This window comes from Mixophyes fleayi, chromosome 4 (genome assembly GCF_038048845.1).
Source record: "Mixophyes fleayi isolate aMixFle1 chromosome 4, aMixFle1.hap1, whole genome shotgun sequence".
In the NCBI taxonomy this organism is placed as follows: Eukaryota; Metazoa; Chordata; class Amphibia; order Anura; family Limnodynastidae; genus Mixophyes; species Mixophyes fleayi.
The window spans coordinates 35,684,491-35,812,082 of record NC_134405.1 but is presented as its reverse complement, the minus strand read 5'-3'; the positions used below and the strand labels follow the sequence as shown (position 1 = coordinate 35,812,082).

Here is a 127,592-nt window from a genome sequence, read left to right as displayed (position 1 = left end):
GAGAGAGGAGGGCGGGGGAAAGATCGGGAGAGGAGATGTAAAGTTGAATATCATCGGCGTATAGGTGATACTGAAGACCGAATGAAGTGATGAGAGCACCGAGGGAGGTAGTGTAGAGTGAGAAGAGTAGAGGGCCAAGAACAGAGCCCTGAGGGACTCCTACAGGGAGGGCGGAGGGGGGGAGGAAGATCCGGAGATGGAAACAGAGAAGGAGCGGTTGGCGATGTAAGAGGTGAACCAAGTGAGGAAAGAGCCAGAAAGAGTGAAGGGTCTGCAAGAGGAGGGGGTGGTCAACGGTGTCAAAGGCTGCGGATAGGTCAAGGAGGATGAGGAAGGAGAACTGACCCCTGGATTTAGCAGAGAGGAGATCATTAGTTACGTTGGTGAGTGCGGTTTCGGTGGAGTGGAGGGGGCGGAAACCAGATTGTAGAGGGTCAAGGAGGGAATTGTCTGAGAGGTGACAGGTGAGGCGTTTGCAGACAATTCGCTCGAGAAGTTTAGAGGCATAGGGGAGAAGTAAAATGGGGCGGTAGTTGGCGAGTGAGGTTGGATCACTCCCACCTCCTCCTGTATGATATAGCCTGACATACAGTCTCACAGCACATCACATCAGTAAAAAAAAAATCCTGTTCCTGGAGCAGTAAGGGGAATATACTCTGTGCTGCTGTTGTTGATGCCTGGAGGCCCTTTTCTCCCTGTCATCTCTTTGGCTGCATTAATTGGCTCTTCACTGGTCAAATTCTGGTTCTAATACCAATTGCTGCTGGACGCTCTGCTGTGGCCCCCTTTTTAAGCTACATATACAACATCTAGGGGTGCATCTGTTAGCTCCTGTGAATAGAAGGGGCCAGTATGGGCAAGCATTCTGCGAACACCACTGCCGCGGGCAGATTGGAGAAATATGCCCGTTCTAATCCTGCCGCGGCCTCGGGAGGAGCTCCTGCGTCTGAACTGCAGGTACCTCAGGCTTCCAAAGATACGGATTCACCTATTGATTCTACTCTTCCGGAGGTCCTGAAAGCTATCGCTGCTTCTGAAAAGAAGGTAATGGATAAAATTGGAGATGTGCAGGTTGACCTATCGTTGATGCGGCAGGATTTTCAGAAGATTTGTGAGCGTGTGTCAGAGACAGAGGCCCGCATCTCCATACTAGAGGATACTACAGTTCCTTTGCCACAGAAAGTTGCTGGTTTGGAAGCTCAGATGGTGTCGGTTAAACAAAAAATGTCAGACATGGAGGGCCGCCTCAGACGCAGCAATGTTCGGCTGGTGGGTCTCCCTGAAAAGGCAGAGGGTGATGCTCCGGAGACATTCTTGGAGAATTGGATGATCCAGACATTCGGCAGAGGGGTGTTCACGGCCCAGTTTGCGGTGGAGAGGGCGCATCGGATTCCGACTCAGAGGCCGCCTCCTGGTGCACAGCCGCGCACATTCATTGCTAAAGTGCTACACTATAAAGATCGGGATGCTATTCTGCGCCTGGCTCGGACCAAGGGCCTCTTAATGTATCAAAACCAAAGAGTGGCTGTATTTTCTCGGTGGATGTACAAAAGAGCAGAGCTCAGTTTATACAGGTGAAGCGTCGTCTTCGTGAGATGCAATTGCCGTATGCTATGCTTTTCCGGGCCAGATTGCGTGTGGTTGCAGATGGAACTACCCTGTTCTTTGAATCGCCGTCTGAGGCGACTCACTGGTTGGATAGGAGAGCTCCTAGAGGTCCTCGTCCGGATTGAAGATGCTTCTGGTGACGTATTGATTTCCTGCACTGAAATGATGCTATTAAAAATTGTATGCCTCTGACAGTTATAATGTTTGAGAGATAAGCTCCGTGGATGTATATCACTTTGATTTATGTTTATACATACTGAAATTTTTTGATTAATATAGAAGTTACTGAATGTTTACAAAGGTGTCGATTATAAGGTGATATTTCTGGAAAAAATTTTGGATCGATCTTATATTTGGTGCTAGTGGATCGGGTGGATGTGGGGTACTGGAGGAGTAGTAGGGTAAAGTTATGGGCTGGGGGGCTTTCCTTGCTTAAAGGGTCGCAATCTCCCTCTCCTTTTTTCAGTGTATACTGGTGTTTCCATAAATACGTGGAGATAGCTTTGTGCGTTGTTTGAGGAGATACGGGATAGGGGTAATGGGATCCAGGTATGTCTAAGTTGGGGGTGGATATACAGGGAGGGGGTTGTTTGGATAGGGTAGGGAGGGGTAGGTTTGTTAGAGTTCAATGCAGTGTCAAGTGTGATATTTTTTCTCTATGCAAATACTTTCAGATGATGAGGTTAGCTGTTTTGGTATATGTTAATGCTGCTGATTGGTGGCTGGGTGTCTGCTTGAGGTGGAGGGGTTTGATCTCTATGTGGAAATGTCTCATGTGTATTCCCTGGTGTTATGGCAAATGGGAAGATGAACAGGGGATTTATAAGGCTCCTGACCTGGAATGTTCATGGCCTAAATGATAAAATTAAACGGTCCTTGGTCATATCTCAATTAAAAAAGTATGAGGCGGATGTTATATGCCTCACTGAGACTCATCTAGTGGGAGGTAAATTGTTGGCCCTTAAGAAACCGTGGGTTGGATGGGCCTATCATGCTACTCATACGGGTCATTCTAGAGGTGTATCTCTTCTTATACGTAAAAAAGTAAATTTTGTTTTGGAAGAGGTGGAATCCGATCCATTAGGTAGATACGTTTTTGTAAGGGGTATCTTTGATTCTAAACGTATAAACTTACTATCAGTTTATGTCCCGTACCCTTATAGTGGAGAAGTTTTAAAGAAATGCAGTGACTTTATCTCTCTATCTCCTGACACTCCTGTGATCTGTTGTGGGGATTTCAATAATGTGTTGGACCCTAACATTGATAGGTGGAGGGAGGTGGGGGATACTACACATGCTAGAAAATCAAAATTTGCTGATCTGGTGGAAGAGATGGGCTTGGTGGACGTGTGGCGTCTGAGACATCCGGCAGAGGTTTGTTTTTCATGCTATTCTACTTCGTATAATGCCTTTTCCCGAATTAATTTAGGACTTATATCAAAGGGGTTGCTGCCGGCTGTCTCGGATGTTGCATATCTACCAAGGGGGATTTCAGATCACTCTCCAAAGTATTTTGGAGACTTAACCCCTTTTGGTTGACATTATTGAAGGATGGGAATACATCAGAAACTCAATGGGAAGGGTACTTTGCTACTAATGTGGATACGGCGGCTCCACCTCTTGTCTGGGAATCATTTAAGGCTTTTTTAAGAGGCTCCCTAATTAGAAGTATTAACTGTTTCAAAAAAGAGTCTAGGCTGAGAGCTGATAGATTAGAAAAGGAGGTTTTGCGGATGGAGGAGGTGTATCTCTCTTCTCATATGGCTTCTGACAGGCTGGCTTGGTTGGCGGTACAGCGAGAATGGTCGGACTACTTGTTAGACAAATCAAGACGTAAGTTGTTATTTGCTAAACATACTCAGTACTTTGAAGCAGATAAGTGTGGCAGGTTTCTGGCATATTTGGCTAGATCGGAGAGGTAGGCGACTGTTGCGGCGGGAAATATGGATACCCTGGCTGTTGTGCATATTGTGACTGAAGAGATTAGTGATGTTTTTTATGTGTATTTTAAAGATGCATATGCGTCTAGGGCTGAATACTCTGATTCTGATTTAGACATGTATTTGGCAGCTGTTTCCTTACCCGAACTAAGTGCAGATAGCAGGGAAAGTCTGGATTTGTCAATCACTGATGAGGAGATTGTAGCTGCGATATCCTCGTTCCCTAATGGTAGGGCCCCGGGCATAGACGGGATTCCTACAGAGCTGTATAAGAAGCATGTGTTTTTTTTGTGCCTCATTTGCAAGAAATGTTTAAAAGCTTTAAAGATCTGGGGTCGGTGTCTCTGTCTATGTCTGAAGCTCTTATAGTTCCTATTCCCAAAGCGGAAAAGGATCCCTTGTTCCCGAAATCATACAGACCTATATCGCTATTGACAATGGATATCAAAATATTGGCAAAAATGTTAGCGTCGCGTTTGAGTCGAGTGATTGGTGAGATTGTGCACTCTGACCAAACTGGTTTTATGCCGGGAAAATCTACGGCTATAAATTTGCGTAGGCTTTTTTGTCATCTGCAGTGGTGGTGTCGTTAGATGCTGCTAGGGCCTTTGACTCTGTGGAGTGGAGGTACCTGTGGACGGTGCTATTGAAATTTGGGTTTGGGCAGGTTTTTGTTCAATGGGTACGATTGCTGTATTCTAGTCCTACAGCTAGAGTCTGTGTAAATGGCTTTGTGTCCCGTCAGTTTGGTATGGCTAGAGGTACAAGACAGGGTTGCCCTCTGTCTCCCACCCTATTTGCCTTGGCCATAGAGCCACTGGCATGTGTTGTTAGGATGCAGTCAGACATTACTGGGTTGAAGATGGGCTGCAGGACAGACAAGATTGCCCTTTACGCAGATGATATGCTGCTTTTTCTGTCATATCCTAATAAACCATTACCAATGTTACTCCGCGTGGTCTCGGTGTTCGGTAGGTACTCAGGGCTTTTGATCAACTGGGACAAATCTAGTGTGACTCCGATTAAGGGTACTTGTCCTATAGGTCAGGTCCTGCAGACTCTTCTCAAATGGACTCCGGTATTTAAATATCTTGGTATTTGGATCTCTGGCATTATGGGTCAGTATATCCAATGAAATGTCCAGCCTCAGACTGATTATCTTAAGAGCCGGATTGGGGTGTGGAAACAGCTGCCATTAACGGTCACAGGTAGAGTCAATCTGGTTAAAATGATAATTCAGCCAAAATGTTTGTATGTCTTGCAGCAGTCGCCGGTTTATATCCCTCATAGTATATTCCATTGTATTGAGCGTCTCATGGGCTCTTTTGGTGTGGGCGAGCAAGAGAGCAAGGGTTAAGCTTACTCCTTTGTATCGTTCCCAAGGGTCGGGGGGTCTGGCTCTGCCGAATCTGCGGCTCTATTATTTTGCTTCTCAGCTGGCACACATTGCGGTATGGTTCCGGTCGCGTGTGGGCGTGGATCTGCATGATTTTCTGGTCTCTTGGACAAGCTCTAACATACATGGGCGCAGTTTCTCTTAGCTGGTAGGAAGTCGGGGGCTGATCCTCCTTTATTGATACAAGCCATGAAGATGTGGCAATTCTCATCTCGGATTGGGGGTGAATTGGACCGGGATCCATGTACTCCACTTTGGGGTAATCTGGATTTTGGTGAGCTGGTCAGGATGGAGGGAGCTGGAGCTTGGCGTATTTACAACATAGTACATATTGCACAATTGTATGGTAATGGGATACTGCACTCGTTTGAGCAATTACGGGTATTATATGAGTTACCTAGGGGTTACTTTTATAGGTATCTACAGTTGAGACATGCTTTGGCCTCGCAGTTCAGGGGATCTGCCCCAAGTTTTAATGTAGATCCATTAAGGGTGCAGCCGTCAAGGTTGGACTCAAGGCGACAAATTTCGTCTCTGTATTCACTGCTGTTGGAAGGATCTGTTGGCATTACCTCATTGTATCCTATACTCTAGACAACGTATATAATCTGTTTATAAAATCTGAGTTATAATGCATTTTGACTGTGCTATTCATGAATATTTGACACTGCTTGTGCCCCTGTGCGGGTTTTAGTGTGTTCTACTAGCCTAATGTTTTAGGCTTTTTTTTTTGTTGTTGTTAAAAGAAAAAAAGTAAAAAAATGCAATAAAATTTTACTTGATTTTAAAAAAATGCTCTTTAATTTTTATTTTAACATTTGAATTAAAGCCAATATCCCCAGTCCTTAAACTTGAGTCCTTGTTGATGCTGGTCACCAGTGAAAGAAGACAGACTTTTACAGAGATTCTGATAGAAAAGTCCTCCAAGACAGGAAGTGATGAAACGAACTGTCAGATGAGCTGTGAGTTAACCCTTCATGGTTTTAGCAGCAGAGTTCTCACACAGTAGTACAGTACAACACTGGAAAGGAGCAGTGTGTGTGAAAATAGTACATTCTGCTGACGAACCAATGAGTAAAACATAGCCCACAGCAGACAATGAGAAGAGAGTGTGTATAGATCATCTGCAGTTTCTCTCCAGTACATGTCACTTGTAAAGAGCGACATGTCAGATGCTAATCTCCAGATACCTCTACATTCTCCTTCCCTGACATGGCAGTACCTCATCTTCACCAAACCTTAGCAACAGCCATTGATCAAGTGGCTCCAGCGACACTACATACTACACGTCGACTTCAATGTCAGCCGTGGCACACTACAGCAACGCGAAACCTTCAAAAACTTTCCCGTAAAGCAGAACGTCACTGGCGTAAATCTCGCACCTTTAATGACTTCTTCACATATACTTCTATCTACCACTCCTATAGAAATGCTCTGGACACTGCAAAACAAATATACTTCTAATCTCTTATCTATGCTCAAGCTTCTAACCCCAAACGCCTTTTTAATACATTTAAATCTCTTCTCAAGCCTCCCACCCGAAATCCTCCGTCTACTATCAGTGCCCAGGATCTTGCTTCCTATTTTAAGGACAAAATTGATAAGATCAGACTAGAATTGGTATCCTCTCCCTCGACAAGTTCAATTCCTTCCCACCAACCTCTGACACCCTCTCTTAATTTGACCCCACTCTACCTCTTGTCCTATTCCCTCACAAATTGGTAGATCCCTGTCTCCTGTGCTCATTTCACCTCTAACTAAAATTTGTAATCTCTCGCTCTCTACTGGCATCTTTCCATCACTTTACAGGCACGCAGTGATTACTCCTATTCTAAAAAAACAAGATTCCGACCCAAACTCTCTCTTAAATTACCGTCCCATCTCTCAGCTGCTGTGCCCCTCCAAGCTTCTAGAGAGACTTGCCTACACTCGCCTCACACGCTTCCTTTCCACAAACAACCTGTTGGATCCTCTTCGGTCTGTCTTTCGTTCTCAACATTCCACAGAGACTGCGTTGACCAAGATTGTCAACGATCTCATCACTGCTAAAACTAAACGCCATTACTCTCTCCTAAATCTCCTGGATCTCTCATTTGACACCGTTGACCACTCTCTTCTCTTACAAACGCTGCAATCCCTAGGACTTTGACTATTGTAATTCCCTCCTTACTGGTCTTCCCCAAAACAGACTCAAACCCCTACAATCTATTTTGCACGCTGCGGCAACATTGATTTTCCTTGCAAATCGTTATTCCTCTGTTGAATCACTCTGTATGTCTCTACAGTGGTTGCCTGTTTTCTACTGAATCCAATATAAAATACTTTTACTAACCTACAAGGCCATCAACAAAGCTGCACCAACATACATCTCCTCTCTTGTCTCAAAATATCTCCTAACTGGGCAACTCCGTTCCGCACAAGATCTGCGTCTCTCATCCACCCTTATTACATCCTCCCATTCCCGGTTGCAGGACTTTTTTCGGGCTGCACCCACTCTATGGAATTCTCTCCCTCGCACATTAAGACTCTCCTCTGGTCTACAAGCTTTCAAGCGTTCTCTGAAAACCCAACTCTTCAGACAAGCTTATAATATTCCTCAACCACCCTCTTAACCTCACTACATTACCCTATTACCACCCGTTATACAACTACCCCTTGACCAACATTGTTGTGTGACAGGATCGTTTAGCTTATGAGTCACTTTTACCTTTGCAGTCTGGCTGGGCCGACTGCAAATGTAGACTTAACCTCATGTGTCAAACTCCCATTGTCCAATAGATTGTAAGCTTGCGAGCATGGCCTTCTCACCTCTTTGTCTGTTTTTACCCAGTTTGTTTATTAGTTTACTATGTTTGTCCCCAAGCGCTGTAAAGCGCTACGGAATATGTTGGCGCTGTATAAATAAATGATGATGATACCTCACATCTACTCCCCACTGTGATCACCACTGAGTGTGATCAGTACAAGTACCAAAAAGCACTCTTCAATTTCTCGCCTTCAGCTCAGTGCAGTGAATAAATGAACTGATGTCATTGAGGGGCGGGAGGTTTACAATGGATTCACTAACAGCTGTCTCTGGCACCACAGGGAGAGATTAAACTTAATTGAGAGCAGTTCCTGGGCTAAAAGTACTACAGGGTGCCCGTCCCATATCCCCAAAACACTAACCAGCCCCCCTGTGGCTAGAAAATATGGGTAATTTCTTCAGCTCAGAGATGAAAATCCCTTAGCCAGAGACTCAGCAATCTTTGTGCTCTCAAGTGAAGCCAGTCTAAGTACACCCAGCACAAACCTCTAACTGACATGTGCAACGTTATGAAATCCCCTATCTTTAAAATGGGGCATATTTTACCAAATTGTAAAAAAACTATAACTTTCTCAAAATTTTAAACCCTCAAAGGCACTCCTCAGTCAAAATAGCTTTTTTATAAAACAAACCCCAGGGGGTAAATGTATGATAATCCGATTTTTTCAACTCGCCGGAAATCGGCGACTTTGCAGGTCAAATTTAAAGTGGCGATGGCTTGTAAAGGCAAATTTATCATTAAATTACCGTATTTGCCGGCGTATAAGACGACTGGGCGTATAAGACGACCCCCATCATTTCCACTCAAAATATAGAGTTTGTTATATACTCGCCGTATAAGACTACCCCCTCTTCCGCATACCTTCCACACACCAAATAAAACGTAAAAGAACATCAGATTTGATTTCAACATGTTAATTTATATTTGAATGCCTATGACATGCAGGAAAACTGTCACAAGGCTGTATGTTATCAAACATGTACAGTAAACATAAAACAGGCAAAGTTTACAACTTTAAGTTTAAAACTTGCATCATATTTCTTTCTTTTTGCTGGTGCCATGATAGGGTTGATAGGGGTTTGACTGCTGGACATTTTATATGCTGTATTGTACTGTACAATGGTGCAGTACTGTGGTTGGCTGTTGGCTGTATACAAAGCCTGATTGGATTGGTCCCTGCTCCCTGTCTGCCCTCCCTGTCAGCAGAACGGGCCGGTCACGCCAAAAAGGCTGGCACCCCTGTATCGCTGCTGATGCTCGCCGCAGCCGCGCTGAAGACCCGCCGCCCGGATACCGCGCGATACTGGACCCGGTGTATAAGACGACCCCCCACTTGGAGGCATGTTTTTCAGGGCAAAAAAGTAGTCTTATATGCCAGCAAATAGGGTAAGTGAAATACCAACACCTTACCACACACACACCGCTTGTGTTTGTTCGTACCAAATATGAGATAAAAATTGCTTATCTGTATCTCTAAATGTTGTTTGGTCATCTTGATGTTCTTAGCAAATGTAACATATACAATCAGCTCATCTGGAACAAAGTTGCAGACCAGAACTACACCTCCCAGCCAGCATTTCCACAGTTCCTGGAGGAAAGTGTTCCAGGTTTTCCACAGCCCGTCCACCAACAATCAATATGCGGATTTATGAAATAGTCCACAGTTAATTTTCAACACGTTTCGTCTATAGTAACAGACTTCATCAGAAGATAAACTTATGTTTCACCCAGAGCTGTTTTTATAGTGTATAGTGCCTGTGAAGATACCGGGTGTATCTTGCCCAATGCTACCCACTTCTCGCTGGCTGGCCACCCACGGGTGCCTTCCTATGCCAGGGAAGTCTACCCAGCACCTTCTAGGATTTGTATGGTTACTCAGGCAAAATGCAGTTATAAAAATACAACAGTATATTTATTGTCAGACAAACAACACTAGAATATTATGTACACACAGTAAATAAATGCCAGGCAGGTTTACCACATTATCTGTCCCTTACCCCAATAGCTTCAGGAATTATAGTCACCTGCTGTCCAGACTCCACGACCCATGGATTTCTCTCAGCTGCATATATAGACTCTACTTAGAGAACGACAACTCAAAAGCTAGATCTTGCACCTTCATGAATGAAATCCCAGAATGACCCCCCTTCCCCCCTGGAGTCGTTCCTTATATCCCAGGTCTAATTTCCACAGTCTTGCCCCTCCCTGGGCAAACCCCTGGGTCTATTCTTAACCATTGGTCAGTGCAGGACTAGGGGGTTTGGACAGGGCAGTGAAGATGAGATGTCCTTTCACAAAAGCCCCCTGCTGGGATGCAGACAGAACGTCTGGACTAGTCCTAAGGAGAACAATTGATGCTAATTGGCTTCCCCTACTTCCAAGGATAAGGTAGAAGTGAGCCCCTCCTAAAATTAACCCCTTACACTACTTTGTGATGTCACAGGGTCCCCAGCTGTTCCATGCTTCCTGTAGAGGAAGGAGGGGGGAGAATGAATGCAGCTCCAGCCCTCTCACCTGTATCCTGGACACCACCTGATCTTTACCCATAACCCTCCTGGCTTTTTTGTCACATTCCTCCCCTACTTTTTTAGCCCTTGTTCCCTAGTGGCTACCTAGCTCCAAGTAATCCTTTCTTCCAAGTCCAAAGTCTCTGGCCTGCTGTGGTTTCTCCTGGGTCTGATGGCAAGGTAGACTGCAGTACACAGTTCCTCAATCTCCCACTAGGGTCCCATGGCTGCAGGCATATCTTCCCACCCAGCTGGAGTAGGGGGTTATGCTGCCCTGTGTCATAAGATGAGTCAACAATAAAACTGGGCCACTCCGGTGCACACATCCATGGTAGGAGAGTTGTAGTCCAACATCCCTTGGGTGTCTTGTCCACCCTTAATTGCTCAACTGCAAGTAGTCCCTTGGCCTGTCCTCTGTTTCTGGAGACCATGCTCGTCTCCCCCACATATTCGAGTGAAAACTGCCAAGTGGCAGGAAAACTTTCTGGCTCCTTGTACGTTTGTTTCTGGCAAAGATCCAATCCCTCCTCCCCCAAACACTCAAGGGACAACTGCCCAGTGGCAGTCAAGCGTGGGGGCTCCATTAATTCTTTGCTTATGGGGAATCCTCTGTCCCCCTCCCAAACCACTTGTGGGTGCCCTTGTAAGTATGATGGTGTGCATCTCCCCTCCCCTGCTACCACATCCAACTGTTACACTACTTCCCTCGCCTCTGGTGCATCGGGTAGTGTGAATCCTGCTGTACTGGTGCCCTCTCAGACACCCACTCAGTCAACATCTCCTCATCTGCCAATTCTGCATAGGGGAAGGCATAAGTGTAATTTTCCCAGCGCCCCATGGTAGTGGCCTCTGGCATGACAATTCCTTTATCCTCTCCCATTAATTCTGTCCTACAGTCTGTAATAATGATTTCTGCTGAGATCATATGTTGAGCAAGTTTATGATTCTCTTCTGCCACAATTGGGTACAGCTGTACATCACTTGCCCTGGAGAGCACACATACGGTATCCTGCGTTACTTCATTAACCAATACATTTTCAGGCACAACAGGGGTGGATAACTGTTCTTTTCTGTAATTCTGTTCTAACTCAGACACAGTCTCAGGTTCCAATAACACTGGCAAATTATCAGAAGATGCTACTACATGGTACTTACTTGGTAGCTCTTTTCCATCCAAGTCCCCAAATGGGAGGATTTCTCCTAATCCTTTCTGAGTAGTCAGAGGTACAACGTCCTCACCCAGCAGTTCTTCTCCAGTCTCCCCCAAGATGGTAGCTTGGGTAACTGTGTATAATCCACTGGGATGGACCTCCCCCTGATTAACAGAATGAGCAGCCATTTTTTTAGAGTGTGACAAAAGATATTGCAATTGGCATTTTTCAGTATTCACTCAATAACACTGATCTGCCACATTTCAGTGTCCGTAAGTCCTTGTCGCCATACCTCATCCTCTGCTTCTTCAAAACTCTGTTGCAGACATTGCATTTGTTCCCAGAGAGGTATGTGGGGACCCAAAGTGAGCATCCATTTCCTATAGACACTAAAGGCATTGATGGGATTCTCCTGATCTTTTAAAAGACGTTTGAGGATATCCCTGTGCGTGCAGTACAGGTAAGGTACACCCCGGATCTGGCATTCCACTATCAACTCCTCCATACGCATTGTCTCTAGTGGATCTGTAGGATCTGCTAATGGGACAGATTCTATGAGTACATTTGCAGGGGATTCATCAGGCATGTCCCTGTGCTGTAATAGTCCATTTATGTCTTGTTTGTACTGCTGATTATTGTTGTATCTGGATTCTCCCTTGGCCAGATTCTGCATAGTACAAATAACTTCATGTGTAAAATCATCCCATTCTGGTTCATCCTGAAAATTACAGGCACTTGCTTCCTCTTTCAACATTAGGAACACATCCAACAGGTTCTCCAATTTCTCCTGTAGACTGGCTCCTTCCCACATAATAATCTTTGGGCACTCCTCATCCCAATAATCCAAAATGTGCTGCATTGTGGTGGGGTGGTGCAACACATCCATATCCCCATCCTGCAAACACTCCCACAGTCCTTCATCCCAGTACACATTTCTCCTGGGTGTACTGGACTGCTTAATCCCTTCCTTTGGGAACTTTTTCAGCACTGGGCTGTGATCTGCTCTCTTGATCCTAGAGCTCAGAACCATTTTACTTCCAGGGATCACCTCACTGTGATTTCCCCTCTTTGAGACACGGTTCCATCTTCCGCTCTCCTCTGGCGGGGTGCGCTTCCCCTTATCAAATCGGCACTTAGGCGGCATCTCCCCTCGCCTAAAGCCCACAACGCTTTTCGTGACACTTTCTGCCTTAAAGCCTTTAGGAGTAAGTTCAGGATAATGTGGTAACTGGTTTCTAGTGCTAACTGCTTTGCAGAGCCCTGGAATGTATCACAATACAGTTCCTCTGCAGCTCTACCCAGAGAGGATCTGGGACTGAGTGACCCACTGCTTGCCACCAAAAATGTGAAGATACCGGGTGTATCTTGCCCAATGCTACCCACTTTTCGCTGGCTGGCCACCCACGGGTGCCTTCCTATGCCAGGGAAGTCTACCCAGCACCTTCTAGGATTCGTATGGTCACTCAGGCAAAATGCAGTTATAAAAATACAACAGTATATTTATTGTCAGACAAACAACACTAGAATATTATGTACACACAGTAAAAAAAATGCCAGGCAAGTTTACCACATTATCTGTCCCTTACCCCAGTAGCTTCAGGAATTATAGTCACCTGCTGTCCAAACTTCACGACCCATGGATTTCTCTCAGCTGCATATATAGACTCTACTTAGAGAACGACAACTCAAAAGCTAGATCTTGCACCTTCATGAATGAAATCCCAGAATGACCCCCCTTCCCCCCTGGAGTCGTTCCTTATATCCCAGGTCTAATTTCCACAGTCTTTCCCCTCCCTGGGCAAACCCCTGGGTCTATTATTCTTAACCATTGGTCAGTGCAGGACTAGGGGGTTTGGACAGGGCAGTGAAGATGAGATGTCCTTTCACAAAAGCCCCCTGCTGGGATGCAGACAGCACGTCTGGACTAGTCCTAAGGAAAACAATTGATGCTAATTAGCTTCCCCTACTTCCAAGGATAAGGTAGAAGTGAGCCCCTCCTAAAATTAACCCCTTACACAATTTTTTGATGTCACAGGGTCCCCAGCTGTTCCATGCTTCCTGTAGAGGAAGGAGGGGGGAGAATGAATGCAGCTCCAGCCCTCTCACCTGTATCCTGGACACCACCTGATCTTTACCCATAACCCTCCTGGCTTCCGTTTAAGGACAATGAATAACCTTACTGCAAGTCATCAATATATAATACACAATATACATATGTACACTGAACTACAATGTCCCCTTAGCCACATGTTATTGGACAATGCAGTTGTAGTCTGGTGAGCTAGGGAACAAAAGCATGGGCTATAAAAAGTATTTGCTTTAATCCACATATCACACTCGTTTTATCACAGTGCCATATTGCGCATGCGCTCTTGAACACAGCCTCTAATACGCATGCGCGATCTCGTGATCAACACGGGATTACTCTTGGTCATATGACTTCATAACAACTTATCAGATACAGGTGTCTGAATAAGAATGGGTTCTTCCAGCGCTATTTTGGGCAAAAGATCTTACACAGCATCTAGTAACAGTCAATGAATAAACAACCACATATAATAATACAATATATGTATTCTTAAGACACAGTTTAAACCCCATTTGTAAATACCGTCTAAAAATGATACAACAAAAACATATGTATGATAAAAACATATCTATGATGATACATATCTATAAAATACCATCTAAGATATTTTTCATTAATGTTATCTAGAAGTATTACAAAGAGAGTTTTTTGGGAAACTTACTGACATTATAAAAACATATATAATTTAAAGGAACGGAGCAATTTCATATCCCATATTCAATCCCCTAGGAGATAAGGTGCCAAGCTCAATAATCTATATATAGGTGTTATATATACACATACACACACACACACACACACACCTTTAACTATCATCATCAACATTTATTTATATAGCGCCAGCAAATTCCGTAGCGCTTTACAATTGGTAACAAACATTGATAAGACAATACTGGGTAATACATACAGACAGAGAGGTAAGAGAACCCTGCTCGAAAGCTTACAATCTATGGGACAATGGGAGTTAGAAACACAAGGGCATGTGCTACATCATATTGCACAATGGACCAGCTAGACTGCAAAGGTAAAAGTATTGAGTGTGCTGTGTGTGTGGCAATGTTGGTCAGAGGGTTGTTGTCTTGCGTTAGCTGTGTAGAGGATGGTAATAGGGTAATCTAGAGAAATTAAGATGATGGTTGAGGAATATCATAACCTTGTCTGAAGAGGTGGGTTTTCAGTGAACGCTTGAAGGTTTGAAGACTAGAGGAAAGTCTTACTGTGCGTGGGAGGGAATTCCACAAAGTGGGTGCAGCCCGGAAAAAATCCTGTAACCAAGAATGGGAGGATGTGATGAGAGTAGAGGAGAGACGTAGATCTTGTGCAGAACGGAGGTGTCGAGTAGGGAGATACTTCGAGACAAGTGAGGAAATGTATGTCGGTGCAATTTTGTTGATGGCCTTGATGGTTAGTAGAAGAATTTTATATTGGATTCGTTGAAATACAGGCAGCTAATGTAGAGACTGACAGAGTGGCTCAGCAGAGGAATAACGGTTTGTAAGGAAAATCAATCTAGCCACTGCATGCAAAATAGATTGTAGTGGTTCAAGTCTGACCTTGGGAAGACCAGTAAGGAGGGAATTGCAATAGTCAATGCGGGAGATGATGAGTGCATGAATTAATGTTTTTGCGGTGTCTTGTGTCAGATATGTGCGTATTCTGGAAATGTTCTTTAGGTGTATGTAACATGATTTAGATATAGAGTTGATGTGGGGAATAAACGACAGTTGTGAATCAAGGATTACACCTAGGCAACAAGCTTGCGGGGTGGGATTTATGGTCATGTTATCAACAAAAATAGAAGTGTCAGGCAGGAAGCTTCTGTTTTTGGGTGGGAATATTATTAATTCAGTTTTTGAGAGATTGAGTTTGAGTTGGCGAGAAGACATCCAAGATGAAATGGCAGAAAGACAGTCAGTAACGCGAGACAACACAGATGGTGAAAGATCAGGAGAGGATAGATAAATTTGTGTATCATCTGCATAGAGATGATACTGAAATCCAAAAGGAACTTATTAGTTTTCCAAGAGAAGTGGTGTAGATAGAGAATAGCAGATGACCTAGGACTGAGCCTTGTGGTACTCCAACTGATAAAGGAAGCGGAGCAGAGGTGGATCCAGAGAAATTAACACTGAAAGAGCGATTAGATAGGTAGTATGAGAACCAGGATAGTACAGTGCCTTCAAGACCTAGGGATTGTAGCGTTTGTATGAGGAGAGAGTGGTCAACAGTGTCAAATGCAGCAGAGAGATCCAGGAGAATAATGGTTATTATTTTTTTGCTGTGATCAAATCATTGACAACTTTGACCAGCGCAGTCTCTGTGGAGTGTTGAGAGCGAAAGCCTGACTGAAGAGGATCCAATAGGTTGTTTGCTGTAAGAAAGTGTGTGAGGCGAGTGTAGGCAATTCTCTCGAGAAGCTTGGAGGGGCACGGGAGCTGGGAGATGGGGCGGTAATTTACGAGAGAGTTATGGTCAGAATTCTGTTTTTTTAAAATGGGAGTAATCACTGCATGCTTGAATAGTGATGAAAAAATACCAGTAGAAAGAGATAGATTACAGATTTTAGTTAGAGGGGGAATGAGAACAGGAGACAGGGACATACCAATTTGTGAGGGAATGGGATCAAGAGGACAGGAGGTAGAGTAGGAAGATGAGAAGAGAGTAGAAACTTCCTCTTCATTTGTGGGATCAAATGAAGAGAGAGTGTCAGAGGGTGCTACAAAGGAATTGAGCGGATTGCTTGTCAAGGGAGATGATACCATTTCAAGCCTGATCTTATCAATTTTGTCCTTGAAATAGGAAGCAAGATCCTGTGCACTGATGTTAATTGGAGGATTTGGAGCAGGAGGATTCAGAAGAGAGTTAAATGTGTTAAAGAGGCGTTTGGGATTAGAAGCCTGAGCATAGATGAGAGATAGGAAATAGGTTTGTTTAGCAGTGTCCAGAGCATTTCTATAGGAGTGGTAGATATCAGTATATGTGATGAAATCATTAGAGGCACAAGATTTATGCCAGTGACATTCTGCTTTACGAGACAGTTTTTGTAGAGTTCGTGTTACTGTAGTGTGCCACGGTTGGCAACGAATTCTACGCGAAGTATGTAGTGTCGCTGGAGCCACTTGATCCAGGGCAGTTGCTAGGGTTTGATGAAAATGGGGTACTGCACGATCAGGGGAGGAGAATGTAGAAATTGGGGAAAGAAGGTGTTGGAGAGAGGTGGAAAACTGTTGAAATTCCTGCGGTTGTGAGGAGGTTTGGAAGAGTTTGACACTGGGGAGAGTAAAGAACTGGGGGTGAGCGAGTAGCTAATAAGGTGATGATCCGAGAGGGGGAAGAGAGTGTTAAGGAAACCAGAAACTGAGCATAGTCTAGAGAAAACAAGATCAAGACAGTGGCCATCCTGATGAGTAGCGGATTCAATCTACTGGGAGAGGTCAAGTGAGGAGGTTAGAGAGAGTAGTTTGGAAGCAGCATTGGAACGTGGATTAGAAATAGGGATGTTGAAATCACCCATGATGATGGTGGAGATATCAGTAGATAAGAAGTGAGGGAGCCATGCAGAGAAGTGTTCAAGAAAGTGTTGGTGTGGACCAGGGGGGCGATAGATGACAGCAACACGCATAGAGAATGGGTTCAAAATCCTAACAGCATGTATTTCAAAAGTTGTGAACGTGAGTGATGGGACACTTGGTAGAACTGTGAATGTGCACTGTGGGGAGAGAAATAGTCCCACCCCCCTCCTTGTCTGCCTCCTGGTCTGGGGGTGTGGCTGAAATGGAGACCACCATGTGAAAGGGCTGCAGGTGAGGCAGTGTCTGAATGCGTGAGCCATGTTTCTGTTATTGCTAGAAGGTTGAGATTGTTTGAGATGAAGAGATTGTGTGCGGAGGTAAGTTTGTTACAAACAGAGCGTGCATTCCAAAGGGCACATTTAAAGGACTTTGGAAGAGAGGGGAGACAGGTTATGTGTTTGAGGTTTGCCGGATTTCTGTAGTGTTCAGATATATGCGTGTGGGAGAATTGAGGGGGACCTGGATTAGGTGATATATCACCAGCTAATACTATACCATAGTTATTTAGCTATACATTACACACCACCTAAAAGGTGTAACCCTGCCTCCTCTGCCACGATGACTGTGAGCTCTGTCCAGGCTCACTCACCAGGGACAGTGGGACCCTCCATAAGTATGGCTCAGTGTTATCAGCTTGACTGAGATGAAAGGATCAAACAGCTGTCAGAAGCAGCAGAACCAAAAAACTCTGGCTGCCTGAAGTCGCCATTACCAAAACCAGTCACAGAGCTCAGGGTCACAACTGCCGCTGATCCCTCAGTAGCCAGTTACTTTGCTGCCTGTTGGGCATTTACAACAGGAACCATTTAAAGCACTGGATAGTCCGCCCTATTATATCTGAGCAATTATTTGCAAATAGGTTGAGTGACAGGTTACTCCAATCGCTGCTCAGAATCCATGCTGCTGGATGCCCAATGTGGAAAGCTGCAACACTGATGAAGGTGGAGCGGGCTCTGGCTTGCTGGGTGGGTTTTTGCACCTAGGCTTGTGCTGGAGCCTCAGGAGAGGAGGGAGCCAGTGGTGGCCCCAATCCCAATCATAGGTGCTGGTGGGGGAGCCGGGACATGGGGGATACAGGGAAAGTACAGGGCACAGGTAGAAGGGCAGATCACGTCAAGAAGTATGTGGGGAAGGCAGAGTGTTGACCCGAGCACTGATCGTGCTGCTTGCTCTAACTGTCCTCCTTCTTCAGCAGGATGGCAGCCTGTGTCTCTACAGCACTTAATGCTCTCCACTTGCTGTGTGCTGTCACAACAGTGTCCGGCGTTAGTGTACAACTCCTTTAAAAATGAAAAGCAGGTGAATAATTAGGAAAATAAAACAATCTATGTTTCAGTGAGTATTATATTTCATTCTAAAGACTGCTGATGTGCATGAACCAGGACGTGAGAATCCTGCTGACAGATTTCACTGTAATCATTACTGCCCAATCTCTGACCGTACTGCCGACCTCTCTCACATGTACTGACAGACTGCCAAGCACTTTTACTGTAGCTTCTCTGTAGTCTAAAAAATGCCCCGCTACCACCCTCATCAGTCCATCACAGAAAATGCACATCTCCCCACTCCCCTATCATAATAGTTGCCCCAACATTCATAATAAATGCCCCCCCCCCCCATTCATGATAAATGCCCAATTAACTTACCTTGTTCTTGAAGCGAGGCTGCAGCTCCCGGTCTCTGATAGAATGGGAGTGCGGGGCACGCTCCCAGCCTATCGGTGCCTTGGAGCTGCAGCATTGCGAGGGATAGGTTGGTCAGACTAAGGGGTCCAGAGAGTCTAAGGGGCCCGGAAAGAGGGGTGTGTCTGTCTGAGCCCATTACAGCTGTACTGTCCATACCCCCCCTGATGGTGGCCTTGGAAGTGGGTGAAAGAGCAGAGAAGTGGGTGAGGAGTGTAGTATGAGGAGAGCAGAGAAGTGGGTGAGGAGTGTAGTATGAGGAGAGCAGAGAAGTGGGTGAGGAGTGTAGTATAAGGAGAGCAGAGAAATAGGTGAGGAGTGTAGTATGAGGAGAGCAGAGAAATAGGTGAGGAGTGTAGTATGAGGAGAGCAGAGAAATAGGTGAGGAGTGTAGTATGAGGAGAGCAGAGAAATAGGTGAGGAGTGTAGTATGAGGAGAGCAGAGAAATAGGTGAGTGTAGTATGAGGAGAGCAGAGAAATAGGTGAGGAGTGTAGTATGAGGAGAGCAGAGAAATAGGTGAGTGTAGTATGAGGAGAGCAGAGAAGTGGGTGAGGAGTGTAATATGAGGAGAGAAAAGAAGTGGGTGAGGAGTGCAGGGAAGTTTGTAAAGGAGTGTAGTGTGATGGGTGCAGAGGTGGAGCAGTGTATGAGAGTGCAGTGTATGAGAGGTGCAGTGTATGAGAGGTGCAGTGTATGAGAGGTGCAGTGTATGAGAGGTGCAGTGTATGAGAGGTGCAGTGTATGAGAGGTGCAGTGTATGAGAGGTGCAGTGTATGAGAGGTGCATGTGATGCAGTGTGGGAGGGATACAGAGAAATAAGATATGCAATGTAGGAGGGGTGCTTGAGATGCAGTTCAGAGAATTAAATGAGCCGTGAATACTTAGGAGTACAGTTCTCATGTGTGAGGAAAGGGATACTAGTTGCAGTTCTTGTCTCTTATGTGGGTTTAAGGATCAAAGTTATAAGATGATAATTTGGTATTATTAACGAGCAATAGACTGTTAGAATTGTGAGAGGAAGGGGCGGGCTGGCCCGGGGGGCAGGGGTGCAGCGCCCCCCGGGCCGCTCAGTCAGACCACTATTAGGGCCGGGGGGTATGCCGGCCGGCCGCCCCCCGGATACAATATAGGCTATTTTCAACGCGGCCGCATCTGATGACATCAGATGCGGCCGTGTCAGCGCACAGGCGGCCGCATCACATGACAGGGGATGCGGCCGCGTCATCAATGACGCGCCGCATCCCGTTTTTTGTGATGCGGTCGCCTGTGTGCCCCCGAGGCTTCCCTCTCCCAGCCCGCGCCTGGTGAGAGGTGTAGTGAAGTGCTCTAGAGGTGCAGTGTGAGGGGTGCAGTACAGTGATGTAGAGGGAGGGGGTATGTACAGTGCTATAGAGGTGCAGTATGAGAGGGTAGGTACAGTCCTGTAGTGTGAGGGGTAGGTGTAGTGCTGTAGAGGTGTAATGCAGTGCTGTAGCGGTATAGTGTAGAGGTGCGTTGTTAAGGGGTAGGTAAAGTGTTGTACAGGGATAGGTGCAGTGCTGTAGAGGTGTAGGGAAAGGGTAGGTGTAGTAGTGTGAGGGGGGGTAGTGTAAGGGATATAATGCACTGCTGAAGGAGTGTAGTTGTGAGGAATGTAAGGCAGTGCTGTAGGAGGGTACTGTGAGCAAGTAGGTGCTGTGTTGTAGAAGTTTAATGTGAGAGGATAGGTGCAGTGCTGTAGAGATGTAGTGCAGTGCTGTAGCGGTATAGTGTGAGGGGGTAGGTGCAGTGATGAAAAGTGTAGTGTGAATGGGAAGATGTGGTGTGAGGGGTGCAGTGGAGTGCTGTAGGGGGTAGGTACAGTGCTTTAGAGGTGTAGAGTAAGGGGGAAGGTGTAGTAGTGTGAGGGGGGTGTAGTGGAGCACTATAGGGGTGTAGTTGCAGTGTAGTGTGAGGTGGCTAGGTGCAGTGCTGTAGAGGTGTAGTGTGAGGGAGGAAGGTGCAGTGCTGTAGAGGTGTAGTGTGAGGGGTGTAGGTGCAGTGCCGTAGAGGAGTAGTGTGAGCTGGTAGGTGTAGTTCTGTGGAGGTGTAATGCAGTGCTGTGTGTGTATAGTGTGAGAGTGTAGATCCAGTGCTGTAGTGGTGTAGTGTAGTGCTGTAGAGGTGTACTGTTAGGGGGCAGGTGCAGTGCTGTAGATGGGTAGGTGCAGTCCTGTAGAGGTGTATTGCAGTGCTGTAGAGGTGTAGTGTGAGGGGTGTACAACAGTGATGAAAGGTGTAGTGTGAGGGGGAAGATGTGGTATGAGGGGTGTCGTGGCGTTCTGTAAGCGGTGGATGCAGTGCTGTAGAAGTGTAGTGACAGTGGGTAAGTGCAGTGCTGTAGAGGTGTAGTGTGATGAGTGTAAAGTGCTGTAAAGGGTTAGGTACTGTGCTTTAGAGGTGTAGAGTAGAGGTGTAGTAGTGTGAGGGGGTATAGTGGAGCATTGTAGGGCTGTAGTTGGAGTGCTGTAGAGGTGTAGTGTGAGGTGGCTAGGTGCAGTGCTGTAGAAGTGAAGTGTGAGGGGTGTAGTGCAGTGGGGTAGAGGTGTATTGTTATGGGGTAGGTGCAGTGCTGTAGAGGTGTAGGTTGAAGGATGAGGGTGCAGTGCTGTATAGGTATAGTGTGAGGGGTGTAGGTGCAGTGCTGCAGAGGTGTAGTGTGAGTGGGTAGGTGCAGTAGTATCAGGAGGTGTAGTTGAGCACTGTAGGGGTGTAGGTGCTGTGCAGTAGAGGTGTATTGTGAGGGATGTAGTGCAGTGCTGTAGGGGTGTAGTGTGAGGGTGTAGGGTTTAGTGTGACTGGGTAGGTGCAGTGCTGTAGAGGTGTAGTGTGAGGGGTTCACTGCCATGGTGTAGTGTGACGGGGTAAATGCAGTGCTGTAGAGGTTTAATGAGGGGGTAGGTGCAGTGCTGTAGGGGTGAGTGTGAGGCAGGGACAGGCTGGGCAGGGGGGCATATGCTCCCCGGGCTGGTCCTATAGTGGCCTACCTTGGGTTGAGTCACTGGGCCACTTGCATTTTTTCCCCTTTAAAACAGGCTGCTGAGTCGAATCTTGCCCCCTGGGCTAAAATTTGCCAGCCCTCCCCTTGTGTGAGGGGGTGGATGCAGTGATGTAGGGGTGTAGTGTGAGGGGTTAGATGCAGTGCTGTAGAGATATAGGGCCTGAATCATTAAGGCACACATACTGAGCGCATCGTGCAGTTGTTCGCAACGGCTCGTAAATCGGCTCTGCATACTCCTGGAGTCAGCAAGGAACAGATCTCAAGATACGTGTGGTGTTGACTATAGCTGTAGGTTCACTCTGCTGTACTAGACCAGACACTGCAGGATGCGAATAATACGTATGTGGAATATGAAAGATCCAAAGAATGCACAGAAAAAAAATATTAATCAATTATTGTTACCTGTCAATAATATATATAGTGTACTGCTGTAGAGGTGTAGTGTGAGGGGGTAGGTGCAGCTGTAGAGGTATAGTGTGAGGGGGTAGGTGCAGTGCTGTAAAGGTGTAGGGAAAGAGGGTAGGTGTAGTAGTGTGAGGGGGGTAGTGTAAGGGATGTAATGCAGTGCTGAAGGAGTGTAGTGTGTGGGAGTAGGTGCTGCGTTGTAGAGGTGTAGTGTGAGGGATGTAGTGCAGTGCTGTAGAGGTTTAGTGTGATGGGGTAGGTGCAGTGCTGCAGCAGCGTAGTGCGAGTGGATAGGTGCAGTGCTGTAGGGGTATAGTGTGAGGGGTAGGTGCAGTGATGAAAGGTGTACTGTGAGAGGGAAGATGTGGTGTGAGGGGTGTAGTGGAGTGCTGTAGAAGTGTAGTGAGAGTGGGCAGGTACAGTGCTGTAAAGGTGTAGTGTGAGGGAGGAAGGTGCAGTGCTGTAGAGGTAAAGTGTGAGGGGTGTAGGTGCAGTGCTGCAGAGGTGTAGTGTGAGTGGGTAGGTGCAGTAGTATGAGGGGGTGTAGTGGAGCACTGTAGGGGTGTAGGTGAAGTGCTGTAGAGGTGTATTGCGAGCGCTGTAGTGCAGTGCTGTAGTGGTGTAGTGTTAGAAGGTAGGTGCAGTGCTGTAGGGGTATAGTGTGAGGTTCTAGGTGCAGTGCTGTAGAGGTGTAGTGTAGTACTATAGTGGTGTAGTGCAAGGGTGGAGATGCAATGCTGTAGAGGTGTAGTGTGAGAGGTTCTAGTACAGTGCTGTAGGGGTGTAGGGTGAGAGGGTAGGTGCAGTGATGAAAGGTGTAGTGTGAAGGGGAAGGTGGGCGTGAGGGGTGTACTGGAGTGTTGTAGCGGGGTCGGTTCCATGCTGTAGAGGTGTAGTGTGATGGGTGAGTGGGTAAGTGCAGTGCTGTATAGGTGTAGCATGAGAGGGTAGGTGTAGTGCTGTAGAGGTGTAGTGTGAGGGTGCTAGGTGCAGTGCTGTAGAGGTGTAGTGTGAGGGTGGTAGTTGCAGTGCTGTGGAGGTGTAGTGTGAGGGTATGTGCACTGCTGTAGGAGTGTAGTGTGAGAGGTATTGTGCAATGCTGTAGAAGTGTTGTGTGAGGGGGTAGGTGCAGTTCTGTAGAGGTGTAGTGTTAGGGTGTAGGTGAAGTGATGTAGTGCTGAAGAGGTGTCGTGTTAGGGGTTAGCTACAGTGCTGTAGGGGTGTGGTGTGAGGGTGTCGGTGTAGTGCTGTAGCGGTGTAGTGTGAGGGATTTTGTGCAGTGCTGTAGAGCTGTAGTGTGAGGGGGTAGGTGCAGTGCTGTAGCGGTGTAGTTTGAGGGATGTAGAGGTGTAGTGTGAGGGGGTAGGTGCAGTGCTGTAGAGGTGTAGTGTGAGGGGAAGAGGTGCAGTGCTGTAGGGGTGTAGTGTGAGGGTGTAGGTGTAGTGATGTAGGGTGTAGTGTGAGGGGTTTTGTGCAGTGCCGTAGAGTTGTAGTGAGAGGGGTTTTGTGCAGTGCTGTAGAGGTGTAGTGTGAGGGGGTAGGTGCAGTGCTGTAGCAGTGTAGTTTAAGGGATTTAGAGGTGTAGTGTGAGGGTGTAGGTGCAGTGCTGTAGTGGTGTAGTGTAGTACTATAGAGGTGTAGTGCAAGGGTGGAGATGCAATGCTGTAGAGGTGTAGTGTGAGAGGTTGTAGTACAGTGCTGTAGGGGTGTAGGGTGAGAGGGTAGGTGCAGTGATGAAAGGTGTAGTGTGAAGGGGAAGGTGGGCGTAATGGGTGTACTGGAGTGTTGTAGCGGGGTCGGTTCCATGCTGTAGAGGTGTAGGGGGATTGTGCACTGCTGTAGGAGTGTAGTGTGAGAGGTATTGTGCAATGCTGTAGAAGTGTTGTGTGAGGGGGTAGGTGCAGTTCTGTAGAGGTGTAGTGTTAGGGTGTAGGTGAAGTGATGTAGTGCTGAAGAGGTGTTGTGTTAGGGGGTAGCTACAGTGCTGTAGGGGTGTGGTGTGAGGGTGTCGGTGTAGTGCTGTAGCGGTGTAGTGTGAGGGATTTTGTGCAGTGCTGTAGAGCTGTAGTGTGAGGGGGTAGGTGCAGTGCTGTAGCGGTTTAGTTTGAGGGATGTAGAGGTGTAGTGTGAGGGGGATAGGTGCAGTGCTGTAGGGGTGTAGTGTGAGGGTGTAGGTGTAGTGCTGTAGGGTGTAGTGTGAGGGGTTTTGTGCAGTGCTGTAGAGGTGTAGTGTGAGGGGGTAGGTGCAGTGCTGTAGCAGTGTAGTTTGAGGGATGTAGAGGTGTAGTGTGAGGGGGTAGGTGCAGTGCTGTAGTGGTGTAGTGTAGTGCTACAGAGGTGTAATTGCAGTGCTGTAGAAGTTTAGGGTGAGGTGGGTAGGTGCAGATCTGTAGAAGTGTAGTGTGAGGGCTGTAGTGCAGTGGGGTAGAGGTGTAGTGTTACGGGGTAGATGCGCTGATGTAGAGGTGCTATGCGAGGGCGGAGGTGCAGTGATGAAAGGTGTAGTGTGAGTGGTGTTGTGCAGTGCTGTAGGGTGAGAGGGTTGGTGCTGTGATGAAAGGTGTAGTGCGAACTGGAAGGTGTGGTGTGAGGGGTATATTGGAGAGATGTAGCGGCGTAGGTGCAGTGCTGTAGAGGTGTAGTGTGAGTGGGTAGGTGTAGTAGTATGAGGGGATGTAGTGGAGCACTGTAGGGTTGTAGGTGCAGTGCTGTAGAGGTGTAGTGTGAGGGGGTAGGTGAGTTCTGTAGAGGTGTAATGCAGTGATGTGTGGGTACAGTGCTGTAGAGGTGCAGTGTTAGGGGGTAAGTGCAGTGCTGTAGAGGGTTAGGTGCAGTGCTGTAGAGGTGTAGTGTTAGAAGGTAGGTGCAGTGCTGTAGGGGTATAGTGTGAGGTTCTAGGTGCAGTGCTGTAGAGGTGTAGTGTAGTACTATAGAGGTGTAGTGCAAGGGTGGAGATGCAATGCTGTAGAGGTGTAGTGTGAGAGGTTCTAGTACAGTGCTGTAGGGGTGTAGGGTGAGAGGGTAGGTGCAGTGATGAAAGGTGTAGTGTGAAAGGGAAGGTGTGGCGTGAGGGGTGTACTGGTGTGTTGTAGCGGGGTCGGTTCCATGCTATAGAGGTGTAGTGTGATGGGTGAGTGAGTAAGTGCATTGCTGTATAAGTGTAGCATGAGAGGGTAGGTGTAGTGCTGTAGAGGTGTAGTGTGAGGGTGCTAGGTGCAGTGCTGTAGAGGTGTAGTGTGAGGGTGGTAGGTGCAGTGCTGAGGAGGTGTAGTGTGAGAGGGTATGTGCACTGCTGTAGTAGTGTAGTGTGAGAGGTATTGTGCAGTGCTGTAGAAGTGTTGTGTGAGGGGGTATGTGCAGTTCTGTAGAGGTGTAGTGTTAGGGTGTAGGTGAAGTGATGTAGTGCTGAAGAGGTGTCATGTTAGGGGGTAGCTACAGTGCTGTAGGGGTGTGGTGTAAGGGTGTAGGTGTAGTGCTGTAGCTGTGTAGTGTGAGGGGTTTTGTCCAGTGCTGTAGAGGTGTAGGTGCAGTGCTGTAGCGGTGTAGTTTGAGGGTTGTAGAGTGTAGTAGTGTGAGAGTGGTGTAGTGGAGCACTGTAGAGGTGTAATTGCAGTGCTGTAGAAGTTTAGGGTGAGGTGGGTTGGTGCAGATCTGTAGAAGTGTAGTGTGAGGGCTGTAGTGCAGTGGGGTAGAGGTGTAGTGTTAGGGGGTAGGTGCAGTGCTGTAGAGGTGCTGTGCGAGGGCGGAGGTGCAGTGATGAAAGGTGTAGTGTGAGGGGTGTTGTGCAGTGTTTTAGGGTGAGAGGGTTGGTGCTGTGATGAAAGGTGTAGTGCGAACTGGAATGTGTGGTGTGAGGGGTATATTGGAGTTATGTAGCGGCGTAGGTGCAGTGCTGTAGAGGTGTAGTGTGGGGGGTAGGTGCAGTGCTGTAGAGGTGTAGTGTGGGGGGTAGGTGCAGTGCTGTAGAGGTGTAGTGTGGGGGGTAGGTGCAGTGATGAAAGGTGTAGTGTGAGGATGAAGTAGTATTCAATCCCCCTCATTTCAAAAATCAAATCAGTGGTGTTGTCCAGCACATTGCCCTCATTCCATAAAGATTTCAAATCAAGTAAGCTTTCTTGGTCATCACTATCTGATATAATCGAAGATGCACAATCAGCAAAGCCTCTAAGTTCGTTTTGGGCAAAATATCTCTTTCTGAAAAAATTTTGAATATATTTATTGACCTCCAATAATAAATCAAATAAATTGGGTTTCTGACTAGAAGCAAAATTCAAACCTTTAGATAAATTCAATTATCTGTGCATGAAATATTAAAAATACCTCTAGGTTCTATCATAACTTCATTCTCCTTAGATTGCTTTCCTCATCCCCTCTTTCCTCTGAGTCTTGGGGGTTTGGGGATACAGACTTTCAAATGGGTGCTTGTGCCTTACAGGCCTCCAGATGGTGCTCCTCTCTAAAAAAAATAATTTGATCTAAGATTATTATATTATTTATTATTATATTTATTATTATTTAGAAAACTAATAATTAGGCCTTCCCCCTAACCAACTCAACATTAATTTAATAGTGTTTAAGACTCCTACCTCCCAATTATCCCCAACAATAAATAGCATTCCCATTTATTATGTAGATCTATTTCTCCCTCAAAAGACCTAACATTAAATTAATAGCATTCCCCTTTACTAAACCAACATATTCCCCAATCAGCAGCAAATAAACATTCCCATTTAATAAACAGAAATACCCTCCACCCGCTATTTTCCCACGAGCCCCAAAATCAAATTAATAGCTTACAAATTTCCCCCACACTTAATACAGACCATTATGCTAATAAAGACATCACTTCCTGTTTGAATATGTTTATTGATTTATTTTATATATTTAAATTACTTACTATGTTTTATAGTATTTAAGTAGCATATATTTATGTACCACAAAAAAAATCCTCCCTTTTCTCCAATCCCCAGCCCCTTTCCCCCCCTCATGCACTCTCCAGTACCCTATCCCCTCATTTACTCACCCTGATTTCTACAGCCCCCTCTCCCCCAATTTCTTCAGCCCCTCTTTCCCTCCTTGTTCTCTTCAGCAACCTTTCTCATCCCCATTTTATACAGCCCCCTCTCCCCTGCTCTCCAGCTATGTCTCCCCCTACTCTCTCCAGCCCCTTCTCTCCCCATTCTTTCCCACACAGTGAGTACTGCCCCATCCTAGTTATAGCGCTAATGCCAGGCCCTGCACACCATCAACAATACAGTGCTACTAATGGCGGTAAGAGGAGACTGCCAGCGATACTTGAGGGAAAAGCGGAGCACTTGAGGAGACATGCTGCCAAGTGAGAGAAGCCCCTATGGGTTGTCTGGTGATTGCCACCAGACAACCAGCAGAGAGGCTACACGTTTGACAGGTGGTGGGCTGCAGACAAAACGCTTCCAACATTCAGAGCAAAGATGTAGTAAGCAGGTGGATTGATGATTGTATCAGTGTGCAGTGCAGGAAGAATAACCGAAGTACTCCCCGTGGAGAAGCTGTTGGTGGGATCTCTCATGCTCTGTGCAGTCCCTCTCAGTGATTTCTGCTCCCCACACTCAACAGCTGGCAGGTGGACACAAACCCTCAGTCAGGTTGCTCTTATCTCTCACTGATGCCCAGGTACATCACTGGAAATCCACTTATACTGCAGATATAGATATATATATATATATATATATATATATATATATATATATATATATATATATACACACAACACACACACACACACACACACACACACACACACACACATACATATTAGCTGGAGTACCCGGCATCACCCGAGTTTAAATCTTCAAATTATAAAGTTGTCAATGAGTTGGATGTAACTGTTGACATTTTAAAAATAATTGGCAGCTTAGCAGCTCAGTGTTATTTTTGTTTTTATATTAATTGTCGTCGTAATCTATCCAGTGGAAGGCCCAGAACAGGCTCCCTGGCCAATGTACAACAATGGGAGGTCCGACCAGGACCTCACCACCTTAGTATGTCTTCTGGGATCCAGTGTTACCAGTCTGTAAAGTTCTCCTCCAAATCCATCCAGTGGAAGGCTCAGAACAGACTCCCTGGGTCAATGTTCTGCCCAGCGTACACCAACGAGAGGTGCAACTGGGACTCTAACCCCCCTAAAACCTAGCCAGGATCCAACTGGAGATTATATAGAAATACAAAAAGAAAGATACACCACGGGGCTTTACGTCCACGTCTGTATCCCTCATATGAACTGGCTAAGAAAGAACTGAGAGTTGAATGGGAAGATAATCATTTGAAATGCTCAAAAGAACCATCATGATATACATCAGCATATCATGATGGCTCAATAGAAATTATCATGATATGCTGATGTATGACACATATACCAGAGAAAAAGAATAACGAAGTGTAAAACGTAAGGACTTCGAGACGAGATCAATGAGTCCTTTTTGAGGACATATAAGACATTCAAAAAGGATTTAGAGGAATTTGAGAAAACAATCATGGAGAAGAAAAGGTCCAAATTTATAAGAGATAAGAAGGATTACTCTGAAGGGAATATCTTCAGATGGAGGAATATTAAAACCATGCAGGGAAGAGACAAGGAGGACATGTCTACTAGTTTCAATTCCTCTGAGATGGAATCCTCTGATAATGAGATAATAGAGGACACAGTGTGGCAAAGAGGCAAATATTACAACAAAACCAATAGTGGGGTTTTTCTGGGGAAACATATGGGTCCGTAAGGACTAGAAGGAGTATTTTACACAAACCAATCAGGAAGGGGGGACAAGAAACCTGTGAGACAGGGATCAATGGGGGTAGAAATCCAGCCGCAATTTCAACAAATGGCATGGTAGGAGAAAATAAGGACAAATAGATGATTACAAATCAGCTAGAATACTAACTGACCAACATGTGAATCTCCTAACATGAGGTCTATCCTTCTCTTCTAATAAGAACTTTAACATATTCAATTGGGAGAAGGATCTGCACCTCTTTACTTAACTTAGATTGGTAAAATATTTTTACAGGGACAAACTTTAAAACACATCTAGCCCCATGCACAGCTTGAAGGACATGAAAGCATTAGACACTTTACAAGAACTGTTATCCGAACAAGAAGCTGTAGGAGAGGAACAGACCTCTAACCATAGAATCATATGTAAACGTAAGTCTAAATTTTTCCCCAATTACAACACATGTCCACAGATCCAGGTGTTTGAGACTGTGGTTTCCAAGAATCTAGACAAACTGAGAAGGAGGAACAGACACAAAATGAGGGGAGAAAATTTAACATTTAAAGAGAGGATGACTCTTAAGGAGATTGATCAATAGCATGATGTTGTTGTAAAGCCCTCCGATATGGGGGAGCAATGTAGTAACATGGCCCATTGATATGTACAAATGGGAGATGTTCAAACAATTGAATGATAAAACATATTACAAATCTCTCTTTGCCAACCTGATGAAAGAGTTTAAAAGACAATATAGTGGTATTATTAAAAGGGTTTTTGACCTTGGAACTATTAACAAAACAGAATTGGACTTTTTAAAAGTAGAGAACTCCAAAGTTCCGACCACTACCAAAAGTCCATGAGAACAGCAATACACCTCCAGGATGACCAATTCTGTCAGGTATGGGGAGCCTGACACAGCAGGCCAATATCTTTATAGTCACCCATTTGAAGAAGCAAGTAACTGCCCTACCCTCCTATACTAGGGACACGACCAACGTTCTGAAAATATTGGATGGTTTAGTCCTTGAGGAAGACATGTGGATGGTAACATGTGACGTGGAATCCCTCTATATGAGTATTGGACATAAGATAGGGATTGAGTCAGTGCAATTGTTTTTGCAGACAGAGGGATATAGGGCATTCAAAACTTTTTTAGTAGAATTGTTGGAAATTGTTCTTAAAAAGAACTTCTTTGTATTTACAGACAAGTTTTATCTGCAAATTCCGGGCACAACTATGGGGGCAGCTTGTGACCCGACTTTCGCTAATCTGTACCTTGGCAGGTGGGAACGAGAGGTAGTTTTCAATAACCAACTTCATGAGTACACTGACCAAATTCTCACCTGGGCAAGGTACATTGACGATATATTTATCCTCTGGAAAGGGGATGAGAGTGACTTTAAAACAGTTTATTGGCATCCAAAATGATGATAGCAATCTCAAATTGACCTACGTGATGAGTTAACAACAGATAGACTTAGACACCACAATTAAAAAAGGGTCAATCTGGAAACAGATCTATTAAGGAAAGCAACCACTACTAAAAGTATCCTCCACAAAGACAGCTTCCATTTTCCTCCTCTGATTAAAAATATTTCCAAGGGAAATTTTTGAGCCCAAAATATAACTGTTCAAATCCTGAGGACTTTGAGATAAGAGTACGAGAACTAAGCCAAAGACTATATCAGAGGGGATATAGCTAAAGTGAAATCAAGAAAGCCCTCATAGATGTAGAACAAAAATATCGGAATGAACTTATATATGCCCAAGCTAGAAAAACTGACACCAACAAGATAAGATTTATAGGGGACTTTTGCAATGAGTGGAGAGAAGTGCAAACAATCCTACAGAAAAACTGGTATATCTTATTATCGGATGAAATGCTCAAGAAAAACTTGGGTGAACGTGTGAACCTGAGTTGGAGATCAGCGGGTACCCTGAGGGAAAGACTGGTGAGAAGTCTCTATGTACAAAGGAAGACCTAGGACAGGATCAAAGGCTCCTATAAACATGGAAACTATAGAGCCTGCTACTATGTGCAGAAGATTTTTAAATTCTCCGATAAATATGGCACTACACATCACATTGCAGATTTCATTACTTGTGAGACAAAAGGAGTCATTTATGCCCTGAAGTGTCCTTGCAAGAAGATCTATATGGGCAAAACAGGTAGAGTCTTCAAGCAACGCATTCTTGAACATGTTGGATACATTAGGAATTCACAGGCAGACAAAGAATGCTTTAGACAATTTCACCTGTTGCGACATCCTACAGATGTATAAAGGAGACCCCCCGCTCCTTAGAAGCATTTGGCTTAGAAAGAGTAAGACAAGGTATTAGGGGGGGAGATATGGAAAGGATGCTCCTCCAAAAAGTAAGCAAGTGGATTTTTCTACTAGATTCTCTCTTTCCATCTGATCTGAATGAAGGCAATAGTTACGCAAGTTATTTGTAACAAAGAAAAAAAATGATTATTATTATTAAAGTAATTCTATCGTTTTCAAATAAGCATTGCATAGGCGATTGTATTGTGTTTCTAACGCACAGTGATTTATTTTAGCAGATGTAAACAGTCAACAATTCAATACATTATTATATTATGATACAGTACAGTACAGCCAATACCAAAAGATACATACATACCGCTGCTATCGCATGCGCTCGCTGCGCTAACCACGGGCACCCCTGGACAGTGATTCACCTTTGAATACTGTGATCAGTTAAGTCTGAGGACTGGGTGCGCAGCTATGATCATATACAGGGCTGCCAAGAGGAATTCAGGGCCCGGGTACAACAAATTCATGGGGCCCTCCCTCATAGTCGAGTAAGCCCCCTAACGGCGGTGCAAAAATTTTTTAGTGTGTGGTCATACATTCAGGGGCGTGGCAATGCGCTGTTGGGGCGGGGCTAGCCTAATGGCGGCGCAAAATTTTTCGGAGGTGTGGTCATGCATTTGGGGCATGGCAAATGCGCCATTGGGTCGTGCTTAGCATCAAAAGCACTAGACTCAATTCGCCGGAGCGTCACATATGTTCAAGCACTCCTGACTTTCAGGACATCTACCACCACAGTGTAGTATACAAAGAATGCAGTGTGTACACAAACAGTTCAGTCTTGGCCTACACCTTACATTGGGCACAACATTCACCAAAAATTGCCATTGTCCCTACTAGAATCACAACATTTCACACACTGTGCTGCTCTCTCCTACCTGTTCTTCTCACTTTCTCCACCTGTGGCTGCTGGTTTCTTTAGTTGTGGCTTGTCCGGATCCAGGAATGTTGAAGGACCTATTTTGAAAAAAAATGGCTACATTTAGAAAATTACAGCCAGCCCCGGCGTTAAATCAATAGCACTCACGATTAATAATTAGGCCTTCCTCCAGCCCCAACATTAAAATCATAGTATTCACATTTAATAAATAAACCTATTTCCCTTCCTGCAAACAGCCCCAGCAGTACCTATTTCTTGCAACCATCACTGCCATTAAATAATTCATAGTCACATTTAATAAATAGACCTCATTCTCCCTAAACTCACCCCAACATTCAATAGCCCCCAAACCACCCCATCTTAAATTAATAGTCCCTACCATCACCCTACAAACAAAATAGCACCCATTATTTAGCCACCACCTACCTCACATTTACTACATTGCAACAAGCCCCCTGTGCCATCACACACACAATACTGTGCCCCTTCTTCACAACTACACTGTGCCCCTTATGCTCACACTGCGCCCTCCATGCTGCCTTCCCTCCTTTTTCCCTTTGTGCCTCTCTCCCACTTTTTTTTATTCCTCTGTGCCTCTCTCCTTTTTTTCCTCCTCTGTGCCTCTCCTTTTTTTCCTCCTCTGTTCCTCTCTCACACTTTTTTTTCCTCCTCTGTTCCTCTTTCCCACTTTTTTCTTCTTCTCTGTTCCTCTTTCCCACTTTTTTTTCCTCCTCTGTTCCACTTTCCCACTTTTTTTTCCTCCACTGTTCCTTTTTTCCACCTTTTTTTCTCCTCTGTTCCTCTTTCCCACTTTTTTTTCTCCTCTGTTCCTCTCTCTTACTTTTTTTTCCTCCTCTGTTCCTCTCTCCCACTTTTTTTCCTACTGTTCCTCTTTCCCACTTTTTTTTCCTCCTCTGTTCCTCTCTCCTTTTTTTTCTCCTCTGTTCCTTTCCCACTTTTTTTTCTCCTCTGTTCCCCTCTCCCACTTTTTTTTCCTCCTCTGTTCCTCTTTCCCACTTTTTTTTCTCCACTGTTCCTCTTTCCCACTTTTTTTTCCTCCACTGTTCCTCTTTCCCACCTTTTTTTCTCCTCCGTTCCTCTCTCCTTTTTTTCCTCCACTGTTCCTCTTTCCCACCTTTTTTTCTCCTCTGTTCCTCTCTCCTTTTTTTTCTCCTCTGTTCCTCTTTCCCACTTTTTTTTTTATTCCTCTGTGGCTCTCTGCTTTTTTTCCTCCTCTGTTTCTCTCTCCCCTTTCTTTATAGTACTGTCCCTCTCTGTTTTCCTTCCCTTGCCTCTCCGTTTCTTTACTTACCTTTTGTCAACTTCTTTCCTTTCTTTTCTTCTCTTCTGTCTCCTCTTCTGTCTTCTTTCTTCATGCTGGCTGCGGTGCTCCTCACTGACTGACGGGCGTGACTTGATGATGTCACGCCCGGCAGTCAGTGTGAATGGAGAAGAGGAGGGACACGGCGCCGCGCGATCACGTGAGTATCATTTTTGGTTTTTTTCTTCCAGCTCCCCCCACCAACGAATTAAATTAAAAAATTTAATTAGCGGAGAGGGCCCGGGTAAAATGTACTCTCTCCCCCCCTCTCGGCGGCCCTGATCATATATACACATTCAGTGTTACAGAGAACAATGCAAATGACGTGGCTTGCTTCTATAGGTCCAGACATCAGATGGGTCCAGGCTAAACAGGTCATAGGCTGATTCAATCTAAGGAATCCGAAGGTGGGCGTCGTCTCTCCAGGGGATGAGCTCCTTTCTTCCCGCCAATGCTCCAGTTACATCTTAGTAAATTAGCATTTCATAGCCAACATCATACAAAGGTTTATTCCCTAATATCACAATTATGTCTATCATAACAGAAATTATTTGGATTGGGGATCTAAACTACAAGAAGCCCCCTGTGCCGTGTATCGAGTGATTCCCCTTGAGAAAGCTTTGGTGAAACGTACGTCGTGCATGACGTCACTACTGACTTCTGACTTACAGCACTGGGGTCATGAGTTCAATTCCCGACCATGGCCTTATCTGTGAGGAGTTTGTATGTTTTCCCCGTGTTTGCGTGGGTTTCCTCCAGGTGCTCCGGTTTCCTCCCACACTCCAAAAACATACTGGTAGATTAATTGGCTGCTAACAAATTGACCCTAGTCTGTGTGTCTGTCTGTCTGTGTTAGGGAATTTAGACTGTGAGCCCCAATGGGGCAGGGACCGATGTGAGTGAGTTTTCTGTACAGCGCTGCGGAATTAGTGGCGCTGTATAAATAGATGATTATGATGACATACTCTTGACCACTGCAGTGAGCAAGCAGCGATCAGAGACGGCACTATCGCGGCACTCTCTGGCTGGGGGAATGAATGAAAGACTCAGCTAGGCAGGTTTTCAGCAATTGCATATTTTTATCATGCTGGTATTGATTTGTGCATTAAACTGCACTTTAACTCTGCAGATGGAAACATAATAATTGAGTTCAATAAATTCTGCAGATGGTAATATAATTACAACAAACTCTGCAGATGTTCACATTATAATCAATTACAATAAATGGTTATGAGAGACTCACATTGACGAACTACTGATAGGGAACCTGTGTGATTACATTGGATTTAACCATGATGAGCGGACTCGGATTCCTGGAATCCGAGCCCCCCCGAACAGTGCGGATCCGAGTCAGATCCGAGCACTGTCCGGGTATTCGCGCCGATTCCGAAACTTAAAACGAGGCTCTGAGTCATAATCCCGCTGTCGGATCTTGCGATACTCGGAACCTTTAAATTCCCCGCTTGCTGCTGCCATCTTCACTCGGGCATTGATCAGGGAAGAGGGAGGGTGTGTTAGGTGGTCCTCTGTCCTGCTATTTCTCGTGCTGTGCTGTGCTCTGTCCTGCTGAGTCCAGTGCTGCTTTTGCCAGTGCTCTGTCCTGCTGAGTCCAGTGGTGCTTTTGTCCTGTGCTCTGTCCTGCTGAGTCCAGTGGTGCTTTTGCCAGTGCTCTGTCCTGCTGAGTCAAGTGGTGCATCACAGTCCAGTGCTCTGTCCTTGCTGAGTCCAGTGGTGCATAAGTCCAGTGCTCTGTCCTTGCTGAGTCCAGTGGTGCATCAGTCCAGTGCTCTGTCCTTGCTGAGTCCAGTGGTGCATCAGTCCAGTGCTCTGTCCTTGCTGAGTCCAGTGGTGCATCAGTCCAGTGCTCTGTCCTTGCTGAGTCCAGTGGTGCATCAGTCCAATGCTCTGTCCTTGCTGAGTCCAGTGGTGCATCAGTTCAGTGCTCTGTCCTGCTGAGTCCAGTGGTGCTTTTGCCAGTGCTCTGTCCTTGCTCAGTCCAGCGGTGCTTTTGTCCTGTGCTTTGTTCTGCTAAGTGCATATTTATTTTAAAAGTATTAAAAATTCTTCCATAAAAAGAAAAAAAAAAAGAAAAATTCTACAAAAATCCTTTTAAAAAAATATATATAAAAAAAAAAAAAAAAAAAAAAAGTCATTGCTGAGTCCAGTGATGCATCAGTCCAGTGCTCTGTCCTTGCTGAGTCCAGTGGTGCATCAGTCCAGAAACTGAGGGAAATAATCTCTCAGTGGCTTAACCCACTTAGACTCTCCTGGGGATTTGTGGTGTCAGACAACGCCACTAACATTGTGCGGGCATTACATATGTGCAATTTCCTTTGTGGCTCCATTATCCCAATTAAAAGGATTTTTACCTGTTGGTGTAATGATGTTATAAACACTACACTTGAAAGCTTGAGCCTTTAAATGAAAAAGTCACTCTTCATTGCACGAAGATTTGCAACAGGGACAGTTTTTTTGTTCACAAAGTCAACAAATAACACTTCGATGCTGTCTGTCTTTGACATACTTGATGGGATCTCAATGATGAATGCTCTGTACCATGGTCGTCAAAAACAAGAGGTAGTGACGCGCTCGAACTACACCCTCTATATGCTGCAGAGGATGTAGGAGCAGCCATATGTGCAGTGGAATTCAGACCAGTTGAGGGTGATATATTGTGGCCCCGGTACCAAATTGGGTACCGGGGCCACTCCACTACGCAGTCCACATAGATGCGTATCAGATATTAAACTACATTCACTGTTGCTGCTGTACCCAAAAAATAGGTACTGCAATTCCAAACTACGTTCACTGTTGCTGCTGTACCCAAAAAATAGGTACTGCTATTTCAAAATACGTTCGCTGTTGCTGCTGTACCAAAAAATCAAATATTGTACCTAAAATCAATATTGTGAGGTGTTCCAAATAGACTGGAAATTAGTGGAAATGATTGTTATTGAATGTTATTGAGGTTAATAATAGCGTAGGAGTGAAAAATAAACAAAAAACTTGATTTTAACCCTTTTTATGCTTTTTTAAAAATAAATCAGAACCCAAAACCCTAAATCAGAACCAAAACCTTTCGTCAGGTGTTTTGGCAAAACAAATCAGAACCCAAAACCTCAAGCTAATCAGAACCCAAAACCCAAAACACTAAAAGTGCCCGGTGCACACCCCTAGATTTAACAGGGATTTCCCTCAACTATATAGATCAATGTGTATGTAACCCCATATACTACCAGTAGATGGCATGTGTGACTAATGCAGGGGACTAAATAAGGGTATCATACAGGACAATGAAGTAAATAAACCTATAAGAGACAGAAGGATTTGGGCAAGCCTACATCCACAGATCTGTGGTTAGTTCTCCAAGATGTTTGCAACAACCTCCCTGCTGAGTTCCTTCAAATACTGTGTGCAAGTGTACCTAGAAGAATTGATGCAGTTTTGAAGGCAAAGGGCGAACACACCAAATATTGCTTTAATTTAGATTTCTCTTCTGTTTATTCACTTTGCATTTTGTTAATTGATAAAAATAAACTATTAACACTTCTATTTCTGAACGCATTCTTTTTTGAATAAAGTGTTTTTATTATTTAGATTTTTAAGGAACAGTACAACAAAACAAATTAGAAAGCTGTGCAGGGCTGTTACTAATATCATAACTGGTGGTTGGCCATACACATCAAACCATATCATCTTGGAAGGGGAGGACAACAAATTGAGACCAGTGGTGCCAGATTTTATGATACTTGTGTAATTCTGAAAGCATTCTTACTTTGCAGCATTTTTTCCACATCTGCCTAAAACTTTTGCACTATACTGTGTATATAACTTTATGGATTGTGCATTTAGCATAATCACAGATCCAGCTTGATGCAATAGGTCAAAGGCAGGAAAAGAAAGGAAAGCGGAAGAGAGGGAAGGGAAGGGAAGACAGTATGAAGTGGCAAGATTGGATGAGAGAAGTTTAAAGAGAGAGTTGTGGGAGGTGAAGGAGATAAATTTGTACCCCCAATGTAATCTCTATTCCCCTCACACACATGAGTTGTTGTACAATAAAGAGTGTATTAACTTTTGATAGCAAAATAGGAAGCAGGACAACACTTGTCCCTGCAATCATAAAAGCAGCACGGTGGCTCAATGGTTAGTACTTCAGCCTCACAGCACTGGGGTCATGAGTTCGATTCCTGACCATGGCCTTATCTGTGTGGAGTTTGTATGTTATCCCCGTGTTTGCGTGGGTTTCCTCCAGGTGCTCCGGTTTCCTCCCACACTCCAAAAACATACTGGTAGGTTAATTGACTGCTATTAAATTGACCTTAGTTTTTATCAGTGTGTGTATGTTAGGGGATGTAGATTGTAAGCTCCAATGGGGCAGGGACTGGTGTGAATGAGTTCTCTGTACAGCGCTGTGGAATTACTGGCGCTATAGAAATAAATAGATGATGATGATAAAATGCTCTTGGACTTGTGCATTTCATAGAGAGAAAATCAATGCTCAATAAGAAAATGAATGACAAATCTGCTGGTTAATGATTCACTTAAAGAATAGACACAAACAAAGCTATTCATTTCAATATGGATCTCCTGAACACAGATTCATCTACTGCTCCAAACAGATTACAAAAGAAGAAGCTGCCCAGAATGGAACACAATTAAATACTGTCATAGGGAACTGACTAAAATAACTCTGCAAGAAATATGTCCTAAACATTTATAAACCATCATAAATAAACTTTTCAACACTTTGCCCCTTTAATTGTCACATTGAAAAAAGTACACCAGATTATCCATAGCTGCAACGTTTCAATGCAGTAAGGTTGCATAATTTTAAAAGAAAATGTTAGAATTTTCAGTAAAAAAAAATTCTAAACATTCAAAAACTATTTTCCACAGAATGAAGAATACAGAACTTTGTATGCATACAAGTCAAGTTCTTACAACATACTGCTGTATCATAGCTACTCTTTACAGTGTAGAGTTGCCAAATTTTCTTTCAGAAAAAAGGAGGTACTGTGGGCCTCCTAAAAAAGTAGAAGGACCTCGCCCATCCCCTGGAGCCATAAGGCCCCAAAGAGTGATAAGGGTCTGCAGGCAGGACCCTTTGATGTCTCTGAACCCCGGAGCCATAGGACCCTTAGGGGGCAAAGCTCGGATGGCCCCTTGCCCCACATCTGAAGCCTTCCCCTGGGACTGAAGTCTTCAGCCCCCATATAAGAAGGGGCCTCTAATGGCATGGGGTGACTGATAGCCCATAAGGGTATGACCTTCCACTTCTCAAAAATGTGGAAAATACACAAACAAGTAGAAAATTTGTTGTTGCCCCAGCCAAAGCAACAAATCGGGTGAAAGAGAACTTAGATAAAGTCAGCAATGCTCTGGAAAGTGAGTGTCATGAGTTAGCCAATGAAGTGAAGGGTCTTCTAGAGAACAAGATGGACGCTCCAGGGTAACAGACTAGGTATTGTGGCCCGAATAAACTGTCTCAGAAAAATGTTTGACAAAAGATTCAGCATTGGCAGATGATTTTGAAAATGTTAGAGAGAGCCTCCAAATAAAGCCAAAAAACATATAATAAAAAAGGCCAAGCTGGATGATACCTCTAGGTACAACAGTGTGTGTGAGGCCATGCTAAAGATGATAGAGTGTAAGAAGACCGACCATGATTGCTGTTTGATGACAAAAAAGGTACCTAATTTGTTGAGGAAAGACATCGATGAACTGTTTATCTCTGGTCATGAATGTGGTATTCAAGTTGTAATTACCATAAAAAAAGAAGCTGCTAAGAAAAAAATCAGAATAGAAGCAGGTCACACAGGAGAGAAGGTCTGCACAACAAACCAAAGCAAAGCAAAGGGTCATAGAAATGTAGATATTGAGCAAATGTTAGAGGCATAACGCAGGCTTAAACAAAAGAGAAAGTAATCTGAAAGATAACACCACCGTATGCGAGAAAGACCAGGATGATCTTGAAGGTATTGGAAAGTAATGTCATTGAAGAGGGGATACGGTCTTGACCTTTGGCCTTGTCCCCAAGTAGCTATCCCCCCAGTTTGTGAGCTGGGGAGGGGGAGATGTGGTGGATACAGGCTAGGTGGCATTAGTTAGCCACCTGTTCAAACTTTGGAAAATAAGAACCTCCCACACAAGATTAAAAGTGTGTGTGGTCAAAACTATGGGCAGCCCAGGATAGAGTCTAGGGAGGTAGTTGAGTCAGACAGGAGGCCTGAGAAGAGACTTAGCCAGGCTGAGTGTAGGGGGCTGTTTAAGCAATCTGAAAGACAGAGAGACTGAGAAGACTGTTAAGTAGACCAGCTGCAGGGTCGGACCGGTCCGCCGGGGGACCAGCCTATCCACCGGTAGGCCCCGACCCTGAATCGCTTCCCTCTTCGTTGGTGGGGGGAGCGAGAAACTTTATTTTAAAAAAAAAAAACTTACGTGACCGCGGCGCCAGCTCCGTTCGCACTGAATGTTGGGCATCACGCCCGACATTCAGTGAGGAGTGCCGGCAAGACAGAAGAGAAGAAAAGGAAGCAGATAGAAAAGGTAAGTGGCAGAGTGAAGGGAGGAGCATGGCACAGAGGAGGAGCATGGCACAGAGAAGGGGGAGCATGGCACAAAGAAGGGGGAGCATGGCACACAGAAGGGGGAGCATGGCACAGAGGGAGGAGCATGGCACAGAGGGAGGAGCATGGCACAGAGAAGAGGGAGCATGCCAGAGAGAAGAGGGAGCATGCCAGAGAGAAGAGGGAGCATGGCAGAGAGAAGAGGGAGCATGGCAGAGTGAAGAGGGAGCATGGCAGAGTGAAGGGGGAGCATGGCAGAGTGAAGGGGGAGCATGGCAGAGAGAAGAGGGAGCATGCCAGAGAGAAGAGGGAGCATGGCACAGAGAAGGGGGCACATGGCAGAGAGAAGAGGGAGCATGGCAGAGAGAAGAGGGAGCATGGCACACAGAAGGGGGAGCATGGCACACAGAAGGGGGAGCATGGCACAGAGGGAGGAGCATGGCACAGAGAAGGGGGCGCATGGCACAGAGAAGGGGGCGCATGGCAGAGAGAAGGGGGAGCATGGCAGAGAGACGAGGGAGCATGGCACAGAGAAGGGGGTGCATGGCAGAGAGAAGAGGGAGTATGGCAGAGAGAAGAGGGAGCATGGCAGAGTGAAGAGGGAGCATGGCAGAGTGAAGGGGGAGCATGGCAGAGAGAAGAGGGAGCATGCCAGAGAGAAGAGGGAGCATGGCACAGAGAAGGGGGCGCATGGCAGAGAGAAGAGGGAGCATGGCAGAGAGAAGAGGGAGCATGGCAGAGAGAAGAGGGAGCATGGCAGAGTGAAGGGGGCGCATGGCAGAGTGAAGGGGGAGCACAGACAGCATGGCAGAGTGTGAAGGGTGGCTAGGAGAAGGGGGGAGGAAAAGCAGCATGGAGGGCGCAGTGTGATCATAAGGAGGCACAGCATGGTGATGAAGGGGCGCAGTAAAGTGTGTGTGATGGCACAGCGGGCTTGTGGCAATGTAATGTGTGTGTGGTAGGTGGTGGCTAAATAATGGGGCTATTTTCTTTGTAGGGTAAAGATGGGGCAATTTAATTTTATAGTGGGGACTATTAATTTAAGATGGGGTGGTTTGGATGCTATTAATTGAATGCGGGGCTGAGTTTGAGGAGCATGAGGTCTATTTATTAAATGTGAATATGAATTATTTAATGGCAGTGACGGTTGCAGGAAATAGGTATATTTATTATACGTAAATGTGATTAATTTATTGCAGGGGCTGTCTAGAGGGAGGGAAATAGGTTTATTAAATGGGAATACTATTACTTTTATGTTGGGGCTGGAGGAAGGCCTAAGTATTAATTGTGGATCCTATTGATTTAACGCTGGGGCTGGTTGAAATTTTCTAAATGTATCCATTATTTTTTCTCAACATTCCAGGATCCAGACAAGCCGCAACTAAAGAAATCAGCAGCCACAGGTGGTAAAAGTGACAAGAACAGGTAGGGCAGTCTGTCAAATGTTCTGAGTCTAGTGCAGGCTTGGCTAACCTGTGGCACTCCAGGTTTTGTTAAACTTAAAGTCCCAGCATACCCTTCCAGCAATAGGCTGCTATATATTGGCAAAGCATGCTGGGGCTTGTAGTTTCATAACACCTGGAGTGCCACAGGTTAGCCAAGCTTGGTCTAGTGGGATAATCCCAATTTTTGGTGACTGTTCTGCCCAATCTAAGGTGCAGGTCAAGACTGTGTACTCTTTATACACACACTGCATTCTTTATATACTACACTATGGTGCTAGCTGTCCTTTGTGGCCTGACCACTCCCCCTCTAGTGTCTGGTCTCGCCTCTGTGATAGTTGGTCACACCCCCTCTGGTGGTCCCCTAGCGTTGCAGTCCCCCGGTGGGCACTTCATGCCCCAGTCCGACACTGACCAGCTGCACCCACAATAGTAAGGGATCAAAGTGTGAGTTAGCGCCCTGTGTGATGGTGAGACAAACATGATTCATTAAAGCAAGCAAAGCAAAAAGGAGTACATTTTCTCCTGGATAAACCGTGTTACAAGGCAAGGGGTGCAAATTAGTTTATTATTTTGCACATAAGGCAAATACTGGCTGCTGTTTCATGTAGCACACAAATACTTGATAGCTTTATTTTTACACCGAAATTTAAAGTTAATGTAGGACATGCCATACCCCAACTATAAATATGTCCTCCCTGTCACGAACAGCACTCACCTGAGCCTATGTGACATGTGTGTTACAAAGGGTTAATCAAAAACAACCACATGGGGTAAATTTATCAAGCTGCGGGTTTGAAAAAGTGGAGATGTTACCTATAGCAACCAATCAGATTCTAGCTGTCATTTTGTAGAATGTACTAATAAAATAATAACTAGAATCTGACTGGTTGCTATAAGCAACATCTCCACCTTTCAAACCCGCAGATTGATACATTTACCCCCTGGTCGGTCTAAAATGATTAAATCCTTCACTATCTATGCCACACACAAGCTTTGCCTTACCAACTATGCCACCACCAATGAAAGAGCAGACACTCTTATTTAGGGCTAGATTTACTAAGCTGCGGGTTTGAAAAAGTGGGGATGTTGCCTATAGCAACCAATCAGATTCTAGCTGTCATTTTGTAGAATGTACTAAATAAATGAAAGCTGGAATCTGATTGGTTGCTATAGGCAACACCCCCACTTTTTCAAACCCGCAGCTTAGTAAATCTAGCCCTTAGGTTCTTTCCTTCTAACTAATTTAGCACAATTTACTTTAATCAGAGTTAAAATAGACCATAATGTGCTCCCCAGTTTCAACCATGGACCCTTTTTAACCAAACTGTTGTGTGTAATTTGGTAATATGGAAAATACATCCACAATGCTTAAGATTAAACAATTAATCAAATGACATACAAATATAATGCAATGGTTTCTTATAAATTAAAAAGGATAAAACTCAGAATTGATAACTCATGTATAATCAAGTTTCTGGTGCTGGAAGAAGCAGAAAAATGTAACACTCTTCAATATCAGATTGACTCCCATAAGTGAACAAATCCTTACAGTCACAGTGCAATTTGTAAAACCAAGCTGCAGGGCCCACAGCCCCCCTTCCTGTGTGTAAATGCAAATTAGGGTTTTATGACCCCTGTGGACAAAGCTTCAAGTCAGGCTTTAAGGACCCTGCCCAACTTTTCACCAGTATGGCTTACAAACATGATTTTACCTCCACACAACAGGTCATAAGTTCCCCTTCATCTGCATATCACACATGCCTCTGGTAAGTATGACATTGGAGAAAATATGATATGATATTTTCCTGTGACCCTATTCAGCTTGAATTTGTCATTAACATATAACCCTGTCTCAGAGTCGGCATGTCTGGGTTTGAGGCATATCACTGTCCTAAAAGAGACATTTCAAAGGCTTCCCTTGTGCGACCTGCCATAAATGGACCATCTGAGGAAAACAGAGGAGTTTAACATAATCAAACACACTGATTTAAATAGCTCCTCTAAGCCAAGTCACGCTATTACTAGGAATTAATTCACAAACACATATTTGCAGATTTATAAGCCCAGTTAGCTTGCACATAACACCCACATTTTACATGTACCTCCTCCTCCAAAACAACATGGTTTTGCCATGGTGCAAATTTACTCCTTTTTTTGCTTTGCTTGCCTTAATGAATCAGGGGGGAAAAAGTACACAAAAACTCCAACTAATAGTTGTGCCCAAAAGATGTGTAACCACGTTAAGCAAAACATATTGTGTCTGTATAATTCATTAGCAGATGACAACACTGGAAGCATCCAAAAGCTTAAAAGCTAAAAAAAAAAAGTCCTCTAATTGGAGAAAAAGGAGCACAATGGGGGAAACAAGGGAAAGGAAAACATTGAGGTAATAAAAACTCATCTCATCACCAAACTACACAAAAGTAGTAGAACAAAAAAACAAATGACAAAAACTCTGTGATACTGCACTCATCAGACAACGGATATAAAACCATATCATTAGAGGTCCACTCTTAATAGTGTCTGTATATTACAAAAAGCAGAGCAAAAAACTCACGAGCGTCACTATGGCAACGCATAATGGGAGAACTAGTAGACATACATACACCATATTTTCAGTGATGGATAAAGGGGGGGGGGCAACGGGCACATGCCCCGGGTGCCTCTCTGTCAGGCCCCCCCCCCCCCCCCCCCCCCGGACCAGCCAACCACAGCCATAACTAGGGTGGTGCGATAGGTGCCGTTGACCAGGGCTGCCCCCATGTGCCGGTATACAGGGAGCAGCACAGGGCCCCGCATTTAAGTGCCTCGTCGGCACCATCTGCCTAAGGTCCAGTCACATCGGTATTATAGCGATAGCATGTGTGGATGCAAATGGCACAACGCTGTCAGTTTATAGAGGAACTGTGCTGTCTCCCGGACTTACGGTAAGTGGAGAGGATGAAGGTAGATCTGCAGGTGAGGGGATATGTGTGAATTGTATCTCTGTACAGCTCTGCGGAATTAGTGGCACTATATAAATAAATTGATGATGTATGTTTCTACAGATCTAGATTACACATAGACTTATTTCTTTGGCATAAGTGAACAATAGGGAGCCCTCAGACTAACATGAATACATCACCTACAGTGTAATAGAGAACATAATACAGTATATGTTATATATTATTAATATCATACATACCCAGACTAAGAAGACTTGGTGGAGGTAGTAAGTGATACACACATGACAATTTTACATGTACACCACTTAGTACCTTCATGCTAACTGTCGGCGCAGACATCAGTGTCTGCTGCCTTTCTACAAATCCAGGTCTGCTTGTGCTTAGCTGGACTAGGCCGGGTGGGATGACCAATATATACATACATATACTAAGGTAATTTGACAATTATATAGATCACTTAACATGGAGGACAAGCTGCAGGCTGCAAGAGAGGCAGACAGAAGAGTCTGCCTCACCAACACAGCGTGGATGGAAGAAGGTAAGTGTGATGATCTTAATGTAATGTGGGTGGGAGGAGGGCTATTAATTTAATGGTGGAGTAAGGGTGGGAACTAATTATATAATGGTGCATACTATTCATTTAAAAGTGGGTGATGATGGGGTATTTAATTTAATAAATAGAAAAAAAGCGCTGTATGCAGATATAAATTTCTATTTATCAAAAAGGTGTATTAATTAAAACCAATATAGATGCTAAACTTGTTTTCTAAATTAGCCAGGGTCATAAAACTTGTGGCTCGGCCAATAAATAGTGCCCAAAGTTACACACAATTTGTTTACCTCTGATGAAACCGCCAGCTATCCAATACTGAGCGGAGAAATGCGTCAGGAAAAACGCTCACATTCTGGTATCTGAGCATTTGTCCGTTTAACCCCGGGGTTAGTTATCTCTTGATGAGACTCCAAAAAGGAAAATTTACAGATGATTAACTTTTGGATTACTGCAAAATCTACTGCTTTCTACTGCTCTCCGGACTGCAGAGCTAATCTCCAGGAGGCCAAGTACTTTGTTAACTATACTTATGCAGCATTGTTTATGTTCGAGCTGTGGTCTGTTCCCTTATGAAGGAGGGTTCCTTTACAGCCTATATACCTTCTGCCATTGACATTATTTGACTGGAGAACTCAATAGTCATACTTGTTAAATTTATGTAGCTATATTATAGCTGTTGTATTATCATCATTGTGTTGTAGGAATTGTTGGGCAGCACAGCAGCACGGTGGCTAAGTGGTTAGCACTTCTGCCTCACAGCACTGGGGTCATGAGTTCAATTCCCAACCATGGCCTTATCTGTGAGGAGTTTGTATTTTCTCCCTGTGTTCGCGTGGGTTTGCTCCAGTTTTCTCCCACACTCCAAAACATACTAGTAGGTTAATTGGCTGCTATCAAAATTGACCCTAGTCTGTGTGTATGTTAGGGAATTTAGACTGTAAGCCCCAATGGGGCAGGGACTGATCTGAGTTCTCTGTACAGCGCTGCAGAATCAGTGGCGCTATATAAATAAATGATGATGAATTGTGGTTTATCAATTAATAGGGCATTTGACTTTAGAACAGATATATTTAGCATCTATATTGGTTTTAACTAATACAAATTTAGAATAAATATAAATTTATATCTGTATATAACTCTTTTTTTCTGTTTATTTTTAGTGGTCGATACAGGTCTCAGACCCCTGATATTAAGAGCTTCAGAAAACAGGAGAGAAAAAGTGTTGGTACTACAAGAAGGCACTCCAGTCCTTTATCAATTTTTGATTATTTAAAAGCTTTATATTTTTTAGTTCTAAATTAAAATACAAATGGATAGAGAACTATCCTAAATAATTTTACATTTCCTTAATATCATATTGTAAAATATTGTTAAAACATATAGTGAATGTAATAGGGAGAAATAAGTGAATTAAAATATCTTTTGTCAACCACTAGGTGGAGCCAACATAGCAGGGTTTAAATGTAAATATATGTTGTTTGCTACAGTAATATTGTATTACTAAAGTATCCAATTTATACCATGTTCATGTGTCATTCTTTTATTCCCCTTATATCTAGTATATTAACTTATGAATCTTAAATATCGTTATATATACTATTATAGGACCGACAGAATCATGCATATGTGATATGAAATCATTCCTATATTGGTGTGAATGCTTTTGACACATGCACTTCAAAAGGTTTCAATGGGGTATGCACTTGCCCCCCCTAATATTAATTACTGTTTGTTATTACATATCTCTCATAAAAAAAATGGTATATTGAAATAAATGCTGATTTACTCTCCATAACAAATTGTAGGACTAATTTTTAAGGTCAATTTCAATATTAGGAGAGGACAGGCTTTATTTGAGAAATCTATAATCAAATGTAATCAACAGTATTCACAATCTGCTATCACAAGTGAATCATATCCATTTTGACGATATGGTATAAAAACTAACTAAGAGAGCTCTCTTCAGTAGTACTATTGGGGATATCTCAGTCTAATAACTGTATAGACAGATGTATATGTGGGATGCTTATATTTTATGGTGGGTTTTATGTGAGATATGGCAAGGTGCAAAATCTCACGCCAAAGTTCGATTTCCCGGTGGTAGCTTTGGAGTCCACGAACACATTCCCGTCAAGACAAATGCTGAGGGTTCCACTTTGCTCACTAAAGGCACCAGGTCCAAAAAGCACAAGCGCTTTGTATGTCAGAAGATGAGGCACAAGGCCTTAGAATGCAGGCTGAAGGATTCAGGTGGTGCACAGAAGAGGCGTGACAAACCACACAAGTCAGCATTGAATGCTGCAGACAGCCACAAGAAGGACTGCTGGTACATGGACTCAGGGGCCAGTAGGCACTTCAGCTGCAACCATGAGTGGTTCACTTCACTAAAACCATATGAACTCATTAGTCAAAGGGATTGGAGACAAGGTGCTTGATTCATTAAAGAAAGAGAAGCAAAAAAATGAGTAACTTTGCACCTTGGCAAAATCATGTTGCAATGCGAGGGGTGCAAATTAGTTTATTATTTTGCACATAAGGAAAATACTGGCTGTTTTTTTTCATTTAGGACACAAATACTTGAATACAAAGACTTGCTTTATTTTTACACTGACATTTAAAGTTGATCTAGGACATGCCCTACCCCAATTATAAATCTGTCCCCACTTTTTAAATTTACATCTCCCCTCCAATGCAACATGGTTTTGCAAAGGTGAAAAGTTACTCATTTATTTATTTTGCTTTACTTTCCTTAATGAATTAGGCCCAAGGGGGTAAATGTATTAAAGTCCGTTTTTTTCAACTCGCCAGGAATCGGCGAGTTGACAGATAAAATGTAATGCTGTGCTGCCTTGTAAAGGGAAACTTGCCTTTACAAGGCAGCGCCGCTTTAAATTTTATCTGTCAACTCGCCGATTCCTGGCGAGTTGAAAAAAACGGACTTTAATACATTTTCCCCAAGGTCTTTACTGCCACAAAAGTCGGGACAATCACAGTGGTAAAGGTAAAATTGTTACCACAGACATCCTGTTTGTGCCAAATTTGGGAACCAACCTTATCGCCATAAGTGTCCTGGGGAAAAAAAGTTACAAAGGTCAATTTGCAGAGGGCAAAAAAGGGAGTAATTGAGACAGCGACCCGATGCAAACAACTATATGTCCTAGGCACAGAGGAGTGTTGTGCGATGACGGCTTCTGATACAAATCAGTCCATGGAGCTGTGGCCCAATTGGCTGTGTCATCTGGGACCCAACAACGTCCAGAAACTACTTAATAGGATGGTGACAGAACTCGCTCTGAGAAGTCCTGAGAGACCAGCATGTGACAACTACATAAAGGATAAACAAACTCTTTTCCCCTTTCCAAAGTCAGCAACTAGAGATGAAATACTGCTAACTCTACTGCATATAGACATGTGTGGTATAATGGAGGAGGAATCGATTAGTGGCTACAAATATTTCTCACTCACTGATGATGCCATAAAGATGTCGCAAGTATACTTCTTCAAAGCCGAAAAGTTGTCAAAAAAATTGCAGAATACAAGAGCCTGGTGGAGACTCAAACGGGTCTGAAATTGAAAGTCTTGAGAGGCGCATGACAATAAAACTTTAGATGCATTCCTAAATAAATATGGCATACAACATCAACTGACAATTGCCTACACACCAGAACAAAGTGGTGTGAGTGAGCGAGCAAATCATACAATTGTGGAAAGAGCACAGTCTATGATAAGTGACGTAGGCCTGGAAAAAACGTGCACCTACAGTAGCTGTGAAAGGAAAAACGCTCTCCGTGTCTTCGGCTGTAAGGCGAAGACACAGAGAGAAAGGAGATAGAATCTGTATCCCAAGTCAGTGGAATATATCATGCCTAGATATTGCCAGGAAAGTAAAGGATAAAGGCTCTGGGAAATTACAAATAAACGTCTCATAAAATTCAGAGATGTGGTGTTTCAGGAAACAGCGCTGTGACAAAACGAGTGTGATATGTGAATTATAGCAAATACTTTTTATAGCCTTCTTTTGTTTCCCCAGCTCACCAGACTATAACTGCATTGTCCAATAACATGTGGCTAAGGGGACATTGTAGTTCAGTGTACATATGTATATTGTTTATTGTATATTGATAACTTGAAGTAAGGTTGCTATTCATTGTATTTAAAGTAAAGCCAGGGGGATTATGGGTAGGGATCAGGTTGCCATGTGCCTGAGTAGGAAAACTAATTAGTGTCCATTGTTCTCACCAGGCTAGTCAAGACAGGCCATCTAACAGGGGAGGTTCTCTGAAAGGACAGCTCATCTTCACTCCCCTGTCCAACCCCCCCCCTTTAGTCCAGCACTGACCAATGGTTAAGTAGAATAGACGCAGGGGTTTGCCCAGGGAGGGGAAAGACTGTGGAAATTAGACCTGTGATATATAAGGAACAACTCCAGGGGGGAGGGGTGCTCATGCTTGGATTTCATTCAGGAAGGTGCAAGATGGAGTTTTGAATTGTCGTTTTCTAACGCAAGTCTATATATGCAGCTGAGAGGGATCCATGGGTCATGAAGTCTGGACAGCAGGTGACTATATCTCCTTAAGTTATTGGGGTAAGGGACAGATGATGTGGTAAATCTGACTGGCATTTATTTACTGTGTGTATATAATATTCTAGTGTTGTTTGTATAACAATAAATATACTGTTGTATTTTTATAACTGCATTTTGCCTGAGTGACCATACGAATCCTAGAAGGTACTGGGTAGCACTGGGCCAGATAAACCCGGTATCTTCACATTTTTGGTGGCAAGCAGTGGGGTCACTCAGTCCCAGGTCCTATCTGGGTAGAGCTGCAGGGGAACTGTATCGTGATACATTCCAGGGCTCTGCAAAGCAGTTAGCACTAGAAACCAGTTACCACATTATCCTGAACTTACTCCTAAAGGCTTTAAGGTAGAAAGTGTCACGAAAAGCGTTGTGGGCTTTAGGCAAGGGAAGATGCCGTCTAAGTGCCGATTTGATAAGGGGAAGCGCACCCCGCCAGAGGAGAGCGGAAGATGGAACCGTGTCTCAAAGAGAGGAAATCACAGTGAGGTGATCCCTGGAAGTAAAATGGGTGTGAGCTCTAGGAACAAGAGAGCAGGTCACAGCCCAGTGTTGCAAAAGTTCCCAAAGGAAGGGATGAAGCAGTCCAGTACACCCAGGAGAAAGGCGTACTGGGATGAAGGACTGTGGCAGTGTCTGCAGGATGGGGATATGGATGTGTTGCACCACCTCACCACAATGCAGCACATTTTGGATTATTGGGATGAGGAGTGCCCAAAGATTATTATGTGGGAAGGAGCCAGTCTACAGGAGAAATTGGAGAACCTGTTGGATGTGTTCCTAATGTTGAAAGAGGAGGCAAGTGCCTGTAATTTTCGGGATGAACCAGCATGGGATGATTTTACACATGAAGTTATTTGTATTATGCAGAATCTGGCCAAGGGAGAATCCAGATACAACAATAATCAGCAATACAAACAAGACGTAAATGGACTATTACAGCACAGGGACATGCCTGATGAATCCCCTGCAAATGTATTAATAGAATCTGTCCCATTAGCAGATTCTACAGATCCACTAGAGACAATGAGTATGGAGGAGCTGATAGTGGAATGCCAGATCCGGGGTGTACCTTACCTGTACTGCACGCACATGGATATCCTGAAACGTTTGTTAAAAGATCAGGAGAATCCCATCAATGCCTTTAGTGTTTATAGAAAATGGATGCTCACTTTAGGTCCCCACATACCTCTCTGGGAACAAATGCAATGTCTGCAACAGAGTTTTGAAGAAGCAGAGGATGAGGTATGGCGGCAAGGATTTACAGACACTGAAATGTGGCAGGATCAGTGTTATCGAGTGAATACTGAAAAATGCCAATTGGAATATCTTTTGTCACACTCTAAAAAGATGGCTGCTCAGTCTGTTAATCAGGGGGAGGTCCATCCCAGTGGATTAAATACAGTTGCCCAAGCTACTATCTTGGGGGAGACTGGAGAAGAACTGCTTGGTGAGGATGTTGTACCTCCGACTACTCAGAAAGGATTAGGAGAAATTCTCCCATTTGGTGACTTGGATCGAAAAGAGCTACCAAGTAAGTACCATGTAGTAGCATCTTCTGATAATTTGCCAGTGTTATTGGAACCTGAGACTGTGTCTGAGTTAGAACAGAATTACAGAAAAGACCAGTTATCCATCCCTGTTGTGCCTGAAAAGAATTTGTTTAATGAAGTAACGCAGGATACCGCATGTGTGCTCTCCGGGGCAAGTGATGTACAGCTTTACCCAATTGTGACAGAAGAGAATCATAAACTTGCGCAACATATGATCTCAGCAGAAATCATGTTTACAGACTGTAGGACAGAATTAATGGGAGAGGATAAAGGAATTGTCATGTCAGAGGCCACTACCATGGGGCCCTGGGAAAATTACACTTATGCCTTCCCCTATGCAGAATTGGCAGATGAGGAGATGTTGACTGAGTGGGTGTCTGAGAGGGCACCAGTACAGCAAGATTCACCAGCCCCACCAGCTTTGATGCATCGCACTCCAGCTCCAAATCTGGGAATCCAGGACCCAATACCAGAGGCCTGCACTGGACCATCCACTTTGTTTTGCTGCCAGGAGGACAAGTCTGTGTCCAATGAGGATTCACACTACCCCGATGCGCCAGAGGCGAGGGAAGTAGTGCAACAGTTGGATGTGGTAGCAGGGGAGGGGAGATGCACACCAACATACTTACAGGGGCACCCACATGTGGTTTGGGAGGGGGACAGAGGATTCCCCATAAGCAAAGAATTAATGGAGCCCCCACGCTTGCCTGCCACTGGGCAGTTGTCTCTTGAGTGTTTGGGGGAGGGGGGATTGGATCTTTGCCAGAAACAAACGGACAAGGTGCCAGAAAGTTTTCCTGCCACTTGGCAGTTTTCCCTCGGATATGTGGGGGAGGGGAGCATGGCCTCCAGAAACAAAGGACAGGCCAAGGGACTATTTTCAGTTGGGCAATTAAGGGTGGACAAGGCACCCAAGGGATGGTGGACTACAACTCTCCTACCATGGATGTGTGCACCGGAGTGGCCCAGTTTTATTGTTGACTCATCTTATGACACAGGACAGCATAAACCCCCACTCCAGCTGGGTGGGAAGATATGCCTGCAGCCATGGGACCCTGGTGGGAGAAAGAGGAACTGTGTACTGCTATCTACCTTACCATCAGACCCAGGAGAAACCACAGCAGGCCAGAAACTTTGGACTTGTAAGAAATGATTACTTGGGGCTAGGGAGCCACTGGGAAACAAGGGCTAAAAAAAGTAGGGGAGGAATGTGACAAAACGAGTGTGATATGTGAATTATAGCAAATACTTTTTATAGCCTTCTTTTGCTTCCCCAGCTCACCAGACTATAACTGCATTGTCCAATAACATGTGGCTAAGGGGACATTGTAGTTCAGTGTACATATGTATATTGTTTATTGTATATTGATAACTTGAAGTAAGGTTGCTATTCATTGTATTTAAAGTAAAGCCAGGGGGATTATGGGTAGGGATCAGGTTGCCATGTGCCTGAGTAGGAAAACTAATTAGTGTCCATTGTTCTCACCAGGCTAGTCAAGACAGGCCATCTAACAGGGGAGGTTCTCTGAAAGGACAGCTCATCTTCACTCCCCTGTCCAACCCCCCCCCCCCTTTAGTCCAGCACTGACCAATGGTTAAGTAGAATAGACGCAGGGGTTTGCCCAGGGAGGGGAAAGACTGTGGAAATTAGACCTGTGATATATAAGGAACAACTCCAGGGGGGAGGGGTGCTCATGCTTGGATTTCATTCAGGAAGGTGCAAGATGGAGTTTTGAATTGTCGTTTTCTAACGCAAGTCTATATATGCAGCTGAGAGGGATCCATGGGTCATGAAGTCTGGACAGCAGGTGACTATATCTCCTTAAGTTATTGGGGTAAGGGACAGATGATGTGGTAAATCTGACTGGCATTTATTTACTGTGTGTATATAATATTCTAGTGTTGTTTGTATAACAATAAATATACTGTTGTATTTTTATAACTGCATTTTGCCTGAGTGACCATACGAATCCTAGAAGGTACTGGGTAGCACTGGGCCAGATAAACCCGGTATCTTCACAAGCGCCACCTAGCAGGATGGTGGAACAAGAACCATGGCAAAATTTTGTACCGCTGGATATACAGGCAGCAGGAAGCGTGTCTGAAGCTGAGGCTGTAAATGCAGAGATCCAATTGGAGAGCACAAGTTCCGTGAGGAGCAACAAAGGAGTTCCCCCCAGTAGATATTGCGAGGAATTCCCTAAAATAGCCTTCTGTGAACTGCAAAACATCCAAGGACTGAAAATCAAGCAGCGACTGGGAAGAGTGGAAATCAGCAAAAGACACAGATCTGACAGCTCTGAATGACAACAATTCATGGACGTAATTGACAGGCCGAGCCACCGCAAGATGATCAAGAACAAGTGGGCCTTTTGTAAAAAGCCGAATGTGGATGGAACCATTGTCCGCTACAAAGCCCGCCTTGTTGCCAAGGCATACACCCAAAAATCCAGGATTGACTACAGGGAGATTTTCTCGCCTGTTGCAAGATACAGCAGCTTCAGATTAGTCACTGCCATTTCTACAATTCATGATTTATTGCTGTACCAACTTGATTTTGATTTGGCATTCCTAAATGGGGAGTGAGTGGAGAATTACATGGAGACAGCTGAACACTATGATGATGTGTTCCAAGAGGTAAAAGTCTGCTTCCTAAAGAAACCCCTATATGACCTATAGCGAAGTGGATGTTGCTGGTATGTCAGACTGGATGCTGTACTGCTAGAGATGAACTTTATTAGGTCAGAGACTGATCACTGTTTATATCGCAACGCAATAGAAGAAAAGTTGCTCATCATAGTAGTATACGTAGATGATCGGTTGCTAACAGGCCAAGAGAAGCGCATCACCAGTGTAAAGCATCTATTGAAACAGAAACTCAGATTAAAAGACCTAGGTCCTGCAAATCATTTGTTAGGCATGAGGATTGTGCATAATCTGAAAGCTGGGACTGTTACAATTGATCAACAGGAATACATTGATGTAATACTTAAGTATGGAATGTCTGATGCAAAGCCAGCGAGCAATCCCAATAATAAAAGCATAAAAAATTATAAAAGCCATGTCACCAACAAGGAGATAGAGGAATTGAAGAAAGTTCCTTATCAAAGTCCTGTTGGGAACTTAATGTATGCAAGTATTGGGACTTACCCCAACATCACACATGCCGTGAGCCAGTTTGCAATCAAACCTGGAAAGCAACACTGGATAGCAGTAAAAGGAATCTTAAGATATCTGAAAGGTACAAGATCCTTAAAGTTGGGATTTACAAAGTCTAATAATTCAACTTTAAATAGTTTCTGTAATGCCAATTGGGGATTAGATGAGGATGATAGTCGTTCCTACACGGGATTACCTGTGTTGTGGCAGGCACAACCGTCAGCTGGGCAAGTAGAAAGCAACCCACTATTGCCCTATCCACCACTGAGGTGGAGTGCATGATACTCACAGAACCCTCAAAAGAAGCTTTATGGATAAAGCAGAGTGTGTGTGTGTGTGTGTGTGTGTGTGTGTGTGTGTGTGTGTGTGTGTGTGTGTGTGTGTGTGTGTGTGTGTGTGTGTGTGTGTGTTAGGGCCCACGACCACCAGGATGAGCTTTTAGAACAGTAGTGTAGAGATCTTGACCTTTAGCAGCCGCCTTTCCCGTAGAGCTTTATGTGCTCACAGGTACTCAGATGCCCCCAAGTCTTAGGCTCAGAATAGTAAAAGCTCATCCAAGATGGCCACAGCGCAGATGGAACCGGGGGTGCTAGCCCAGACTGAAGCAGGTGGTCAGAGGTCCATAGCAAAACAGCGAAGTCCAGAATACAAGCCAAAAGGTCAGGGGCACAGGCAAACAGGCAAGGTCCAAGGTACAGGCAAGGGTCATAACAGCAGATCAGGCAAATAGAAATCCAACAGCAGGTCAGCACGGCACAGGACTGGAACGCTATAACCAGCAGGGAGGCTAAGTCCTCCCTGCCTTACATACAGAAGGTAGCCAATCAGGGCCTTGCCCTGAAACCATCCCCAGGCACTGCCTAATAATTAAATTACACAATCAATTAACCCACAGGCTGTATTGACTTTGTCGCACGTCCCTGGCTGCCCTGTATTGCCGGGAAGCGGTGCTCAGAGTCACGGCGTCTGGCCGTTGCCCTAGCAACAGTCGGCCCGAGAACCGAAAGTGACGTCCCGGGCGTCAAGGAGACGGCCGGGACGCCAGACAGTGAGGAGAGAGAGTCGCGGCGGCTATGTACACCACCGCGGCTCGTAACAGTGTGTGAACTTACTCTTCTTTGTCAGAGTGAGACCATCAACAATGAGTGAGACAGCAAAGGTGCAATTGATTTGTCTTCTAGTACAAAGTACTACGGACAGTCCAAACACATTGCCATTAGACATCACTTTATACGTAGATTAGTGTAGAAAAAGTTATGTAGCAAATAAGGATAATGCTGCCGATATATTAACAGAGGGACTAACATCACACTTGCTGTATATGTTCCTGTTAAAATGTAGATTGGAACATTCTTTATTCATTATTGTTAAAGTTTCACAATTTGTCGGTTTCGTTTATTAACCCTGTGTTTTCTGGTTACAGAAAAAACTTTAAGAAATGTGTTTGATAAAGTGTTATTTTTTTATACATGTAACCGGAGACAGAACTGAGCGAAGAGGGGTCGCTGATGAGAAGTACACTCCGTATGCTGTCTCCTCTCACACCCTCTCTGTTGGTCCTAGTGGCAACTGGTACAGGGGGTGGTGATTATTGACATCAGCATCCTGCTGCTGTATGACCCTATCTGCATTATATAACTGTTACAACTGCTGCAGCCATTAACCCTGTGTGTACCTGCATCACTGCGGTTTGTTCTCAAATAAACCAAAAACTTGGTTAAGTATAACTCTGTGTGAACTAACATCCCTATCCAACACCTTACAGACTGAAAAAGGTTCTTGCAATAAAGATAAGGGAGGACATTAGCAAATCAAATGAGTGGCTTTTCTGGAGCCCACCTGTTGAAGTAAGACTTTAAGGGGAGCTAGACTAAATGTGATGGAGAGGATCCTAAACGGAGAGGATCCTAAACGGAGACCTCAAAGCAGGTCTCAAGTTGGATTGCTGTAAAACAAACAGTTAGGGATGGAAAATTGTTTCTTCAGTTGTTCAAAGGACTAAAATTAGTTTTTTGCATATAATTGGCAAAGGGAGGTAATGCCCAGAGTATGACAACTGTTATAACTTTTCAACTTGTGAAGTTCAGCAAAAATAGAGTTACCAGAGGTAGGCGACTCAGGATCCACATCTGTTCCCAGCGCTACTTACATCAGATTTCCATATTAATTCTGCCTGCCGAAGAAGCGTTGCAGTAGCTTTGGAAACTTTTGTATCCAACAAGACCTGGAGAGGAAAGCATCAGGGCTCTTGAGTCTCAAGGAACCCACACAAGGTAGCGGTTACTCCTTAAAAAGCCCATTACATCTCCAATTCCCCAAACATCTGCACTAGAGGGCATGGAAAAGAATGAGAGACCTTTTCATATGTGGTGGACAAGTAGATACATCCAGAATTTTTAGAAAGATGCTGAATCCCTCATAAACAGAGTCCTCAATATTAACATACAAATAGACTCTTGGACGTTATATACTTCACAAGAAATGAATCATGCCTTTAAACTTATATCCCAAATATACTTGGCCACAAGGTGTTGTGTGGCCAGGAAATGGGAAATCCTGTTTGCCCGAAATTGGAGAGATCAAAGTCAAAATATGATGGAAGGCTTTTATGGGAGGAATATGAGCACATATATCACAGAATACGTCTCTCTACAAATTCTGGAACTCATAGTTTATCCAGATCCCTTAAGTCTTTTGATGGGGATGAGAGGAGGTTATTCCACTACTTGATAATTTGGAACATCGACTGTGAGTCAGGTCTTATCACCCCATATCAGTCACCTGACCTCACTAATGTTCTTGTGGCTTAATGGATGGAAATCCCTGTAGCCATGTTCCAAAATGTAGTGGAAAAAAGCCTTCCCAGGAGAGTGGAGGCTGTTATAGCAGCAAAAGAGGAGATCAACTCCATATTCATGAGATGTTCACCAAGTCCGTATGGATGTCAGGTTTGGGTGTCCACAATACTTTTTGCCATGCAGGGTATAATAAAAAGCTTTATTAATATATGTAACTTGCAGTCAGCAGCAAAATAATTAAACCCAAAAGTTTAACGAGCCATAAATCAGGATTAATCTGGGCCCCAACATGCAGAAAGGTTCAAATCCTCTGCAACAATAAAAATAGAATAATATTAATAAACAGCCCTGAGATTTCTTGATCAAAATAGTTTAGTTGGTTGTAGTTTTTTTTCTGCTTATTAAAATGGTAATCATGGGTGTTTTAATTTCCTAACTAATTAATAACCTAGACAAATCAAATGAATTAACCTTAGGAAAACCTCCCCTCTTTATCATTGAGGCAGTGTAGCACAATCCCAACCCTCCATGCTATGAGCTTTAAACATATACAGTCAGGAAATATGTAGTTAATACAGCACCTAGATACACAGGCGTTCAATGTTTTGAACAGTGCACAGCATTACATACACCTCTTGTCCTAGCTGCTGGAATACCTCAGACTGCCAAAGTTTTCCAGTACTGGGAGAATAGATCTCTGTTTCCTATCCTATCGCCAGTATAACAGAATTATAAATTATGAACCCCTCAAATATCCCCACAAAAAATCCAGAAAGACCTGTTGGGTCCTGAGTGGAATTAGCATCTGTGCACAAAGTTTTATTATAGAACTTTCTTTGAGTGAGAGATTAGGAACCACTCAGTAAAGCATTCCGCATAAGCCCCCCGTGTAGCAGTCGAACACTGCATTGGTCCACAAAATGACACCGCTGAAAAGCAGAGAATGTTAAGGATTACGGCTCAGTCCATCTTTCAGCTCTTCCGGTTTGAAGACTCCATGCTCTGTGATTATTCCAGTGATCAGTTCATTGGGAGTGACATCAAAAGCGGGGTTCCAGACCTGAATACCTGGGAGGAGAAGGGCATTAGCATACCTAGTAATTTAATAAATAATTTCCCCCACTTTTCCCCCTAAGTACCCACCTGGAGCTGCCACGCGGACACCATTTATATCGGTCAGCTCGTGGCTGGGCCTCTCCTCGATCACAATGCTGGTTCCAGTAGGCAAGCTGAGGTCACACGAGGTGCTTGGCGCAGCCACGTAAAACGGGATTCCATGATACTTGGCAATGACGGCCAACTGGTATGTTCCAACCTTATTAGCGGTATCACCATTAGCCACCACCCGGTCGGCTCCCACCACAACAGCTGGGGACAGGAATGGAATTGGATGAGGGAAAGGCAATCAACTTGGTCTTGCTTTTCCTAAATGGGTATTAAAAATTGTAGTTGGGGCCAATAATTAATAAGTTTACATTGTTACAAAATATTTTCAATGAAAAAATGAAAAAGGGTAAAACTAGACAATGTCAAGGAAGTTTGTCTTTCTGTCAGCATAATAACACTGTAAAGTTTGTAAACCCACGTCAAGATCCAGACATTCGGCCTAACCGATGAACATCCACATTTCTGGCAACACACTTGTGGCTGAATTGGAAAAATTGTACCACTCTGTCCTTAGGCAGGCTGGATCCAATAAGGCCCAATCATAGCAGTGGGTAAACGACCACACATACACAGAGATGAGGTTATCGGACATTTGTTTTTTCAGGCCTTAAATGATTAAAATCCAGAAATAGAATTGTTCTTCGTGAAGCCTCACGTGGCAATTTCAAGCCAATTTTGTCTAAATCACCCAAATTGTCTGACACAATTTCCCTGTGTGGGACCAACTCAAGAGATAGGAACAGCAACAGTCCCTTCAATCAGTGAGTGACACCAAAGAACCACAAGTCTCACCAATACCAAGGACAAAATGACTAAGAACATATTATGGTCATGTGCTACTTACCGTTGACCTGACGCTCTCTCATGGTGACTGCCGCCATGCTGTCTGTGATCAGAGTGGCTGGAATCTTCTCATATACCAACTCATACGCAGTAAGCCTGGAGCCCTGGTTATAGGGTCGGGTCTCTGTGCAGAAGACGTGGGACAGACGGCCAAGGGCGTGTAGGGAGCGCACCACACCTGCCACAAAGCCACAGATGATGAGAGGAGATAGGAAACATTAAACAACCCCACATAGGAGACGGTGTTAAGCTGTGCACACGTGGATAACATAGCAGCGCAGTGGGAGGGCAGAGAAACACAATTAATGTACAATTTGGCCCCACATGGAGTAAGCCAAATTGAACAAGAATCTTAACATAAAAAACACCTGTATAAAAAAGTACCAGCTGCTAGAACACTTTAAAATACATAATGGTGAAACACTCCCTTCATAAATAAAATTATATCAACTCCTAAATCAGTGCTCAACCAATAATGGAGCCAGTATGAGAGAAACGGGAGCGCTGGGGGTCTCGTGTGGTTGAAGGTGACTAGGGTCTGGGGAATGACAGATGGACACGTTTAAATAATGGATAGAGCACAGAAAGATCCTCCTCTCTGGAGGCGTGGATCTGAATTGTCAAGCAATATATTTACACCATAAAGCAAGCACAAAACGTCAACATAGGTCTTCTCTTACCCAGTGCAGTGCCATAGCCAGCGGTGGCCAGTGACCCCGTGTTGCAGTGCGTCATTATACCGACCCCACCCGTGATGCCTGTAGTCTGAAGGATGTGTTGCGCTCCTAGGTCTCCGATCATGCGATTGTCTTTGACGTCCTTCTCCAGAAGAGATTCTGCCCACTGGATGACACTGAGAGGAGAACAGAGAGTGCAGGGTTTGAGGTGGAAAGAAGAAAAGCACAAGTGACTGAAATAACTAAACCCTGGTATAACTGGCCACATATGTACCTCTCGGTCAGACCTTGGATGGTGACCCCTGGCTGTTCTGCTCTCTGTGTCAGGAATGAATTAAGTTCATCTCCTGCTCGCTTCATGTTGACTGCAGTGGGCCGGGCACTGATCAAGTGATCCATTGATTCGCGGACAAAAGTAAGTAGGTCAGGCAACTGCTGTGGGGGACTGGAGGTCAGCTCCACTGCCAAGCTCAGGGACCCCACAATGGCGATTGCTGGAGCTCCACGGACCTAGACAAGAGGATGTAGCCTTACTCATTTTGTGTATTTATTTTATAGTAACTCCTAGTTCTGACAGTAATGGCCGTTTACAGATAACAGAAGCGTAAAATATTACTGCACATCAGTTATCCCTGTCCTCTACATCATCTTATCAGGGTTATTATCAATCGGTGGTAATCATTAAACCGAAGGCTGAAATTCCAACACTACACCAATAGGGTAATCACGACTCGCCTACTTTCCGACTCTGATGAAGTTAGACATCTTGAAATAGTGATACAGAATAATTTCAGGCTATTAAGGGGGCAATGGAAACACCTGACCGCTGTATAATGTAGAAGGCTATTGAAAAAACATTATACAGCGGTCGGATGTTTCCATTGCCCCCTTAATAGCCTGAATTGAACTGTCGACCTTACAAGTGATGCCAAGGTCACTGTCGCTATGTGTGTTTGCCGAAATTATTCTATATTGCTATTTCAAGATGTCTAATTTCATGAGAGTCGGAAGGTAGGTGAGTCGTGATTACCCTATCGGTCTAACCAGTGTCGGAATTTCACCCTTCGGTATCACGTACCCCTCCCATTATCTGCAGCAGGCAATATAACATTTTTAAAGGTCCTAGCATGTGACCTTTTCTGCCACCAGGGGGCAGCACATTACCTTTGTGGACAAGCATCAAAACATATTATAAGATCAGAAGATCAGTCAGAACTGTTCACTCAGCCCATATAAATTGATCAAAGACTGGATAATCAATCTTGCATTCCTACTAATATGTCAAATTGGAAATACAGTACAAAATAGTTCACACAGATCTATCCAAAACATGCCTGTTTTAGGTAATACCATGTCCCCATGTTGGCTGATATCAGCCGATGAGAACACGTCACCATCCAATCACACACTAACCTGCTACATAGACTGTGTGACTGCTCACTCTGTGACATCACCATATCTAGATAGAGGACCGAGAAGGGTAAATTACCCCTTAGTGGAAAAATGAGCACTAAATATTCATGTTGGGCATAAGGTCGGAAATTCTGAAAAGGTCAATGCTATACACATAAGGACCTCTCACCTATTCTCATATATTTGAGACATAGATGTCTTTGAGGGATATTTTTTTCCCTACGCCCATTAGAGTTCCAGTCCATGAAACCAAAAAAAATCTGCAAATATTAATGTGAAAAACATGCTATTAGCATGATTCAGCATTCACAATAAAGGGACATTTAAATGTGCAAATTGGTAGTAGTCATCATTACAACGACCAGAATGCCGACAACAGTTATAGCGACACTAAAATACAGATTGCTATAATACCAACATGTAGAAACTAAACCGACAGCCAACAGCCAACCGACAGGAAAAACCGACAGCCAACATTTCCGACAGGAGAAAATGCCGGCAGTGTGACTGCTGACACTCACATTGCCGGCATCAAGGGAGCAATGCGAGGAACAAACGCCTGTATAATTGTCCAATCCTTACTAAAAGACATTAAAAAAAAAAAAAGCATGGGGGTCCCCCCTATAAAATCTATTAACCCTAGCGTTGCCAAGGTTAATGGTGTTTATAGCATGCACCCCCACACTTTTTATTTTATGTTTTTTTTAGTAAAGGTTGGACATTATACAGCCACCGAAGACTCACATTGCCCTCTTAACGCAGGCAATGCGAATGTCGTCATGTTAAGTGTCGGTTTCTCCTGTGGGTGTTTATACCTGGGCTGTCGGAAGTGTTGGCTATCAGTTTTTAGGTGTGCATTTCCTTCATGTCGGTATTATAGCAATCAGCATTTTAGTGCCGCTATAACTGTTGTCGGCATTCCAGTCATTGATAGTTATTTCACACCTCACCCCTTTAAATGTGACTATATAAATCAAGTTCAAAGTGTATCAGCTTCTACTTGGAAGCCTTAGAATTAAGTAACAAGCTAGCAAGTTAAAAAGAAAATCCAGAACATTTGCAAAAACAAGGACCAACATGTGTACACTGCTTGTACAGTTCTTCAGATTGTCACTGTGTAGGCTGAACATAAAGAATCAGAAATATCCCCATCTGGTGTATTTTCAAGTACTATCCTAGGAACGGACATTGAAGGCCCAGTCAACCCCAAAATTTAAATGTAAAAATATGACCATGGCTGTAAAATACATTGATTAGCAATAACCTGACTTTTTGCTGAAGCTGTATTAAAAAGAATCACACAACCTATTACACACAGCTAAAGTTCCTCCCCCATCTTTACGGCAATGTACTGATGGGATCTCATACAGGTCAAGAGGCTGATTAGGAGATATTTGAGTTATGGGCACATCAGTAGGCTCTGCCCCGGTGTACAGAGCCACCGATCCCCACTGTGCATTAGTGCAGTGCAAGTCTGCAAAGCAGTCATTCAAACTATATCTACACACTAGTCTGTAGGAGGGAGATGCAGGAAGGGGGCAGTGTAAGTAGAGTATGGTGTGACTAGAAGTCTACTGACATCATCACCTGGGCTGTGCAATGTGTGCGACACCCACTGCATCATCAGGCCAATGCCCGCTCAGTGTTCACTAGGGTAGGTATGGAGTCACTATGTGCTCTGCATTATGTCCCACCTTACAGACAGCTAAGTGTCAGCTCTGTGAGTGCTAAACCACCCCCAATATTACACTGCCACAAACCAGGTCTATACATTGCATTTTTGGTGGGGTTTACTGTGAGCACCTTATTATTTAGAACAGTTTTTACAAAGACTTGATCACGTGGTATTGTTAGTGTCACGTGGTATGGGTACCGCCCTCCATAGTCCCCGCCCCTGTCAGTAAGGTCCGGCCCCTCTCACCTTCATGGTCCGGATGGCCTCGGCCCCCTCCCGCACCCCGGTCACCGGATCATACTGACTCCTCTGCGGCAGCAGCAGCTGGTTCAGAACCTGCAGCGACCCGCGGCTGTACCGTACGGACTCCAGAGACATGGCGAAAGCGGCACTTCCGGGGGGCGGGGCTATAACCACGTGTCTATCAGCACGGGGGAAGGGGGGGGGGGGTGTTATATAATCATTACTGTGCTCCAATAGCGGTGCTGATAACTGTCCATCACTATCGCTAATAGGCCCACTCCATATATCACCCCCCCCCCCTATATATCACATCCCTCCCATCACTGATAGACCCCCCCCCTATATATCACATCCCCCCCATCACTGATAGACCCCCCCCCCCTATATATCACATCCCTCCCATCACTAATAGACACCCCCCTCTATATATCACATTCCTCCCATCACTGATAGATCCCCCTCTATATATCACATCCCCCCCATCACTGATAGACCCCCCCCCCTATATATCACATCCCTCCCATCACTAATAGACACCCCCCCCCTATATATCACATTCCTCCCATCACTGATAGACCCCCCCTATATATTACATCCCTCCCATCACTGATAGACCCCCCCCTATATATCACATCCCTCCCATCACTGATAGACCCCCCCTATATATCACATCCCCCCCATCACTGATAGACCCCCCCTATATATCACATCCCTCCCATCACTGATAGACCCCCCCTCTATATATCACATCCCTCCCATCACTGATAGACCCCCCTCCTATATATCACATCCCCCCTCTATATATCACATCCCTCCCATCACTGATAGACCCCCCCCCATATATCACATCCCCCCTCTATATATCACATCCCTCCCATCACTGATAGACCCCCCCCCTCTATATATCACATCCCTCCCATCACTGATAGACCCCCCCTCTATATATCACATCCCTCCCATCACTGATAGACCCCCCCCCTATATATCACAGCCCTCCCATCACTGATAGACCCCCCCCTATATATCACATCCCTCCCATCACTGATAGACCCCCCCCCTATATATCACATCCCTCCCATCACTGATAGACCCCCCCCCTATATATCACATCCCCCCCATCACTGATAGACCCCCTATATATCACATCCCCCCCATCACTGATAGACCCCCCCTCTATATATCACATCCCTCCCATCACTGATAGACCCCCCCCTATATATCACATCCCTCCCATCACTGATAGACACCCCCCTATATATCACATCCCTCCCATCACTGATAGACCCCCCCTATATATCACATCCCCCCCATCACTGATAGACCCCCCCTATATATCACATCCCTCCCATCACTGATAGACCCCCCCCTATATATCACATCCCTCCCATCACTGATAGACCGCCCCCTATATATCACAGCCCTCCCATCAGTGATAGACCCCCCCCCTATATATCACATCCCTCCCATCACTGATAGACCGCCCCCTATATATCACAGCCCTCCCATCAGTGATAGACCCCCCATATATATCACATCCCTCCCATGACTGATAGATCCCCCTCTATCTACCACAGCCCTCCCGGCACTGATATACATAGAGGGGGGAACATCATAATGAATGCACCCCACCCAACAACAACATAGGGTGGACTCAATAAATGCCAGCAATAATGAAATGCAATAATATTATTGATCTATTGTCTGATGAATCCTTTTTACAAACCGAGCATCCTTAGCAGATATGACATCCAAAATGTAAAGTTTGAAGCGATTACTGCTCGCTGCTTGCTGAAGCCCACGCCCTGCGGGTCTAGGTGGTCAAGGCCTGTGTTGAATGTGCCCTCGGAATCCCAGTCACTTCAGATAGTTTCCTTATAGGCCTGTGCAATGACTTCATGGATGCATCTTGTGAGTGGATCTTTGGATGGCAATGCCATTGTCCTGAGCTGAGACTTCAGGGTAAATGTACGAAACAGCGTTTTTATGCCCAAATGTAGTAAAGGCAAAACTGATGAGAAACTTACCAAAAACTGTTGTTTCATCCAGCAAAGCATTCAACATCGCAGTCCCCGCTTTTTAACTTTGACTACGAACCACCAAATGTATGAAACGGCGTGATAGTGAAGCGAATATTTGATTACGAACAGGGCAATCGTTACAGATGATAGTAACATTTATTATCGCATGTGCAACTTATCACCTTGCTCATTCGTGCTTGGGTCACTCCTTCTGATTTTCCTACCCCCCAGGATATCGCTCATATAGGGCAAAACAGAGATCCCCTGCTTCCAGAGAACCGCCATTAGAACTACTGGTACTTTGGTGAAAATTATCAGGAACATAGACAGGCCCATTGGTAGGTATATAGATTGGCTAGAATATCTAGCACCCACCACTCCTGGGTGGTTAGTGACCAAATCTTTACATAATTATAAATCCTGCTACCCACAGTGGACTCTTGGGATTGCCTCAGCTGAGAGTCATTGGTAGTTTTTTTGCCGCTAAGGGGACCAAAAAAAAAAAATCTGTTTAGATGTATTACCCCCAAAACTGCTTAGAATACTATATGCCAAGGGAATAGCAACCTGCTTCCTTAAAGAGTGGAGCGAGGAAACTCATCACCAAAGAGTAAATAAAGTTATTTCAGTATGGCCAAATTAATCTTGGACTGCAGATATAGCACTGCAGGATGTAGTCAACTAGCTCTTCTAGTCCCTACAATTGTATCCAATAAATGCCTGATGGAAGAAAACAAAATCTTTCTTCATAGAGAATATTTCAACTTTTTGTTGAGTATCAGTCTACAATGCATCCAGCAAAACCTTAAGGAGCCTGAAGCTATAACCACTGCAGACTTAATTGCAGTCCTTGCCAAAACATGCAGCCTTTTGACCCACTTTTCCATTTTCCTGTCCATTGGATCATTTTAACAGATCCCCATCTTCCAAGGAATGGTAGTCTTCACAGAAAGATTGTCTATCGCTGCTTCACTGTCCATGATACGTTCAGTCAAGGCTCTTGGACTGTAAGATTGACATTTGTCTGGTTGCTACTACTGTATTAATGAATCTCTAATAAGCAGATGTAAAAAGAAAACCCCGTTAATGCTGGTTCACTTCAAAGAAGGCATCTTGCAAAGTTCAGGGTTGATGCATCCTCATGGCTTTATAATGCTTCAGAAGTACCTCTAATATCTCTATTAAAGTATCTGGGTTCTTCTCAGATCTCTCTCTGTTCACTATCAGAGGACCAAGCCTGCTCCTTAGGATTCTCCATATATAAACCCATCTGTGACCTGATTCTTTTGGCACCTTAATTTGGTATAAAAAAAAAAAAAAAGAACACCCTCCGCACTATATGTCAATAGTTCTTTTATTTCGTCCTCAATCAAATTTTATATCATATTGTATATATTTATCTACAAGAGCATGCTCCCTCAGTTGTATACAGATTAATTAAAAAAAATCTAGACAAACTACTTTCACTGTGTGGCATTAAAAGAGGTACACTAACATATGCTACTAGATTCAACTAACACCCAAGATGTCCACACTGGACAAAAAGGAAAATATACAAATAAAATTGAACTTCTACTAGATATCAAGAAGACTAAGGTTTAAAAGGCAAAATATAACGAATTAAAAAATACTGGCCCATAAAGTGCAGATTTTCTCTTAAACTACTGAAACTTCTGGGATTGGACCCCAAATGAGCTGAAATATCAGAATAGTTATATAATACTGTGATATTCTTTATAAACTTTAGACAGGATAATGTGCTAGATATTAATCTGTTTCAGACATTAAAAACTTGTTATTCCAATGTCTGCTCCTTTTTGTACGACCTCTTGTAAGGCTTAATCATGAGATTGTTTACAGTGTATCACTGATTATAGCTGGTAATTATGAACACTCAGCGCACAGGTGATCGCATCGCATGACACGCGATGCGGCCGCCTCATCAATTACGCGGCCGTGTCACGTGACTGTCGCCTGTGCGCCCCCCAGGCTTAAACTTGCCAGCCCGCACCTTGCCCCAATATACTGCCTCACACTGGCACATAATGAGCACTCGTTATACACAGCAAGGCACAAACCAGTAATCAAAGGGTTAGCACTCAACCCCTCAAGGTTTTGACAAATGTACAAGCTGGCACCCACTCAGCTTGGTATACAAATGTATTCACAATTCACCCCTCAGGATTTAAAGGTTTAACATGGTCAAGCAATCTCTCCTAGACAGGCAGTGAATTTGTTTAGAGCATTAAGGACATCACTAATATTGCTAACTACCCAAATATTGGATTTACTATACAAAAAGTACAATGCTTACAGGTTATATACATAAAAAAAAACCAAAAAAAAAAACCATACAAATAAAAAAAAGTTGCAAAATAGGTAAAATTCAGAGTATAACTTAGACAAGTTGGTATATTCTGCGCCAAGGGAAATTGGCTTGAAGGTAGACAGCTTATCAATGATTGATTTCCCAAAAGACTGAGTTTGTCCCTTCACAACACAGGTTTTTAAGCAAACTCAAATAGGACTGTATTCACAGGGGCAGTGTGGATGCTAATGTGGGGGTGGAAATGTCCCTTGAGTGTCACCTAAGGCTATTTCAAAACTATTCCTAAGTTTTAACTGTCTTATATCCCAGAAACATTACTCCCCTGTCATTAAACCGGTCATAATCTGTCACATTTTAATACCATTTTAATAACATGATGGAATTATAACAATATGACATACATTTCCCAAAGACATGTGACTACAGCTTCTCCCTGTACCGCTTGTGCCTGTAATTCACAACAATGCTGTGGTTTCTGCCCCTCAATATGGAATGGCACATGGATTTCAGAAAACATGAAGGCATTTTCTTTGAGGTTCATATTCTTATATACCTGCAGAGCCCTTACGTGTGGCCTTTGTCTACAAGGATCTCAAGCTGTGAACGGCTCCTTACAGTCTCTCTGTGTCAAAAACTATGTCAGGATGCCGCTTACCCCAGGGGCCTTTAAACCTGCTCAGCTTTCCCTGAAAGTGTTGCTGTTATCTTTTAAACAGAGGTGGACAGCAGCACCAAGTAAACACACACCAGACCCTCTGACTTCATATTTTACACCTTAGTAGCTCAATTTATCAACAGATTCATTCGATATAACATAATTACAATATAGGTATGATTAGGCCTTATTCCCCACAGGTATGTTATTGGTTAATCCTTGTAATTGCTCTGTTAACTACAGGATGCACATCCATTTGGTAGAAATTGCATGCACAAGAACGTTATACACCAGGGTACCAATCACTGGCTCCAAATAAAAGCATGTCATTGGTCATGAAAATTCAGAGCATATTGATAGGTCAGACTCTCACCTAGAGCGACAATCTATGTTAGACTAGATGCATGTCAGATTCTATTCCATACTATTTAATCTTTGCTCTATATGACACTCCTGAATGCCTGAGCATGAGACTTGAAAATTATATACTAAATAAAGGGTTTTTATCAAGTGTCTGTTCAGGATTAATAAATTGTATTAGTTAATATATCATATTGAATGTATACGTATACATGAATTAGGCAGATTTATTAGCCTTCATTCAAATATATGTATTCCACATATTGCACAAGAAACCGGAGCATGTAAGTAGATCCATAACTCACAAAGATAAGAGTTATAATCAATTTATATCAAGTTCTATTCATATTAAACACTTCTCACTCTGTAGAACGTACTTAAATCTCTGAACATGTGGACTTAACAGTAATAGGTCATACTTGCCAACTCTCCCAGAATGGCCAGGAGACTACGTATTTCTGGGTAGGTCTCCCTGGAGTTGGCAAGTATGTAACAGGTATTCAGTGTAGTCAGTCAATATCTACATGGCATTAGTCAGGTTCCATCATTTGGCACCTTGGAAGCATACAAATAGTCTTCAGCATCATCCAGTTCATTAATTCTTTAAACTGCTCAAGAAGCCCATTTGGTTCCTTCCTGACTTGGGGCGCACACTTCACACATAAGGGCTCTTCACAATCTACCAGCAGTTCTGCCACATGCTACAAAGACCCTATGGTGGGTTTTGTTGGGATTATATTTCGCCACAGGCTGTACAAGGGTAAGAAATAAATTCTACAGCAGATATACATTGCACCCCTAACTAGTGTGCTTACCTAAATATGGTGCTCTTTGGGGAGGACTACAGGTCACTCTCCCCAAATAATGCTAAATCTACAGTAATGCCTCCTTGCGAAGTTAATTAAAGTCTTACTTGTACAGCGGATACATTGACTGGCGTGACCAGTTTATGACGTTGAGATCACATTACATAAACTTTACTGTCTGCTTATAGACAGAAACAGTATGCCCTCACTCACATGTACTGCATCTGGCAGCAAACGGTGGTCCCAAGGAGCCGCCACCTACCTAGGCTAGTATTCCTCTGTGCAGAACAATGCAAAGACCTTTCTTATTCTGCTCTGAGAATTGCTAGGCAAGTCCCCAATGAAAAAAGCCCTCTACCATTCGCTTAGACAGTAAAGAGACGCTTAGAGGTAGGCGTTCTCACACTATACCCTTCAGAGGGGTTTCCTTTTCCGTTCTCTGCTGACCAGAGCGTTCACACATTTGTTAGGTCTGCCAGGGAGTCCAAGGCGGAAACAAATCTACAAGATCCTTCAAATCCATACAGGTTGAGAGTGGATCAGGGAGGTGTTCAATGTTTCTCTACAGATCAATCTGTTCTGGAAGACATCTCGGCAATTAGGGGGGGAATATTTGATGTATATAGAATTATAGGGCCATATACAGAAGAATGGGGAAGAGGTTATGTACATCAGTATTCAGTTTTTCTAACAAGGTTTTCAGCGCCTTCACAGAACATTAAATGCTCTGATCTGTCCCTTTAGGATGAAAGCCAATGAATCGCCGTTCTACCATCAATCCTTAGCCATCCTTGTGTTGCACTACAAAATGTGGCCTCTGAGGACTTGTGTAGTTATCCATTTCACTTTGAGGCATAAGTAGGAAGCCCCAGCCATTACTAGACACAGGATAAAGTAGTGGTCTTTAAATAGAAGGTGAACCAGCCTTTTGTAAGTATTGATTAATCGAGCTTCCAGATCATCCTGGATAAACCTACCCAAAACCCTAGTATGTTGAATACTTTTGTGTCAAAAAAACCCAAAAAGTATTATAGGAGCGATACCTTTGTTGTCTAACCAAAATAATTTTTTATATTTGCTAGAATAGGATTCCAGATACCATATTTCATGTTAAGTTTAAACATAGGAGGATGGGAAGCCAAGTGTCTTAGTCACCATTGGACAAGCCTAGCTAGGTAGGGGGTACATCCTATCCCCGGGTTTGATGGCAGCTATTCAGCACCAGCATTGACAGTCGAGAATAGAAACACCAGGAGCCAGTTTCCACACAGCTTGGACATTCTAGTATAAAAAAAAATCCACCCCCAAGACCACCATTGCCATCTGCTCTCTTCTGCCTTTCAGTCACATATTCATGGTACATTGAGTGCAGGAGATATGACAAATAACCAGAAGCCAAATAGAACACTGCCGAATCTGTCTCCTCCCCCATTTCCAGACTAAAAATGTTATACAGGTGACCAGGGGAAGCGGTCACAGCAGGATACAGAAACCTGTATACAATAACATGGATGTCCAAGATAATTGAGGAAGCCGTGCTGTAAGGACCAGGCACGGAGCCACTGTAACATCTTCTAACACAATACTTGTAGGATGGACAGAAGCCACAGGGTGGCTATACAGACAGCATACTTGTTTGTAATAAGATGAAAACAAAAGACTTAAGGCTAGAAAGATAATGCAGGCGCTTTGAATGTTTTAGTTTCCTACTATTGGCAAACAGAAATTTAATTCAAGTAAGACGGAGTTTTACAACATGCAATCCATTTGCAGTTAATCCATTTTCTCAAACTCAGTTGCTGGAAATGAATGCCGAGATCTTGGCTCTGCAGAACACATTTGGCTCACAACAAGAAGCGTTTATGTAACCACTTTAGTAAGTTCCTTAAGATAGATTCAATGGACCAATAAAGTGTGCAATAGACAAGCATACCTAGAGAACACGACGGACTGATCAGAGATCACACAAACCGTCTTAGCTACATGAATGAAGCTTGGGCCATAGGCACTATTTCGCCACTTATTATTCACCCCCTCCCTCACAAATACCCCATCATGTGATCCCTGTGGCATGTGCAACCTTACAAAACAAAAAACCTGAACGATTTGTTTAGTTACACTTGCAGAACAAGGACAATCATTACATACACAAGGGGGGGGGGGGACTTGCACGTTTTTATTTGTGTTCAACTAGGGACAATCCCAAGAATTATACCAACTAATTATGCTGTGATTTTAGTTTACAGATTTTTTTATTTCTATGTCTACAAGTTAGGTGGCAGCAGAACATTTAACAAGACTATTCAGCTGTAACCCAACATGGATTTGGTGAATTCTTATAGTCACCCCTCAAGTTGTGTTTCAGTAAGCAGACAATATCCCAATATGGGTTAAGTATTTCAAGCTGTCCTTTTTCAGTCCCCTTTCTTTGCTCTGTGTGCTGACAAGACCTAAGCACAAAGATGCAACTCGAGTATAAACAAATTAAGGGAAGAGTGGATTACAAGATTATGTCTGTAAATGAGAGCAACACAATTTCCTGAACCCCCACAAGGTGGCAGTCACATTTATATATCCAAGCCATAATAAAGCTGTACTCCAGTAAATCGTTCAAGTCAATGTATTCTGAAGATAAAACCATGAACGTACAAATCCTATTTGGAAATTAGTGACAATATACATAAACATTGCATATCACCTTTTAAATGCACACATATTGCAACACTACCAATTACTTCACCAATACCGCACATGAACTTTTCTTTTTTTTTGCTGCTGGCCTCCCAGTGATGGCCGGCAGGTTTACATTTTCATTCTCCATTCAGGTGTGCCAAAATATATAAGCTTCACATTTTCCATTGAGTGCAATTCTGTCTCGCTCATAAAAATATAAACCCACATACATTTGTGCTACAGTACAATGCTAACGTCACAAAAACAGCCAATTTTCTTTCTTCAATGAATTGGACAATGTCCGACATTAGCCGTAACATACATACATGTACACTGGTAACTGACTTTCCCCTGCAAGTCATTTCCTGTAACACGTACTCCTCTCCCCTGTATTTAATTAAGCCCCCAGTCTCTGGACATGAACAATAAGCAGGTAGAGATGTTTCTGGTTATCACACGAGGCTTCTCAGGGCCATCAATAGGCTGAACGTGTGCTGTATGGTGATGACATCACTGCTCACAGCCAGCAGTGTGCTTTACCAAGGGACAATTTTACTATATCCTGCTTCTATACAAACCCACATACAGATATTATTGTGTCCAGATATTCGGAGGCACTAAAGGGTTTGTCCCGCAGAAAAAAAAAGTAAATGGCCTGCTATTGAGGACATGGCTGGCTGTTACTCCGCACCCAGAAATATACACATGCCTTCCAAGTAAACCCCATTTAACGAATCCAAGCGTCACTTGTTCCGACTCCAGGGCGGCAACGTGCCGCAGTTCTACCCAAGTACAGGATGCAAACAAGACTAGGTGTTTTTTTTTTCTTTCACAGATTTATTGCGACTCCCTAAAGTGTTCCAAACACAGCATAGATTTCATCACAAGAAACGTTTAAACAGGCATCTCGCACAGGAAAAATAGAAACAGCTGGCCAGAATGTCAGAACCAGAACAAGAAGACGAGAGAGAAGGAAAAATAAAACAAAACAAAAATAAAACGATAAAAGGGAACAGAGGAGAGAAAGTAGTCGGGAGAGTTTTGTCATTGTTTATTGTGAAGTTAAAAACAGGCAATAAAAAGTAAAAACTCAGCGTACAGTTTCCATGTCTCTGAACAGACAAAAACACATCACAACCCCCCTAAGTGCAGGAGGGACCAGCGCACTTCACAAAACCCCCCCAAGCTGCAGAGGCCAGGCCGGCAGACAGCATGGAGGGGGTGGGGGGTGTCACCAGGGAATGTTCAACCAACTAAAAGCACAGGGACAGGAGGGAATAATCTCTTCACGTTAAAAAAAGAATAAAATAAAAAAAAAATTAAAATAAATGACTCACAGGTTCTTCCAGTGAATAAAACCGTTTTTGTGGGTGGTGAAAGTAGTGGACGGGAGGCGCTCAGTTTAGTCCTAATTTCTACACCTGCCCCTTCATTTAATAGATTCCATGGGCTAGGAAAATTCATATTTTTGCAAATGAAAAACTGGGAAAGGATGAGGGGGACAAAAAACAAAAACAAAAAAAAAAGAAGAAAGTCCTAAAAATAAAATAAATGCTTAAAATAAAAATACAACTAGGGGGACTTTTCAAACAGCTTCTCCCCTCACTGAGGTCAGCAACAGAGGCTCCCATCTCCAGACTGGTAATGAGCGACAGGAAGAGACATTCACTGGGCCTGTAAGAGAGAAGAGATGACGGCATGACACAAGTGTCCAGCATGGGACAGAGGATGAAGGCACCAACATTTTAAGTTTGAAACGTGCATTAAAGAAATGAAAGTGTGGTATTCTTATACCAAGTCATTGCAATCAATATGGTCTTCAGTACATCTAAATCGAAGACACTCCCTACACCACTTCAGACAATACGTTTACTGGCTTGTACACTCCTGCATCACTGGACATTCCTCTTACCAGGGCAGCTGTGTATCCCTGTTCCTCTGGGACACAACACAAAGCTGCTACCTGGAAACACTTGTATACATCGCAGTGTAGCAGTGTCATATCCCAGTGTAACAAAGATACTCAATGATATTAACGCTTTGTTTCTTACTTCTGTATGCTCAGGTCATTCATGTAGTAAAAGTTGCAACAGAGCACACGGATGTCATGTGAAGGGGGACGGGGACTGTTTACTCAATTTGTTTTGATGAGATTATATACACACGTGGGGAAAATATCATTTACAACATAAAAGCGTTAAAAATAATAATGTTGTTCACCCAGTACTTGAAGCCAATTATAACTATGGCCCAACTGTTGCTCTTGAGCATTTGGACTTTTAGATTTTGCCATACACTGCTTTCTAGTTACCTTTTACCACTTTATTATGTAAACGTCTCATGTCTTGAATATCCGACAATTTAGTGCTGTGACTTTATGCCCCTGACACTCAGACATTGTACATAGAGACACCACTGTGGAAAGACTGACCTGTGGCCCCGGCTGTGCTGGAGGGGGCTGTGTGGGTGGAGCTCCGGGTGCCTGTCCGTAGTACGCCGCCTGCTGCCTGTAGTACTCCGCCCACGCTGCACTATAGTCTGGCTGCGCTGCAGGCGGTACAGTTGTGGCTGCTGCTGCTGTAACGGCGGCAGCTGCGGCTGGAGCGCCAGGAGCTGCTGCCACTTGGGCTGAAATAAAGACGCAATGTAACAGGTCAGGTACAAACCACTGCATCCAGCAATCCAGATACTGCTCAGCACATGCACCATACCTTGTTTCTTGTAATATTCCTCCCAGGCCTTTGTATAGTCTGGCTGTCCTGTTGGCTGAGGTGTCTGCTGACCTGTAAGGGGAGATTGCACGGCAGGTCAGAGGGAAGGTTGTATGCGAGGTCAGACTGAGCAGCGCGCAGCGGTCAGTCACCACTTACCCATCTTCTTGTAGTACTCCTCCCAGGCCTTTGTGTAGTCAGGCTGGTTGGCAGGTGGCGGCTGCTGCGGGGGCTCTCCTTGAGGCGGTGGTACAGGGACGGCAGGAGGCTGCCCGGGGACAGGAGCAGGTGGCTGCTGGTAATAGTGTGAATAATAAGCAGCCCAGGCAGCGCTGGGGTCTGTGGGGGCTGGAGGTTTTGCTGGGAAGAGGACAGAGGGGAATAGAAGTTATAGTGGATGTATTACAGCGACAGCCAACTAATGTTCCACCGTCACCAGGCCACTAGAGGCACTGTTCCACTTATTTCCATCTATACTAGGAGTTGGTAATGACTTACACCCTAAATGCCTTTCTGAGCATTTAAAAAAAAAAACAAAAACGATCATCTAGAAGGCACGCCCCAACCCCCGAAGTCATACCTCATTTATACTCAGGACTTACATTTGACCAGATCACAATTTAAGCTTGTGATGTTCTATTACGTGTGTAATGTATCCATGCAACACCATATTTGGCTGTTGTCCATTTCTGGACCGTTAATACACATTTGAACAACAATAAAACCCCAAAGTCATACCTAGACCCCCTTTCCCACTAGTATGCTGCAGCCTGGTGACAACATGCACATATTACGATTGCTTTTTAACCAATCTACTTGTGAGGTGGAGACCTCCACTAACATTTGTCAATATGAAGAGGCTGAACAGAAAAGTTTTCACTATAAGCAGAATATAATGTGATATTATACTTCTATTATATATATTATTAAATAGAATCTAGTAATTATATAGCTTGAATATGGTTTCCATAGTGACAGCAGAAAAGCACTTGGAATTCATTTGTGGGGGAATATCTTTTTTAAAATGTAATTTATAAGAGTAATTCAGAGTGAGCACAAACAGATCGCTACATCCCACCACTCGTCAGCAGTAATACAGGCTGTAGCGCACCAAGCATTTTACATCCGTAAGGAGGAAAAGGCTCAGTAAGACTGCAGGTTGGGAGCACTGTGCAATATGTAGAGCTTCCAGGCAGATTTACAGAGAGAACTTACTGGGGTCGTGAGGAGCAGGCTGCTGCCCCCATTGGGGATACGTGCTGCCCCACCCTTGCGTGGGGTACTGGTGAGGGGGTGGCGGAGGAGGTGGACCCGGACTGTAAAAGAAACGGAGAGTTAAGAGAAGTCTAGAAACAAAATTCTATGGTCTGGTTCTACAATACACCAACTGATAAAGAGATTTTCAGTTATATAGACAGAGAGCTGGGGACATAGACCTAGTCATAAGATCAGTCACTAGTCTGATCTCAGTAACTGCAGCCTGAAAAAGATTTTCTCACTGAACGCTTTAAATTTGGATTCCAATATTTAAAAAAACAAAAAACACACATTTACCACATTTTCTAAGATTGATGTATTTAACTGCTTGGTTAAAGTAAAGTCCCATTAAGGGAACATAATTTTTAAAAAAACTAACAAAACATTTAGCAGATTATACAGTACGGGCAGCAAAATAACAGGTGTCTGCACTGGGTGGAGTGAAGGGTACAGTGAGCAGCACCGGAGATATTTAGGCTGTATTTGAAGGCATTTTAGTCATTCTAATGCCAAAATAAAGTCTGGCAGACATAACTTTACTACACATCCTCTTTATAGGCATTGCATTGACCAAAGAACATCAATGCTGGCGTTTAATGAGGAACACCATAACTATTATGGAACTAAATATTGGTAAGAGTCCTGTGCCAAATACATACTGTGACTGAGCTCCTGGGGGCCCAGGTGGGTAAGGACCCGGGTTGAATGGTCCCATGGGGCCAGCTGGACCAGGACCTGGAGGACCGGGACCTATCGGACAAAGAGGACCCTGGGAAGACAAAACAGGATTACAAAAACTTAACATATAATAGGAAGCGGTCATTAAAATAGTTGTAAGCCTACAGAAATGGAGGCAGAGCGCTCAACCCACAAAACCAACTGAACACTAAATATTGTCTCAACCCACATAATAGCTGTCTCCATTTAGCCAACAGGCGCACACTAGTTACATACATCAGTTTGTAGTTCAATCATTTAAAGCATCTCTAGGCAATGTGTAGAGGACGTAGTTGTACTGAATGTTGCCTATCCTCGCACTGGTAAGGTTTCAAAACCACCCCATGACCCGCACCTCAATTTTTTCTTCAATAAGCTGTTTGGCGTGGTCGATCTGCTGTGGTGAGCCTCGTATAATGAACATTTTGAAGTTGGGGTCGCCGTTGGGTGGCGGCTGCCGGGAAATCTCCACAAATGCTCCTGTCTGTTGGTTGATTGCCTTCACGTTCTCCCCACCTGTAGAGAGATGTGTTACCAGGAGGCAGTCAGGACGAGAAAGTGCCAGAAGGAAAACAGGTACACGAGGTGCCTGAAGGAAAACAGGTACACAAGGGTCTTCTCACCTCTGCCAATAACCAGACCACATTTATGTGTAGGGATGGAAAAAGTCATTTCTCCACCAGGAGGTCCCCATGGTCCTTGTCCTCTGCCCCTTCCTCTGCCACCTTGCTGCATACCAGGGCCTGGAGGTCCAGGTGGACCAGTCTATTGCAAGAAACAAAGCAGTGAGCACCAACAATAAAGTTACTTCTCTATTACAGACTACGTCTCTCAATTACTTACTCGCAAACTTTGCAACAGATCACCAATGATCCTGGCCGCGTGGTCACACCTGTCCGGGGGGCCCATAATGTGTGCAATCTTGTCCGGACCTGTTCCATCATCTGTGGGTAAAGCGTTGCAATGAGCACATCGTTCCCTCCAACAATTCACTGGCCTGTTCAACCACTATACCCAGAATTACACAGGCTTCAAAACTGCTCTTAGATGTAACTACACTCAATTTCAGCTTTTTTTTTTTTTTTTTTTTTTTAAGCTGGACTGAAGTAATGCGTAACAGCCGAGAGGAGATAAATTTACAGCCTATATGGAGTTCAATCATAACATGTTCTTTACTTACAGACAATATTGAGGTCTGTGTGTAGTAGAGCTTGTCCTATTATTGATTGTATAATTATACCCTAGTGCAATACCAATAACAATCCATGCAGAGACTTCAACAAAGATAAATAACGGGCATTCCTGTACAAATGTATATGTAGACATAAGTGGGTAAAATAAGTCTAAAATAAAAATTGATTTCACGATCTGGATTGAGAATTCTCACTACGCCATGCTTACATCATGTATTACAAGCCAGTATCTTAATTAAGCTTTGTTCAAAACGTCTGAAGACAACATTCACCTTACACCCAAACACACCGATGACAGAATGGTTTCAACATGAATACATTAGAGTAGGAAGAATGGCTCATCCAATATAATGCACAGTCTGGGCCATACTTGAGGGAATGCCATCTCAAACATGCAATGCGAGACTATTCTGCCTAACTTTACTGTATATAAAATAGGATATATTTGGCAAGACATTTCCAATGTAAAAAGGGTTAGTAAAAAGAAAAGCATCATTACTGGGGATGCATGACAACTCCCCACTGATTAGATGAAGTGTCCTCATCTCCAGGCCTGCGGTATTAACTACATCTAGAATTTTACCATTGATTACTAAAATCTATAAATTTGAGCATTTTTTTTAAAAAAGTACATTTATGCATAAGAAAATGACAAAACGTCAGACGGAATTTTGCTCCTATATATATTTTGTCTAGCTTATTCCTGCACACATGGTCGTCAATGTAAAGTTTTCCTCACCTTGTTTAAATTGTATCCTGACACCAGCGTCATTCTGAATCTTCTTAATCATCTCCCCGCTACGTCCGATCACAACCCCCACAGAGTGCCGGGGAACTGGTACCTGCAAGGATAAAAGGGTTAATGCACAGATGCACTACGCACACATCACAATGCTCGTCACGTTTGTTCTACTTACATCTATACCGCCACCGCCTCCTCCGCCACCACCACCACCACCACCTCCTCCTCCTCCTCCTCCTCCTCGGGAGCCATATTCATTCCGGTCACCAAAGTTACCCTGATCCCGCTCTCGCAACAGATCCATGACCATCTCACAGGCTTGCTGCAGAAGGAAACAGATAAACATGAAGCTGTGCGATGACACAAAGCTCATACAATCAGGAAGGATAACTTATCAGGCATGAAATATTAGTAATCAATGTAATTCATTTACACAACCCATTATTAGGTTTGGCAAAAACGAAAAGCTGTAACTGCCTTGATTTACGTATCTTCATATTTAAAATGACAGAATTAATTTATATTCATACAAGTCCCTGGCCCTTTGGAGCTTGCAGTCTAAATTCCCTGCCACAGGCATACAGACTAGGGTTAATTTATTCATCAGCTAATAAAGAATATACAAACTCCACACACATGGCCCTGGTCGGGAATCAAACCCATGAAAAAATACACTGCAGGGGGGACTACAGTTGGCTGATAGAAAGGGGGAGGTGATGTTCACACATATATATTGTATCTCTGTATACTACTAAGTAACCCAATAAATCTGGAGATATAACGGGTGTCCTAGCTGTATCACAGTAACTTCCAGGATAGACTTCAAAGGTTGTCTAAGGTCCCTGTGTAAAGATCACCTTTATCAATACTATGTTTCCCATAATATAGATTTGTGATCAACTCGAGAATATAGAGGTTTCTAATATCCAAGTGTAACCAAGTTATTGTTTTGTATTTACTTATTTAGGCCATAAACAAGTTCTTAGATCATAATGAATCCTTTCTCTACTACTTGTAAAGGGGAGCTTGCTCTAACATAACCTGCACATATTGCAGTTCCTTTGGTGGGTGAGGGCATGAAATCCCAGTTCTGCACGGAATCTGAAGACTTAAAAGCCACTTGGGAATAAGTGCTATAAAGATGCAATGTGTACTAGTGCTACACAGCAGGGAGAGAAACACAAAGCTACACGCATTTATTGCAATCCTATACTATTTTACACTTTAGGGACATCCAACCTGACCTGTTACTAGCCCTCAAGCCCTGGCCTGCCTACAGAGCAGAGATTTAAAAAAAAATAACCCCCCCCCCCCCCCCCAAAAAAATAAAAAACAAACCAGCTGCTCATTACACTTAACCTCAGTAATGAGGGTTTGGGGGGGTGGGTGGGGGGAGACAAAAAGAAAATGTAATCAGAGAAAGGCACCCATCTATACTAAAATAATCAACAGGAAGTAGGTGTTAGAAGCCATAGCCAACAAATCTTGCAGTAAAGCAGGAAGGAGCTGGGGGCCCGCAGTTAAAGGCCACAACCCCGCTATGGGAACCTGTTGCCTCTATCTGTGACGGGCACCATTGGTAGAGCGACAATACTTATACGTCTTCTTTTACCAGTATTACACTTGCCTGCACTTTGAAGGGCTCTCCCACAATACGAAGAGGTTTATCGACATTGCTGCCCTGCGAGCCATCTTGTATCAGGATCATCTTAACCCCGGCACGTTCCTACAGTGACAGCAGAACGACGTTATAAGACAGTGATCTCACAGCAAGATATAGTTATGTAGATGTGATCGACGTCCTGTCTCCCACGGTCCGACACCCACTTCACTTACCTGCAACTGTTTGATTGTTTCACCTCCCTTCCCAATAATAAGCCCTGCTTTGCCAGCAGGGATCATGATTTCCTGCAAGGATCCGTTCTGGCCATTGGAGTTGTCATGAAACTGGCTGGGGGGTCCGCCGCGGCCCCGGGCCACTATTTCATCAAGCATCATCTTTGCTTTCCTGCAAACAAGGCATCAAAAGGAGTTTGTGAGGGAAAATAAACAGGAGGTGAAAGTCTGCTTAGTAGCACCAAGTAGGACAAGGGAAGACTCAGGTTATCTACATTGCCTCCAATTCCCTAGATTAACTTATTTGTGAATAGACTAATGGGGAAAAACACAAAACCCACCATCTTTACAAAAAATATACATGTTGTGAAATTCTCCATTTCAATGACTTTGGATATGATATAGATCAGCTATATCAACCCAAAAAAACAAACTGCAGAATGAAAACCCAAAAGGAAGCTAGAAAGTAATTTAATAATAAATGCAGTTAACCACATAAGTATTTTCCCTTGGGCTCAGATTCGAGTCAAAGCCAAAAACCAACTGGGGCTGTGAACGGGAGGAACAGGCCGACGACAGTCAGATATTGCGGCTTATAAAACATTTTAAAGTGGCAGACAAACGTTTGGCCAGTTAGGCAGTAATATAGCTTAAAATAGAATTGGAAGTGTAAAATACAAGCTAAAACACTAAACAAAATCTTGATGCATTCAGATCTCAAACCGCCATACATTTTAGTGTACTGGACAAAACCTTATGCAGCGAATCCTCTTTACATTTTTGGAAAATTACAGGTAGACAAGTCAGAGTTTTGCATGCATCTTTCAAGCAGGTTCTGATTGGCATTACTTACTGCACAGCGTCTGGAGAGCCAGTTAATGACACAATCCTATCTGGCATTCCTCCACTGTCTGAAAGACAAAAAGGAATGAATATTAGCCGTTTCTTTTACTTCAGGATGAAATATAGTAGTGTAATTCCCATTAACCCCACTATTACACAATCTGCATTGGTGTTCTTCAGCCTACTTGTCTAAAACAGTGTTGAGCAGCAGCAATTTACTAAGAAACTCCAAGTTACATGAGCCCTGGAGCACCATGGGATTGTACAAACAAGCTGGTTGGACAAGTAATGGGAGACTTTTCCTTCTTTAGGGTTTAATGCATATGTTGCATTTTGCACTTAAAGTTCTCAATCCACACATGGGTTATAGAGCAGTGTTAAAACAAGCATAAAGGCAGGAGCAAGCTCGAAAGGGGAGGGAAAAGTTGACACCACAAATAACATCTACAGTAATAAGTTCCAGAAACACCGGCTTATAGGTTTGTGAACTGAAGTTTCCTTGCACTTTGTTTTCACAGATTAACATTCAAATGCTGTGTAATGACATTCTATAAACATTCACATCTATTTCAAACAGGAATGCAACAAATCTACCCAAGTGACAAGGTTGTTTGAAGGTAAGATTTACATTAAACATGTCTCCAGATTGACCAATGACCTACTCACCTGGAGAAATCTGAACTTTACATCCTGAATCTTGTTGGATCTTGTTGATTTGCTCTCCCCCACGACCAATGACTAAAAGTGACAATATTGGAAGAATTTGCATTATTTATTGCTTTTAAAGAGAGACTTCAGTAGATGTTAGTTGGGTATATTAGGGAGTACTCACCAAGTCCCACCATGCCATCAGGTACGCGATACTCCTCAGTCATTGAAGACGACCTAGAGGAACAAACACCATTACATTGTTAAATCTGAGGGTAAAAGAAAAAATACAAAAGAGACGGACAGAAAACAGACAGGGTTCAGGGACTGGAATCTTACCTAGGGGGGTGGACTGGAGCGAGTGGTGGTGCAATTGCTGAAAAGAAAATTTTTTAAAGTAAATAAAAAACAATTTAACAAAAACATCACCTCTGAAGGTCCATAACCACCAATGCCGCTTAAACCGGTTTTGTTTTTTTATTTTTAAATAGTCACACTAATAATCAACATGTGACATTGGCAGAACATTTCCTCCCATCAAAATCGGACATCATGCATTTACCACATAGAAAAAAAAAGTGTTTCACTGCATAGATGAATATGTGCTCTTCATACAGTGACCAGGTTGAATGTGGCAGATGCAGTCATTGTATTGTAAGCACATTCAGTGCAATACAGAAGAGGTTTAAAATGCCATTAGGTGGGTAAGGACCTGGGACAATAACGTTCACACATTAGTGAGTGAAACACTTACATTCACTTTGTGTGGCCAGCTTTTTGCACTCTGGCTGGTCTGGAAAGGAAAGAAAAGGATGAGAATCAAGGTAGAAAAAGCAGAGCAACACATAGGTTGAAAATAAATTCTGTTCTTCTCTAGAATGAATGTGTACAAGGATACAGAAGATATCTGTACATGTATAACTATATTCCGTGGCTGCTGTGAGACAACACACCATGGCCACATCCTTACCTCCATCTTCCAGCTGCCGTTTTTGTCCACCAAAGTTGAATTCTGGGGTGTTGTTAACCCCACCAGTAGCATCGCCACCAATTTTTGCCGCAATCTATGAGAGGCACCAACAGATAAGAGGTTAGATCCAAACCCATATACCGTGTACCTTAAGTCTAAGCTCTACACCAATGTTTAATCGTGGGGTCAGACTACAACTTGTTGCATACTTACTACTCTGAAGACTGGGCAACTAATGCACAGCATCCATGAGTGACTGAAATGTTTGTTCTGTAGGGGGGAAACCTGCATACGAAAAAAACCTATACACCAAACTGCTAACAATGTACTGACTAATACTATTAACGATGACAGCATCCCAATGGGTAACATTTATAGTTCAGTACTAAACACCAAGAAATGATGGGACCTGCAACAAAGTTACAAATTCCAGTCAAAATCCACGTATAAGACTGGCACTGTGGGCATGCGTAAGCGTATATGGTGCTTACCTTTGGACTGCATCTCCTTGTTATTAAAGGGGGGAGGGGGGGATTGTATGGCCCCGACCCACATGTGACCACCTCAACATCGGGGTTGACGAGTAGCACAATTATCTATTTGTACTACTCAGGTCAAACCTCCGATGTTGAGAAGATGACACAGCAGCCATGGACAAGATCACACACCCACCACGATGGATAAGCAGCAGCACAAGTGCTAGACACCATTATAACTTTTTTCCCTATATCGATAGCAAAGGATATCTTACAAATAAAAGTAATTATTTCCAGTTTATTAGAAGCATGTCAAAGACTGTCTACTATTGTGTTAGCTGCCAAACACTGTATTAAACATATTAATGTGTATGTTCTATGGAACACCAATGAGTCACACAAGCAAGTGCAAAAACAACTTATGGAAAACATATCTTAAGGGCAGGAAACCTTAATCTTTCATCGTTAAGTGTGTCATAATGCAAAAGGCCATACATAAAGCTGAAGGCATTTAACACAGATTTAAACGGCTCATTCATACAGGAGTATTTAATGCATTTGTGAAACAAATTACTTCCTCCAGCAATGTACACATCCTACATGCAAGGAAATTCAAAATAATTATGGATCATTGTTTATTCACATGTTTGTTTATACAAGCATATAGAGCCAACAAGATTTCCAAGTTCCTATTCTTAACAGACAAGGGCACTCAAATATTATTACGTTTTGTGCAAAGACTCCACTGATCAAAACCAACTGTTCCACTAAACTGATGCTATACGTTAGAACAATGCTAATGTATAATATACTGCAAGTACAAAACATTACCACAAAGCTGCTGTGTACAGCTGTATCCGAGCCCTAAATAATTTTACATTCACCTCGCAGCTATGGACACCACACCTTCACCCTAAACAAAGTAAACTAGAAGGACAACTGTTTATGGTTTGCATTGAGAGCATGTAGAGTGTAAATGGAATGTAAGCAGCGTAGAACACATTAATCTTTATGTGAATATTCACAACACATCTATAAAAACACAACAAAAATATAAAGCAGTTTTAATGCATTCTGCGATACCAAACAATTTTGTAAATCCATGTTGAAGTATAAAGACAACCTGTGAAAGTAGGTGGGAAGGCACACTAAAAAAAAGGGTCGCACGATAAAGGACGTGTGCATGATTCATGCACCTGGGTACATCCTGTCTAGCAATAGATGCAGCTAACACATCACATATTACAGGGATAAGAAAAGTGCAAGTCTACATGGGTGCAACAGGTTGACAAGTGTCTTTGACCAAGCATGCCTAGGTATTACTCCAGGAAGATATTGACAAGAGCAGAACAGGTCTAAGGCTTGCACGCTGACGATAAACCATCCCATTTACATGGAACTATAAGGTGAGACATTGGTCCGTGGCTGCCATCTAAAAAGTAAAACTTTTTACCTCTGACATTTTTCAAATTTATCACAAAAAACAAAAACAAAAGTTAGCCCAGGCTGCAATTATTGCTTTAAACATGTTTGTTTTGTTTTATTTAAAGGGTCACAAGCTACATAACTAGGAGAACAACCCTGCAATAGAACTATATGGGGTGCCATTAGAAACTGTGGCCAATCTGTTTTAACAAGATTACCCTCAAGTTAGTGAAGGTTAGGAAAAAGCTGTCTGCACCACAAACATACAAATTATAGTATGTTACACTCATCACAATACTTGTACACATATGCACACAATATACGGAGACGCCACTAAACAATGCATGCAGGGACATAAACATTAACAGTGTTAGACTAACAATGATGCATGTTTACATACAATAAAAGGAGACACCACAAAGCACAATGCATGCACACACGTTACAACATATGCAGCAGGCTATGCTAAACAAAGCATTTAAAAAAACAGTAACTTATTTACAAAACATGCATCAATAGTGTTACACACAGCACAATACATGCACAAACAAGTAGCACATGCTACTATTTAATCTCACAATAAATAGTATGCTATACTAACCACAATGCATGCACACACACACTTAGTACACAATATGTAACAAAAGCACCCTGGTAGGTTAATTGGCTTCTGACAAAATTGAACCTGGTGTATGGTAGGGAATTTAGACTGGTGTGTGATTTAATATATTGCTACATTCTATGGTGGTACTACATAATACACTTGCATGCACACAATACACAATGTTGCACACCACACAAGGTATGTACATGCACATATTACTAAAACACAATGTTACACACTAGTATACCACATTCAAACACACTGTTGCATAGTACAATACCAGATACAAACACTTACATTAGTAAACACTATTTGTTACACACAGCACAATACATTAATACTACACGGGCAAACACTAGCAATACAAATATGTTACACCACACAATACTGCAATACACACTAGTAAAACATGACACGATGTTATACACAACACAATAAAAATCTATACACCCTGGAACAATGTTACACTAGCAATATACTAAACACAAACACTAGTAATACACATGCACATGCAACAGGTATACAGACAGCACAATACAGATGTACACACCACAGGCACACCGGTAATACACAATGTTACACAGAATATACAGGCACACGCTACACTACAGATATACACAATACTCAGCCACACACACAGTATACTCAGCCACACACACACACATTAAGACACTAATGCACAACCACACATTAACACACCAGTCACACAGGGATACACACACCAGTACCACATTAACACAGGCACACACTAGTAATACACGATACAGAGCACAATACAGAGGTACACACCAGACATACACACACAATGTTACACACAATATACAGGCACACACTACACATACACAATATATCACACACAAACACTAATACATAACCACACACCAGTAACAGGGCTATACACGCACACAACAGTACTACATTAACATATCACAGGCACACACACACTAGTAATACACAGTGATACAGGCACACACACACACTAGTAATACACAGTGATACAGGCACACACACACACTAGTAATACACAGTGATACAGGCACACACACACACTAGTAATACACAGTGATACAGGCACACACACACACTAGTAATACACAGTGATACAGGCACACACACACACTAGTAATACACAGTGATACAGGCACACACACACACTAGTAATACACAGTGATACAGGCACACACACACACTAGTAATACACAGTGATACAGGCACACACACACACTAGTAATACACAGTGATACAGGCACACACACACACTAGTAATACACAGTGATACAGGCACACACACACACTAGTAATACACAGTGATACAGGCACACACACACACTAGTAATACACAGTGATACAGGCACACACACACACTAGTAATACACAGTGATACAGGCACACACACACACTAGTAATACACAGTGATACAGGCACACACACACACTAGTAATACACAGTGATACAGGCACACACACACACTAGTAATACACAGTGATACAGGCACACACACACACTAGTAATACACAGTGATACAGGCACACACACACACTAGTAATACACAGTGATACAGGCACACACACACACTAGTAATACACAGTGATACAGGCACACACACACACTAGTAATACACAGTGATACAGGCACACACACACACTAGTAATACACAGTGATACAGGCACACACACACACTAGTAATACACAGTGATACAGGCACACACACACACTAGTAATACACAGTGATACAGGCACACACACACACTAGTAATACACAGTGATACAGGCACACACACACACTAGTAATACACAGTGATACAGGCACACACACACACTAGTAATACACAGTGATACAGGCACACACACACACTAGTAATACACAGTGATACAGGCACACACACACACTAGTAATACACAGTGATACAGGCACACACACACACTAGTAATACACAGTGATACAGGCACACACACACACTAGTAATACACAGTGATACAGGCACACACACACACTAGTAATACACAGTGATACAGGCACACACACACACTAGTAATACACAGTGATACAGGCACACACACACACTAGTAATACACAGTGATACAGGCACACACACACACTAGTAATACACAGTGATACAGGCACACACACACACTAGTAATACACAGTGATACAGGCACACACACACACTAGTAATACACAGTGATACAGGCACACACACACACTAGTAATACACAGTGATACAGGCACACACACACACTAGTAATACACAGTGATACAGGCACACACACACACTAGTAATACACAGTGATACAGGCACACACACACACTAGTAATACACAGTGATACAGGCACACACACACACTAGTAATACACAGTGATACAGGCACACACACACACTAGTAATACACAGTGATACAGGCACACACACACACTAGTAATACACAGTGATACAGGCACACACACACACTAGTAATACACAGTGATACAGGCACACACACACACTAGTAATACACAGTGATACAGGCACACACACACACTAGTAATACACAGTGATACAGGCACACACACACACTAGTAATACACAGTGATACAGGCACACACACACACTAGTAATACACAGTGATACAGGCACACACACACACTAGTAATACACAGTGATACAGGCACACACACACACTAGTAATACACAGTGATACAGGCACACACACACACTAGTAATACACAGTGATACAGGCACACACACACACTAGTAATACACAGTGATACAGGCACACACACACACTAGTAATACACAGTGATACAGGCACACACACACACTAGTAATACACAGTGATACAGGCACACACACACACTAGTAATACACAGTGATACAGGCACACACACACACTAGTAATACACAGTGATACAGGCACACACACACACTAGTAATACACAGTGATACAGGCACACACACACACTAGTAATACACAGTGATACAGGCACACACACACACTAGTAATACACAGTGATACAGGCACACACACACACTAGTAATACACAGTGATACAGGCACACACACACACTAGTAATACACAGTGATACAGGCACACACACACACTAGTAATACACAGTGATACAGGCACACACACACACTAGTAATACACAGTGATACAGGCACACACACACACTAGTAATACACAGTGATACAGGCACACACACACACTAGTAATACACAGTGATACAGGCACACACACACACTAGTAATACACAGTGATACAGGCACACACACACACTAGTAATACACAGTGATACAGGCACACACACACACTAGTAATACACAGTGATACAGGCACACACACACACTAGTAATACACAGTGATACAGGCACACACACACACTAGTAATACACAGTGATACAGGCACACACACACACTAGTAATACACAGTGATACAGGCACACACACACACTAGTAATACACAGTGATACAGGCACACACACACACTAGTAATACACAGTGATACAGGCACACACACACACTAGTAATACACAGTGATACAGGCACACACACACACTAGTAATACACAGTGATACAGGCACACACACACTAGTAATACACAGTGATACAGGCACACACACACTAGTAATACACAGTGATACAGGCACACACACACTAGTAATACACAGTGATACAGGCACACACACACTAGTAATACACAGTGATACAGGCACACACACACTAGTAATACACAGTGATACAGGCACACACACACTAGTAATACACAGTGATACAGGCACACACACACTAGTAATACACAGTGATACAGGCACACACACACTAGTAATACACAGTGATACAGGCACACACACACTAGTAATACACAGTGATACAGGCACACACACACTAGTAATACACAGTGATACAGGCACACACACACTAGTAATACACAGTGATACAGGCACACACACACTAGTAATACACAGTGATACAGGCACACACACACTAGTAATACACAGTGATACAGGCACACACACACTAGTAATACACAGTGATACAGGCACACACACACTAGTAATACACAGTGATACAGGCACACACACACTAGTAATACACAGTGATACAGGCACACACACACTAGTAATACACAGTGATACAGGCACACACACACTAGTAATACACAGTGATACAGGCACACACACACTAGTAATACACAGTGATACAGGCACACACACACTAGTAATACACAGTGATACAGGCACACACACACTAGTAATACACAGTGATACAGGCACACACACACTAGTAATACACAGTGATACAGGCACACACACACTAGTAATACACAGTGATACAGGCACACACACACTAGTAATACACAGTGATACAGGCACACACACACTAGTAATACACAGTGATACAGGCACACACACACTAGTAATACACAGTGATACAGGCACACACACACTAGTAATACACAGTGATACAGGCACACACACACTAGTAATACACAGTGATACAGGCACACACACACTAGTAATACACAGTGATACAGGCACACACACACTAGTAATACACAGTGATACAGGCACACACACACTAGTAATACACAGTGATACAGGCACACACACACTAGTAATACACAGTGATACAGGCACACACACACTAGTAATACACAGTGATACAGGCACACACACACTAGTAATACACAGTGATACAGGCACACACACACTAGTAATACACAGTGATACAGGCACACACACACTAGTAATACACAGTGATACAGGCACACACACACTAGTAATACACAGTGATACAGGCACACACACACTAGTAATACACAGTGATACAGGCACACACACACTAGTAATACACAGTGATACAGGCACACACACACTAGTAATACACAGTGATACAGGCACACACACACTAGTAATACACAGTGATACAGGCACACACACACTAGTAATACACAGTGATACAGGCACACACACACTAGTAATACACAGTGATACAGGCACACACACACACTAGTAATACACAGTGATACAGGCACACACACACACTAGTAATACACAGTGATACAGGCACACACACACACTAGTAATACACAGTGATACAGGCACACACACACACTAGTAATACACAGTGATACAGGCACACACACACACTAGTAATACACAGTGATACAGGCACACACACACACTAGTAATACACAGTGATACAGGCACACACACACACTAGTAATACACAGTGATACAGGCACACACACACACTAGTAATACACAGTGATACAGGCACACACACACACTAGTAATACACAGTGATACAGGCACACACACACTAGTAATACACAGTGATACAGGCACACACACACTAGTAATACACAGTGATACAGGCACACACACACTAGTAATACACAGTGATACAGGCACACACACACTAGTAATACACAGTGATACAGGCACACACACACTAGTAATACACAGTGATACAGGCACACACACACTAGTAATACACAGTGATACAGGCACACACACTAGTAATACACAGTGATACAGGCACACACACACTAGTAATACACAGTGATACAGGCACACACACACACTAGTAATACACAGTGATACAGGCACACACACACACTAGTAATACACAGTGATACAGGCACACACACACACTAGTAATACACAGTGATACAGGCACACACACACTAGTAATACACAGTGATACATGCACACACACACTAGTAATACACAGTGATACAGGCACACACACACTAGTAATACACAGTGATACAGGCACACACACTAGTAATACACAGTGATACAGGCACACACACTAATACACAGTGATACAGGCACACACACACTAGTAATACACAGTGATACAGGCACACACACACTAGTAATACACAGTGATACAGGCACACACACACTAGTAATACACAGTGATACAGGCACACACACACTAGTAATACACAGTGATACAGGCACACACACTAGTAATACACAGTGATACAGGCACACACACTAGTAATACACAGTGATACAGGCACACACACACTAGTAATACACAGTGATACAGGCACACACACTAGTAATACACAGTGATACAGGCACACACACTAGTAATACACAGTTACACACAGGCAGACGCGAGGCTGGAGGCACAATACACACACTACAGCCGGGCTCCTCTATCTCTGGCCCCGGCTCCTCCTCTCCCCCGTACAGCACGCCGGCCGGCCTCTTCCTCAGCCAGGCTCGTTCTGTCCTCTCACCGCCCCTCACCTGTCGGGCCCTCTGTACGGCGTCGGCGAAGGCGTCCTTGCGGTTCCCGGTCTGGGCTCCGGGGTAGTCGGACATGGCGGCAGCTCCTCCGCGGCTGAAGGCGCGAACAAGGCCGCGACGCGCAGAGCACACTGGGAAGGGAGGAGGCAGGGGGCAAGGCCGGTGACTGACGCACCGCCTAGCCAATCACGTCTCAGCGTGCGCTCGCGGCCAGCCAACAGCGGAAAGGGTGGGACCTCTCCTAGGTGATGCACAGCCTGGGAGAGCCAATGGGGAGGGTACAACCTGCGCCGATGGGGACAAAGACAAGTGGGAGGGAAGAAAGTGATTGCCAGCCGCCTGAGCCAATAAAACGGAAACACGCTCGTGATCGACAGGGGAAGCAACCAATCAACGCCAGGCATTCAGAGAAGTGCGGGGTTTACATCGGTTTTATTCACTGGATTGGTTCAACAGGCAGTGACGGACTAAAGAAGGTACCAATCAGAGGACGCTCTGGAAATGTCTATGAAATCCAATATATTATTATTATTAGTATCTATTGTATTTATTTGAAGCAGATGGAGCTGGCATAATGCATTACAATGGCAAAGTATATAGGCTGGCCAGTGAATAATGATATAGGACTACTTCATATTAACTAGCACACATTATAATCAAAGCTACATCAGTCAGTCCATTGTAGTTTTCTGCATATTGTATTAACATCAATGAACCTACATCTAATATAGATAATGTTCTCTTATTATGATTCTCACAGTAACTATTTAATAAAGACTTGTATATATAAATAAATGGTAGTAGGTTGACAGTACTACTGTGCTAGCCTTTAAAGCAGATTCAGGATCAATCATATTGATTATTTCACTGGCTTTGAATCCATAAATATTGCAAGATTTCAGGATACTAAGGTCCCATTGCCACTGGAGGTAAGTACATTAGCATGTAAACAAGTCTAAAAATAAACCCCATTGTTGTTTTTTACTAGCATCAGGGTGGGTCTTAAGAATGCATCTTGTTTGTGTTTAAGTTGGGGAAGGGTGAGTGACCTGCAAAGACCTCAAAATACACTAGCAAGAACCTTTGCCTCCACGTTTTTACTTGCATTTTTCTTTTGCTAATGCCACTGAGGCCTTAGGCAAGGATCATCAGTGGGGTCAGCCATTTGGTGGGCTCATCCAATCTTCAGGAAAATGCAGCCTATTAAATCCACACTGGCTCCCCATCCCCTACAGAATCATCTTCAAACTCCTGACCACCACATACAAGGCTCTCTCCCAGTCTACTGCCCCCTACATCTCCAACCTCCTCTCCATTCACACTCCTGCCCGTTCCCTGCACTCGGCCAATGACCGTCGCCTCTCCTCCTCTCTGATCACCTCTTCCCACTCCAGAATCCAAGACTTCTCCCACGCAGCCCCCCTTCACTGGAACGACCTCCCTCGCTCCGTCCGTCTCTCTCCCACTCTAAGCTCCTTCAAACGGGCACTAAAAACACACCTGTTCCTTAAAGCCTACCATCCCTCCACCTAACCCGCTCTCCCCTCCATCCTTTACATCAACTGGCCCCTCTTGTACCTGAGTTTTGTTCACCCTCCCTTAGGATGTAAGCTCATTTGAGCAGGGCCCTCTTCCCTCCTGTGTCGTTACCTACTCTTCTGCTCCGGCCTTTCTGCATTAGCCTGCTTGGAGCTTCAGAACTGTTGGTATTTTTGTTTACTGCTCAGTAATATTTTACCCTGTACTGTCTATTGTCTGTGCATTGTACGGCGCTGCGGAACTCTTGTGGCGCCTAACAAATAAAGGATAATAATAATAATAATCCATACTTTCCCACATGCCCCGGAAAGTCCCAGAGACTCCCGAATTTCGAGTAGGTCTCCGGCACGCTCGGGAGAGGAGACCAATCTCCCGCATACTGCCCACTTGCTAATGAAGTGGGCAGGATGGGGACCTCCATGATGCAATTCGCCACGAAACGCATAGTTTTGGCCTTGCCCTGCAACGAAATAATGCAATCAGGGTGTTGTGTCGCAGGCGGTGGGGACGATTTACAGTGCCCTCTCCTCTGGCATGTCCGACAGGGAAGAAGACAAAAGTTGGCAAGTATGTTTATTTCACTAGGAACCAGTGATATCACTGAGGCATAGTATTAATGTAGAGTGGGAGCTTAGGGATCTGCCCCATTTTATCACGCCACATTCATTCCAGGCAATGCCTCGCCTCGAAAGGCAACTACAATTTTCCCTTTTAAAAGTGCTAAGAATTACTTCATGACTTGTGGTGTTTTTTTTTAAATAAAGGAATCTGCCTAAACTCAGTGAACTACTGTCCCCAGTATAATATGAAATACAGCTCCAAGGCCTACGATATAGAGTAAAGCTCAATGCCATGTATACAGTCCAGCCCCTATGCACTGTCGTACAGTAACATCCTCAGGTATGCTTCTGGCATAACTCACGTCTGCAATAAACTCCATTCTCTGCTTGTCCGAAGTATCTGCCTTTCGGTTTGTAATGTTTATATTCCTGCAGTTACTCTTTAACCTCCTCCTGACAGAATGTACATGGGAACGCATCCACCTTCCCAGCCTTTTCACAATGGATGTAACTGTACAGGCTGTCGGGTTAGCATTGAAACCAGTACACTAGGGTGCGTACCGTGGATGTTTTATTTGCACATATATTATTTTCTAATTCATTTTATGCTTTCTTGTTTGGGATACCAGGTGATGACTAGAACTCCTTGCCCACCTTCCTTCAAATGGTGCCATCAACCTATCTGCTTATCAGTTCACTAGGAACTATTGATATCAATGAGGCACAAAATCTCTGGATTGCAAGAAAAAATCATCTGGGATTTTTATCAGATTGGCCCATGGTGTTATCAACAAAGCACTCGCAGTTAACACAGTAAGGCTAGGCACACACTGGCCCAATGATTGCACGAAAACCATACAAATCAGCCCACATGCGACCGTCTGGCCAGATATTGTGTGAGTGTGTATAGTGATCTAAAGTCGTCCCAAAGTGCCGATCCTCGTTTCATTTGGTTGGTCGCACTGTTTAATATTTTCCAACCAATCACCGACCGATCATGTAATGTGTAATCACTCGTGCTCATGATCGCCATAGAGTTTACAGAGTTGGGCTCTTTTCAGGCGATGCTAGCGGTGAATGTCCCGGTGAATAAATGTAGAGAGTGCTGTAGAAGGAATAATTCATTTGTTCATTCTGCGATAGAATGTTTCGTTTGAGAGTCACAGAAGCTAATGAAATTCGTCAGGACATGTGGATAGCTATAACAAGGCGTTTAAATCAGTGTGACAATGTGACAAGAATGAATGAATATTGTGCTGTCATTCTTTGAAGACTAGAGGACCAGATGAAGAGCACAGATCTGAAGGTAAATCGTGTCACTGTGTATGCATAAATTGCCAGACTGATCAGACCTTCAGTCGTAGGTTCAATCGTTTGAGATAACACGTCGGTCATAAAATTCTTCAGTGTGTACCTAGCCTTACAGTGAACTTTATCTCAATTACACCTTTATTTAATTAAAATTCATCCCTGACTTTAGAACTTATTTTGTGATTTTATATGTGTGTCGGAGACCCAAGCGGGCAGCTCATGCGCTTTAGATACCCCCTCTGCCGGCAGAGAACTACATCTTCCAGCCTGCTGTGGGGAGTGGGAGCCTGTGAAGGAGCCAGAGATTCTGAGAGGCAACCATCCTGAGGGAGTACCCTGCAGCCTGTCAGAGAGAGAGTAACAGGAGTCTGAGAGACAGAGAGATAAGGGAGAGAGAGAGACACCCCGAGAGAGTGGAGAAGACTTTACAGTGGAGAGCTGGAGAACTTACCAGATACCTGAGCAGAGGAGCCATCTTGGGCACGGATGCTGGAGACCAGTGGGGATAAGTAAAGTTAGGTACACACTACAGAAAATTTGTCCCCATGCAATGTCTTTAACGATTTTACCAACGACTGAAAATCCCAAAAAGCATGGCGATTCATGCGTATACACTTACACAATTTTACACAATTTACCTTCAGATCTGTGCTCTTCATCTGTCATAACCATCTGCTGAAAAGGATGTGACTATGTAAAGTCTGTGGAGATCTGCCTACACTGCTGGTCTTGAGTGCATACACACTTCAGAATTTGCACAACATCGTTCCATCATTGACAGAGATTTTTAGTTTGGTTATAAAATCAAATGAAACGATATGATGTGCTTTGGTATGGTAAAACATGATTGTTTGAGCACGATAATTGGGTGATAAACCTGTAGTGTGTATCCAGCTTAATTGAGGACAAAGTCTTTTTGTAAATAGTCAAGTAGGGAAATTTGAATATTTTATAAAACCCATTTGCTGGACTGTGATATAGTAACAAGGGTGAAGTGTAGGGAAAGATAATTAGGGTTTAGAGACAAACTAAAACTGAGGAAAATTTCACCAAACACCTTGATATTATTTACTATCTGTGAGAAAGCCCTCTAACTGTGTGTCGAAGAGCCAGCTCGTACTAAATTGTATGCTCACACCTAAGAAAAGAGGGAGCAGCGGGGTGTAAATTGTATTCTGCATTCGTGTTGAATTGCAGGAAAGACAGACAAGGGAGCATGTTTTATCAAATCACATAGAGAAAGTAACTGTAGAGGCGAGTAAGATTGCAAAGTGCCACTGTGTGGGATTATCGCTGTTTAGTCAATATTAAGGAATACAGGGAACTGTGACGTTGCTCTGTGCTATTTGCAACTAGTCCCTGTTTGACATGTGAAGGAAAATAAGTTATCTGTATTTGCACTGCCTTTTAACAAGGACTGTATAATTGTATACATTTGTCTAATGTTCAAATGCATTGGTATGATACATAGTAGTCAAGTTAAAGCAACTGTGATAACGCTTAATATATCTTGCTAGTGATCGTTATCATGGTTAGAGAGATATTGCAGGACAGTCATTCGAAGGAATAGTGGAATCTCTTGGGAGTATAGAACCAGTGAGGCTTGTATAACTAGTGCATTAGATATTAGTTAGTCTTGTTCTCTAGATACCCTTCAAAGGTTTGCATTTAAATTGCTGTATACTTACAGTGTTTACTGCATGCAAAGTTCCCCGTCACCATTAGTTGAACCAAAGAGATATATTTTTGATATATAAAATATACAAAAAAATCTTTAGAAGCCCACGCACCACCAATAAATGTGCTGGTGTGATTTCTAAAGACCAGCCTGGTGTATTACTATCTCATATGTGTGTGTCTTCGGTATTAAGTAGGGGGCCGGGGGGGGGGGGGGGTTCCTTAGTCTCCCTCTGGTGTTACTCATTCCAAGAACATTACCCCACGAAGACCCTATTAGCAGGGCCGTAGTGATGCCGGTGCAGCTTGTGTAGCCGCCCAGGGTGCAAGGCCGATGCTGATGCAGAGTCAGCGCCAGTGGATTGTGATATGAGCAGTGTAGGGAGGGGGGGGGGGGGGGGCATGTAGCAGAGGCGCTACTGCCACCATATAGGGAAAGTGCACTAAGAAGCAGCACAGGACACTCCTCCGTGAGGCCAGTCTGCCCGCCCACTCACCCTGCCACTTGCAGCTGGTCGGCAAGGTGAACATGGCGCCCCTCCCCTGGGGTCAGCCCACCAGCTAGCACAGCAAGCTGCTGCATGGTTATGGCGAGTGCTCAGCAGAGGACCCTCCGTCCCCTGGATAGCCCACTAGCTTCTCCTCCATTGTACACCTGCCTTTACTCTATCTAGGTAATTGATACTCAGCATGTGTTTCCTCCCTGTCTCCCTCTCTGGCTGAGAATCTCTTTCTCCATATCCACAGTCTCCCCCTCAACATATGAGTGTCTCCCCTCAGCCGGTGTGTCTGTCTCTCATTCTCTTCCTTTTGTCTCTCCCTCAGCCTGTGCGTCTCCCTTTCCCCTCTGTCTCCCCCTCAGCCTGTCAGTCTCTCCGTCCATCCTCACTGGCTATTAATTTAATCGGGATAGGGGCTATTAATTTAATAACCTCTACTCCAGTTAAATTATCAGTAGGCCTATTAATTTAACGGTGGTAGGGTCTATGAATTTAATAGTGGTGGGGGGTTATTTTTTTTGGTGGGGCTATACATTTAATGGGGGTATGGTCTATTAATTTAACGGGTAGGGGGTATTTATTTATCGGTGGTGACTATTAATTTAACGGGGATAAGGGATATTAATTTATTGGTGGGGCTATTCTTTTACTTGTGGGATAATTGTGGTGGGGGCTATTAATTTAATACTGGGGAGTTTTGAGTGCTTTTAATTGAATGTAGGACTGAGTTGGAGTGGAAGAAGGCCTATTTGTGAAATGTGAGTTCTATTAATTTAATGTCGGGGATGGTAAGGCGGAAGGCAGTATGCCTTTTTTAAAAAAAAAGAAAAAAAAAAGTGAATAATATTAATTTATTCTCGCAAAGGAGACCTGATTATTAAACATGGGTACTTTGATTTAATATGAGGGCTGGTTAGAGGAGGGAAGCCTAGACTGTTCACTAGCTGCTTTGCTTTCCTTTTGGTGAATAATAACTATCTTTCTCCAAACAGGGCCCCAACAGGATCCAGACAAGGCTCAGTGAGCTCAAGACGCCAGCAGCAGTGAGCTCAAGAGGCCAGCAGCAGTGAGCTCAAGAGGCCAGCAGCAGTGAGCTCAAGACGCCAGCAGCAGAGAGCTCAAGACGCCAGCAGCAGAGAGCTCAAGACGCCAGCAGCAGAGAGCTCAAGACGCCAGCAGCAGTAAGTTTAAGATTCCAGCAGCAGTGAGCTCAAGACGCCAGCAGCAGTGAGCTCAAGACGCCAGCAGCAGAGAGCTCAAGACGCCAGCAGCAGTGAGCTCAAGACGCCAGCAGCAGTGAGCTCAAGACGCCAGCAGCAGTAAGTTTAAGATTCCAACAGCAGTGAGCTCAAGACGCCAGCAGCAGTGAGCTCAAGACGCCAGCAGCAGTGAGCTCAAGACGCCAGCAGCAGTAAGTTTAAGATTCCAGCAGCAGTGAGCTCAAGACGCCAGCAGCAGTGAGCTTAAGATTCCAGCAGCAGTGAGCTTAAGACGCCAGCAGCATCTCCATGTGATCGAGCTAGAAGAACAGCCAGGGGAGAGTTGTACAGGGTTGTAGAGCCGTCTACTACTTGGAAAAGGCTAGGCTTGTTCCCCTCCCACCATTACAGTAGGATGGCTACTTGTCGTCCAGCAGTGCGCGCCTTGGGAAGCAGCATCTACTCCCACCAAAATTGTGGTCTATTTTGCCCAGCGCAAAATCTCTAGTTACGGCTCTGCCCTACGGTACTCAGACTTAGGTGGAGGCACTGTGCAACAAAGGAGACAAGGAAAAGAGTTTATTTACAGACAGGACCCCAGTATTAAAGTGAATGAGTTCTCTGTACAGCGCTGCAGAATTAGTGGGGCTATATAAATAAATGGTGATGATGATGATGAAGTATACACTCTGTCTCTCTCTGGCTCTTTTAAATTCACAGTTTTGCCACACTCTCCAATTTCTTTTTAAGGGACATGACAGTCCTGTGTGGGAAAGAGGGGGGTTTTAAAGTATTTGAAATCTTCTTATATCCTTCCTGTTTGATGTTTTTTAATAACCTTTCCTTTGATTTGCTTTCAATGTTCTTTAATCTTCATGATGAAGCTCCTGTAAATGTACTAACCAACTACGAGAGCTCAAAGAGACAGGTGCACCGCCGTAGCAGCACCTGCTTATATGGGGCCCGGCCGTGTGGGGTCAGTGATGCTTGTCCCTCCGCTCTAGCGATACCCACTTTGCACTTCTGAGCATGGGTGGGGGCCGGCACGTGCGGAGTGGAACCCCTAATAGGCTTTTAGTTCCACAGTCTATAAAAATTAGAACAATTATTAAAGTGGATCTAAAATCCCAAACAGGGCTCCGCTAGTAGAGCGGGGGGCACCTAGAGTGTTAAGTAGATACTCATCACTGAAATAATTTTGCTATGGGGCTTAGTGATTGCTAGTTACACCCCTGGGCAAGTGGATTCGTTTTTAAATCAGCTGAAACATTTTATTGTACACAGGTGATCTCCAATAATATGGTTATTTGATCTCTGAAGGGCCAGATTGTACCTGGCTTTATTTAGATGCATCTTAGCAAAAGGGGTGATTACTTAGGTTATCAATTATTGTCTAGTTTTTATTTGTAATTAATTAAAACAAAGCTTTAGAGCTGTTTTTTATTCATTTGACACTACACAGCATTTTGTGTTGATAAATGATATGAATTGCTGAATAAATAATAGAGAATATTGATTCCATGACGTAAGAGAATAACGTCAAAAATGCCAAAAGGGGTGAACACTGTTTGCACAGGGCGCTTCTTGAGATTTTTCCGTCTCCTGCCACATCAAGTTTGTGTAGGTGTCTTCTGAAATAGAAGAGTGAATGCGCACTTTGATGAGCTCCGGGCTGAGTATATAGGGGTTATGCGCTGTGCATCCACTGTGTGGCGTAAGTGAGATATCCAGAGTGTAGGTAACAGGTTCGCTTTGGTTTTAGTTAGTTGCTGCAGCTCCACCTTCTGGACAGTTACAGTTACTGCATACAGGAACATGGTAAAATAATTATCTTCTTATTTGCATACACGACTCTTATACTGTTCACCTGACTACATCAGAAGCAACTGTGAGTTCATTATTCACACTTGTATGGCTAACATTCAAAACAAACTTCGAGGATGGCTTTGTGGGTATTGTCAGTACTCAGACACATTGCATAAAGCTGAGGAATCTGAAATTGTGTTTATTCAGTATAGAAATCATATCAGTAGTGTGAGATCTATATACATCCCTCTGATTTTACATTAGTGGAAGATTAACAATGCACGCAATGTACAGTAATGTTCTGCAAATATTCAGTATCCGTGCAGATCTCCACCCATAATACACAAGCAGCAGTGCAATGCTCTGCAGATATACAGTATCAGTGCAGATCTCCACCCATAATACACAGCAGCAGTGCAATGCTCTGCAGATATACAGTATCAGTGCAGATCTCCACCCATAATACACAAGCAGCAGTGCAATGCTCTGCAGATATTTCAGTATCAGTGCAGATCTCCACCCATAATACACAAGCAGCAGTGCAATGCTCTGCAGATATACAGTATCAGTGCAGATCTCCACCCATAATACACAGCAGCAGTGCAATGCTCTGCAGATATTTCAGTATCAGTGCAGACCTCCACCCATAATACAAAAGCAGCAGTGCAATGCTCTGAAGATATACAGTATCAGTGCAAATCTCCACTATAATACACAGCAGCAGTGCAATGCTCTGCAGATATTTCAGTATCAGTGCAGATCTCCACCCATAATACACAGCAGCAGTGCAATGCTCTGCAGATATTTCAGTATCAGTGCAGATCTCCACCCATAATACACAGCAGCAGTGCAATGCTCTGCAGATATACAGTATCAGTGCATATCTCCACCCATAATACACAGCAGCAGTGCAATGCTCTGCAGATATACAGTATCCGTGCAGATCTCCACCCATAATACACAAGCAGCAGTGCAATGCTCTGCAGATATACAGTATCAGTGCAGATCTCCACCCATAATACACAGACAGCAGTGTTATATCCAGCAGTTATACAGCAATATATCTCCAGATATAATACACAGGCAGTGTTGCAATACTCTGCAGGGATATAGTATCAATGTATATGTTCCCCCATAATATATACACAGCAGTGCAGTGCTCTGCAGATACAGAGTATCAGTGTAGATCTCCACCCATAATACACAGGCAGCAGCGCAATGTTCTGCAGGGATATATATACATCAATAAGATGTAGGCTGTGGAGCAATGCTCTGCAGATATGATAGAGACTGTGGAGCAATGCTCTGCAGATATATGATAGAGACTGTGGAGCAATGCTCTGCAGATATATGATAGAGACTGTGGAGCAATGCTCTCTACCCATAAATTATTTCCCATAGGATAACCTACACATATGGTTTAGAAAATCTCATCTGTGGGAGGAGCTTGGTCTTATTATGTATGGAGACTTGTGCGTAGCTTGTGGGGGCTACGGAATTTTTTCTTCAGAGACCCAGTTATAAATAAATAAATGTTTTGTTCTATAACCTCACAGTACGTTATCTCTCAGACACGCATGGCAATAAATACATTCACATACCATCGATTCAAAGGACTGTCTAAAAACCAGAAATTAAAAAACCACATCATCGTTTAACATTCATTAAAAGGGAAGAATTATTCATGTCAGAGATATAGGGGCGGACAGGATTGGAAAATCTCAGAAGACATGAATAATTTTCCCTGTCCCTGCCTGCCGGGCAACAAGAATGCACTGTTGGCTATGGAGCGATATTCTACATTCAGTGTATGGAGAGTGTTACATTCAGATGACGGGCACCTGCCAGTGCTTCAAACCACAGAGGAGGACATCCCCTAGACATCCCCTAGACATCCCCTAGACATCCAAACTGCATTACATGCAAAATATACAATCGTAACAACAATGTCCATCTCAGACCCGGGGTGAGGTTGCAGCATTACGCAGGACTCCTCAGAAGTCTTTACAGGACAAAAATGTGGCAGTATCGGGCAGGGGCACCCCCAAAAGTCTCTGCAGTGAAATGTGGCAGCATCCCCAAAAAAAGGAGCGACTTTACAAACTGTGTGCAAACGCCAAGCGCGGGATGTAAGTAGGTGAGATTTTTGCGAGTGATGTCTATCGGAAACCCAAAACAAGAAGAGTTCAGAACGTGGTGGGTTTGTAGTGGTAACAATCAAATTTGGGACATGGTGCCTCAATCACTGGGATTGCAATGTGCTTCTTTGTGTCTCTGAAGAGGTCGGGGTGAGCTGCGGGCGTCTCACCCTATCACCGACTGGTCACACCCAGCACACGCTTCATATTTTCATACACCACATAGCTGATGCTGACAGCGGGTATCACCTTCATGAAGTTGGGAGCGATCCCCCGGTACAAGCCAAGGATCCCTTCTTTCGCCACAATGTAACGGAACAGAGCCACCATCGTCAGCTGAGGGGAACCTTCTACCGAGGCTGGGAGAGAGAGAAACACGTTCTGTAATAACATTGTACCGGGCACACACACGATTCACAGTACTATACTTATAGCACTACGGCCATAGGAAAAAATAACCTACCAACATCTTACAATAGTACCCAGGATCCATATATTCAAATAGTACCCAGAGGAAACCAATACAATCACGGGGAGAACATACAAACGCCACACAGATAAGGCCATGGTCAGGAATTGAACTCATGACCCCAGTACTGGGATGCAGAAGTGCTAACCACTGAGCCACCGTGCTGTCCATTAAGGATGTTTGTTTAGGCAGCACCAGATTGGACGCCCGTCGGTGAGAAATTACTAAGGGGGGGGATGCTCATCCTTTTTTTTTTTTTTTTAAATAACATGTAAACACATGTAAACACAGAAGTGACAGTTTTCTGCTAGGGACCTATGAGCTGCATCAGTAAGCTACAAACCCAACCTTAACCCTCCACCTACGCTGCACCAACAATATAAAACAACTTTTCCCATCCCTACTCTAATCCAAGAGTAACCACCAATATAAAACTAAAGCTTAAAACCCTAGATTGATCCAAAGCCCTAAGTGCACCCTTCAGTCTAACCCTAAATTGCATTTAAAAAAAAATGGCAGACAGGCACACTCATGTTTGTGTTCCTACTAGATGGGAAAGAGCAGGTTTGGAAGCGCACATGAAAGGACAATATGGCAAATACAATTTATGTGTGACGGTCATGTTCTTTTCATACATATATATATATAGCTGTTTTATTATTTGCCTAAACAGTCCAGGCATTGTATAGGATGCCAGGACTTTACACTTTACTTGCCAACTCTCCCTGAATGTCAGGGAGACTCCCTCTAATAGGGGTGATCTCCCTCACTCCCTGAAGAGTCTGGCATTCTCCCTGATGCTGAGCCAGTACAAGATGTGGTTGGCTTCACCATCTGTGGCATGATGACATAGTTCAGAAATTGTGTCCTATGACCATGTATTGATGCCTATGGAGGTGGCCATTTTCATGGAGACCAAGATTTAATCAAAGACTGACAGGTAAGACAACATGACTTCAGTAATGGAGACAGAAATTTAAAAGACACTTCAGTCTCTAGAGATTCATTAGCTGCTTTTTCTTTAAGCATAGTTGTCTACTCTCCTGGAATGTCTGGGAGACCTACCGGGAGAGCAGGGCAACCTCCTGGTTCTCGCCCCGCCATAGATAAGTGGTGGTGGGGCGGGGCTTAATGACACAAATATTGTGTCACCTTATCCCCACCCCCTGCTGTAATTGGCCAAAATTGTGACAATTGTTTAGGGGGCAGGGCCAAAATGATGTGATTCGACAAGCCCTGACCCCTCCCCCGGGATCTCCCTGAAGCCAACGAGGAAAAGTATGTTTTAAACTTTGGTTATAACATAAATATAATAAACTGGAGTCTCTATAAAGCTCCTCCATATCAAGTAGGTCACACGGACGTTCTCACCTTGCGCCTGCATGCGTGTCCTAACCAAGGCTAGAGGGTAACTGGCAATCTGCCCACACGTACTGGACACCGTGCCACATGCCAGTAATACAAGCACTCCTGGGTCTGCGCTGGTGCCCGCTCTGTACCTCTGTAACCACGTGTTCTTCAGGGTCTAGGAGATGGGCAGATAAAGAGGATGAGAAGTTATGGAGGAAAAAAGGGGAAATGAGATTGGGCACGGACAACGGGCAGGAGGTGGGTGACCTCTCTTAGTAGCGCCCTTCACTTATCGCCACTTTTGCACATTTCTTCACCAGATTTAAGCTCACCTCATACACCGCCAAGTCAATGCCGGCATACGGCACGATTCCCAGCAGGTTGGGAAGGTAGCCCTTGGAGAACGCTCTGACCCCTTCTGTGCGCAAGATATGTCGGGCACAGTCTGACATCCCTCGAAACTGGCCAGTTCGACGGAGAGCCAGCCGTACCTTGAGCACCTGGGAGATGTTGGAAGGGTGAAACACAGGACGTCTTTAGTTTCTTTTTTCTTTAAATACGTTTTATTAATAACATCTTATCTTGAACAATGTTACTAAAAATCTTGAATGGTACATTAGCGAGACAGTGTATGTACATATAAATAAACACGATATACAACTGTCTCTCACAGTGCTTTTACATTATAAATGTAACTGCGTGTTAACCTAGTACCATGAAGATGTTGTTTTTATTTTGGAACTATATCAACAAAGGAGAGAGAAAGAAAGAAGAAGGGAGGGGGAATAAGGAATGGTGCAGGGTAAGAGGGGAGGGGGGAAGAAAAGAGAATTAGAAGGACTGGGGGAAGGGAGAAGGAGTTCACGCCTTTAACAAGAAGAAGTAGTCAAATCTGATAGTTCCAATAAAGGAGCGGTCTCTGCTAGAATTGAAGCAGGGGTTGATTATGGTATGAAGCCCATGGAGACCAGACCTTGTGAAAAGACACGGAGGAGCCCCTCAGCACACTGGTGATGTGCTCCATCTGGTAGGTATGCCAAACCCGACCACAGACCATTTGGAGAGTAGGGGGTGTGGGATTTTTCCAGGAAGCAGCTATTTGCCAAGTATCCGCGCTGACTATATCCCGGAGGACCTTATGGGTACGTGTAGGGACGTCTGGGAGAGGTAAGGGCATATAGCACATGCCTAGGATCAGAGGGTAAGGGGGGTTTGAGGACCGCTGTAGCTAGTGTGAGAGCCGCCGTCCAGTACGGGTGTATCCTGGGACAGTCCCACCAAATATGCATAAAGGTGCCAACGTGGCCACAATACCTCCAACATGTAGGGTTTGTTTGTGGATATATAATGTGAAGCCTAGAAGGTACGTAGTACCAACCATGGAGCAATTTATTAGCGTTTTCTTTAATAGACAACTTTACTTTATCCACAAATTCATATTTAATCGTATGATTCAAACCTAAAATCTCATACTGTGTATCCAACATATCTCTGTGATTCTCTGGTGTCAAACATCACACTTTTCTTTCTAAGAATTGTCCAATCCCCAATAACTGGGTTCCCCATCAGACTGCTTTCTCCGAACCAATCTTCTCACCTCCATAGGATAAATCACAGTCTGAGCTATGGCCCCGGCCAACGACCCAGCGATGAACCTCTCTCTGACCCTCAGAGTTTCATGCTGGCCACGGATTACCTTCTTAATCTAAGAAAGAAGACCACAGTTGAGCACACCTTGGACATGTGTAAAACGCGATAGGTCAGTCTAACGTAACCCGTCTCACCTGCTCGTACGCCATGAACTTGATGGCGGATTCAGGTGCGATCTTCAGAACATTTATCCCGTTCCCACGCCAGAGAGATCGGATCCCTCCCTCCTCAATCATTTCCTTCAAACCTCTCAGCATGGAGAGCCCTCGAGATTTTGATCCATGGACCTGAACGGACGCAGAGAAAAACACAGCGGTCACTTGGTAATGTATGGTTAGTTTGTGCCATCCCATATAAATATACATGTTTAGGTCACCTGCATGAGGACTTTCAGCCTGTCCAGAGGCGCTGTTCCCGTCCTCGAAACCGCTCCAGCCACTCCACCGGCGAGAAGCTGTTTCCACCACGTTCCAGAACGGATCTCCTTCTGAGAAAACTCATCTGGAACTGCCAGTGACTCTCCTATATCCAACATCTAGAAGTATTTCCAAAATGCATAGTCATACAGCAGCAGACTCAGATACATCGGAGTATAAATATTATCCAGAGACAATACGCATTTCTCTAATATCATGTTCTCCTTAGTTTCCTCCTAAGTGACTGCCTATGAGAATTTACATTTGTGTTCTACACGGATGGTAGTACGCCCCCTGCTGGTACAGGGAGCAACATTACATAACTCCTGCTGATAATGTTCTTCGTATAGAGATGAAACTACTAGGAATTGCCAGGTAGATTGTAGCCACCTAAGTAACTGCTTTACCTACTGAGAATTTAGAGCCAGTTCTGAGACAGGTATTTCAGTCCTTTAGTCCTGTTATTGGGGTTTAGGATAGGGGTTCTCTGCTCAGAATGGGAAGCGTTGTAGAAACAACCTCACTAAAACAATAACAAAGGTTTAGGGAGAGTTTTAAGCGGTGGACAATAGTCAAATAAGCCATTCATACCCAGGTGCACAGACTTACACAAATTCATATATGGGGCAGCACGTTGGCTAAGTGGTTAGCATTTCTGCCTTACAGCACTGGGGTCATGAGTTCAATTCCCAACCATGGCCTTATCTGTGTGGAGTTTGTATGTTCTCCCCATGTTTGCATGGGTTTCCTCAGGGTGCTTCGGTTTCCTCCCACACTCCAAAATCATACAGGTAGGTTAACTGGCTGCTATCAAAATTGACCCTAGTGTGTGTATATATTAGGGAATTTAGACTGTAAGCCCCAATGGGGCAGGGACTGATGTGAGTGAGTTCTCTGTACAGCGCTGCGGAATTAGTGGCGCTATATAAATAAATGGTGATGATGATGACATACATACTTCAATATTGTCTCAATGGAGTAGCTGAAAACCCTCCAGAACTTTTATTTGTTTCAGTAGTATATAAAGTCTACAGGGAAAAAAAAAAGGCTTCATAATCACCGGCAACACGCCTCACACTGAACTTATTCTGCAAAATCTGCAATAAAATGCACTGTCGTGTATACAAATAGGTTGGACTTCTGTATTGTTGCTGTATAAATGGTATACATTTGCAGTATTGAGAGTCACGGCTTTAAGGCTGCATTGACACCCATAAATGACCTGGTCCTTCCCCACCAGGGAGTAATAATTTTCTGGTGCTCTGTGTTTCATCTCACAGACTCGGACGGAGACCGGGGCTATAGGATGGTGCAGAGAGGGGGAAGGGAGCAGAGGATGGGTAAGTGAGAGGACCATTTACAAACCACAATCACTTAGGACAGTGTTTCTCAACTCCAGTCCCCAGGACCCCCTAGCAGTACATGTTTTCCCTATCTCCTTGCTGGAGCACAGGTGTATTCATTACTGACTGACACAGTGTAGCAGGTGGTATAATTATTTCACTGGTCACCTGGCAATCCTGTACTGTCAGTGGGTCCTGAGGACCGGAGTTGAGAAACACTGACTTAGGTGATAGTGCAGCTTTAAAACACAATCCCATATAGCAAACCTCAAATCACAAATGTTGAGCGTATAGATATTATCCATTATAAAATAACATTTTCAAATAACCTAGTTTCCACAAATAAACAACACTATATTAGCGATATAAACATCAACTAATAAGACAGTGTTAATTTCGCTTAAATTCCCCTTTAAACAAAAGTATGCTAAAACATCTTCAAGGAAACCCTTTCTCTGAATGTATACAGATTAGACATGCCAATAATCTATGTAAAAATGAACCCAAATCTGAATTTTATGTTGTACAGAGGTGTTTCCATGACTGTCTGTAATGCAGAGTTCTAAGTATATGTTCAGTTCTACCAACAGATATCAGCTTCCTGCCAGGAACCTGAACACAACTAATGATGGTACGAAGGGTGGTCAGTTTTAATGTCACAAATCATCATCATCATCATCATCACCATTTATTTATATAGTGCCACTAATTCCGCAGCTCTGTACAGAGAACCCACACACATCAGTCCCTGCCCCATTGGGGCTTACAGTCTAAATTCCCTAACACATACACACACAGACTAGGGTCAATTTGTTAGCAGCCAATTAACCTACTAGTATGTTTTTGGAGTGTGGGAGGAAACTGTAGCACCCAGAGGAAACCCACGCAAACACGGGGAGAACATACAAACTCCTCACAGATAAGACCATGGTCGGGATTTTAACTCATGTGCTGTGAGGCAGAAGTGCTAACACTAAGCAACCGTGCTGCCCATAAGACTTATCACATATCACAGGTACCCACACAAAAAACTATTCAGCACTTGAGGACAAACAAGGGGTGGGCCTGTGAGTCTAACTTGAATCATTGTATAGCAGAATTATCATCATCACCACCAGTTATCACTTTGTGTGCCTGTGTGTGTGTGTACAGGTTAAAACAACACCTAATTTTTAACCTTCTTAAATAAATATAGAAACTAACCTGTTTGAAAGCTGTTATATTTACATGATGGAGAAAACATACCTTATTTATGAATCCATATCATTAATCTGCAGATTTCTAGGTATTAATGAGTGCTACATTATTGTCTTGCACTACATCAAGCCTGGACAACCTGTTGCTCTCCAGGGGTTGTGACACTACAACTCCCAGCATTCCCTGCTGGTTCTCTGCTGGCAGAGCATGCTGGGGCTTGTATTTTCACAACACCTGGAGAGCCACAGACTGTCCAGGCCTGGACTATATAGTCATTGCCACCAGTGGAACAGTGTCATCTAGTGGACATGGGTATAACTGCACCATCTATTGTATCAAGCTGTTCCTGAGTGGAAAGAATCATCATCATCACCTATTTATATAGCATCACTGATTCCGCAGCGCTGTACAGAGAACTCACTCACATCAGTCCCTGCCCCATTGGAGCTTACAGTCTAACATACACACACAGAGACCGAGAGAGGCTAAGGTCAACTTAATAGCAGCACCCATAGGAAACCCACACAAACATAGGGGAGAACATACAAACTCCGCACAGATATGCTCAGGAATCAAACTCATAACCCGAGTGCTGTGAGGTAGAAGTGCTAACCACTGAGCCACCGCACTGCCCACACTAAACAAATGTGTATGTAAAGCACAGACAGGCCGGATGTCTGCAGTTGTATAAATATACTCACTGAGGAATGCTTCCAGTAAGTGACCACGTCCTCCATGTTGTGTAGCGGATTTAGTAGGAAATGATCCCTCCATTCCAACCAATCAATGGTTAGCGTGCCGTCGCGGTCCATGCTGCGTACACACACCACACAATTATACAGCCGTCTGTTATATAGAGTAGATTAGCAGGGGTTGGGTACGTATAGGCGATAATGATAACCCCTACACTTACTAAAGCGACATTAAATACATGATGGTTACATGCCCAGCCAGAAATAAGTATACACTGACCTTAAATATAACAGCCAACGTATCCGACACAAAAATTCCAAAGCCAAGAAATTCCGAGACGGCGTTTTGATGTCACTTAGAAGAGCGACTGTCCTATTTGTGGTTTTAAAGCGACAATGCCGTGTTCCGCGGTTTAACCCTAACACTTAGGTCAGATTAGTGATGTGGCGGGTTTCGGCATTGCCATTTTAAAAGCGAGAATAAGACAATCACACTTCTAAGTGAGGTCAAAACGGCGTCTCTGCATTTCTTCGGAATTTCTCTTAACTGTGTCGGATACATTAGCTGTCATTTCTAAGGTCAGTGTATATTTATCTCTGTTCGGGCATGTAACCATCATATTTTTAATGTTGCTTTAGTAAGTGTCAGAGTTATTATTATCAGGAAAGTGACTACCACCGGATTAGTATAATAGTCTGTGTAATGCCAGCGAGCCCCACAAGGTGGCAGCGTTATGATAATCTAGCACGTGCTACATTTTAGCCAAAATTCTCTATTTTTAAATAGTAATATATGCATATCATGAGATCTCCTCGACTGTGTCCTTTGTAAACCTGCTGAAGAAATGCCCCCTAATCCCCCTCCCACCAGGGACCCCCTCCTCTCACCTCTGCAGGATTTTTTGGGCTTGGTCCAGCGTGATACGAACCCCAAGACCGTTGAAGCACTCTTGTATCTCAGAGACATCGATGCGACCTGGGAGAAAGCGAAAGGAGAAAGAGTTTTGATTTGTAGTAATCAGGACATTTAAAGCCATTGCAGTTTATCTGTGATATAGTTTTATATCTAAAGACAGAGAAAGCATAATATGACACTGAAATGCAGGTAAACTGATGGGCTTATTGATTCCTATGTCCATGGGTTAAAGAAAAATGCCTGGACCATGGATGATACGCGTTTGCTGGATGTATGGACTCGCACAATGTGTGAAAGGACTGTAAGGGTTAAAACAACCACCTGCCACTGCTTCCCCCTCCCCCACCTAAAACTAACACTGATCTGTGCTGCAAATCTGCTGGAGAGGAAATGACCTACACAGATAGGTGACAGTGTATACAAGTCAATCTAGTCCTCCCATCATATTCTCATCAGGATGGATGATATCTGACATTATCCGAACATGGATGACGTCGACATTTCTGAAATCTGCCCATGATGTGCAGTCGGTGAACTGCTGCTAATACCCCAACGTTTTCTTACGCCCGGCAGAATTTTACTAACAGTACATAAGGCACAACATACATACTGTAAAGTCCCACCAAGATAGTATGATTTGAAAGGGAAATCCACCCTAGGGATATTTCCATCTTATATTTGGAGAAACATTCATAAGAAACAGAGAAATGATTCTACACAGAGAATTTCCACCACCTGTATTAATGTTACCTCCTATAAGCTTGTCGGAAGAGCAGGGGCAAACGCAGGATTTGTAGAAGGGGATTTCCACACCACGCCACCAGTGGGCGTGACCAGAATGCTTGGGGGCGTGGCTATAATATTAGACAGTGCTTGGCTGCTCTCCAACTCTTCCTATCCTCATAATATACATGGGCAATGCTGCATGCACTACTGTTAGGTGCACACAGCTCGCTCTCCCTTTTCAAGCAAAGCTAGATGAAGCGGGAGCAGGGTCCAGTCACCTCAATTATACAGTGCCCCAGGCTTGGAGGGGGCTTTCAGGCACTAGGAAACCTTTGCCTATGGAAGAGGTATAGACAGGCGAGTATGGCAGCAGAGAGCTGCAGTGTCAATGCACAGAAGTAAGCCACATAGAGAGTATCCCGGGTCTGTTTGCTACATTTAAATTAAGGAGGGGTTGTCCGAAAAAATGTATAGCCCCTTTACTGTGACAAATTTGACGTTAAAAGAAGACTTAAGTCATCGATGCCTGTTCAACAGTGCCCCCCACTGGGCAAAACCTGCATGCAGCTAATATTGGAACACACAAGGCTGGCATCACAAGAGTGCTTTATCCACATTTAAAGGAACTGGGCTGGACAAGTTCATATAAGGTGAATGTAAGCGTCTCCCCTGCTGGTTCTAACCAATCTGACAACCGTGTGATTTTTATGTTTATACTGGGAGAAGCTCTCTGGCACCTCTCCATCTTCAGGTGACTTTAACGCATCACTATATGCCCTCCAACAACTTCTGCTAATCACAAGACTTGCTTTTGTGCTTTTAATCAGATATTTATCTCACCAGATGGATATGTTTATTTTCCACGTCTTGGCACAGAACTCTGCTCCTCGGCGCTCTCTGCTGGATGCAGCTGCATTCAGAGAGCAGCTTGGTGTCAGATAACAGAGCAACGGGAATATACAACTCAGCCTGATGATATAAAACATGGCTGAAGGTACAGAGGGGTGGTAGACAGAAAACACAATGTATTAGCAAGTTGCAGCTTTTGGATAATAAAAATTATCCAAAAGGTGAAAAATCTGTTAAAATGCAATTTACTTAATAAAAAAAGAGATACGTGTAATACTCATAGATGTTTAGGTTGCTCTTTTGGGAACTAAGTAGAGCTTAAGATGTTGAAGATAAATTTGTAAACAATTGTGGTGAAGGGGGGGTGGGGAATGGAATGTTTTACAGGCCGTTAAGGTGACATCGGCAAGCGTATTCCTATCACAGCTGTGCCTAGTTTCTGCACCGATGCAGGGGCACCGATATGGGCAGCACGGTGGCTAAGTGGTTAGCACTTCTGCCTTACAGCACTGGGGTCATGAGTTCAATTCCCAACCATGGCCTTATCTGTGAGGAGTTTGTATGTTCTCCCCATGTTTGTGTGGGTTTCCTCCGGGTGCCCCGGTTTCCACCCACACTCCAAAAACATACTGGTAGGTTAATTGGCTGCTAACAAATTGACCCTAGTCTTTGTCTCTCTGTGTGTGTATGTTAGGGAATTTAGACTGTAAGCCCCAATGGGGCAGAGACTGATGTGAGTGAGTTCTCTGTACAGCGCTGCGGAATTTGTGGCGCTATATAAATAAATGGTGATGATGATCGGAAAGCGTGTTTCTATCACAGCTGCGCCTAGTTTCTGCACTGATCCAGGTCACATATAGGTACATGTACATTTGTTTCTAAAACATGTATAACACTAGAATTAATTACTTTCTGTGTTACTACACCCACTGTCGCTTTTTCTTGTGTCACATTGTTCTATTGTGCTGCATGCTGTATTTTTTGTTTGTTTAGCACTGGTAAACACATAAGGAATGCCTACGATGATTTGATTAATGCTAGACTGAACCAGTGGGTATGTGGCCTGAGTGTGGTTAATCCAGAGACTGTAGTGACTCTGATTGTGAGATCCTGGCACCAGAAGCTCATTCATGACCTTGCTTCACAGACACCAAAGATTAGATTGTAAGTTACAAACAAACGAAGACACTGTGTTGTCTACAATGAGGATGTGTGCGGCACAATGGGCATGGATTCAGTTTGCTATAATTCCAGCATGCCACTGTGGTGCAATCTATACCTGTGTGCCAGGATGTGCCACAAAACTTTATGGTCAAAACGGGAAAAATCCTTAAAAAAAAGTTGAAGCTACTCTACCAGGGCACACTGTTACGTTGGTCTGTTTTCTTTTAAAGCCTGACTTATAACGAACCTATCTGATCCAGGTAAGTGACCAGGGGATACAAAGGCAAACTGAGGAGGGTTTCTTAGTGCCTGGAAACCCCTCTCCAAGCCTGGGGCACTGTATAATTGAGGTGGCTGGACCCGGCTCCCGCTTCACACGGCTCTGCTTGAAAAGGGAGAGCTGCGTGCACCTAACAGTGGTGCACACAGCATTGCCCATGTATATGATGGGGATAGGAAGAGTTGGAGAGCAGCCAAGCACTGTCTAAAACTATAGCCACGCCCCCATGCATGCTGGTCACGCCCACTGACGGCGTGGTGTGGAAACCCTCCTCTACAAATCCTGCGTTTGTCCCTGGGATAGGCGTGTAACAACTTTGTCAAAACCCCCCCCAAGTATGGTTCCAAAAATGTTTGGGTCTCTGGATTGTCAGATATGTAATATCTATTAGGAACTTCCTCTTCTGGAAGAATTGAACTTAGTCCTGACTGAAAAACAGTTAAACGCCACTGAAGTAGGCTGTGGGGGATATATTCAGAAAAATATGGCAGTTCCATGAGCAACTTCTGAAAAACTCCTCTCCTCTTGCTCAACCCCCTGCTCACAGCCAGCTAGATTGTGGGTACCGGCTGCAGCGTTTACTAACAATCCTGGCAAATACAGTTACTGACTACAGACAATACATTGAAACAAAGAATGGCCATAGCTCTGCTGGTGGTCATACGTGTATCCCAAACCTGTTTGTATCATTCCCACCCTAGCTGTGTTACTTATTGACTTAGGTGTCCGCTCCACCTCCCTGTACTGTCGCTGATGACCGGGTGTCACCAACGAGGTCTCCCACCAACACAGCTATCACTTTCCCTCCCTACGTGTGTGTGCGGGGCCCCAGCGATGTCTACATTTACGGATGCGTTATATATACACCATCATTGTTGCGATCCAAGCTGTTGAACATGATAAGCAGGCGTTTCTCCCGCTCCACTAGGTATCGAGTGAACTCCACAAAGTTCAGCTGTCCGTCTTGATCAGTGTCCCCGGCTCGCAGAATCTCCTAGACACAAAGAGAGAGAGATCCTCATAATGACGTCCTCTAACAACCGATCCTCATCCGTATTAACACAGCATTTATATACAATAAACAGAACATATGCACTGTATACAAGCCGAGTATTTTACTACCCTGATTTTTATGCAAGGATCCTAATTTATCTGCACAAGATTAGCTCTGTGCAGGTTTTAGAACTGATCAGGCGTGGTAGGGAATTTCGTGGTTGGGGAGCAGCACAGGAGAAGTCTTGTGGGTGGGGGGAGTGAGGGGTGGTTATCAGAGAGGAGGTGGGGTGCAGGCAGAGGGGGATCTAAGAGGTTCTGCAGGAGAGTATTTCCTGCAGACCCTCAGCAGTACTAAGTATGATTCACTAGCTCTGGCTTGTGGCTGTATGTCAGTATTATAGATCAGAACTGAGTATGACACTTATTCTGCATTGTGGCTATATGTCAGTAGTATTATAGATCAGTACTGAGTATGACACTTGCTCTGCATTGTGGCTATATGTCAGTAGTATTATAGATCAGTACTGAGTATGACTCACTTGCTCTGCATTGTGGCTGCATGTCAGTATTATAGATCAGTACTGAGTATGACTCACTTGGTGCATTTTGGCTGTATGTCAGTATTATAAATCAGTACTGAGTATGACTCACTTGGTGCATTTTGGCGAGCAGAGGGAGCTGCTGCAGGAATGGTGATGCCCAACATCGATACCCCACATAGGGGTTGACAGATGACTTTAACAGAAATACTCAACTGGTTGGCACGACATGCGGTTTTTAGGGATGCGACTATACACATAAGTGGGTGAAGCTTTCACAGGAGACCAGCAGATCATACACCCAAATGACCAGCATGTCATACTTAGTGTTTACACTTAAAGGTTTGTTTTTTTTCTGATTTTCCCAGTTTTCAAGTTAAAAAAAACAGCTGGAGACCAGAAAATCTGGATTGGGAAAGTGGGAACACTGGTTATACAGCACCTACCGCCAGAGAATGTCACTATTCTCAGAAGTTGCCCTAACACCAACCCTCAGAGCAGGGCCCTCTTAAGAACCCCTTGGGCCCCCGGGCACAGCAGTGCACCGGGGCCCCTATATATACACAAAAAAAAATAAAAAAATTATTATATATATATATGGGCACCTGCCCAGCGTGCCCAATGGGAAAGACGGCCCTGCCTCAGAGATGCTAGGGTTACAGAGCCTAGAGGTGCTTGGTGACACCATGGAGACATGTCTGGAAACTGGTATAAAGGAAGAATGAAGAGTTACTCACAGCGACCAATCACAGTCTGACTGACAGTTCTATTCGTGCATAGATATTAGGAGATGAAAGATAATCTCTGGTTGCCGTCGGTAACATGGTCATTTTCCTTTGCACCAGTTTTTCAAATTGTATTGTCCCTCATGGCTGCCTGTAGCCTCCCTGATGTCCTGCAAATAGCAGGGACCAGATGGAGGGAACAAAAATCCCAAATTGTAACACAGAGGTACTGTGCAACTGCACAGCCCATGTGTCTGCTTCTGACCATGTCTGTGGTCTTATAGATCAGTACTGGGCATGACACACTTGCTCTGCATTGAGGCTGCATGACAGTATTATAGATCAGTACTGAGTATGACTCGCTTGCTCTGCATTGTGGCTGCATGACAGTATTATAGATCAGTACTGAGTATGACTCACTTGCTCTGCATTGTGACTACATATCAGTATAATAGATCAGTATTGAGTATGACTCACTTGCTCTGCATTGTGGCTGCATGTCAGTATTATAGATCAGTACTGAGTATGACTCACTTGCTCTGCATTGTGACTACTTATCAGTATAATAGATCAGTACTGAGTATGACTCGCTTACTCTGCATTGTGACTATATATCAGAATAATAGATCAGTACTGAGTATGACTCACTTGCTCTGCATTGTGGCTGCATGTCAGTATTATAGATCAGTACTGAGTATGACTCACTTGCTCTGCATTGTGGCTGTATGTCAGTATTATAGATCAGTACTGAGTATGACTCACTTGCTCTGCATTGTGGCTGCATGACAGTATTATAGATCAGTACTGAGTATGACTCACTTGCTCTGCATTGTGGCTGCATGTCAGTATTATAGATCAGTACTGAGTATGACTCACTTGCTCTGCATTGTGACTGCATGTCAGTATTATAGATCAGTACTGAGTATGACTCACTTGCTCTGCATTGTGACTATATATCAGTATTATAGATCAGTACTGAGTATGACTCACTTGCTCTGCATTGTGGTTGTATGTTAGTATTATAGATCAGTACTGAGTATGACTCACTTGCTCTGCATTGTGGTTGTATGTTATTATAGATCAGTACTGAGTATGACTCACTTGCTCTGCATTGTGGCTGTATGACAGTATTATAGATCAGTACTGAGTATGACTCACTTGCTCTGCATTGTGGCTGCATGTCAGTATTATATAGATCAGTACTGAGTATAACACTTGCTCTGCATTGTGGTTGTATGACAGTATTATAGATCAGTACTGAGTATGACTCACTTGCTCTGCATTGTGACTGCATGTCAGTATTATAGATCAGTACGGAGTATGACTCACTTGCTCTGCATTGTGGCTGCCTGACAGTATTATAGATCAGTACTGAGTATGACTCACTTGCTCTGCATTGTGGCTGCATGTCAGTATTATAGATCAGTACTGAGTATGACACTTGCTCTGCATTGTGGCTGCATGTCAGTATTATAGATCAGTACTGAGTATGACTCACTTGCTCTGCATTGTGACTGCATGTCAGTATTATAGATCAGTACTGAGTATGACACTTGCTCTGCATTGTGGCTGCATGTCAGTATTATAGATCAGTACTGAGTATGACTCACTTGCTCTGCATTGTGGCTGTATGTCAGTATTATAGATCAGTACTGAGTATGACTCACTTGCTCTGCATTGTGGCTGCATGTCAGTATTATAGATCAGTACTGAGTATGACACTTGCTCTGCATTGTGGCTGCATGTCAGTATTATAGATCAGTACTGAGTATGACTCACTTGCTCTGCATTGTGGCTGTATGACAGTATTATAGACCAGTACTGAGTATGACACACTTGCTCTGCATTGTGACTGCATGTCAGTATTATAGATCAGTACTGAGTATGACTCACTTGCTCTGCATTGTGACAAGGTTTCATCCCCAAGGCTGCCAGTCCTTCCCTCAGCTCGTTGATATCCACATGCCCATCTTGGTTGGAGTCCATCTGATTGAAGAGCACGGTGTACCTCTCCTCTCTCTCCGGGTCCCTGGCCTCCGGACCCTCCATGTTGTGAAGGAGACGTGAGCCTGTGGCCCCTGGGGGCCTATGCCGGGTCCGGCTCTCAGCCTGTAACACGCGTAGCTGTGTAAATCTCCAGTGTGTAATGTGTGTGTCGGGCCCGCCCGCCCCGGATATGCAGCAGCTCTCACATAGGGTGCGCTAGTAACACTGAGCGGGTCATACAGGTCAGGGCTGAGGAACCTGTAACTCTCCTGCTGCTGGGGAACTACAAGACCCAGCATGCACATCCAGCCTGCGGCAGGGCATGCTAGGACTGGAGGATCCACACTTTGCCTACACACATTTTATATATATATATATATATATATATGTATATATATATATATATATATATATATATAGTGTAAATATAATATTAGAAGAGCTCCTGTAGTGTGTCTCACAGTGCATGTATTGTTATCCTCTGGTATGCTGGCTATGCTAATAAGTAGACCATGTACAAAATATTCCAAAATCCCTAAGGGTTATTTATGAAAGTGGAATAAGGCAGACATTGTACATACAACGACACATGCAAAGATCAGTGTAAGCATCATTGATCTTGTTATGAATAATAATACTGGAGGTTCAACAAAATGCCATTAAATACAAATGTTTATTGTTGACATTTAAGACTTGTTTTATTTATAACTGTGGATTTTAATGATATAATTTAATTCAAAAGGTGGTCTTTAACATTTTTAAACCTATTAGCCTGTCTTCATTAAGGGAATGAAAACCTAATTTCAATTTAAAATTGAGATTTGGTATTATGTCTCTATCTAGATATAGATACATAAATACTGATCAGCCACAACATTATAACTAGTGACAAGTGACGTGAATAACATGGATTATCTCATTACAATGGCACCTGTCAAGGGGTGGGAGATGTTAGGCAGCAAGTGTACAGTCAGTTCTAGAAGTTCATGTTTTGGAAGCAGGAACAATTGGCAAGTTAAGGATCTGAGCGCCTTCAACAAGGGCTATATTGTGATAGCTAAACAACTGGCTCAGAGCATCTCCAAAATGACAGGTCTTGTGGGGTGTTCTCAGTTTGCAGTGGTTAGTATCTACCAAAAGTGGTCAGAGGAAGATAAACTGGTGAACCAGCAACAGGGTAATGGGCACCCAAAACTGACTGATGCATACAAAGGCTAGGCTGTCTGGTCCAATCCCACGGAAGAGCTACTGTAGGGGGTCAGAACACACAGTGGATCGCAGGTTGCTGCTTATGGGGCTGAGTAGCTGCAGACTGGTTAGAGCAGGCTTGGCTAACCTGTGGCACTGCAGGTGTTGTGAAACTACAAGCCCCAGCATGCTTTGCCAATATATATCAGGTTATTGCTGGAAGGGTATGCTGGGACTTGTAGTTTCACAACACCTGGAATGCCACAGGTTAGCTTGTCCATGCCAACCTCTGTTCACAGAAAGCTCCTACAATGGGCACATGAGCGCTAGAACTGGAGGATGGACCAATGGGAGAAAGAGTCCGGGTCTGATGAATCACGTTTCCTTTTCATCATGTGAACCGCTGGCTCTCTGCGTCGTTTACTTGTAGAAAAGATGGCATCAGCATGAACTATGGGAAGAAGGCAAGCTGGCAGAGGCAGTGTTATGCTCTAGGCAATGTGCCATTTACTTAAACATTGTTGCAGGCCAAGTACACTATTTCATGGCAACGATAATCCCTAATGGCAGTGGCCTCTTTCAGCAGGATAATGCGAACTGCCACACTGCAAAAATTGCTCAGGAAGGTTTACGGAACATGACAAAGAAGTGTTGATTTCAAACTCCCCAGATCTCAGTCAGATCAAACATCTGTGGGATGTGCTGTAAAAATGAGTCCGAGTCATGGAGGTCCCACCTCGCAACTTACAGGACTTAAAGGATCTGCTGCTAACATCTTGGTGCCAGATACCATAGGACACCTTCAGAGGTCTTGTGGAGTCCATGTCTCAACGGGTCAGAGCTGTTTTAGAGGCACGAGGGGGATGTATACAATATTGAGTAGATGGTTCTAATGTTGTGGTTGATCAGTGTGTATATATATCAATCAGTAATATTGTACAGCAATACAAATTATGAGTAGGTGTGTAGGTGTGTGTGTGTGTGTGTGTGTGTATCTATACACATATGCCTTCAGAATATTTGATGATATTACAACAGTCATCACTTTGTGGTTGTAAATAAATAGTGATTGGGATTGAATTTATTTTATATTGATAATTATATATAAATGTAGGGACTGCTATCATTGTTACTGGTACATTATGCTATACTGAGTGTCTAGAACTGAAAGTGGCAGCAGTGTCCAAAAGAAGGGGTTAGGAGATCGTAAGGGATCAGAAACCCGACACAATCTATGTATAGACACTTTTGTGTGTATTTCTGTAGTGTCAGGAGGGCGTTTAATTTCTACCGAGCCTTATTTCTAACTTTCACCCTGAGCCCTGCGCACAGGTCAAACAGTCCATGGGAAACCTGGAGGCTAATACCTCCCCCTACAGTGGTCGGCTGGCAACTACTTGCCAAGGGGCATGTATTAAAAGGTGAGTGCACTAGAGCTATGGACGAGCTTCCAAAAAGCAGAGAGCCTGTTATGTCTTCAACCGGTCACCGATTTCATGGACAGTTGCTGCCAGAACTGTCTTTCCCATTGGACACACTGGTCAACTTCCCGGGGGCCCCATGTGCTTAGGGGCCCCATAGGCAGGGCTCTGAAGTAATTAAGAAAAAGAAACAAAAAAAACAACTTACCTTTTTGCGGTCACACGGCGGTCATGCGGAACCCTCCTTCTCCAATGCTGCGCTCCCACTGAATGTTGGGCATGACGTCATTACACCCAATATTTTCAGTGAGGAGCGCACCGAGAGGAGCCGCTGCGCGATGGACAAGCAAGCAAGGAAGATAGAAGACAGAAAAGAAAGAGAAGAGAAGAAGGTGATAGAAAGGTAAGTGAAGGAGGACATATAGGAGAATAATGGAGGGCACAATATCTGATACAGAGGCAAAACAGAAGCATGATGAAGGGGGACAAACAGGAGCATAATGGAGGGCACAGTATCTGATACAGGGGGGGGCACGGTGGCTAAGTGGTTAGCACTTCTGCCTCACAGCGCTGGGGTCATGAGTTCAATTCCCGACCTTGGGCTTATCTGTGAGGAGTTTGTATGTTCTCCCCGAGTTTGCGTGGGCTTCCTCCAGGTGCTCCAGTTTCCTCCCACACGCCAAAAACATACTGGTAGGTTAATTGACTGCCAGGGGCGGGCTGGGCCAGGCGGGCATCGGGACGCTCAGAGTGACCGCTGTTCAGCCGGCTGCCCGCCCCGTTGATGAAATATTACCTCACTATTGTATCCAGGGACACTAATAATTTACATTTTTATTCCTGTGAGTGGTCGTGTAGGTAGGGCCCCTCTGCACTGCTGTGCCTGGGGCCCCATAATGTTGTTAAGGCCCTGGTTGCTGCAGTACATTATATAGAGATATAGAATGGCTGTTTAGGTTATACTATTTGTTAGTGACTTCATCAATTACTCTACATCTCCACAGCTCCCGGCATTTGAATACAATTCCCAAGGAAACGTCACCCCATGGCGGGTACATCTGTTTGGTGCCCAGCAAGATGCAATTTGCCCAGTGGTAATGCCCCACCTAGATGTTATATACCTAGTAATATGAAGTTGTAATATGCCCAGGAATAACACCCAGGACAATGTTATATGCCAGTGCTAACACTCAGCATGATGTAATAGATAGTAACAATACCCAAAAGGATATAACATGGGAGTAAAAATGCCCAGTAGAATCTAATATGCCCAGAAGGTTGTAAAAGGGCATATAATGCTCAGTATGACATAATATGCATGTGATCGTGCCCAGCAGGATGTAATGTGCCAATGATAATGCCCAACAGAATGTGATATGTCAATAATATTTGGAAGCACGGTTGCGTAGTGGTTAGCACTTCTGCCTCACAGCACTGGGATCATGAGTTCAATTCCCGACCATGGCCTTATTTGTGAGGAGTTTGTATGTTCTCCCTGTGTTTGCGTGGGTTTCCTCTGGGTGCTCCGGTTTCCTCCCACACTCCAAATACATACTGGTAGGTTAATTGGCTGCTAACAAATTGACCCTAGTCTGTCTGTTTGTGTGTGAGTGTATATTAGGGAATTTAGACTGTAAGCTCCAATGGGGTAGGGACTGATGTGAGTTGAGTTCTCTGTACAGCGCTGCTGAATTAGTGGCGCTATATAAATAGATGGTGATGATGATAGTAGCAGCCAGCGGGATGTAAAATTGTAGGACATGTCACTGATCATGCTCAGTTATAATATGCCAGTAATAAGTATAATATGCAGGAAATAAGTGATAATGGCTAGTAAATTTCCATATGCTAGCAATAATGACCTATAGGATGTAATATGCCAGTCATAGTTAATACTGACATATACATGTGTACTATCCAAGTAGAAAGTGCTGCTCCGCAGTCCGTACTTCTATGTTACCAACCCCTTTTCCTTTACATACAAATTAAACCATTAGATAGAAATCAGTATGCACAAAAATGTATATAACCAAAACTAAGTGGTAGGACTGGATAGGCTACGACATAAGACGTCCTTGATGTATGTCTGAATCACAAAGTGTTAAGTCATTATGAGAGGTGAGCTTTATATTATATCTTAATGCTTTAATCCCTGTCTAATCCCTTGGTTGGTTCACCATGGTAATCCTTTGCCATATTTCGCAAGGAATATCCACCTTCCCTAGCCTTGGGCATAGATTACTGTGCAATGTTGCATCTGGCAGAACTGACAAGTGGCTAAACCTGACAAGCAGCACTAAAAGAGTGTTAAAAAAACATATTAAACACTATTCTTTGAATCGTGTTTCATTTGCAAACTAGAATTCATGCAACTTATGCTGTTTCCTAATGCTGTCCTACAGCTCACACGCAGCACATAAATCCACAGGACAAGCATTGTCTTTGTGAATGAAATATCAGGAACTGGGAAGCACAGAATTTCCAGAGCAGCCACTTATAGTTCAACCCTCCTGCTTAATTTGGCCCACTCCAAGCATATGTGACCATCAGATTAATCCTGCACACACTTCCTTGTGAACTGTGATTGGCTGAGGAGGAGGGTTACCAAAATCTATCATCCTCCTGTCCCTGTGTATATCTGTCTATCAGCTGTCTCTTGCAATGATATATGACAATGGGCTCGTGCATTCACCCATGTGTCAGGGAGAGACCACGTATATAATGAAAAATGTGTCAACACAAGGTCTGTCATTTTTTTTGTTAGCCAAATCACACAATAAATGGCATAAATATATACATTTTAGTGACATTATTATAAATAAAATTGTAACATTATTACATGAACATTATTAGTTATCAGACACAAGAAAAACTGGTTACAGATGAACTATGTAGTTTATATCTAAATATGCATCTCATCTACCTTCAAGGCATGCAGCATATGTTTCATGTGCGGTCAGATTTAAATAATGCAATACAGACACTCATATAATAACAGGTGTAATTCTACTTCAAGGAGACAGCATAGCTATTTAATTGCATTGCGGAAATTCAAGAGATTAACTGCACTGATTGAATATAATGGGAGACAATTTATTGCAGATCCCATGAAACAAGCGAAACAACAGCAATAACAGGAAATAGGGCATGCAGATCTCACAAGCTTTGGATACAATCACATTTATTCATACTGGGGGTATTTGTTTCTTTTCAGAACAGCTTTCAATAAAGAAACGAAATGCAGATCAATTATTTACAAAAAGTGACAATAATATTGAGCATTTGTGCAGAGATCAGAACAATACATTGTATCTTGGAAACTAATCTTTTGAGGCCAATGCAACAAATATTCAAATGGATTAATAGGTCTTTGAGTATTGATTAAGTTCTGAGTTTATAATGGAGGTCTATAAGAGGAGAGGGGGATGGGGGATGGGGGATGTGGAAGGGGGGAGGGTAAGATTGGGGGGAGGAGAAGAGGAGTTTGTATGTTCTCCCCATGTTTGCGTGGGTTTCCTCCGGGTGCACCGGTTTCCTCCAAAAACATATTGATAGGTTAATTGGCTGCTATTAAATTGCCCTTAGTCTCTCTCGGTCTGTGTGTGTCTATGTTAGAGATTTAGACTGTAAGCTCCAATGTGACAGGTACTGATGTGAGTGAGTTCTCTGTACAGCGCTGCGGAATTAGTGGCGCTATATAAAAAAAATAGATAATGATGACGAGTTGAGGGAAGGGGTTCATCTTCAGGGGCAAACGCAGGATTTGTAGAGGGGGGGTTTCCACACCACGCCGCCAGTGGGCGTGACCAGCATGCATGGGGGCGTGGCTATAATTTTAGACATTGCTTGGCTGCTCTCCAACTCTTTTTATCCCCATAATATACATGGGCAATGCTGCGTGCACTACTGCTAGGTGCACGCAGCTCTCCCTTTTCAAGCAGAGCCTTGTGAAACTGAGGCAGCGTCCAGCCACCTCAATTATACAGTGTCCCAGGCTTGGAGGGGGGTTTCCAGGCACTGGGAAACCCACCTCGGTTTGCCTATGATCTTGCTATTGTTATCATTTGCTTTACGAGGTACCTGGTAGTGTTGTGGTAGGAGTACCTCAACTCTACCTTTCCTCTCCTGATCACTCTCCCTCCCTTCTCTCCAGGGTATCCGCATGCCTCTCTGCCATCTCCTCCTGGATGTCCTCTAGATTTCTTAAACTCAATCTTGCTAAAACTGAACTCATTGTCTTTCCTCCCTCTCGTACCTCCTTCCCCTCTGTCCTCTCCATCACTGTTGACAACTCATCTATCTCCCCTGTTCCCCAAATCCGCTGCCTAGGTGTCATCCTCGACTCCTCTCTCTCCTTTGCCCCTCACATTCACTCTCTCGCCAAATCCTGCCGTTTCCAGCTTCGCAACATTGCCCGCATTCGGCCCTTCCTCTTCCAGGATGCCACCAAATCTCTCGTCCACTCTCTGATTATCTCCCGCTTGGACTACTGCAACCTTCTCCTTATCGGCCTCCCCCTCTCTCATCTCGCTCCCCTTAGATCTGTACTTAATGCCGCTGCTAGGCTTATTTTCCTCTCTTGCCGTTCCACCTCTGTATCCCCACTCTACCAAGCCCTTCACTGGCTCCCCTTCCTCTACAGAATCCTTTTCAAGCTCCTCACTCTGACTTACAAGGCCCTTGCCAACTCCACTGCTCCCTACATCTCTAACCTCCCACTCACTGCGATCGTCCAACGATCGTCGCCTCTCTTCCCCTCTGATTACCTTCTCTCACGCACGTATCCAAGACTTCTCCCGCGCCGCTCCCCTCCATTGGAACAAGCTCCCCCGCTCTATCAGAACTTCCCCTAATCTGTCCTCTTTCAAACGAACATTAAAAACCCACCTTTTCCTTAAAGCCTTCCAGTCTCATGCCTAACCTCCCACCGGTCGGCTACCTCTCTTTCTCATCCCTTCTTCCCTTCTCCCCCTTCCTCGACTCCGTCTCCGTTTCTCCCGTCTCTCCGTCTCATCCTTGTGTCTCTGTCTGTCTTCCCCTCCCTTTAGATTGTTCGCTCCTTTGAGCAGGGCTCTCCTACCTTCTGTTTTCATCACTTTTAACTGCGCTCTCCAGCTACTCAGTTCACCTCCTCTCAGTCCCTCTGCCCTCTGTCTCCTCTCGCTTCTCTCCGCTCCCCTCAGTGACTCTCAACCTGTTATCCGTGCCCACCCTCTTGGGCCATAGTTACCTGCCTATACTCACTTTTCCCCTCCCTCCCTCTCTTTCATGCTGTGCCTGAGCCCCCAGAGTTATAGTGCTTACTGTTACTTGTACTGTGCTGTTTCACCTTGTACTGTGCCATTGTTTGTCCTTGTATGGTGCTACGGATACTTTGTGGCGCCCTATAAATAAAAATTAATAATAATAATAATACCAGGAATCCCATCCTTTATAAGATTTCCTAACTATATTATTTTGCAAATTAGATATACATTCCATTTTAGCAATTAACCAAGTGCAATTAATTACCTCTTTTTGTGTAAGGGGATTAGCTTTCTTCCAATTGCGTGCAACTGGCTGCTTAACATTTGTGCATTATGGGTTTATCTATGGACTTATCGATTTGTTATATAGGGGCACATAGAAACAGATTAGAAAAGGTTACATTTAGGGATAATGCTGTGATATTACAGATAAAAGGGTCAGATGCAGATCTGCAGGGACACACAGCTAATCCTGTCAGTAGGCCTGTCTGATGTGGGTGCCCGAGGACTGGTGCAAATATCATCATCATCATCACAGTCCTTTGCATTGTGTAAAACACAGGTTAAATAAATAAAAATACTCTGCGTGGCCCCCCCATAGCCAAAGCCTAAGATTGTAGTGGCAAGGGCTGGTGACCCTATAACAGGGAAACTTGTAGCTGAATTCCAAAGGGGAATTAAGTCTGAAAAATGCCATCCCCTCCCCCTAGAAGTAAACAGCCCTATGACTGAGGCTCTTCCCACACCATGATTAATAAAGTTGGAAAGGATTAATTAGTATTTTTTTGCTGTTGCACTACTGATTCCAGGAAGCCCTAGCATGCCTGAAGAGTTTTGACACGATGGCAGCTGTAGAACTATAAGTACCAGCAAATCAATGGCTGTCAGAGCATGTTGGCACTTATACAACTACAGGTACCAGCATGCCTTGGCATCCAGGGTCCACTGGAACTTGTAATGCACCTGTAAGAAAAAGCAGTAATATAAACACACAGACACAGTAACAAAATCATTATTAAAAATAGAAACACCACCACATGCCCTCATTTACCACTGTATTTCTCACCTCAATCCTTGGGGGGGATCCTCATCTTTCTTGCAGCTTTTAAATCCCATTGGAAAAAATAAAAATCCATATAAGACACCGCTTGCATCCTAGAGGAGCAGCACTGCAAAGAGACATATCGCGGCCTGTCACTCTAATCAATAAGAAGTGGTTTTGCTCTGATTGGTCAAAGCGTGATAACACAAGTAGCATAATAGGACAAGGGTAAGCATAACGCAACACAAGTAGCATAACATAATACGAGTGACAAAGAAACCAGGGTGACACTAGCAGTAATATTACGAAAGGCAATTTACAAAGATAACATGGGTAGCTAGTATAGTTGGTATGGATATGGCAGAGGGCATAAAAAAGGCATAAGACAATTAAGCTGGAGTAGGGCAACGGGATAAAGAACAGAGGCTAGAAAACAAGTGATGAAAGTGGACAATACAATAGGAAGGAGGGATCTGCTCATGAGAGCTTACATTCTAAAAGGATGGGGTTGGAGGTGAAACTCAGGAGAGAGACACGGAGAGGGGCAAGTAAACAAGGGAGGGATGCAGGTGGGGATGGATTAAGCAGAGGACTGGTAAACTATGATAAGCAGGTGAGTTTTTATGGAGTGTTGGAAGCATTGGAGGCTGGAGGAGAGTCTGGTAGAAGGACTGAGAGCATTCCAGAGACCAGGAGCTGCACATGAGAAGTATTAGAGGCGGGAGTGAGACGTAATTACCAAAGGGGAAGTGAGGCAGCGATCATTGGCCGAACAGAGAGGGAGGAGGCGAGAGGAGGTTGGAGATGTAGGGAAGGGTGAGCGGAGAGATTGCAAGGGCTTTCTAGTTGAAGATGAGTTTGAATTGGATTCTGTACGGATGGGTGTCAATGTAGGGATTGGCAGTGGGTGGAGGCAGAAGCAGAGTAGCGAGAGAGGAAGACAAATCTTGCTGCGGTGATAAGGAGAGATTGAAGTGGAGAGAGATGGGTGAGGGGGAGGCCAGACAATATGAGTTTGCATTAGAAGAGGCAAAAGATGAATAGAGGGTGGATAAGAGTTTTTGTTACGTCGAGGGAGA

The 127,592-nt window shown here is 43.8% G+C and overlaps 3 protein-coding genes across 4 annotated transcripts; all 3 read right to left on the bottom strand.

Annotated features, from left to right (window-relative positions):
- Positions 1–57,239: 57,239 nt before the first annotated feature.
- Positions 57,240–63,252, bottom strand: MRI1 (methylthioribose-1-phosphate isomerase 1). The gene is made up of 6 exons (XM_075205043.1): positions 63,081–63,252; positions 60,021–60,256; positions 59,750–59,922; positions 59,071–59,247; positions 58,203–58,427; positions 57,240–58,127 (listed from the first exon to the last, which is right to left on the bottom strand). Exons 1-6 carry the CDS (start codon positions 63,210–63,212, stop codon positions 58,006–58,008), a joined length of 1,065 nt encoding a protein of 354 aa, XP_075061144.1. The 5' UTR covers positions 63,213–63,252; the 3' UTR covers positions 57,240–58,005.
- Positions 63,253–72,954: 9,702 nt separating this feature from the next.
- On the bottom strand, positions 72,955–91,742 carry KHSRP (KH-type splicing regulatory protein). Its single transcript, XM_075206559.1, has 20 exons — positions 91,589–91,742; positions 82,836–82,929; positions 82,620–82,658; positions 82,205–82,241; positions 82,050–82,102; positions 81,884–81,955; positions 81,228–81,285; positions 80,375–80,546; positions 80,162–80,264; positions 78,714–78,856; positions 78,536–78,638; positions 77,447–77,547; positions 77,227–77,368; positions 76,959–77,119; positions 76,546–76,655; positions 75,845–75,945; positions 74,789–74,989; positions 74,630–74,701; positions 74,350–74,546; positions 72,955–73,592 (listed from the first exon to the last, which is right to left on the bottom strand). Exons 1-20 carry the CDS (start codon positions 91,661–91,663, stop codon positions 73,584–73,586), a joined length of 2,043 nt encoding a protein of 680 aa, XP_075062660.1. The 5' UTR covers positions 91,664–91,742; the 3' UTR covers positions 72,955–73,583.
- Positions 91,743–100,363: 8,621 nt separating this feature from the next.
- On the bottom strand, positions 100,364–126,761 carry LOC142151189 (mitochondrial adenyl nucleotide antiporter SLC25A23-like). Of its 2 annotated transcripts, none has more exons than XM_075206558.1 (10): positions 126,538–126,761; positions 114,238–114,364; positions 110,324–110,411; positions 109,445–109,556; positions 106,164–106,322; positions 105,922–106,074; positions 105,735–105,842; positions 104,470–104,637; positions 104,159–104,312; positions 100,364–102,677 (listed from the first exon to the last, which is right to left on the bottom strand). In XM_075206558.1, the coding sequence occupies exons 2-10, from the start codon at positions 114,266–114,268 to the stop codon at positions 102,493–102,495; spliced, it is 1,158 nt and encodes a 385-aa protein (XP_075062659.1). In that variant the 5' UTR covers positions 114,269–114,364; positions 126,538–126,761; the 3' UTR covers positions 100,364–102,492. The 2 variants fall into 2 exon arrangements, with proteins under 2 accessions (XP_075062659.1, XP_075062658.1); XM_075206557.1 differs by lacking the exon at positions 126,538–126,761 and adding an exon at positions 117,524–117,946.
- Between the last annotated feature and the right edge of the window lie 831 nt (positions 126,762–127,592).

Coding starts and splice junctions, on each gene's coding strand:
- MRI1 (XM_075205043.1), bottom strand. CDS start 63,212: ATGTCTCTGGAGTCCGTACGGTACAGCCGCGGGTCGCTGCAGGTTCTG. Junction 60,257..63,080: donor AGGCCATCCGGACCATGAAG/GTGAGAGGGGCC, acceptor CCTCTTGTCTAG/GTCCGTGGAGCTCCAGCAAT. Junction 58,428..59,070: donor GAGAGAGCGTCAGGTCAACG/GTAAGTAGCACA, acceptor TCCTGTCCCCAG/CTGTTGTGGTGGGAGCCGAC.
- KHSRP (XM_075206559.1), bottom strand. CDS start 91,663: ATGTCCGACTACCCCGGAGCCCAGACCGGGAACCGCAAGGACGCCTTC. Junction 82,242..82,619: donor GCTGGCCACACAAAGTGAAT/GTAAGTGTTTCA, acceptor TTTTCTTTTCAG/CAATTGCACCACCACTCGCT. Junction 74,547..74,629: donor GGAATATTACAAGAAACAAG/GTATGGTGCATG, acceptor TCTTTATTTCAG/CCCAAGTGGCAGCAGCTCCT.
- LOC142151189 (XM_075206557.1), bottom strand. CDS start 117,679: ATGGAGGGTCCGGAGGCCAGGGACCCGGAGAGAGAGGAGAGGTACACC. Junction 110,412..114,237: donor CTTGGATCGCAACAATGATG/GTGTATATATAA, acceptor GCTTTCTCCCAG/GTCGCATCGATGTCTCTGAG. Junction 106,323..109,444: donor CTTACTGGAAGCATTCCTCA/GTGAGTATATTT, acceptor AAATACTTCTAG/ATGTTGGATATAGGAGAGTC.